The 121,896-nt window shown below is 45.0% G+C and overlaps 1 protein-coding gene across 2 annotated transcripts; it reads left to right on the top strand.

The window, feature by feature from the left end:
- The first annotated feature begins 1,067 nt into the window (after nucleotides 1–1,067).
- Nucleotides 1,068–100,106, top strand: LOC119175016 (leucine-rich repeat neuronal protein 1). 2 transcript variants are annotated; one of them, XM_075894848.1, is made up of 2 exons: nucleotides 1,068–1,412; nucleotides 97,483–100,106. In XM_075894848.1, the coding sequence occupies exon 2, from the start codon at nucleotides 97,621–97,623 to the stop codon at nucleotides 99,793–99,795; it is 2,175 nt and encodes a 724-aa protein (XP_075750963.1). In that variant the 5' UTR covers nucleotides 1,068–1,412; nucleotides 97,483–97,620; the 3' UTR covers nucleotides 99,796–100,106. The 2 variants fall into 2 exon arrangements, with proteins under 2 accessions (XP_075750963.1, XP_037282077.2); XM_037426180.2 differs by having other exon boundaries at nucleotides 1,208–1,416.
- The last annotated feature ends 21,790 nt before the right edge of the window (nucleotides 100,107–121,896 follow it).

The following is a 121,896-nucleotide window of genomic DNA, read 5'->3' as shown; positions in this document are numbered from 1 at the left end:
TCTCATAATTATATGGCGATTTTGGGACGTTAAACCCCTCATATCTATCTATCTATCTGAGAAAGTCAAGGGAACAGCTGTAGTTTCGGCAATGAATGCTGAAGTGGCCCGATACTGTAGAGACATCGTTAGCATCCATTGTTAGCATTCCGCTCGACTTCGGTAAGCTCAAGCCCGCCTTGCTGTAGGCCGATGTGCTCAGATTTGGGTGCACGCTGAAAAACACCAGGTGGGCGAAATTTCCGTAGCCCTCCACTACGGCGTCTCTCATAATCATGTAGTTGTTTTGGGGCGTTAAACCCCACATATCAAGTACAAGTCAAGCCAAATCAGATATTGCTGATTTCGTGCATAAGTGAGCAGGTTTGAGGGTAATTTTAGAGAAATTGAGATTACGTGCGCCAAAATTGAGATTACGTGCTTGTATTTTTTGACCAAAGAACAGCAGTAAAAAAGCATAAACTAAAACAGTAGAAATTATTTATGCCTTCTTTGATGTTTATTAGATTTTCCTTTTATCATCTTTGTTGAATCGTCATTAACAAACGACAAGTTCGAAACAGTCGGGTGATTGCAACATCAACTTCTCATTTACTGCACAGAAAAAGAAATGAAAAAAAGAAGGTTCGCAAAGGTGGACATTTCCAGACCATTTTTACTCTCGGAGCACTGCACACAGCGTTCGTTGTGTTGGGCAACACCACCAAGGGCAGGCTACTCGCCTCCTCCCATCTCTTTTTTCTTCATCGCGCAAAAGAGCGCACGTGTCGCGCATGGACCGTGGCGAGCCGCTCAACGCGCGCGCGCGCGGGACGCATTGCGAGCAGCATCTCCCGCATCCCGCAGCCAGGCAGGGGATCAGAAGGGGAAAGGGGATGTGTGGCTGAAGGGGAGGGGGAGAAGCAGCTGCGAAGAGCGCGCCCCTGTTTCGGGACGGCTCCCTCCTCTTGGCGCCGGGGATGTGCGCATGCGCTCTGGAGGCAGGAGCGCACTAGTGGCCGTGGAGAAGAGGAGCGTGGGGAAATCGATTCCGGGGCCGCCCCGAGAGTGGGACACAGTGCGCTGTTCGGTCTGCACCGCGTAAGGAGCACGGCATCGCTGCGGTGGCTGGGCGCTGTGCCGCGGCGGCGAGGCCAGGATAAAAGGCGTGCGAAGAAAACAAGGCGCCGGGCCTTAGGGAGAAAAAAAGACGGCGCCTCCCTGGCGCGGCGCGCGTGGCTTGTAAACCGAGCGTCGAAGACAGGCCGTCGCCGCTTGCCTCTTCGGTCGTCGTCATCTGCTCCCGCGTCCCTGACGAAGACAACGCCTAGGCCGGCTTTTCGGGAGCTGGCGTCGACTGACTGTCTAGCCACGCAAACGCCCCGGGACCTTGGTCGCATTTGTCTTCGCCGAACCGGCGCTGCCGCCGCATGGTAGGTGAGCATAGTCGAGCTGTCTCAGCTGCGAAGCGAAAACACCGCGTCGGCTGGAACGTGCTCGGGAAACACGTTTATCCCCGGTGGCAGTTCACGTGCTCACGTTTTCGATGCGGATGGTTTGCCAGCCTCGGCTTGTGCTTTGAAAGCTAAGACACGACAGCCCATATGACGACATTCTTGAAGGTACATGTCAAACGCGGTGCTGCTAGATGCATTTCAAATGCGAAGAAACCAGCGCTATCCTAACATTGATCTTGGTTGTCTTGTTACAGTAGTGAACGCTGCAGTATTCGCTGCAGCCGTCGTTAAGGTTGGCACTGTCATAAATGCCGTCACGTGCAGTACAGTATACTACTTGATCGTTTCGGTGGACAATGAACCTTTATCTACAATGATACACGTATAGAACGATGTTGTCTGTCCATCGCTCTGTGCTCGAGGAGAAGCCACGTGTGCTTAAAACGTTACACAGCATGGAACAGGGATCGACATCTACAAAGCACAAAATCACTAGAGTCGATTACAACCTAAGAAAAAAATTGACGCTGCGCCCAGATTATACGGCAGCACGCCTGTCATTCATATGTGCAGTAGAGCATTGATTGGTGATTTCCGTTCTAACCATAAGTATATTTTCTCTGGTAATGCAAATAGCACGCATATTATAGGCTTGAAGTTCATGTTTCCTTCTAAAACGTTGTTTCGCGGAGCAGTGAAGTCAGAATGTTTGATGAAACTTCTGAAGAAGTATAAATTTTCGACCAAAAGCTAGCAAAATGAACACGAGCCTGTACGGGCAAGTGACATTCCATATATCCGGAAAATTTGCCGGACGTCAGGTAAATAACCGACTGCACACTAGTAAGATATATATGCAAACTCTGCCTGGGTGGGGATTGTGACGGATGTGGGCGGAGCTTACATTTATTCTTAAGCTGTAACCCGCGATCGTATTTAACATCAGACGCCATGCTGATCTCGTATAACTTCTTCGACATCCAAAATTTCATTTTCGGCAAGGGTATTAGGAATAACTTAGTAGACGCTTGTGTTGTAAGCTGGGTAGGTTAGTTTTTTGTATTTGAAAGAGTCCAGCCAATAACAAAATTTTCGTTGACAATTTTCGTTGACAAATTGGATCAAATATTTAGTCTTGCGCGAGCATGCAAAACAAACCTGAACGTAATGGTAAGAAAGATAACATAGTACCATCGCAGTGTCACAAGCAAAAGTTTCATAGCCATTTCACCTATCGAAGAGCATTTCATATTCAATCAAGGTCTAGGAAGGGGCACTGAGTCATGTGAGTCCAATCCCTTGCTATAATATGCACTTCTACAATTTCTTGCGTGATTTGTGAAGGGTGCTCTTTCAACGCTCCACAATGATTGAACTTAGGAGAACATTCATAGTCGTGGCAGGCGATTTATAAGTGTCTTCGGATCACTTTGAGAACGTTGTAACAGTGCCCTTTTAGCCTGTCATAAAGGCAGCGCCCATGCAATCTGGCCAATACACCTTTTAGCACTTACCTAGAGTGCTTTACGTAAAAGGAGAGCAACACCGGCGGTGAAAGCATCTTGGTACGTACACCCTTTCTCGGACAACGAGGTTCCCATTCTCGCCTTTTATTTGATTTTCGGCAACTAGTGCGCATACGTACTCTCAACTGATCAGCAACGGCTTTCTTAAGATCAACTAGGCTGCTGAATTTCGGGCTGTCTTAGCGTCAAGTACTTCGTTCGTTTCCAAAATTTTAAAGGAGCTAAAGCAGAGCAGGTGGTAAATTGTGATATTTGACTTTTTATTTAGGATGATTAACCGACAATATTATGGTGTTTATGCGAAGAGGTTCGGCTAATTCAGCCTCGGAAGCACGTTTTCTTAAAGCAAAACTCGAAAAGTATTGCTTTTGGACGAAACAGCACGGCATAGAGGAAAATAAAAGAGCAATGAAGGCAAAAAACCACTGAAAAGACACACACAACAGAACTGTCAGCGTCCACATGCTGGATACAGGCTATACGTTTTCCATACGCTGTGTAATTTGGTGTCGTCTTTGTCTCTTTTTCACTGGTCCTCTGTTTCAATTTCTAAAGAAAATGGAAGCTAATGTTTTGTTTAATTGGAATCGAATCACGAAACGGCACTACTACAAGCGCTCGCTTTTCAAAAAAAAATTGTCTCTCTACGCCAAGAAGTGCTTCTGTATGAAGAGCCAAGATACGAGTAAACGCGTTTATGAAATTTCTAAGGTGAAATAAATTGGCAAGTACAATTATTTTCACATGACAGTAGCCAAAATAACAAGTAGTACATTCATTACTGGTGCGCACTATAAAAATCATCATTTTCTGGTATATAAAAAGCAAAGTACCCTCTTGTAAAGGTAAAAAAAAAATATTGGCACATTTATACATGCCCCTGCTGCTGTTGTTTTCAATATGGCATGCGAACTGTACGAAGGCACCAGAATATAACAAAGACAGAATGATTACAGGGTTCATATGTTTTTTATTATATTTAGGTATACGGTTTTGTTAACAACTTTTAGTTGCGACGCTTTAAATTCAAGATGGTTCCTGTTCTCGCTGATGCTCATCGGATACATTTACAAGCGGAATGACGTCTATTATGCAATCGAGAACGAGGTCTACCACCACACTGTTTCAACAAACTGCAGTATTTTCCTAAAATGCACCCCTAACCAACTGCCTGGGCGTTTCACAAAGTGATGGAACTCAACGCCCGGCAGGTTCCAGCTTCGCTGTTCTACGGCACGCACGCTGCACTTACTACAGCGCACACACAAAATGTGTGCCGCGCACTAGGGACCAACTGGGTGCAATCAGCATTTTCCAGGTGCACTCAACAGGGAACCGGAGTAAAACAAGATTAAAAAAAATAAAAAAGACAAGCCAATGAAAAACTGCCAGACCTTCGTGGAAGGCGCAGCACAGTCACAGAGACAGCTAGAAGACCAGCCTTTCAGAGCCTTTTCTACACACTCATTGGGTAACTATTGCAAGCACACTTGCTTGATCCCCCACTAGGGCATTAATAATAAACTTTTGTGTAGCAGGCCAGAATTTGCTACGTTTTTTTTAATCATTCTTCTGAGAAGCGTGGAATCCGCGTAACACTTGCAAGGAATTTCGTGCCAATTCTTCATACAGTGGCTGACGACGATGAGGAATTAAGCCAGAAGTGGATATGTGCCACCGTTAATAGCGGTACAAGAACAAGTTTTTTTTTTTTAAATGGGTTGGAGCATTGGACGGCTCACTCGTTACGCTATTCGCATTGTGTGACGAGAGGCTGGTTGTTGTTTTGCTGTTTTAAAATGCTTTATAAGTCGTATTAACGCGATTGCTTTCCCGAGATCAAGACTGCCTAAGGCAAGTTTGGCAACAAGTCACAAGTACCAGCGTTGCTCAGTGGTAGAATACTGGGCTGGCACCCAGCGGTTCCGAGTTTTGAGCTCCACTGTGTCTTTGGTGGTTTTTTTTTTCTAATTTCGCGTGATGTGGTTACGGACACCGGCGGCGGCGGAGAACTGCGCATGACCTGAGTGGTGATCTCATAACAGCTTTCGCTGTAAAACAGCGCAGTACCGAAGAAAGTCGATCGGAAAGCAAGTTATGTTTAGATTGTAAAAGCAATGAAAAGATGCGTGTGTCTCATGCTTACGCTGCCTTCCTTACTACGGCCAAAACTACAGCAAGTCGCTCTCACCTCTCTAAATTAATAAAAAAAATAAATGTATGAAAATCCGTGGTTGAGTTATTCTGCGACATGAACTTTTCGTCCCACTACGAAAGGTCCGCAGGACTTTTTTTTTTCTTGTCATCATAGCTTAGCTGTTAAAGTTTGACGCTGTTAAGCTCCAGGACGTGGGCTCGATTGCCAGCAATTGTGGCCAAATTTCAAGGGCCGAAATGCGACGCGATCTGCGTAGTTAAATTGGTGGACACGCTAAAGAACCGAGAATAACAACAGAGAGCTGAGCTAGTTGGGATGTATTCATTCTAAATGTCTGGGCGTGGAAACACGAAGGCAAGAAGGCCGTCATCACGCCACTTTCTGTAGTGTCTTGGCTGATTTCTGGTGTCTGTGTTTGCACGGCTGTCTTTTGTAATGACGATAAAGATCTCCATGCGATAAAAATTAATCCGAAACCTTCCGACATGGCATCTCGCATCATCTATACAGGTTTTCAGACGTAAAAATATTGTGTATTTTCTCGTCTTATTCTAGTTTTTTCGCAAAGAACACAATGGGCGCCGCACACTGACCAGAGGGAGCTGCGTTGCTCAGACTGCCCCGTCTAAAAGTCTTTGACATTCGCCGTAAGGGGACGCAGAAAATAGATGCATGCTCGCGTCCCCCATGTATCCCGCCCATATTCCGCTGACAGATGCAGGGCGCGAGACGCGGGCGTCGCATAACATTTTCCGCGAGGCCGTCTCAAGGTTGCTTTTTTCATCTGCTAGGCTGTGTATTCTGGCACGGAAGTCAGATTGGAAAACTCGACTTAATGGTGCCATATTTAGCGGTAAGCTTCAAGTGTCTCAATGCGGACAAAGGTGATAACCACACGACGATTTGTCGTAATACGAAGAAAATTTTATTTCTAACCGAATAAAGGCGAATTCATCACAACAACAAAAAAATCGCAGAACAACTATCACTCGCACATCCCCTGCAGCTGACAGCTGCAATAGTATGGCGTCATTAGTTGCTAAGCAATCGGCCAAAAATGGAACCAAGAATATAAAAAAGAATCTGTAAACCTATGTTGTGCATGCTTCATTTTACAGTGATCCCATAAAATTTCTTTGCGTAAACATGGCCGCTTTGATATGCAAACCCCGAATAGTGGTCGCTCACTGAAAAAGCGCAAGACCGATCACTGACACTTGATGTGTAAGTATTGTGGAGTGAACAATTATTTGGAGTCCAAAACAACGGAGCCATATCACGCATCATTGTATTCGAAGGACGACATCTTCACACGTATCAACCTTAAATTCAGTTCCACACAACCGCACAGAGCAGGCAGTCGGGGCAGCGAGAAATACAGGTCTTTTTCACAGTACGTTATGCATTAAATGCATGCACCAATCTCGGTGGGACGCTTGTATTTGTATAAACCGCACTCTACAAGGTCAATATACTCAGCAGACACAGTACGGGCCAACGCTGAACTGAGCAAAGGACGCTCGAAGCGAACTGAACAAGAACACCGAACAAAGAACGCTCGAAGTGGCGAATCTCTCTGTATGCTGATTACAATTTCCCGTCTTCGAGAGCGCACACTTTCTTGCTACCATGCACTGTGCGTTTGCCCAACCAGACAAGCATCTGTGTGCATTTTCTTGCTCACTTTCCTTTTCCATTGCGACCAGCACTGGAAACGAAGTGAGCAGCAGCGCATAGAAAGACCAGCTTTCCGCTCGTTAGAGTTTCTCGTTTGTAGCGAAGCCCGGGCTACGGGGCCCTTCTAGGCATCACCCGCGGCATGTGAACTTCCTCTGCACGACGAGGTTTCTTCCATTTCCGGTTTGTCCACTGTAATGCTTCGCCTAACGTCGCTCGTTTACAACAACAGCGATGAAATCAACAAGAATATCACAATCAACAACAACAGCACAACACCCGCAGCTGGAAGACCTAATACGTTAATAAGCACAAGACAATTTTTATGAGAAAATGTACTCATATAATTGGTTGGTGTAAGTGCAGGCGTACAACGAAATTAAAAAGAGGGCAGATCCAGTAAGCGGGATAGCAGTGTGGTTAACCATCAAAGCGTCATGTTGGTTATCGTATAGTACGCTGGGGAAAAAAGAAGTTACATGCAAGGAGCGAGAGGCAGAAGCCGGTTAAATACCACAGCGTCCGCCTACAATGCGGGAGACATCAGTCATTCATTCGTTTTAGATGCGGAGCATCTTATACTCGCGCCTTGTAGTGCGCCGTCCGCGTCGTCCGCGCCGTCCACACCACTTCTCGAACATTCGACAGCTGACGCGCGCGCATGCGCCGTTGCGCCGTCGCCCACTCTTCCACCATCTGTGCATCCCTTCCTCCTCTACACACCGCGCGCGCTTCACTCCTCCACCATCTGTGCACCCTTCCTCCTCTACACACCGCGTTCGACATCTACAATTCTCCTGATTCTCCAGTGGACGCGCATGTGGCGTCGCGCTTCGAGAACATTCAACAGCTGACAGTGCATGCGCCGTCGTGCTGTATATATACTCAAGGTCGGCGCTCGCTCGCTCAGTTGCCGCTCGTCGGTTGGTTTGTACGGCGCGTCGACGTCCAAGGTCGCGGTGAAATGAATTCCAACGAATCCACAAACACAATGATCGACGTCCCTTCGACCAGCGCCGCCCTTTCGCACACGTGTGTACGTGTTCACTCATTTAACACCCCCTCCTACAACCACGTTAACCAATTTAGCCATCGACCCAAGTAAGTCGCAATTTAACACCCCATTTCACAACCACGTTAACCAATTTATTTCTTAAGTGATTCTGAAAGAGAGGGAAAAGAAGAGAAAAGTGAGCCCCGTAACTGTCTGCATCAGGGTGCGGCACCTCAACACAGCTCACAGCTCACAGGGGATGAGGGTAAGGAGAGATTAAACGGATAGGAATAAAGGTGTAGAGAGAGAGAGAGAGAAAGAGAGATGCGCTAAGCCAGCGAGCGAGGACATATCAAGGGGATAGGAGAGATAGGAAAGATGGAAACGCGGTCACAGGAGTCTGAGGACGGGGCACCACTTGCGAGAGCTCTTGTCGGCGTCAAGAGATGGCGCAGGGCATGTCCGGTAGGTCAGAGCTACGCTGTCGTCGGAGGTCGGCGTCAGGAGATGACGTACTGCCAGCCCAGTCGGCCAGTGCTATACGCTGACGTCGGAAATCGCGAGGCCACAACCGGTCGGCACGGAATCCAGCGAGCGAATCCCGTTTTTCTAACGACAAGGATATCTGTACGTCGGTAAAGAGGTCCGCGGGACGGCTTTAGACTCTCCCATAGTATAATACTCAGTACTCTAAATCATTAACCACTTTTCCTAAACACACGTGGTGTTCGGTAGTGTAGGGTACTCAGCTGAAAATGTGATAACTTTTGTCCTCTATCTTTTTTATCCCTGAATTTTGTTTTCTTCTCCTTCACTACCCTGTGGCGTGCTCCCTCAGAAGGGTCGTAGAAATCAGCGTCTTCCTTAATCTCAAACGTCTGTCAGGCTGAATGGAGACAACAGTAGTGTGTGGTTAATTTCTCCTCACGACAAGAAGGCCACCGGAGCACATCTTGGCCCTGACGACGGAGCAGCGTGAAACGTCTTAAAACTGCGCGCGATATTGTTCTTTTTTTCGTAGTACGATGTTCAAAATGCTAATAAATATGCTTTGATGCTAATATAGAAACGCCAACTTAAGCAAAGTGAGGTGACTTATGAAAACAAGCGATGGTAGACTGAATAGCAAAGTTAATTAGGCATCTGATTTATACGGGAGTTATTTACATCGCGGGTATCCATATATATTGGAACACTAGGAGACTCTTACCGCAAGAAAACAAAAAAAAAACATTGGCCCCCTAAACTGCATGGTAATTTGCAAATGTCGTCGAAAGACCATAGTCTTGAGTGTGGAGAGAGCGAACAAAACATTTGTTTGACGTTCTGCGGAAGAAAGTTGGTGCATGGTATTCAGGAGGAGCTGCGTTAGAGTGCCTCGAGCGTGCAGCGGACGCGAACAAGCGCATCAAGTCATGCCACTCGTTACACATGAGCGCCATCTGGCAGTTTTCTTGAAAAACGAGGCGCGTGGCTCTGAGACGGGTGTGCGTGCCCGTCTCAGAGGTGATAAGGTGTAAACCGCAAGGCGCCGGGTAGGTGCCACCACCGTCTCGCCTTAGCAAAGCGTTGAAAGCACTCGCCTTTTCGTGCAAGCGTGGCATGGTCAGCGCAGCGTGATAAGAGCAAAGTTCGTTAAAATTACCTCTGTATGCCTTTTCTAGTAAAAGACGCACATGCAGAATGTGTACGTGTTGTTATGGTGCCCAGACATGCGCAATAATTGCTTTTTAATTGGCAATCGCACAAGTATGAACGCTAAATCTTGAGCAACATTGGTGGGCGCTGCGTATAGGGTCGACCGTTTCAAGTACCCGGTGCCGTTAACAGTGGACAAACAGAGAAATGTACAAACCGACAGACATACAAACAAACAAACAAACAAACAAACAGACAGGCAGACAAGCAGACCAAATTTTTTGCGTTGAAGGTCCCCAAGAAAAACTATCGTCTTTAAAAAACGTTTGAGAAAAGCGTACGAGTTCACTTTTCTCTCACGAAAATCTAGGCAATGCTTCACCGCATGGCACGAGTAACGAAGGAGCACCTCCTTCTGATTTTCCTCGTCTGCGTGAATAGAAACATTTTGTACAATATCTATTATTTTTCACACTGTTCCCGGATGATTTATTTTTAAAATGTATACTCTGAATTTTCTTTGTTTTTGAATATTTTTATTGTTTGTATTTTTATGTTGAATATTTTCTGTGTTTTTATTCTAGCGTTTACCAGCTGGCAACCAAAAATTGCACATTTTTCACATTTTTCTTCATACCAAAAAGTTTGTGTTGCTATTTTGGAAAGAGCATTTTATTGTGCGAAATTCGGTATGCAGCAGTGCGTTCTGCAGTACTTATCAGACTGGCGAAAACGATCTTCCCGAGTCATATACAAAGCAATCAATCTCGCCTGGTAACGAAAGAGTTAAGACATTCACGAAGGCCAGTACTCCTTGAGAAGAGCAAAACTCTTTTCACTACCTCATGGGTCGACGAGTGTTGAGAACGGTTTTAAGGAGTTTGGAGTAGTACAGAAAGCGTTCTATAATACAGTCATCGCAGCGCTATAAGCATTTGTCTTTTTAGGGCAAGTAAAGGTCAGTTGCATAAAAAACGTTGATATTTCCATGGCTGTTTTAGAGCTCTCTCGCCCCACTGTGAGTAATTCCAATAATTGTAATGTTTTGAAGGCAGTGCCAACCACAGCTGACGGAGAACGTCGCTGGTGTAGAGTCAAGTGTGTCTGACACTTGTGGTAAAAGAGACTTACAGCAAGGAAGAAGCAAGCTGGTTAGTGACAACGAAGAGCTCATCGTGTGTCTCTTCAAGATGAGAGATATGGAAGCAGCATCATGACAAAAATTGGTGCATGAAATTGAAGTGGCAGACCCCAGTTTTAGTAGATAATTCGTTACCTGAGTGAATTCAGCACAGATTTACATCGTAACATTTTTTTAGTGTTGTTAGTGCTCTCATGCGTGATTACCAGCGTGTGTAATATGCTCTTTTTTCTTTCTGTATGGTCGGCAGAAACACAGAAGACGCGACGCTGGCTATTCACAGCTCGAAGTGGCATAGATAGCGCTGTACACTGCGTTCAGTGGTCACTATAGCACTATCTTTTTTCATGTGATGGACGCTGGCGCCGCCAAAAGCCTTTCAGGAAAATCGAACGATGCGGAATGAAGAAAGACCAAGAATTAACGCGCGTGTGGTGGTAAAGAGAGAAAAAAGAATACGTTGAAGGGAAGGGGGGGGGTCTTTCTGTGCGTTAGCTGACGTTATCAAGAGACAAGCCTTGAAACCACCAGCACACACACACAACAAGAAACTGGAAAAAGCAGACACGGACCGATCTCATTGGGCCATGGTTAGATATCATTCTGTAAACTGAGATAGGGAGGTAATAGATTTTAGTAAGGCTCCAACGAGATATCACTGGCTTCGTTTAGGCCTCCAGGAGCCGTCGTCCGCGTCGTCCGTCGTCCGCGGGTGATAGCTCTGGCTTACTAGACAAGATTTTAAGAATAAGCCTACGCAGTCGCGTTTCTTGTGAATAGGCAATGTCATGCATTAACAGCTGGCCTTCTAAGCGCAAGTGTTAAAACTAATGAAACATTAGGTACACACATTTTATAATTTGTACGAATAACGTTTTCAGATATTAACCAGCATTAAATGGGATTTAATACAATCGATAACATGTTGGATGCAACAACAACACTAACAAAAAAAGTTAATAAACGATGGCCTTCTTTTGAGCTCCCTCTCAAACTTCAGTGGTGTTATCGCAACAGAGGGCCAGAGCGCAACCAGCTAGTATAACATAGGCATGTTGCTGCTTTAAATCTATTTCTCTTTCTTGTTTTGGCGCAGCAAAACGTATAAGTTTGCTCATAAATGTCACTGCTAAAACCCGCTGTTCGAACAATATCTGTGGTGTTGTAGGCGCAAAGAATCACGCCGCAGCTTAGATGCCGCTGACCAATAGAGCCATGGGAGATGAACGAGTAGTCAAACGAACCCAGCGGCCTTGTACCCCAGCCACGTTAAACACTCCGGCTCAACGGCACCAAACGCCAGAATAAGGAAGAAAACTCCTTCTTTATCTGGACGATCACAAGCTCTAACAAACCCTCGACAGCAAATATAAAAAAGGCAAAGTGATGACAGAGAATGGAGGAGGACGTGTGGCTCGAGAGGACCGAGTGACATGAGAGACAGAAGAGGAGGCGACACAGAAGAATCGGTACAGTTAGTCGTGGGGAAGAATTGAAATACGAATGAACAGACGGCAAAAATAAGATAGGATGCGAGAACAACGACGCAAAGAGAAAGAAGAAGCGCAAGAAGAGCCCCTGCGCCAGCGCGACCTTCCTGCAAGCAGAAAACGAGGTCGGCCTCACAAAACAAGTAAATCTCGGTGTAGAAGCAGAATTCCACCAGTGCGCGCCATGCCGAGCGCTCAATACTGGTCTCGAGACTGGGGTGCACAGTTCCGACCTCGAACGGGCACCTCGGCCTTTTCTTTTTTTATCTGGGCGTCCTGAGGGGGGAGACGAGAGTAATAAAATTACGGCCGTCCGGTGGACTTCGTTGTCCGCGCGTTCGCCTGGCCGATTCACTTAGCTGGCCACCAACGGACGTGCTGGCAACGTGGCTCCTTCTCGCTCAAACTTTACCGATCCCCGAGTGAGCACGGGTCTTTCCATCCGAGAGAAGTTTAAATACGCTCGAGCCCTTCGCGATGCGCACGGAAGACGAAGACCTCGGCTGACGCGGAACTACGCCCAAGAAGAGATGAAGCTGTACTTCCTTAGGTGTAGACCTCCTAAATAAGAAAATGGCTGTGGCATAGATTGGTTATTTGTTAATATGTGATAACCATTTGTTCCGCATCTATGATGCCCAACACCTCCACCAATTATGAGGAACGGCTTCATTCAACCAGACTCCAGATAAAACACATTGACGATGATAAGTACAGATGACGAATACATAAAAGAGATGGTAATTAGTCATTTACTTGTCACGCTCAGAATATAGTCATTTACAGTATAGTCGTTTACGATGCAGGCGCTTACGACCTTCTTTAAATACTCTGCCACTGCGGTGTCATTTCATTTTCAGTCAGAGTGTTCAAATTGTTCAATTCGGCATAGAACAGAACACCACCCGGACACTTCATACAGGTAGTTAACCAAAGAAGCTGAAATGTGTGGTGACTGGTGGTTGCAGACGTCACCGCCGATACCGAAATGCTACTCAAAAAATTTTCTACGAAAGCGGGCGTTTGCCTCAGTGGTCGAGTTCGCGCCACTGCCACATTGACGCTGCTCTGCCCGCAACGCCGCTCTCTCGGCTCGTCGTTGTCGCTTGCATGCAGCTCGGATGGCTTCCCGATCACCTGTGCACAGTTTCTGCTTCCGCTTCGCCAACTGGGTCTGCTGCATCGGCCCAGCGAACGTGACTTTTCTCCAAGTCTCCTGTCGGTGCTGTTCCTGGAAAGCTGTCCGCTGCTCGGGCGTTCGTACAATCTGTGCCCTCCTTATGTGGAAAGTGTGATGATGATGATGATGATGATGATGATGATGATGTTGATATATGGGGTTTAACGTACCAAAACCACCATATGATTATGGGAGACGCCGTAGTGGAGGGCTCCGGAAATTTCGACCACATGAGGTTCTTTAACGTGCACCCAAATCTGAGCTCACGGGCCTACAACATTCTCACCTCCATCGGAAATGCAGCCGCCGCAGCCGGGATTCGATCCCGTGACCTGCGAATCAGCAGCCGAGTACCCTAGCCACTAGACCACCGCGGCGGGGCTCATGTGGAAAGTGTGCGCTGAAACTTCTGCGCACGTGCTCGGTGTCACAGCTGCGAAGAGATGAACAATGTCACTGACGGTGCAGCCAATGGCACACATGATTGGATACGATACAGAAAAGGGCGCCACCAAAGGTGCCTTCATTGACGTGCGCGCTTTGCAGAGACGTAGAAAACGACCTAATGGACCTGGGTATTTGGGACCTGGGTATTACGATAACAAACATGAAATTGCATGTGCGTATTTTGAAATCACTGTACGTTTTAGATAAGGTAAAGCCATCCCACAGTATACCATAATTATTTCACGAGAATAAAAATTAATTTCACTTGTCTCTCCAATATTTCTTCTGCTGAATTTCGAAAATACGCCAGACTTAAATAAAATGAATTAATTCATTCATCAATTATCTATTGTAAGTGCATTCTTCCAGTTTTAATTTTCTCAAGAGATCTACAACAAGATGCATATCTCGAACTGGTAGTTGACTGTTATTTGCCTTTGAATTACGTTCTAGTAACCAGCATTGACCGTGGGTGGACTTGAAAAACAGCCGAAATGGAAGTTAAAAATTGCCAAAGTAGCCATGTAGTTTCATTTTATCGCTATATTTGCAGCCAAGCTAAGCATAAGTGGTATTCTAGATGCACCGGCTTATAAATTGCGTCATCCGATACTACTTGAAAGGGAGGCCCTAAGGCTATGTGTTGGATTACCGAAATTTGTTGTCAATATTGTTCTCTACTTAGAGGCGGGATTTCCTTCTCTTTTGTGCAGATTTCGAACACAACGGTACAAACATTTCTGAAGATTGATGAGTATCCTATAAAACTAACTATTGCACCATCTCCCACTAAAGGAAACTATGTGTAGATACAAAGCAGCGAGTGCTAACGCTTACACTGGTGGCGGCGTTGACGATGGCGCTCATCGTGGTGTTGTGCGTGGTTGAAATCTGAGGAGGTGCAAAGCACGCAGTGATGAACTGGTGTTTCCTACTGGATCATGCCAATCGCTGCTAATGAGACGTGAGAGACAAAAGACTCCGATGGGACACGAAGACTAGCAGTCAGATATTGTATAACGCGCATAATGCGAATTTTTGTTGTTTAACAACCCACAGGAGAAATCTTCCACCGGCAGTATACCTTGTAAAGATGCAGTGCCTGTATATAAGGGGTCGCAAGTGAACGGCTGTGAAGACTGAGCAGTCAGTATTTTTCAATCAACAAACTCGCTAGCAGATGATGCCTGCTTCAGCTTTGCGAGGCGTGAGAGGGGGGGTAACGTAGGAGAGGAGAGAGCAGAAGACGTGCATGCGCAATGAAGGTGTAAATGCCACGGGGAGGAATACCAGAGGAGAGAGAGGGGAGTGGACGCGCATGCGCAGTAAGGGTGGTCACACCGCACACCGGACTGAGCTCGACCGTAAGCTGCTTCACATCTATAAAAAAGCTGACGCATTGACCCAATCATAGAATGCATCATGACCCAAATATATTTTCCGTGGCTGTGTTAGCTCGATAAGAAGATGCCAGCCAGCCTCCGAAAATTATATGAAGACAGCTACTCAGTGCGGCACTTCAGAAAGCACGTACAAGCAAAAGCACGAAGACGCACATGGTCATGCACATGGTCTCCTACAGGCGTGGGTGACCCACAGTGTGCGAATCTTGTTTGCCAGCCTAACGCACCTCCGGGAGCAAAGAAATCTGAAAAGCCTCGCAAGGATCACAGACGATGTATTCGGTGAATTTGGCTTATCCCAGGTTCGACCGAAGGAAAAACTGTGGCGCATAGCGGGATATAGAGGAGGTGCGCAAGCGAACTCTCTTTCTATCTATTCTGCGTTAGACTTGTCCATGGGTAGCCAATAGAAGCAAACACACAATCTACATGAGGCGTAGCAACGCAATGGTTCCTTGTCGACGCACGTCAGTTGACACATCTTCGCTGCGGCAAAAAGCGCGGCCGCACGCCAATGCGGAAAGCTGCGGCCTTCTTTGAGCAGCTCGGACACTCCGTTGCTTCCATTCCTTTCGTCCTCTGACTCCCTCGCATCTGTTCGCTGCTCCGAAGTGAGAAAGGAGAGGGGAAAGACCGGAGAATACGGCCTTCCGCTCCGCTTGTTGCGTTGTCGCGCGGAGGGGATTTGGCCGCAGGACGCTGGAGACGCGGGGCGTAGTTCTGGGGCAACGAGGCGCTAATTGAAGGCTTGGGATGCCGATTCAGCGCGGACCAGGGGCCTTGGGACGCACTCGGGCCTGCTCTTGCCCCCTCGAGCAGCCGGGTGGAGCTGATTAACCCTCTGGAATGCACGCCCCGCATGTGCGTGCATGCGTGTGCGTGGGTGCGTGTGCGTGCGTGAGTGTGCGCATGTGTGAACAACGAGCTTTCGCCCACGTTCCCTAGTACTTAGCCATCTTCCATAACGAAAAGCGACGGGAGGCTATCTCCTTTCATGGAGAGTCTTCCACCTCCTCTGGGTCTCCGCATATATAGGGACCTATCGATTACGCAGAGGTCGAGACAAGGATACTGCTCGAATGAACATAAAACTATCCTGCCAGTATTACGCTCATAAAAAGAGACTGTCACACCATTGAACTTTCTAGTGCCACTCTTAAAAACAAACGCTTGTAGTCTGAACAGATTGAGTATCGAGAATAGCGCAGCACAATTGCCACGCTTCTACGAACCTGCACGAAGTCAATCTGCTGCAAGTCAGTGCAGCGTACTTTTTTTGAAACATTTTAGTCACCTTGAGAAGATGCGCCACGCTCTATCATCGTACTAGAATTTAGGAAGGCGATTTTGCCTGGCCTATATAAAAAGGGTAATGGTAGATCTCGTGTGTGCCAGCTGTGTTGCGTAATATGAAGACGAGCGGTCTCGTTGATGGTAGCGATATAGTCGACTTTAATACCTTACACATCATCGTCATGTAATTTGCAATCTTGTGCAGATATCTCTGTTGAAGTAATCGCAAGCTGTGTAGCCCTCAAAATACCTCTGAGAGGTGTTGCGATGTGTTTGTCATTGCAATATTGCAGTTAGAATGCCCGAAATTGTTGAATTTGAGCTAGTAAAAGTATACAGGAGAAACTAACTGTACAGAATTAAGAAAAGTGGTCGGCGGCACATAGCTTGCACCCATTGCTAAGCCAGTGAATTCAATTCACGGGAGAGGAAGAAAAAATACCTAAAGGGAGAATGTGTTTTGGTCATGGCTTTAACTTCGGACAGCTGTATAGCTTCAAAACGCACCTACGTGTTGTATATCAATATAGCGGTTTATTCACCTCCTACAGCCCTGTATACTTTTGTAGAAAACTAACATCCTCCTGTGAGTATACAGCATTCAGTTTGCCGTTATGTTTCTTCATTGCACTGCCCTTTTCCTGCCCAATTGCGGGTGCTTTGAAGCGATATCTAGTCTTAACTTACGGTCAACTCGGCCTCATATATATCTTGGTTTATTGCCTGTTTTGCCTAATAAGTTGCACACTTCTCAGAAACGTTAAGGAACCCCAGGTGGTTGAAACTTGTAGAACCCTTCAATACGACGTCTCTCATAATCATGCGGTGGTTTTGGGACGTTAAACTCCACATATAAATCAATCACTTTTCTGAAGTCAGAGCCTGATCCGAAAGTACTCGCAGGGTATGTATACTATACATATGACATAATATTTGAACCAAAAAGCAACGTAAGTTGGTGATATCCTGTAGGACCGATGAACTAGTCTGCATGCGGTAACTATTAAGAATGGCTGCTAACGCTACCTTTGTATCAGTCGCAGTAAAAAGCGCGCTCTTAAAGGTTCGTAGAGACCTTTAGTGAAAGCACCATCCCTGCCATCGTAAAAGAAGGGAAGAATCGCAACTGAACGCGCAAAAAAAGTTTACTTGGTCATGCAACGCAAAGTTTGCTTTGAATAACAGGTTCCTCACTTACCATGTACAATGTCAAATAATTTCTTTTCATAATCATGGCAACTGAAAAGTATTTTACTTCCAGTACAGACACTCAAAAAGGAACGATAGTTTGGGGCGTCTCTGGGTGTTAAGTAATTCCAGATAGAGGCAATTATGCACCATGCCTTGCGTAACCACGTAATCATTGAGCGAAAGTGATGGTGCAGTCTATACACTGCGCTGTTTCTACAAAAAAAAAGGGGGGGGGGAGAGATTGAAGCAGTTTCGCTGCTCGGAAAACTAGCCGACTGGTAATCAGCTTATCTGTTGCGGCTGCACCAAGAACTTTTAGAGCACGTGATCAACTGCCTGAAGCGTCCTTTACTATATTTTTTATTTATTTAAGCATACTGTAGCCTTGAAGCACTATTGCAAAACCCGTAATTGATAGAACGCCATAATCTTCTTAAAAGCGCACGTTGGTTCCCGAGGGCTTCCACAGTCTGAGCAGTGTTTCGTGATCCAGACGTGCTCACACCGAGCGGTTCCTGTCGCTCGCCTCCTTATTCTGCTTTAGAGGCGATCCCGTTCACTCAAAGCACCTTAGGCGCCTTGTCTTCCTCCATGAGCGCTTAAGCACGCACACGCTTCCATGCGAGTGTCTTAGGACGCGAACACGCCCGGTAAGAATGAAGACGCGTTGCAGTCACCTACCGTCATGACTACATCAGAGAGGAACTATAGATTTATCAGCCAGAACTTCATACTTGATCACACTTGAGGGCAGACGATCTTGTGAGAAGTGTAAGAAAGCCGTCTTTATTTTTTTTCCGTCCTGGTGCGATCAAATGTACTTACAACCATCATAAGGTAATATTCTCCGAATGCGAAACTCACTGCAAAAAAAAAGTGTATGACAAAGCAAGTGCTCCAGTTTGTTGTATATATGCGAATTTTCAAACTGCTGTGGCATCGGCAAAGATTTTTTTCTACAAGATGTATAAATATTAGCTGTATAATTTCACAAAACTGTGTTTCTCGGAGCAAACAAGCTGCTTGTGCGTGCATTGGTGGCTCTAATGGTGGACTAACCAGTGAAAAGGTGCCTAAGGCGTAAACAAAAGCGCAAAACATTATTCAAACTTGGGCTATGTGCTCAGGGGGAGACTATGAAACGAAGAAAACAATACAAGTTATTTAAGGTTTTTATTCGAGGTACATGTCTTAAAACGCGAAAAGAAATGAAACTGGGTAAACCAAGTAGTTGCTGCTGGTACGAACCAAATCAATGAACAGCGTATCTTGGAGCTTTGTTTGCCGACTGTATACAGTTTTAATGTATAATTTGTGAGGCGGCATTTTCCAAAAACAACTTCACCATATTACGGATTCTGGCTACAGAAAATAAAAAAAACCCTGGAACGTTTTTCGAAGTAACTAACAATAACCTCACATGGGAGCTTCTTGAGCATGGTCAGCCACAGGGCTAGTTGATGTAGACTTACTTAAGACAGAAGCGTAAACAGAGACAAAACACGACAAGCGTTCACTCAATTTATACTGATGGGCTATTTTTGCGAGCCATGGCGTTGATGAAAGAGCGCACAATAATTGGGCTGACGCCCACCGAACCGAGACACAAATTCATGCGATGAACAACAACTGGTGCTTTATATAGTGGAAAAACACGCCTTGCGTAGAGTAGCGCGTGCCAGCGTTAGGACAGCAGTGACGCGTGAACGAGAACAAAATACATTGATAAGTGTAAAAATTTCTTTTAAATATGGTAGTCTTTCTTGAGATACTTCACGGCAGAAATTTTGGTCTCTTTGTCTGTTTGTCTGTCTGTTCCACCTGGCGAAAGTTTAAGCCCGTACTCAACGCCCGCCCATCCTAATCTAGTAGCTTTACTCATTTGGTTGATTTATGTGGGGTTCAACGTCCTTAAACCACCATGTGATAATGAGAGACGCCGTAGTGAGGGGATCCGTAAATTTCGTTCACCTGGGGTTCTTTAACGTGCATCCAAAGCTGAGCATACAGGCTTACATACAGCCTTTGCGCCTCTATCCAAAATGCAGCCGCGACAGTCGGGATTCGATCCCGCGACCTGCGGGTCAGCAGCCGAGTACCTTAGCCACTAGACCACCGCGGTGGGCATTCATCTGGTAGCTGCGTTCATATTTGGGAACACTGTCTATCGAAAAGCCAACATTCGTATTTGAGGTGCAACATAACTAGAAAATGCACAGAAACGTATATCTAACGGCCGCATTCTTTATTACGCTGCGCTCACAATGCACCATATGAACGAAAAAGCGAATGTTTCTTACGTTTCTCTGAAATTACATGGTGCTGTCACCTACCAGTGATCTCCATTATAATGAAACTTCTTTTTCTCCTCACTACTGCAAGATTGCGCCATATCTCAAACAGCGCTCCCTGATCTTCTCAAGCAGGATGTCAAACAAACGTTTTATCCTCTCTCTCCAGACAGTAGATCTTTCGACATCCTTTGCACGTAGACACGCAGATGCGCGGTCAGCTTTCTTTTTATTCTTCCGATGAATGTGTGATGACAGTCCGAGGGAGTGGCAAGATTTCGTATAGAAAACAAGTTTTTGAACAATACAGTGCCAGTTGCAACACAGTACTGTCTGTGTATTTGTATGTACACGTGGACGTGTTTTTGTTTCGCTCTTTATTCATATACCATAAGCTACAGCAAATGATTTGTTCAGAGTAAGCGCACGCTATGTCAGCCTAACTTAGCTTAGTTGTTCGTGCTCCTTTCATCCTAAATGCAGTTTCTTCCCTCACAGTGTGACGGTTGCAAAAAAATTTTGGATGCGTCGTCTACGAGCGGAGTACAGGGATTTGGCGAATCAAACACGCTTCTCTCTCTAATCCAATATCCTAATTGTTCATATTCAGCATGGTACATGCATAACAGAAACATGATGTTACTAAACATTGGCGATCACTTCAACTGGTCCTGACAATACTGCATGTTTTATACTTGTAAAATTACACTGAAAGGTTAATAACAAAACAGACCTTTAAAATGCGCTTGCAGGGACGCTGGTATCCTTTAAAGAAAGCTTGAATTCCGCAAGGTATGCATCATTCATTAGTTTTCCAGTAAACTTCAGTTTCACAAAGTTACCCGAAGGCGCTATAATAAGATAAGTATCTAAGTGTTGACACTTTCAGCTTGCCAACTTTTTGCCGTCCTTACGAGACGACTCATACACGCCTTAGATCCCTCAAATTGTTCAAAGTTGACTGCAGCATTTAGATTTGAAACTTCAATGCTGACGTGACATATATGGGCTCAGTTATGAATCGGCCCAGTTATCGACCTATATGGGCGTTAATCTTCTAGGGCGCACATATTCGGGCCACCTTATCGAACGAACGGCATTCAGCGCAAGTGTCTCCTCACGGCTATAATTGAAGGTGCTATGCTATAGCTCTTCTTTGGCAGACTAATATAGGTGCAAAAATGCATTGAGATATCGTTAGCCGTAAGGGAAAATTGACTGTGGACAACGTTATCGCAAAGCTTTCATATTAACTGTCTGATATTCAAGATACTGTGGCCCTACGAGTCATTTATTCTCACACACAACCACACACACACACACACACACACACACACACACACACACACACACACACACACACACACACACACACACACACACACACACACACACACACACACACACCTTATCGAGAGCATGTAGAGAAGCTGTTCCTACTTACGAAGTTTCTGCAGTTTTATTTGTACCCTTTCCAACGTTTGTCTTCATAGATACGTAGTTATTGAGGAGAGTGTGTGCTGCTGCCACAAGTATGTTATTCAGCGCAACATCATGGTGATGACCATTCCACGAGAAAACAAAATCTTTCCTTTGATCTCTGATTACTAACACAAAAAGCAGCGTTTCTTTTTTCGCACTGGCCCTTCTCTCAGTGGTGCGTAGCCGGTCATATAACTTAGGGATAGGGAAAAAATGTTGACTTGGTCTATATAAACTGTGTAACACCTATGGGCACTTCTACTGTACTGCCGGTTCTTGGATCGGTATATTTTTGGTAGTTATTCTTCATTATTCTTGCTTGAAGAAGAATACACTCTCCTGAAAAGCATTTAAGAAAAGCACTGTACCGTAAATGCCTACACGCATATAAATTTTAAGGAAACATATTAGGCTAATGTGCTTACCGCAATAAAATGGCAGGAACATCGGCAAGAAAATACTATGCACAAAACCGATGTACTAAGTAATGCAACAGCATTCATTCCAGTTTGATCAACCAAGTGAACCGAAGTAACACAATTCCGTGGCGCTTATTGCCAATAGAAAAATGTTTACCAATTCTGAAGGAAAAACGCCTGTTCTGAACTTGCTGCCACGCGCGTTTATTATTTTAATCCCAGGGCTTACACCAACGAACCCGAAGCACATATGACACCTTTACTTTAGAGCAAGAATGGAGCATGGTAGAGATAGGGCCTATGGAACAATATGGAAATATGTAGTACGGACACACGTACCTTCGGGTCACAATGAAAACAGATGTCGACGTCAGCTTGACGCATGAAACGCTGCCATTTTGTTTTTCGGTTGACCTTAGTAAACGAGAACACTCGCAACTTCGGTCCCTTTGGCGCGACAATTGACAACGCAGCATCGAGCCATACATATTGCGAATATCCATTGCACAAAACGCTTCACATATCCTACAGCAGTTCACAGACACAGAAAAAGACTCTCTTCCCGAGTCGCCAACAAGCACACCAGCACGCCACAAAGACGTTCGTCAGGCTTGACAATCCATTTTTGACGAGCGACGAGAACAAGCGTACGCACTTATGTGCATTGAAACGCACCGGTTGAACGGAGTGACGTCAGAGCCCTTGGCGGACACAGTGAGCAGGCCTGAAGTTATCTAGGTGGCATTGACCCGGCGCTTGTGTTTAAAAAAAGTAAGTGTAAGAAAGCATATCTTAAAGGCCGGGCGACATAAACTTTCCGTCGCGAAGCTTTAAATATTGATGATTAGGGCCAGTGGTACATTCAATTGATAAAAACAAACAAAAAGAAAAGGTGAAAAAGGTAACAAAATTATTGCTTCATCGTAGCCCTGCTCAGATGTGGACGAACACAGAGCGAAGTATGTTACCACGAGCAAGCTACAGCTGATATTCGTCGATGTTTCACCAATGAGACGTGAATTTCGAGAAATGCATGGTATAGACTTCAAAAAGACCTTAATTACGCACAAATTTCGATGAAATCTCGAGACCTCTCATTAACGTCGCTCAGAGCTGAAATCTTTCTCAACATCATAAAACAGCAGCAACAAAAAAAGTGGTGTGAGTGCATGAAACGCTCGTGAAAACAAAGGACGAGCGTGACAACAGCCAAGACTATCTATCCTGCCACAGTGATAGATAAGAGAAAGAAATAAAATACGAGAAAAAATTACGGTGAAGAACTCAGTGAGGCACCAAATTTGCATGGAAACAAAGTGGCGCTCTAAATTTCGCGACAGTTTGGGAGGGATGTGCGCACGAAACTGCTCTTCAAAAGAGCGAGCTCCAGCTATTTTTTTTTTCTTTCGCTTATTTATGGCTCGAACGTGGTGCCTTCATTTATTTTCGCACAGGAGCCGAGAGATTGGGAGAATGGGCGTGAACGAATGACGTGCGCTTACAGGGAGAACCGGGTGACGCGCGTAATTAGTGAAAGAAAAGGAAACAGCCACGGGACCAGGCAAGAACAAAGGCAGAGGAGAGGAGAGGGAGGCGTGGAAGCGAGAGAACTGGGAACCGACCCTTTTCCCAAACGTTCACCTTATTTCTCTAAAACTGTCTGCTCACCTCCCCCCCTCCTCCTGATTCTCTTTTTTCATGATGGCGAGTCGCACGCACCGAGATGCAAACTTGCGAGGAGGAAATGGTAGTACTTCGCTGATTTACCTGTACCGCTTTTTTTTTCTCGCTCTTCACTAGAGGTCGTTTATTTGTGGGATGAAAAGAAGGGGAAACAAAAATAAGTTCACCAATAAACTAGGAGGCGCACTGCTTCCCCGCCAAGCACGCGGGACAACGTAAATGGGGGAAAAAAAGACAGAAAGAGACCCCGAAGAAAAGCGGGAGAGCGAAGCTCTCGGCGCGAAATCTTTTGTGACAAACGCAAGCCGAGATGTGACCAAGAAGAGTTACTGGAAGGAGATTGCGGTGTCTGCAATGAGAGTAACCACGTACGAGGCTTCAAAAATCTCCCGCAAGGAATGAAACATGAGCACATCGAAAAAGAAGCGGCGGTCTCACCAATGTCGTGAGCGTTGAAAGAAAAAAAGAAAGCGCGATAAAAAAAATGCTTCAAGTACGAGTGAACGAGGGAGACCACTGCCTCATTTGTTCGCATTGCTGCACAATTGTGCGGCGTCTCTCTGGCAACTTGATGTCAAATGAACTGGCGAAGATTGAGAGACTAAAAAGGGGAAAAAAAAGATAGAAGAAAGAGATGGAACACAAAAAGTATACGTATGACTAGGACGAGCTTCTCGCGCTGAAGGGGAGAGAAATGAATAAAGAGATTCGCCTGTGGTGTTTTTGTTTTTTTCCTGCTATTTCGTATTCCTGTTTCAAGCTACCTTCTTTCTTTGTGCGAGTCGCTTTACCGCGCGGCGGCACATTTAAAATTTTCATCTTTCCGTGATAGTGCGCTTCGAAATGCATAGTAAATCATTCTCATTGTGTGCTGCACGGTAGCCGCTCGTCCTGGTGAAAATGCTCTCGCCGAAGCTGCAGCATTGCTTCATTCTGTTCCTGCTTCGCCAGTTTTTTTTTTGTTGTTGTTGTTGTCGGTGCACTTGGGCTTCTTTATTATGTTCAAGGAGCAAAAAATATCAACAAAGAAACAGAACAAAAAATTTCGCTTGTTACTTTAATCAGGAACGTGGGTGGAAGAATGCTCAGCTAATACAACGTCGTCAGGAAACAAAAGTTGAAAGAACAACGCGAGACCGTTTCTTCGAAACGCAAAACAGCAGACCGAAAAAAAAGGACGGGGCTGCGAAGGGGGTGATGAAACCGAACATTCGTCAACCCGTCTGACACTTGTAGGACGTTCCACGTTTAAATAAAAAAAGTAAGTGTAAAGATATCAGAAGGGCACAGGACATTTTTTCTAAGACTCAGAGCACAAGCTGTTTCTGACATTTCTACTGTCAAAATATTAAAACAGGCGCGCCAGCAGGTGACGATAATTGGTAGCTCTGGAAGGGTGAGTCCGACGAGAGGACACATTTGAGACAGCCTCGTTAAAGTTCGACTGTCGCTGCTTTCTATGCATAGGAGGAGTGGCTTCCTTTTCCTTCTCACGCGTGAGTTTTTTTTTTTTTACACACATCATCTTTATTGCCTTATTTTTCATCTTAACGCTGTGTCAGTAAGAGTCCCCATCATCACTGAAGTAGAAAATTTTGCGTGATGCACAATTAAATGATCAATATTAAAACATTTCACTATTTATTGCATCATACCAGCTTTAGAGTGCCTTGCACAGAGTAGTCTTACGTCGAGCAGAGCGAATATCATTCTTTAAAAAACTGTTCGGGGTCAATCGAGTTCCGACCACCAAGAAAAATATTTTACTTGCCTGTGTGATTTCACAGCGCAACAGCTGTCCGATCCTGTCTTCGTTTGGAATGTGCATACGTGCGCGCGCGCGTGCGTGCGTGCGTGCGTGCATGCGTACGTGCGTACGTACGTACGTACATACATACATACATACATACATACATACATACATACATACACACACACACACATACATACACACATACACACACATACATACATACATACATACATACATACATACATACATACATACATACATACATACATACATACATACATACATACATACATACATACATACATACATACATACATACATACATGCATACATGCATACATACATACATACATACATACATACATACATACATACATACATACATACATACATACATACATACATACATACATACATACATACATACATACATACATAGTCCGCCATGGTGGAACAGTCCTTGTGTGGCCCGGCTTCTGACCCAAAAGTCAAGGGTTCAATCCCTGGCCCCATGGATGCATTACTATGGAGGTGAGAACTAGAGGTCTACGTTCTGGGTGATGTCAGCGCTTGTTAAATATCACCAGAGGGTCAAGCCTTGCGGGGTCTTTCACCATTTCGTGCCTTGTAGTCGTATCATGGTTTCGGGACGTAATACCCAGGATCATATTATTATTATGCATGCACGCATACGGGGCGAAAATAGGGCGAATACATTGTGATTAACCCACATACATGGGAGGAAAACTGTGCCTCGAAGTAACTTTAAAGGCATAACAGTAATGGACCCAAACACACAGTAGTATTAGTGAGCAACAGTGTATTTTCATGGCACAATGCCCCACTATATTTTGATTTAACATATGAAGCTACTGAATGACATGACTGAACAAGACAGTTTTAAAATATGCTCTGCTGTTAATATGTTCGCTTTCTATAATTGACTGGAATAAACTAACTTATGCAATTTTCTAGCACCATGACTGGCATTAATTTTATCTGAATTGGAAGGTACACTTACGAGTTCAATTGCATTGCATTTTGCTCGTACGCTGAATGTACTGTCATTTGTCTAAATACTAACTTTATGTACAAGCCTGCAAAAATCGCCAAATGTTTATTGCAATAAGGTGTAAATAAAATAAGTGTACCTTTTTACCAAACAGCCATGACACTTGAATAAATCAGGGCACTCCACAGTTATGGTGTTCTATTCGGGCACTATGAAGTGAATTTTACAGTAACCGACATACCTCTGAGCCTTTTGCCGAAAGAATTTACTTGTCTCACTTTCGCGAAGTCTTTGTTCACTTGTGCCCATCAAAAGGCGTACATGTAAGACCTAGGTATCAATCTTGATCCAGTACGTTTGCGCGATGAATGCATTTTAGATGACCTCGTGACTTCACAAAGAAAAAAAACAAACAAAAAACAGTGGACTGTAAGGACGAAGAGACAGCGAGCCCTGTGGTGGCATTCCTGGATGCCAGAGACCATACTGCTGCTTTCCCCTTTTTCTTTGTTTTTTCTCGCTTCTTTTGTCGACGTTGGCGTTTTTCGACGCGGCGACCGACTCCAGTAGAGCGCGCACTGCCCCGAGCTTCGGAACCACAGCGGGAAAACGCTCCGAGCTGCAAATGGTGAGCGAGAGGGAGCAAAGAATGCGCACAGAATGCGCAGGAAAGGCCCCCCGTGGAAACTGCGAGTACTGAGCAGACAAAAAAAGTATACTTTGTGGATGAGAGCGGCACTGCCGATGTTTGGCACCGAAGAAGTGGCAACAAGACGGCTTTGCGCACCACAACAGTTGCTGCGAGGGCAACGCAGGGAGGAGAAGGAGAAGATAATAAAAATGGAAACGAAAGAGGAAAAATGCTAGCTGCTCGCGTCAGCGGATCATTCGTCTCGGCCAAGTGGGCCGTCCGGGACTGAGGCCACTGTCCCGGAACGCTGTTGCGAAGAGGCCGTCTCTGTTGGCCTCGGGGTGTCCCGCTGCGGGTACGGTGCCTCGAGCGCGTCTGCTGGGCGCTGTTTCGGCCACTCGTTTTATTCAGCAGCTGCGCTGATTCACCGGCTTGCAGAGGTAGAAAGAGAGGGATATACAGAGAAAAAGGTGAGAAACAAAAAAGGCAGGTTCGTTAACCAGAAAGGAAGAAGGAAAAAGATGATGACCAATACGCTTGCACGCACAGCAATATTCATCGCGTATACCCTGAAGATCTCAAACCACTAACTCTTACGTGCACAGTATGGTCCGGCTGCGACTGTTTCGTATGAAGAGGTGGATGATTAAAAAAAAAGGCAGGGAGTTGAACCAGGAATGACACCCCTAGTACTGGGAAACGAAAGTGGTCCGCTAAACAACTGATATATTCCTCAGGCCCCGCAATTCGTGGCGAATGATAGTTATAGCACGAGAATGGAACAACGACACAGAACTGCCCGTCCCCACGTGGGTGCCGCCCGCAGCCGAACCAAGCTTCGAGGGGAATCGCTCTCAAAACTTCAGTTCTGTTCTTTGACAAAGTGAATGAGCTGATAATTATTACTTGTGAGGATGGGTTCTTGAGCGTCACTAAACAAACATATAATAAGCCAGGTTAATGAACGAGAGGCACGTCAACAGGTTTACTTCTCTCCAATATGTTTAGCCGAGTGAGCCAAGCTAATATTACTTAAGACCGTGCGTTTACAAAATACCATTGTTTTTACTGCATGGCTGTTATGGTCGACGTTCACCATATGTAGCAGATAGGAAATTATCATCATCATAAATCGACTCTTGCTAAGCCAACACAAAGCACTCGACATAAATGGTTACAGAAGCTTCAATGTGAGGCACGCTATCGATGTTTGCTGCCCGTTTGTGCTCTTGTTGACCTTCGATGAACCAGTGGGGGGAGTAGGGATATTTGCCCAACGTCCGTGGTACATACGTGCTATTTGAAATTTACAGCAAACCTGCTAGGGTCGAAATTGGCGTATGAACACTGAAAAAGATAGGCGATGGAGTGACTACAGAGAGAAAGAAAAGGATGAGAAAGAAAAGTTTTGAAACAAACCGACACAGAAAGAAAAATATAGAAAGACAAACTAACAATGATGTAAAAAAGAGCGTGGCCATTCCTAGCATACTAAAGCAAGGGTTGGAAAAAAGGCATTTTGCAGAGAAAATGTCCAGCCAAGCCAGAAACAGCTAGGTGACCACCAGTTCTGCTGAGACCTAGCTTTGCGCCTCTTAATGCAAGTTGCGTTATTTTTTCAAGCAACTATATATAACGACTAGAGCACGCCGTTTTCATTTAAATAATTTCGGCGTACAAAAATATAAAAATCCTAATCGCCTTCGCAGTAAGCCTATAGCGAAAAAACAGTGCCCTTGACTGTTCAAGTGACGTTCAAGAGCAGCTTTTTGTGCGCCATAAATCAGCGGCATTCCACCTCATCGAATGAACTTACCTCAGGGGAGAACATTTCAATGAAACGACTAAGCATTATGAAACATTCCCTACTAATTCGACTCGAGGCGCCGTTTCGCACAATAAAGCTCCCTCTTTCTCGTATTGCTCGTAACGATCGGCCGTGGGAGGGTGGCGTGCTTCCATTGGTATCTCTCTATCCACGCCTCCACCTCGCCGTCTTGCCGTACGAACCCGGCCCGCGCGAGGCAGGGATGCTGCGCGACACGGAATGCAGCTAATGAGAAACTTGAAAACCACTGCGGTGCGCGAGTGAGCGAGCACGCATCTGTGCGGAGGGTGATGGGCTATGAAAACCCCCCTTTCCCGGGGCTACAGCGTTCGTCGCCGAATTCGCTCAGGCGTATAGTTCTTCCCCTGTCGAGCTCTCCGTGCCAGCGAGTGTTTCTCGAACGGAATGTGTGTTCTGGCGTAAAAGCATCGCCAATAAAACCGCGTAACCAACCTCCTAATCACGAGTCGTAGTGCTACGAGAGCAGTAAAATTTCATGCGAATGCTTTGATGAAGGCCTCACTGCAGCCGCTTCGCACTTGCCACGGCCGCAACTACCGTGCCTTCGGGATAGAACGGTATTGGGGCGTTTAGGGAGAACTCAATTTGTGAATGTTCTGCATATTTCATTTGCATTCGAGGAATTTTAGAAACATAATACACTGGCGATGCCACTTCAGACTGGTACTTGCGGCTTTTATCGAGGAAACACGATCAATAATTGATTATACACTCCCTGTTCAGGATGCAAACCACTGGAATATAATGTGCGCTGACGCAGCTACGCCGGAGCGGAATTTCAGGGATGCAAGTGGTTCAAGCAAATTTGCCGGCACGTGTTTTTGTTTTAAGCACTCGAAATTTTTTATCAACGCAAAAGTACCTACTTTTCAGGTTAGAATTACAGATTAATTTCAGCTTGAATTGGATGTCGTATAACAGTGACTTCTTTGATATTGTTTTTTCTATATACTGAACAAAACTCTGCACCAGAATAACGTTGCCAGTCTAAAAAAAGGTTAATTTACAATGAACAATATTTGAAATTCACGAATGTATTCTACAACATTTTCTTGTGGATTTCACCTTTTTCTGCCGTGCGTATTGTGACGAACTCGACCCGTCGCATCCTGTATTTTTAGTGCAACATTTAATAAAAAAGGCTGCTTTGGTTGGATAGAGACGCGTTAACGCTCATTGAGGAAATGACTTCCAGCGGCTGTTCCACAAAATAAGACGAGAATGTCTGTGTAGTTTGCTGATGCTGGCGGTTCTCCGCGTTCAGCTCGTGGAATATAATGAAAGTTATGTTCAAGTATAATGTGTCACTCAATTGATATTTTCGGCTACAGCAATGCACTTTGCGTGATACATATTTTCTATAATCGGCACAGAATAAATAGATCAATATTGCTAAACAATCTCTCATCCAAGCTTATCAAACATATTATCGCTTCAAACATAACTCAGCTATACTGGAAAAGAATGGCTTGTTTTTTTGCAAAGCAGCATGATATAAGCAAATACCTAGTGTGCGACAAACAGAGCATTGACTTTATTTATAAGATACTTCATAATATGGACGAAAGATTTTGCCCACACTTTTTATTAGTAGACTTTCAGAAAAGTTTGATTGCATATCGTAGCCGCTTATTCGTCAAGTTACATTCCTTGACAATACCATGCATTCTGAATTTATCATCATCTTGCAAGCAGTTCGCAGTCGTAAATAACAACTCGTCAGTGTCAGGTGACGTTACATCTGGAGTTTCAAAGAGAAGTGTTGTATGCCTTTCTTTTATTATTTCTTAAATGGCGTACCAAAAAGAATCCGTCCAAAACGGACGACTGTGTGGTTAATTATCAAATCTGCTGAAATACTGACTACAATAATATACAAAATAATTATTGCAGGTTGACTAACTGTTGCGTATTGTGGAAACACAGATCGCCGTAAATTACTTACTTTCAGCCATATATCAAAGCTCTACGTTGACAATCTTCTAAACAATTTTACCAATGAGACGTTTTTTTTTATAATTATCTAGGTATTTGAATGACAACAGAGTTATTTTCATCCAAACGTGTGCTAAAATGACCACAAAAAATAGGGTATACATTTGGTTACAAAAAAAAACTAAATTATGGGAGCGCACCATAGATTACAGGTTCCAAGTACTAGAACCAGCTACTAAAATTAGTGAAGGTACTATCGAAGAGGTATTTGCAATGGCGGAAGGCTTTGATGAAAATTAATAGTTTGAGAACACAGCTCACGCCCTTTATTGTGCAGCATCCCTTCCTCATAAAATAATGACCTTTGTAAATATTTTTACTAACCAACGTTGATTTGACATCGGATGAAACACTGTAGAAATGAAAGAAAATTACTCGAAAGCTATCACTCGAGGATGCTTACTTTACTACCTAGTGCCTACACATACCCCCAGCGTGTTATCAACCGAAGAAGGTGCAATGCTATTTCAGTTGTATAGGCTTACATTATCGTCACATCTATGATCTATCTATAATGTGTTCCAACTTTCTCACGGTGCGCAGCGTTGCCGTCCACAGACTCATTTCTGCGCAATTGCGACAACACTTTGTCTTTTGTTACAAAGCGAGATTTGCAGTGATGTTGCATATAAAGAACGGCTATTTTCGTACCTGCGCACCTTGAGTTGTCAGACCAATAATTGTTATGAACCGATGGTCATGCAAAAGCAGAAAACAAAGCCTTCCGGCAGTCTCGATGGAACATGCATAGCGCATTATCGTGCGGCCCCTGTTTCCGGAGCTGTGCGCTATACGATATGAGGTGCAACAGCACAACTCTGGCGAGAAAAGGCGAGCGAGTTACGGGCCCAAAGCGAACCGAGAGGCGCGCACCGGGGGCGAAAAAGCAAGCCACGCGGCGGGTGTTTCTCGTTTGGCAGCGAGTGCGACGGACTGAGCGGACGTAATTTGCCTTCCGTCACCGTTCAGCAAAAATGAGAATAAGAGCACGTTCGTGGGCACCATTGCTGACCATGACCTACTACACTCCTGACCTGTTCAGATAGCGGGGTTCCTATGGGAGCGCGTGTCCCCGCTCTCGTTCAACCGCTCACCATTGGTGGCGCTACCTATAACCTGTTCGTCTGTTTCTTTACGGTTGTTTTGTAGGCGCTGGTATAAGAATGCCTGCATTCTGTAGTGAACTGGCGGCATATATGTGACTATTTCTTCCCATACATTGCTGGTTAAGCAAGGTGTTCAGAGCGCTTGAGTATTTATAGCACACTGGTTGACAAACGTGGGAACCCGTAGATTTACACGATGTAGGGCAGCCTATGCGTGGTAGCGTGCATTTTATTGCAAAAAAATTCTGAATGTCTTTTAGTATTATTATTTCTGAATAATTCTAAATTTTGGATCATAAATACGCACTACGAGTGCTTTGTTGGTCAAAATTTGACCACAAAGAGTGAAGATGACGTCAGCGAGCAGGTGCTGACTAGCGCCACGCCGCTCGTAGGTGACGGCCCTAGCGGCAGAAGGTATGAACTAGAACGTGGGCGCTGGAAGAGGTGCTCTCTGGGCAGGTCAGGAGTGTAGTAGGTCATGTTGCTGACATATGTTACCCATGAACCACCGCGCGTTCATATTAGAAGTGGTCGCAGCTTGCTGACACTCGCAAACGTGCCGAGTGGCTGAGCCATGTGTAGCTGTTTGGTGCAGGCGATTCGGCTCGTGGAGTGGTAGGAAGAACATCAGCAGAGAAAGCAACGAAGATGGAAGCCTCTCGCCCCCGCAAATCGTATACCACAAACACAAGACCTGGCTGCGAGGCCGGGAGAACTCATCATGCAAATGAGCGATGCCAATGCCTTCGCCGCACTCAGCGGGGAACCTTTCGACGCTGTTTGTGAGCAAGGGCGTGACGGGAAGAAGCGGCGGCGGCGCCAAAAGCGCTTTTTCGTGTCTCCTGCCACGCACGCGTCGCTTCTTTTGCATTCTCTCCCGCCATCTCGCTTGCCGCTTGCGTGGGCCTCTTGCTGTCGCTCGGCACGGTTCCCTGGCAGTTCCCGCAACACCACTGCTTAGTAAAACAGTGCAGCAATGGGCTTAAGTTGCACGCGCAGGCTGCCTACATAGTGACCGAAATCACCTGCCAGTCGGTTTATATATGTCGTGCTGAATGCTCAGCGAGTTCCAATCGAAAAAATCAAGGATTTCGTATAAATAGCACTGATTATTTGGACAGCCTCTCAAACACGAATGGTTTCAAAAGCTCCATTCGGTCATCGGTGAACTTGTGAAAGCTCAGTAACTTGCACAGGACTGCGTGCTTCTAAGTGATGTGTGTTAGAGAACGAGCAGGCTGGTCTCATCATCGCCGCATGCAGCTTGTTTTCTCGGCGTTCATTTCCGGGCTTCATGGGCATGTGGGTTTTTTTTCTTGCCTTTTTTTTTGTGGAATGGCGCTTGGTGCACATGATCCGAAATTACGACGCACGCATCAAAACTTCGTGCCCGTTGCACTTATTCTCCAATGTGTGCCTTCCCATGTAGCTAGTTAAAGGTACAACACCATGTAACCTATTTTAATAAGACGAGAGGTTTAAGAACTTGGGCAAGCTATTCTGCTTACTAATCCAGCATTATTTTGTGCAAGCTGTAGCATATCTCCGCCTTGCTTATTTTTCAAGATACGTAAAGCTGACTATGCACCCACACCAATGAATTCACTTCACTGCACCAGCACTGTTTCAAAAGTACTGCTTTTGATTGAACCTCCCTGCCTTTCCTTGTATCTTTATCTCTCTCTCTCTCTCTCTTGATTGAACATTTACGGCATACGTTTCAACATAAGCATTATGATTATTTTGTTTAGAAACGCGGATAAACGGAAGAATGTAGAAAAGATCTTCACGGTGCCTTATGCAGTCGCCTAAGACATCTCTAAAGCGCAAGTGACCTTCTCATTCGATGCATCAGTCCCCACCCCGAAAGCTTTCTGCGCCTGACGTGGTTATACGGTATACCTTCCAAATCCCAAACCTTGTAAAATTTTCGCACCTCAACAGATTTTACATAGCCTCTGTGATTGCCCTACTCCTGACCGAGCCAACGACGTCATGCGATGGCATTATCATAATGCGATGTCATCTCACGTGATGTCGTTGTGAGGGTCACAAGCTTTTGCTACTTGTGCCGTCATTATGACGTCATAGTGTGAAGTTGTCACGTTATGATGATTTCTAGCATCACTGGTGTTGATGCCGACACAGCCGATGACCATTTTTGCCATTTTATGGGGCATCTCGGAAATTGAACTTACATAATAGAAATTGAAAGAATCACATTTTCAGAGTATGCAAATCACCCAAGGACGAGAATTCCTCAACAAATGTTTCATTCATACGCGATATTCCCAAAGGTGGTCGAATAGAGTGTGGGTGTATGGATGTAAATGTTCGAGGCCAACTGAATGTTACATAGGTTGCACGCTGTTGCATAAGAGGAACTATAATGAATACATACACAATGCAATTGTGGGGCTAGTTTCCTTACATTTTCTTTATTCATTCCCAGCCCGTGTGCTCAGATTTCGGTGCACTCTAAAGAACTGCTGGTGGTCGAAATTTCGGAAGCCCTCCACCACGGCATCTATGGTATTTATATGATAGTTTTGGGACATCAAACCCCACAAATCAATCACTTATTCATTCCCACTCATCTCTGCTGACATGATTAGCCAGTGAAGCTGTTAAACACCAACATTAACGCAGAGAAGTTCAGTGCGTTATTGGCGAAAGCGCTTGGCATTGGATTTTACTGTTTTTGCCCCAATACACGCAGTATGTGAGTACAGGGGCTGAAATGACACGCAGTCATTTGTAGTTATCACACCACACATGATGGTCGTTAAGAAACACACACACATTGGTCTTAAGCTAAAAATTATATCCCTGTTTGGGGAAGGCGTCACTACTGGATTTCCGACCAGTCATGCGCCTGAATGCGATAAGGCTTGCGGCATGCTTTATCACCACCATGCTGCAACCCTGCCTCATATCGGTGTAACACGGACACTTTTGATTGCAATAAAGGCCGATCCAGATTAGGCTCGATACGAATCAAGTGCTACGACAGAATCATTTCTAATCATAACGAAGCTCAATTGGTATCAAGACGATCGCGATCTGCAAATCACGGTCGCTATCTGGGGCCGTAATCGCGATTTGGCTGACGTCTGTACGCCAAACTCGACGTGAATTAGACTGGGCCGTATCAAATTTAGTAGCTTGTTCATCCAGATCAAGACGTTTCACGTGGGTCGACCGTCATTGTGAATAAAATTGCACGTGTGACTCCGGTATACTGTTTCCGCAGTCGTCCAACGTGTATTGAGGAAGACGATGCAGATGATAGCTACTATATAAACTGCCAATACAAGTTTAATAATCCTATCACACGGCAAATATAATGTCATTTACAGTGAATATCATTCGTCTGTAATGTCATTTCTTTGGTGTCACTCGGAGAAATTAATGTCATTTGATGAAAATGACATTTTCTGTCGAATGAGTTCTTGAAACTTGTTCGCATTTGATCGCGGACCGAATGAATAGTCTCGACACCAAGGACCTTTAGGCATATGACTGTTAACCTATGTCAACGTAACCTTTGTCATTTGCAAATGTCTTGTTTTTTACTAGATCAACTTATTACTGGTGTGATGTCATAATAGCGCGGGAAAATTTTTCAAAAAATTCACCATGTATCTGCATGTTACACTGCAAATGTCGTCGAAAGACGATAGTATTGCGTCTGGGTAGAGTGAACAAAACGTTTATTTGACGTTCTGCGCAAGAAATTTGGTGAATGGTATTCTGAAGGCGCTGCTATCTATCTATCTATCTATCTATCTATCTATCTATCTATCTATCTATCTATCTATCTATCTATCTATCTATCTATCTATCTATCTATCTGTCTGTCTGTCTGTCTGTCTGTCTGTCTGTCTGTCTGTCTGTCTGTCTGTCTGTCTGTCTGTCTGTCTGTCTGTCTGTCTGTCTGTCTGTCTGTCTGTCTGTCTGTCTGTCTGTCTGTCTGTCTGTCTGTCTGTCTGTCTGTCTGTCTGTCTGTCTGTCTGTCTGTCTGTCTGTCTGTCTGTCTGTCTGTCTGTCTGTCTGTCTGTCTGTCTGTCTGTCTGTCTGTCTGTCCGTCCGTCCGTCCGTCCGTCCGTCCGTCCGTCCGTCCGTCCGTCCGTCCGTCCGTCCGTCCGTCTGTCTGTCTGTCTGTCTGTCTGTCTGTCTGTCTATCTATCTATCTATCTATCTATCTATCTATCTATCTATCTATCTATCTAATCTATCTATTTATCTATCTACCTAATCTATCTATCTATCTATCTATCTATCTATCTATCTATCTATCTATCTATCTATCTATCTATCTATCTATCTATCTGTCTGTCTGTCTGTCTGTCTGTCTGTCTGTCTGTCTGTCTAGCCGCCTACGACTTGTAGCTCTCCTGGCCGTTTCGATAATGGTATCGATACCAATCTTCATATGGCATAACATGACTACATGAAGAACATATGTGACTAGTTATAACATCAAAATCATGACATGTGTGTCATGATATACGTTTCGTGGTCCTGCAGCTCTTGTGGTGACTTCGTCCACATGGCATGTTGCAAAACTAGTATGGCATGACATGATTGCATGCTGAACACGAGCGACCGACCCTAACATGAAAATCATGGCATGCGTGTCATGCAACAACATGGCTACATGCCACGCTTATGATCCACTAACGGCCGTTTCACTAGCTTCACATGCACCAAACTCGGTATTACGCAACGCAAACGGACGACATGGGTAAATAACACATCAAAATATGATAATCATGACATGCTTGTCATGTAACAACATGACTACATGCCACACTCATGATGCCCTCGCGGCCGTTTCGCTAGCTTCACATGTGCCAAATATTGTGATACGTGACGTCAATGCATGACAAAAATATGTGATTGGTGCAAACAAAATTATTATGAGATGCGTGTCATGTGAGAACATGACTACATACAACAGTCACGGCACCAATACATTTCGACTTGACGTGGTGAGCGTGCTCGCCGGTGTTCATTTCGTCGCGTCACGCCGGCGTTGCCACGCCAGGCACCGGTCTTGCCATATACTCGCAGGCGCGCCGCGCTGCGTTGCTTTGACGCATGCGCGTTTAAGTGCGTCTGGCGTCCCTCCGTCTCCAAAAGAGGGAGACGCAGTGTTGTCTGGGTCATAGAGTTTCTCAAAATTAACTAGAGGGCACTCTGGCGCTGCGATCGAACAGCGACCATGAGAATGATGGGTAGTACACACATTTGCCTAGTCTACGTACTTGCGGGCGGCGAATCGTACTTGTGGGTTCATTTATTGCTGGTTACGGTTTTGTTTTGAAAGAAAGAACGAACCCTTTTAAACTTCGTGAGCCGATTTCGAAAGTAAGTTAAAACAATAAGGTTGTGAAGCGCCAACGATGAAGATTTGCTAATTTATGTTTTCGTGAAAAAACAGCTCCAAGCCACACGAACACACACGGAGCTAGACGCATGCAGGCCAGTGTTACGAAAATTAGGCAAATATGTGTACTACCCATCATTCCCATGCTCGCTGAAGCGCCGTGCATTGCAGCTCCCATAGACACTAGCGCCAGAGTTCCCTCTAGTGTATATTGGGAAACTCTATGGTCTGGGTAACGCGCCGGTGATGTCGCATTTCGCGCCGGTTGTCGTCGGTCAACGCAGACAGACGCTGGTCGCGCCGATCGCGCCTGGCGTCACACTATAGAATGCTCACGTTTTTCTAAAGTAGCGTCACTGTGCCCAGCTTGCGCGCGCGTCAATTCTACATTGGAGTATATTGGGCCCTTCATGACGTGCTCGCGGCCGTTTTGATAACTCCACATATACCAAATTGGGTGTTGCGTCATGTCAACGGATGACGAAAGTACATGACTGGTGCAAACATGATAATGCTGACACGCGTGGTATGTAAGAACATGACAGCATACCACGCTCATAACGTGGTCGCGGCTGTTTCATTAGGTCTATAACTATACTAAATTTGGTATCACGTGACGTGAATAGATTACGAAGGTAAGCGACACATCCAAACATGATAATCATTACACAGAAGTCATATGCGGCATCAACATCAACAACCTCGTAACATTGCGCCGATTTTATAGCTACATATCAACCTTCCTCATTCGTGCTTCGCATATCATCGATTCTCGCTGTACGTGGGATCTGCTAATTTTATTTTTTTTTGTCTTTTCTCCTGAAAACCTAATCTTTCTCATACCAGGCAGCGAGCTTTAAAATGTCCTAAATCACTCCGAGCTGAAATATCAGAGATTGGTTTCTTTTTCAGCCTCACTGCCTTTGTTGCAGGTGCAGCCTCTGCTTTGCCACTTATTCTTTCATGGATCACGCAGACAATATCATGACTAAAATCTGAGTTTATCAGGATTACGCATTTTTGGCTACATATCTATATTTCTGCCTGCGCTGTCTACAACACACAAAATGAGTCCTTTGATCGCATGTGGAAATCACACGGTAGTCTCATCCTTTTTAAATTCCTGAGCACCATGCCAAAACGAACTTGTTGGAAAGCTCTTTTTTTTTTGCCAGAACTATGTACTTTGCAGTGAAAGCGGCTGTGTGAAGAGCAAGTGTGCTGTTCTAATGAATACTTGTTTGCTTCCGCCTGTAACACTTCTGCTATAGCGCCTTGAAGCAATGTGGGGTAATCCTTGAATAATAAATAAAGATAAGAAAAGCAGAACTGTATGAGGGCATCGCAAAGAAGGGTAGACGATAATTCGTTACGCATAGTATAAACGCCAATCGAAAGCTTCCTTGTTGTGAATATAAGTGAACCTACTGCTAGCGTCCCGAATAGTGCCCACAAGTTAGCAACAAGGATGAATAACGCACCCGTACTTTGTACTTTACGAGGTTTTTTGGGGCACTTTTAATAGAACTATCACCTCCTGATATAAGGTAGGTGGGCCATGCGGATAGCAAGAGCTCGTCCTAAACGGGATCTGCTCACTTATCACGAGAAAGAAAATAATAAAAAAAGCAGCGGCACGTGACGTAAATATAAGCGCCATGGGAAAGACATTTTGGGGATTACGGGTCCGAAAAGGGTACATAAACAAAATAAACGCAGCGCTACCGTGAACGGTTGCCTCGTTCGAGCCATGGGTGCGTTCTTTGTACTGCACGGTCCTTTCTGCGCACGCCGTTAGGACGAAATTGCCGGTAATTAATGAAACGACTGCGAGATCCCACAGATGGCTTCAGCGTACGTGCCCGTTTTTTCAAGAGCACATTCGGGCTCAGGCTGAAAGCGGCTACAAGCCTCAGGATGGCGGTGCCCACGTAAATTTATGAATGCCGCGAGTGTATAAAGCCGCATGGACGAGCCGTGCAGAGCAAAGACGATGCTCGTGGAGAAGCCTTTCGTAAGACATGGATTCGAGAAACCCCACCGCGAGAAGCTCCCTGGGGGTATCAGCGCTAGGCTTGAAACACGCACAGAAACTAAAAAAAAGTACGAGCAAGAAAAGCAACTGGTGTAAGATGCATGACCGAGATAGGCATAGAACAAATTGCACCGAATTCAGATTCGAAATTTGTGCATGGCCTCGGTCAGAGTAATGATCTCATGTACGCTTACGAAACACTTCAGTATACGCTTTTTTGTTGATTCGTTAAGAGTAGAAAAACTTGCGTTGCAATTCTTAAGAAAGTTGGAACGTATGACGGCAGTATGCCATTAAACTTTACCTAACCTTACCTTAGTAGTATCTCTTTCCGACTTCAAGAAATCACCGAAGCCTGTGAGTTGAAACCATTCGCACCACTCTATTAGCACGCACGAAATCAAGACCATCTCGTGGTACACCAAAATGAAAATTACACCGCGATTGTCTTATGTACCGTCAAGTTCAGGTTATCGTTCATTCTTTCCCAAAAGCTGCTTCTGAGGCATGCAGTGCAGGTGGAAAATCCGGATTGCTGCACATCCAAAAGCGTTCACGCAATAAACAGCGTGTCACACGAGCGCTTCTGCATGAAGACGTAATGCATAAACGCTTGAGTGACACGCTGTGCATTGCGTGGTAAGGTTTGCCGAAGGTTTACCGGTAGGGTAAAAGAAACTTTACCGTGATGGTCTAATATGATGTGAGGCATTGATGAATGCGAATGTATTGAATAAAATGCTTCAACCGATGTTGGTTGCTCACGAGGAAGACACATGTGTGACTAGCAGTTATACGGTGCCAGTGCATAGCTAAGTGAGTGACTGTGCGCTATCTTCGACCCTCCGTCTCACTTTTTTTGTGTGTGTGTGTGAAAAAAAAACCACAATCGGGCAACATTTGCCCGGCATGCTTTTGCGTTGCCTTTGTTCATTGTATGCAGCCTCGTCTCTAGGTAAGCATTCAGACGGTTTCTACAAAAAAAATTTTGTGTGACGCCATGTTAGTGCAATTGAGCTTTTACATTATTTTTCTGTTTGGTAATAACTGGTACATGTAGTTGTTATGTTCCTATACTTAAGACTTGCGCGCAAACGTAATAGTGAAAAGAGCAGTAATAGTCAGGAACGCAAAACAAAAAAAAAGTTATTGAGGCGTTTTGTTGTTTAGCCCAAGTTACCGTTTAAATATACATCTACACCAAGCTACATGATTCTTTGCTATGTATGAGTCGTTCTATTTGAGGCTGCGTCAGGTTGTAAATAATTTTTACTGCGTAAGTAAGCGAAGGCTGCTTCGCATTTATGCCACTATTTCGTTCGTTATGGTAGCTTAGAAGTGTGTATGGGGACGGGGGGTGCGTGCGTGTGTGCGTGCACGCGCTTCAGTGCTGGAGGAGGCGGGTTAGATTTTCTGCCATGGCTTGTATTCGCCCGCATTTTGATGTGGGCGAAATACAAGCACCCCCACTTGCTTAACGCTTTCGTTACCGTGTGTAAGTGGTTATTTTGCATAAGTCTCTGGAAAATGGTTTTCGCCAGCCTGAAAAGTATTCCAGCACGCATTGCAGCATACAAAATGTTTCTCAATAAAATGATCTTTCAAAAACAACCACCAGGCCTGCGCGGAACGCGCAGTCCAGTCTCAGCGAAAGCTAAAAGAGTGGTCTTTCAGAGCCTTTTGTGAACACTCTTTGGGTAACTGCTACAAGAGAACTTGCTGGGTAACCACTACACCATTAATTATCATACTTTCTGTGTAGTAGGCCGGCATTCACAATGCTATTTTTTGTTATTCTCACTATGCGGTAGGCCCTCATGGTAAGTCAAGCGTTGGCGACGCCGCCCCGGGTGTGTGCTTATGTGTTTATGTTGTTGAGTATTGCGTAATGATGTGTAAGGTTGTCTAGCGTGTGGATCACTGCTCATGCTATAAAAATTCAGTTGACGATATCGTCATTTCAAAAAGTAGTTAAATAAATGTGTATGTTGTTTGGTTTGTGCTGACTGCGTCTACTGTGTCCGTTCACTCCAAGAGCGTGGTACTTGCTCGCTACACCAAAACCCCACAAACTTGATAATTGACTTACGAAAGTTCTTTTCATTCCAGAAATTTGATTTTACTGTAGCGTAATCACGAGTAGCTCGCACTATTGTTAATTTCGCCAGCCTATCGGGCTTTTGAACAGTACACACACAATTGTTGTCGCAAAGGCACGTCAAAAACAAGCATGTTGCTGAAACAGCCAAATCAAATCAATTCTAAAAGTTGAATGGCTGGACTACCTACTACAAATTACTGGATGCACAAGCAACAATTTTAGCATACCCAAATCGACGATTCAAAGCGTCAATTACCAGTGATCGATTTGAGTAGGCGTTATAACGAAAGAGTTAAACTGCGATGCATGTCAACGTGAACCATGTGGTCAACACTAAATCAGATTTGAACGCTACAGTGTGCTTCACCTGTATGCTATAGTTTTTTTTTACGTAAAACCATGGAAATTATTATTTGAATAAATATTTATTGTAACCCAATAAAAAGCTTGCTTCTTTGCAAGGTAATACTGCTTGTGGCAAAGCACGCTTTACAAGACAAAGGTAAAGGAGGGAATGTCTAAATAACGTTGGCGGGCTAGTTAATCAGAATTTGTGACGGATTGTTTAAGCGCGACCGAACGAGGACGTAGAAGACAGGGCATGATCATGTAGAAGTAGATGACAAGATTGTCTATGTCTGTTTTTTCGTGCGCCTTTACTAAGCCACACTTACATATTTTATCATAAAAATCTCGGTTGTTGACAATTTCAGGTGTCAATATCATGAAGAAGACAAAAGAACGCGTATCTGGGCTAGTCGGTTCATATTCAACAGTAGACTATTCTATTTATTGGTGTACGGCGCAAAGAAATTACGATGGGTAGGGGCGCGAAGTTGTGATTGTTTACTCATGTATTGTTTACTCATATATTGTCACATATATATTGTTATATCCAAACTCATATGCACTGGCAGACACGCACAGCATGCCGACCAAAATTCAAAGACGCAACACACACACAAAGACAAAGCCTTCCTTGTGGTGTTGCGCCTTCGAAGGTCTTTAGCTATGTTGTGCATGTGTGTAGTTTGAGTGCAACAAAAATTAACAAGCAGTCTCCGTTAGCGATCCTCATGATATCTTCTCTCGTTATTTTTGCATGAAACTGCAAGAGTATTCTGGTATAATGTAGTAATGAGGAGAAGCTTGATATGATTCCTTGGGGAAGATGAACAAGTTAATTTGATGTTCGGCTCCGATCAATCCAGTTCCCCTTTTGCGACAGACGTAAAAAACGGGAGAGGTCTCCGCCGAGTGGTGACTTGCAACTTGGAGGTAGGGGAGCACTTCTGTAATTAAATGGGCGTTCTGGAGCAGTTTTTCCCTTCAAATAACCACACCGGACTTAATTCAGATATGGTATTTAAGCTTGTGGAGTTCCTTTTTCAAGCAAATACTCATGAATTACGCCTGCGATGAAAGAAGAGCGTTACGATGGGGTGCCATCGTGCTGTGTCATGGGAAGCATCGTAGGCAAACAGAGACGTCCAGACTCATAGCCCTTGCTAAATCCCCCTAACGTAGAAGAAGACATTACGGCTGCTGGCGTGGAAAATAGCAGTGCAAGACACGCGATGGACGAAGCACCGACAGACCATCAGAGGGCTGAAAAGCGAAACATAAATGACGAACCAAGAAACTCTGCAGGCAGAATCAACAAAGCAGGAAGCAATTCGGGGATAAATAAGCAGCTTGGGAGAGAAAGGAGTCGGTGCGCATGAAGACGCTTCTCAACAGCTTCGTGAGCACGCTGCCATTACCGGGTGCAGTGAAAGGGTCTCGGAAGCAGCAACATCAGTGATAGTGAGTGAACGAGAGTGCCGAAGAAGAAAACAAAATAAAATCCGCTGCGAGGATAGAAGGGGAATAAAAATAAGAAATAAACGCCGCACGAGCAGAGGGAAAGGTCGCGGCGCATCGGGCCCACAGTGTGGAGACGGCAGATAAGCAAAGCCACTTAAGCGTGTTCGATTCCATTTCCGGCGGACGTGCGGGGGGTAGCGGAGGCAGCGCCAGAGGGAGGCGTGCGGCGGGTGTCCGACCGTCGGCGCCGGTCTTTCGCCGCAGAGAGGAACAGAAAAAGGCGGACCAAGGAGCCTTTTTCCTTCAGCGCATGCCTGCCAACACGGCAGCACGAATGCACCATTCTCTTTTCGGCAGCGACGAGAGCCCTCTTTCTTATTTCTGCCATCGTTGTCGCCCACGTCGTCGTCTGACACTGACAGCGCGACAGCACTACGGCGACGACGCGTCGCAGGTGTTCCTTTCCTCGTCGTCTCGGCTGTAGCACGGCGTGCGTCGGTGACAGGACGCGAGCCGAGATAGTGAGAGGATGCGGGCTTGTGGCGTTCGCATTGGCTTGCCTGTGTTACCGAGGTGGCAGCCAGCTCCGTTTATGCCTGTGCGCCCTCGGCACAAAAGAAGTGGTGGGAACGACGTCACGTCCCATTCGCTCCACTGGAGCTCGCACGAACGCACTCCGTCCTCTGCTGTTTCGTCGTCCTTCGGAAACTTCGTTCTTCCGTTCCCGCATTGAAGGCCCAGCTGCCAGAGCCAAGCGCTCTTCCACCACCATAACTACATCGTCGGCTGCACCCCGAGCGTCGTTTCCCCAATTACATGAGACGGGAGTGTGGGTGAAACGGCCCGTCACTGCTTGCTGCCACCGCAGTTTCCGGCGCTGCCAGAAAATGACGACTGTCGCGGAGCGTGTCACGCCGCTGCAAAGCGGGACATGACAGGGTGCGCCGCGTGCGTCTGTTTGTACACGCTTCCTGTGGGAATCGACTGCGTTCATTTAAAGAAAATAGAATGACTAAGACAGAGCGAATGCACGAAAAGGAAGCCACGCAGTAACGCTCAGAGTGACAACAAAATGTGTCACGTCCGTGCCATGGTCTGACGTGTAACTACACTGCCTTTGCAGGTTTCCACGACAGGCCTGCGAATGCCCTTCCTGCTTCGTATGCTAGCAGTTTTCCATTTAACTGCTCATTTTTACTTGTGGTTGTAGCCGACATAGCCGGCCCAGTACATGAGTGTCAATGCTATTGACTGAATATTGCAGTACTTCTGTTTGCTTGATGCGCTGATACGTACATATAGGCTGCATAATTAACATTGAAGTAAATGCTGAAATTTCTGAGTGCCAATTGGAAAGCTCTTCTTCAATTTCTTCTTTTTTGTTCTCTATCGCAAATAAATGTTTTCATGAAATATGTTCTTGTTACCCAATATTTTGTAAACGCAGCTTTGTAAGTACAGTACCAATAAACAGCCTAACAACACACCACCACCAATAACAACAACTACTAAATTGACATGACTCTGCGCATGGCTAAACATTTTTACAGATTACGCACCAACCAATTTCTAGTTAGTTACTCACTACGGTGTTTATCACAGAACGGTTTTTCTAGTATAGGAAGAAATAGGAGCAAGCATCGCGTCCTTTAGAAACCAGATACTAAGCCACCTGGCTGGGCCGCTCATGCGCAGCAGCTAAGCCAAGCCCACTGAGGGAGACATCACGCGCATAGCCTGGCTGCACCCGATCCTGCCTAGAGAATCATGGGGCGTCCTAAGAAAGCCTGCGTATTTCCGAGCAGGAAGCCAAGCATCTTGCCCCGCCGCGGCGGTCTAGGGGCTAAGGTACTCAGCTGCAGACCCGAAGGTCACGGGATTGAATCCTGGCTGTGGCGGCTGCATATTCGATGGAGGCGGGAATGTTGTAGGCCCGTGTGTTCAGATTTGGGTGCATGGTAAAGAACCCCAAATGGTCGAAATTTTGGGAGCCCTCCACTACGGCGTCTCTCATATACATATGGTGCTTTTAAGATGTTAAGCCCCACATATTCATCAAGCCACGAATCTTGAAGCTGAACGAGTACGTCGACGGGACGTACGATCGATAATGTGCCCACGCTTCGCTGCGCCAAGCTTTGAACGAATTATTGCGAACAATAATTTAGTCTTAGTTTTAGAGTGAACATGAGATATAAACATATAGAAGACTTTCGTGTCTTTAATTCATCAGTTTTTTCTGGTGTTTTTGTCAATCCTCTCCCATGCTTGCATTTAGGACTAACCGAGCCTTCAGGCTGTGAGCAGAGCAGCTCACTATTTCGTTAAAATGTCATTTTCAAATTTTGCGATACAGGGGTTCTTGCGCAGTTAGCAACGTATCATCTGTGTTTTTAGTCTCTCTCCCCAGTTGCCTTCGTCTTCGCCAGTGCTAGACACTGTCTTTTAAAAATGCATAAGCAAACACGCATAGCTACTCTTGCAGCAACGTAAGTGTGCGAAACATTAACGGAAGTTATCTCAGCTTCCATACACTAAGGATTACACCCCCACATCTACAAAGTTACCAATAGCCTCCTGCATAGTGAAAATGTGTTACAATATACTTATTCGCTCAAGCAAAGAACAAATATTACCATCTATAATTTTTTACTTGCTTACGGTGCACTTTGACAATACATGCTCCTGCCAAAAAATTATCGTTACTTTCTCGCATGCTTCAAATCATAACAATAGCGGAAGCATATGCCACTTGAAGTGTTAAGATTTCGAAGAGAGATATAGTGATCACCTAGGCAGCTGGTGATGTCACTATCAATGGCCCCTTTTTTCTCTACCATGTGATGAGAACATTTGCTCTTAAAATCACATAACTGCTATACTCGTCGAACATCTGATAACAAGCTGGCCAAGGCGCCACAAAGAGCGAACTAATAAAGAAAAGTGGTATTACGCCCAAGAACATCGACGTTAATATGCCAGCAAGCACACTTGTAACAAGGCCACTCATCTCGATGCCTTCTGATGCTGTAAGCGTAAATGTGCACGGACAAACAAGCCTCCTAACACACTGACAACGTACAGCTAGAAATAGCTCAGATACCTGTCGTCTCTTTCAGCTCCATCACCGCTTGTCGGGGCAGGGGAACCACTTATTACAACGTATTACAAAGCACAGTGCCCTAATGTGAGATACACCTGACAAAGCATTATTGCCTTTATCCTACGGGTTGTCACTTCGTGTGTTCTTGTTACACGGCGCTACATCTCGCGTACATACGCCAAGGCCTACGTCCATCTCCGAAAGTCGCAATCAATACGGCCAGGTGCTCTCGGTGGGTACGCATGGCAATAAGCTTCTTGCCAAGCAGCGGGCTTCCTCGGATATTGCTCTTGTTCGGTGTAGGCAGCCAGACATATTGAAACGAGCGGAACAATATCATTTATGGGCCACGCTTCAGGAACTGCTCGCACGGAATAAACGAGCTCATTTATTCGCCCCACGGACGACCGACCGCGGTTCCAGAATGGAATTTCTTCCCAGTCAGCTTAAAATCTTGGCTGTACTTTTCCTTTCTTTTTGTGCTGCAACAGGGCCTCTGTGGCTGCACGCTTGTGAATCGGAAGTCCCCACGTGCACGAGAGCCTCCAACTTCTTACTCTTCCACTCGTGGTCGGCTAAGAGCTGGTATCTTTCCGCTGATACAGCATTGTTCAATATAAATCCTTAAGCAAAGCAGACGGGTTTTATTACCATTGCACATCTCAGAGCTTTTCAACTTGCTTGTGCAATTTCAATTCGTCCGAGGAATATATTTTAGGTTGGCATGATACCTTATTCCGCTTGGGCAGCTCTCTTTATCGGTAAGCTACCTCATGAATCACACTTGGCACGCTAGGATGCTGAAATCTTAAGTAATTCTCGTCAGAAAATATTGAAGTGGAAAAGTAGAAGAATTATCCAAAATTGACATTTTATTTTTTTCCGCGTTTTACCTGGAGAACATTCGAGAATACTTTCGACATTTGTAACCTAAAGGTGATGGCATTGGTTATATTAGTAACGAGCAAGTCAGCGAAAATTTACTTTTTCAATGATAATTGCAAAGTAAAGGCTCTCTTCTAATTATAACGGTCACGTGGTTACGATAATTAGGCGGATTCGAGCAAGGCTCATAAATGTGGAACTTTTGGATAGGTCAATAATGTGTCCCGTAAGCGAGTGAGCAAAACGCGAGCAACTCACGGTATATTCTGATAGCGAGTTCTCAGCGGCAGAATAATCAACCAGGCGGTAGAGTGTGTAAGCGTTGGTACATGTTCCGCCCAAGATCCTAGCCTTATCGTTGCTACTTTGGAAGCCTTTGTTGCTGAGCTAATTGGTACAACATTACGATGGAAAATTCTGGACGCCTAAACATTACCGGAAAAACGAAGGTGCACACAAACGAAGAAGGATGAAGACGCTATTTCTGTGCGCTTCTTCATTATTTTTGTATTTTGTTTAGGTGTCCAAGAACTTTCCCTTATAATTATCGGTGGCAACTTGCAGCGTGAGTTTAAGAAAAATCGGTAATGTTCATGTTGAGCGTTTACCTGTGTTTCAATATTTTAAAATTATCTTGAAGGTCCCCAGCTATTCAAGCGCGGTTTGCTCAAGGCAGTTTTTACACGTATAATATCCTATTATATAAAAAAAATTTAAATATAGATCGCGTGCACCAACTTTATATAGACATTCATAGTAATATTGAAAACTTTAGTGAACAGTGTTCTTGAAACCGTGTTTTTTTTTTCGCTTATTGAATTTTTGCATAGATGATGTGCTTGTTAGCTGTTCTTCCTGTTAGTACAGTCGATACCTTGGTGGATATACATGCAGGTTATCACTGCGTCCATTGAAAATTCAAGTGAAGTAGCTTTTACTGCAGCTGCTTGCTGCTTCACAAATCAGTGCACATATAGACGCACCTCGTTTATGCCTAATAAAAATTTTCTTTCTCTATTTTGACATATAACTTCGGCTCGTGGATATATGCATATTACGAATACCGACATCTGAATGAATTGCAGTCCCCCATTTTTTATTTGTCTAATGTTCTTAGACTAGTGATTCAGTACGTTTGTGCGTGCTTTTATTATAAGGTATCATATAGTTGCCTCAGAACGCGAAAGCACGCAATAAACTAGGAGTGGCCTGTCACCAAACGCAGTGGCGTGCCACCAAACTTGCGATACAGTAGTGGGGCATGTGGGCCCCACTTGGCCCTCCCACATTCAACCGTTATGTTCATGAGGGTAGAGCAAAGTTTTACTAAATAAATGAAAGGAAGCTCACAGACGAGGGAAAAGTACTTGCGAAAGCAGGTGAAAATTCTTTCGTATAGTTACTAAGAATGAACAAAATGCGCTTGTTTAGCAGCTTAAGCTATCAAGATTTCACTACCACTGTAGAATTGCTCTTATTTTGGGCAGTAATTTCTTCCACAGGTGCTCTATTCCGCTGCAAGTCCCATAAGGTGGTAAGCCCGTCTTGAGCCTTTAGCAATCGCATATCACCACATCGTATCTTGAGTTCGGGCAAACAATGTCAATCAATATTTTTCGTTTGACGTTGAGTCTGCGCGAATATACGAAAACATCACTTCGCAATAAGCAAATTAGATATGGGCCGCCGGAATGAGAAAAAAAGGAAGGAATAATAGTCAAACGTAAAAGGGGGAAAATGTACCTTGCATCTCGACAGCAGAACGATTCATCAAACACTGCAAACAGTGGCAGCGCTTGCTCTATCATGCAGGAATGACACAGAATGGCGGCCCTTTCATCGACCCCTGCGCTGCTTTTCATCTTCGCCGACCTATCGCTCTCCTTAACGTCTTTCTTTGCGCATGCTTATTTCCATCTTTGGGTGTGTTTTTCTTCGTTTCTCTCGTTGGAACATTTTCGTCCGGTGCACGTAGAGGTAGTTTCGTAGTTCACCATGCTCAGGGGGGCTCCATCGCTTGTGCTATTCTCTGTGTTTTGCGCCGAGATGAACGAGTGGTCCCCAGCGGGAGGTGGTGCTGGTGCCAGTGGTAAGTCTTCCGAGCACAAAAGGAGGTACGCGGGCTGTCGTCCTTTATGTGCCGACAACGGAGGAGCGGGCGCCATGTCCTGCATTCGTGCGGATCCCAACGTCCCCTTTATTAGTTTTTTTTATTCTCGTTCTCGGGTTATTGCGGACAGTGGTTAAAGAGATGTACCGGAGCCCGAGCTCCAGCACGTCGAGCTACCGATAAATGTGCGGAAAGCTGCATGGAATTCACTTCGTCCGGAGTTAGTGCACAAGCTTCCACGCCCTCGCCCTTCAAAGGGAACCCGCGAGTATTTCCTAGCATTTTTTTAACGTCCCACAGCTCTTGCAGACCATGATAGTGCGCAGCTTCAAGACGCGACTACACGTTATCTGTTTTCCTTTCATCGCATCTGAGACCCGGAGCTGCGCCGCCGATGGCATTAAGCTCTTCATTCAGCTATAAGCTGTGGGTGCGTGCTATGTGCCACCAGTAGATCAGGCAAACCGCTTACACAAAAAAATGAGGGGGTTCTTATGGCCGAGGCATCATGAAAGTCACTCATTGCTTATGCAACCCTTTCTTGAGGCATTCAGGCAACCACAAAGCATGGCTTTACGAACGCTGCAAAATACCACTTTTGGTCGTTTGTTTCATCGCTCCGAGACAGCAGGGTTTCTCCGCATCAACAAAACTTAAGTCGCATCACGGTTTAAGAAATTTTCAGCCCTCTAAACGTTAACATATGCTTAGAGAGGATAGCCGCCACAACAGAAGAGAAAGAAGAAGAAGGTCGAGCTAAGCATTTACCTCCGCAGCGTCACAAAGCTCAAAGAATCCTTCGTAATTTTTCACAGCGAAGTTGCTGTAGCTCATTGTAGTGCGCCCATGGTCCCCAGGAAACTCCTCAACTGGTTATGAACCACAGGAATTGGACTAGTCTCACTACCATTTACAGCAGGTGTGAGTGGCAAGCGAAAAATCAACACATGAAAGACAGAGAGAGAGAACATGATATAAAGAAAAAGGAAGAGAGCATTATAGAGAGATGTAAAGAGAATAAACAACAAAAAACATGATGGGAGAAGAAAAATAAAGATATAGAAAAAACTGACACGAACAAGACGGGAACAAAACCAGAAAAAGCTAGAAGATTATATATATATATATATATATATATATATATATATATATATATACAAAGAGAGGGCTGGGAAGAAATACGGGGTAAGAGGGTTAACTAGACTATGTCTAGTTTCCTACCATACAGATGGGAAGGGCAATAAAGAAAAAAAACAAAGAGACGTAAAGAGAAATGAGACACATATTTCACAGCGCGTATAGTCCAGTCTTTCACGGGCATTCGGTGAATGACCTTGCCTTCAAAAACGGCAGGAGGGCTCCTATACCTTGCGGGGCTGGTGTGCTGTGATATGTGCTGTGTCCTTGGGCGCTACATCGAAGTTGCCATAGTTTTTTTCTTATCGGTGTAGTTGACGTTAAGCACACCACATTTTTCTACTTTTCGACTTAATGCTTTCGCCTATATAATAGGTCTTTTGCCTATATAACCAATAAACGCAGCGCGACGGCACGAGCATGTTTTGAACTGTAATATGGCCGTCATGAGCTACGTTATTAAATATCAAGCGAAAAAGAAACACAAAGATGTCATAGAGATAGGTGTGTCTCGAAAGATATTCCTGCCATCTACGCAACGCCCCTATATAATTACAAGTTTTGAAAAACGGCCCGCTCTTAAAAAAGGAGCGGGCCTCCCAAAGGCTGTAGAAACACGGTATCTCTCCGGGGTAGAGCACGTTAGACAGCTAAATCATTCACACAGCCTTCAATAGGGCGTCTTCGCACTTTGAAAGTCATTATTTCTTGAGAAGCGCGGATTACAGCTGCAAGGGTGCAAAGACGATGATATGCTGGGCAGGTCTTCGAGGCATGCCGTGGACCAGTATAGATTTCACCACTGTCGCCAGGTAAAAGGTAAGGCTGCCCTTGCGTGACGACGGTGAGAGGGTGGCGCCTTAATGAGACCCACATGCGTTCATATTTTTTTATTTTTATGTTTTCTTGCTTTAATGGCGGTCATGACGACACGAGAAATTGAGCGAGTGTTCAACCCACAACTTTAGGCTCACACTGCTGGTCAGCGACACTGTGAACCGGCAGTGTTTAAGCACCGCCTAGTATGCAGCGTACCTTACCAAGATGTGTAGCACTCTGCCGTGTATACATATATAGATAGCGCAAAAGCAGAAGCTCGGGCTCGACGGAGACGTCAAGTTCTAAGACTCTTCTCTCTTGCTATAGGTTGCAAGCAGTGGAGAGATTAAGGTGCATATAGCACTTCGGCTATACTACATTTGTCTACGTTATGTAGCACGCGCAAAAATGCAAACAATGGTTACATTTGAAACAAAGAACAAGTAATAAAAGATATATAGCACACTGAAATTAAATATGCCCAATCACAAGAAAACGGGAAGCTTCTTGACAAGAGTTGACTTTCAAATAACGTTTACAGGCACACATTTGTGTCTCAGTTGTATAGACAAAATATAGAATAACTCGTGACTCCACAAATAACTGCCCATGGCTGAGCACAACACCTGCTTTTCTAGTTCACTGTATTGTAAAAAGTCTTCAAAAATGATGCAGCTTTTTGCTAGAGATGCTTTGTTAGCCACAGTGCACGTAATTGTGACGTAAAAGGGGGCTTGTCCGAACGTGCTAGTTTTTAGTAAGTCTATTCGTTCATTTGTGTACTTTGTGAGTTCCAGAAAATATTATCAACTTCAATAATTTAATAAAAATTGTGAATACATACTTTGTTCGTCACATTTAAACGAGCACGGCTGAAGTGATAAACTGCGAATAAGCGTTGTACAGTCAGACAATGATGATGTCAGCATACGCTTGCTGGCAACGCTAAAAAGTGGGAAGCTACGAAAATAAATATCAAGCCAACCTAAGAGGTCAAGACAGCCCACCGTGCATCCTATTAATTATTCGGACATCGTACTCTGCAAGGATATCCTTCAGTCAACAGCATTGACGTTAATCATGGGTGGGGGGGGGGCTGGGGGTACTGCCTCCGCCCCCCCCCCCTCTCTCGGTATTCAGGCTGGGGTGGACACCCCATGCAAATATCCTCCCTTGAGATTTATCTACTCAATACCCATTGCAAATATCCTCCCTTGAGATTTATCTACTCAATGTCCTATTTGATATTGTTGACAGTCGAGAACAACGTATTTTCCGTAAAAACAACTCTGAAACCTGAAGCACTTAAATTTAACAGAAAGTACTTCCAAGTGGTACACGCGGTGGAGAATAACTTTATGCGTTCGCACAAAATGTACTACCATATTTATTGCATACTTCAACCCGAATTACGCAGCTTCACAAATTCCAGTGCCTGCATGCCTACGAGTTTCTATATGACAAACCGCTGTATCCATGCAATGTCGCCTATATAGAGTAGTGGACCCCAGTACTATTCTTTATGACCGGGCACCAACCCACACGCTTGTTTTATTATTATTATTATTATTATTATTATTATTATTATTATTATTATTATTATTATTATTATTACTTTATGTGAATATATAACTTCGATATTGTATAATTAAAATTGAAGCAAGTATAGAAATTAAAATAAAATGACTGTCATTGCAAGATGTGTGTTCCCACTTAAGCTGTATTCACACGAAGAACAAAATCACGAGTTGAGCCTGCGGGTTTCGTATTACGTCATCATAGATCAGCCAATCCCGTGTTCCTGCTTCAATCTGCGCCGACCGACTCGTTAAACGACGGAAACCCAGACTTCGGTTTTGATCCAAAGCAGAAAACCTCGCTTGCAGCGTGAATTCTCCCGTGTCGGGTGAATGTTGGCTACGGAGGGATTCGAAATAAATCCCATGTCACGTGACTGATCCATCCGTCATCACGTCTATCGTGTGAACACAGCCTTACGGTATTTATGAATTAATGCCACCGGTCACGCGGATAAATAAATACGAGTTTCAAAGCAATGATCCTGCAGATTAAAAAATCACAGCATATCCACGGAGTGAATAATGATGAGTGGGGCAAAGCGTTCGTCCGTACCATCCATCCATGCGTGCGTCCATGCGTCTTTTCGTCCGTTCATGCGTCTTTTCGTCCGTTCATGCGTCTTTTCATCCGTCCATGCGTCCATCTGTGCGTCCGTCCGTCTGTTCGTGTGACCATGCGTCCGTGCATCTGTCCATCTGTCCGTGCATCTGTCCATTCTTCCGTCCGTCCGTGCGTCCATGCATCCGTCTGTCTGTGCGTCCGTTGGTACATCCGTCTGTCCATCCGTCCATCCATTCATTTAGTGAACACTCCAAGGACCGCCATCTCGCATCTTTTCATCATATATTTGTCATATACAAGTACCGCCATCAAGCGGACATTCTAAGGACTAAAGAAGAGGTGGCTACTATGACTACGACACGGGACATACGACCAACGGCGTGAGGAGCTTCGTCCCTAAAACATGGCTGATCCCTCTGTCTAGAAATAGGTTGTATTCATGAAAATGAAATGTGTTTTCGCATAAGTAGTTGAGCGTTTATTTTTTGTGTTGTTTCTCCTCAAAGTCCAAGAAATAAATGCTGCAGCATTAAGTTGTAATGTCTTGCGAAAGACGGCAGGCAGCTCGAAACAGTCAGCGTGCACCTCAAGCAGAAAGCCCGCGAAAATGGGCCATACACAGGACGAGCACGGTCGTACAATTGTCACAGCTAGACACTCAAAGCACGATATTCTAGCAGAGTGGTACACAAAGAACGCACAGGTACACAAAGGACGAGCATGAACTGTCAGAATCCTTGTTCGCGTGTGAGCAGTGCGCTCCATTTGTAAACGCGGCCGCAGCAGCGAGCGAAGTGAGCAGCATGCTCTCTTCGTTCACTGTAACTTCAAAGCAAACATGAACGGAAGCACAAAACGCTGAAGGCACCACAATCGTGAGATCAGAGCGTGTGATTACGCACCGTGGAGGCACGCACGCATTGCAACGCACGGGGCCATGAACTTTAAAGCGCACCGAGCGCGCGGGCTCGGTGCGATCTAGCTACTGATGACGAAAACGTGCCTAACTTGCTGATCTCTGTGGACTGACAATGGTGCGTGGTGCGTATAAGCAGTTCGCCATTAGCTAGCTGGTCAACCTACACTTAGTGGCTTCGCGCCGCATGCTGCGGAGTGAAAGGTCGAGGCGTCGACGGCAAATGACGGAACTTTTTCATCTCGTTTTTTTTGCAATATGTTATTAATATACAGCGTCATATTCACAACAAAAATACGTTGCTAGCCGTGGTGGACGCCTGTATAAAGCACTCTCATGTTAACAAATATCTACTGCTTAACGAACAGACAACAGTTTCCGTGTAAGCGGCGAAAAAAGAAACAATAAGGTCATAAACAGCCGGTGTTGAACAACGGGTGCTTGCTGAAAACTCACGTCGGATTATCCGCCTACACCTAAACAAGCTCTGCGACCAGCGTGTTGCATGGGACACCGGTCTCGTTTTTACGGAGCCTGTTTATACAAGCTTAGAGAGAGCTAGCAGTGCAAGAGCGATAGATAGATATGTGGGGTTTAACGTCCCAAAACCACTCTATGATTATGAGAGACGCCGTAGTGGAGGGCTCCGGAAATTTAGACCACCTGGGGTTCTTTAACGTGCACCCAAATCTGAGCACACGGGCCTACAACATTTCCGCCTCCATAGGAAATGCAGCCGCCGCAGCCGGGATTCGAACCCGCGCCCTGCGGGTCAGCAGCCGAGTGCCTTAGCCACTAGACAACCGCGGCGGGGCGCAGTGCAAGAGCGATTACATGGCGAAGGACGTGTTAACAGTCCGTTATGTACGTAGTGTGGCTCATGTACTAGAACACATATTTTTATAGTGTCCCGCTGCCGCTATGCAGCGAGCAATACTCATCAAGGAATCTGGATCTATCTAACCTAAGTGCACTGCCCTTGACGATTGACTGCCTGTTTCCGGGAGCATGTGCTGCTGGGTGTGACCAGGCAACAAGAGCGCTATAGATTAACGTTCCTAAACAAATCTGGCTTTTCACAGCGTTTGTTGAACTTTTTTCATGTGGCTACTAGTTTGTGTTTACGTCTATACTTTTTCTTTTTTTCCTCTTACCCTCTTTTTTTTTGTTTTTCCTCTCCTCAAAGAAGCAAGCAGTCACTGCGTTCATCTAGGTGGTAGTTGTGAGCCCGTTCTACCCTCCAATTCCACTGCGTCTTCTTGTTTTTTTGTGTATTCAGATATGCAATATTATATTATTACTATTATTATTATTGTTATTATTATTATGTGCTGTACATTTCAGAAACCAAAAACAAAAATTGAACAGGTAATGACAGGATGTCTGAACAGTACAACACAAGCCACGGTGAATGTTACTAGTTGAGCGCATTGGGATGAAGTTCTTGATTCTTTACACATATACAGCACGTACGACACGCACTTTGTTGTTATTCGCTCGAGGTGGTGTTGCCAATTATGAATGTGATTGGCAATGATCACGAGCAAAGAGATTCGTACAATAATACCTAGAAGGGAATCTGGCGCTAGTGTCTACGCGGGCTCCTTCAGCGGCGCTTATACCCCCATGGCAATTATGGGAAGTGCAGGCTTCGGATCCGCTTCGAATAGATTACGTTATTTAGATTCGCAACGCTTCGTTTGTGAGTCGAAAACAAAGTGATATGAATCTATATTTATTTGAAACTTGCTTCATTTATTTGTACGCAGACGTTATTGCGAAACGTTTTTTTTTTTGACCAGGCGGTAAAAGTGAAACCTGGGCAAATTAAACCACCAGGGTATGCATTGCTCTGCCATTGCGTTCCAGATTTTGCATCAAGATCTAAAGAATTATTTTTACAACACTTGGAAACAAGCATTCTTGTTTTTCTCTCGAAATTGTGTATTATCAATTTATAGAAACAATAGTACAGTATTAAGTGAGAAACACTTATCGTTTTCTTTCCTGCGACACTAGGTGCGTCGGTCCCAGTGGTACCTGTGGTCTGCCCCCAATGCACCTCTGGTTTTGTTATAAAGTCGAGGCAGCGGAGCGTGACGGTGCGTTTACTTAGATTCGTCATCGCTTTACAGGTGACTTGAAATGAGTTTAGGTAAGAAGCGCTCGTGCAAATCATTTAACCGAGGAAATATTCTGCACTGGCGTGAAGCGCTACATCTATGCGCAGCGGTGAGTAGACGACGCTTCGTTTGAACTGTCGAATACGACTCGTAAAGCTCCAACGTCGCAGCACATTAGAAGATCTAGTGGTCGTCAGCCTCTTCGAACAACAAAGGCACTGTGTCAGCCTTTTTTACCGCACTCTACTACCCGGGCTGCGTGAGAACGAAACTGAAACTGTCAAAAAAAAATTGCCCGCAGCTTCCCTCGGGGGAACACTGAGGAGGATGCGGAGCATACAATTGGTTAACGGGGTGTTAAAGTGCGACTTACTTGGGTCGATGGCTAAATTGGTTAACGTGGTTGTGAAATGGAGGTTAAATTGCGACTTACTTGGGTCGATGGCTAAATTGGTTAACGTGGTTGTAGGAGGGGGTGTTAAATGAGTGAACACGTACACACGTATGCGAAAGGGCGGCGCTGGTCAAAGGGACGTTGATCATTGTGTTTGTGGATTCGTTGGAATTCATTTCACCGCGACCTTGGACGTCGACGCGCCGTACAAACCAACCGACGAGCGGCAACTGAGCGAGCGAGCGCCGACCTTGAGTATATATACAGCACGACGGCGCATGCACTGTCAGCTGTTGAATGTTCTCGAAGCGCGACGCCACATGCGCGTCCACTGGAGAATCAGGAGAATTGTAGATGTCGAACGCGGTGTGTAGAGGAGGAAGGGTGCACAGATGGTGGAGGAGTGAAGCGCGCGCGGTGTGTAGAGGAGGAAGGGATGCACAGATAGTGGAAGAAGGAGGAGGAAGCTTGCGGACGGCGCCGCACTACAAGCCTCGAGTATTAGATGCTCCGCATCTAAAAGTCTATAGACAGTTCGCTAGCTGATTCTATCCGATTCGAAGCCTGTACTTCCTATAATTCCCATGACGGTGCACGATCGCAGCGTCCAATTCCTCTCTAGATATTATTGTATACATATGAAACTCTATGATCACGAGTTTCAGTGCGTGCGTCCAACGCCCTTTTCCGTTCATGGCACTGTCCCGATTCATATATTCAAAAAACTCAAGACGCAGCTTAAAAACTCGATGCGTCTGCGTCGTAAAGCTTCCTCTACCAAAACGCTATTATCTTCACATAGCGCCCATCTGGTTCCAGGTGCTCTATCCCATTTGCGGAGCGCACATGTTTGCACAATATACAGAGAGGGGATGACTCTGTGATATGAAGCGACAAATGGATGCTTGCAACTCCTATATCGGACGACTAAATTTCAAATACCTGGGATAGGGCGAAAATTATGAGGATTCTCATCCGAAATGAGGGTGTTCCAAGATATTTCGGTAATGCATTATACCTATACCACTTCATTCGCTTCGAATCAGCGCAGTAATTTATGAGCACGATTTTATCCACAGTTAAATCGCTTATGCAAACTGAGTGATGACGATACGGGTGCTCACTAATTAGCTCGCTGCTTTGCAGAGGTATGCAAGATTGAAATACTTGTCCCGTCAGCACCGCCTTTGTGATCAATAGTTCAGACTAGCAGAGGCATCCCGCTTCAAATATGCTGGCGCAGAGCACGTTCAGTCATGCAAGACAAAAGAGATCCGAAAAGTAATAAATGACATGGAGACAAAAGAAAGTGCTGTATCAGTTTATTTTTAATCCCTGCTCCGCCGGCGGTCATGCAAAGAGCTATTGACTACGGAATTCCGCGCTTCGCATGAGTTCCATCGCTGACGTTACAATATTGCTCTCTACCCAGCCAATGCGAATGCTCTCAGTGATCGGACTATGACTCCGCGATCGAAATGTGCAATTTTACCCGACAACCCGTTATACGCAGTTTTTTTTTTGTCACACACATCTCCCTTGAAAGCATGGAATGCAATTACGAAGCGCGTAGTATGCCGACATAGCGACAAGAAAAATAAAGCAGCTGCCGTGATGTCACCTCAATAATTTCATGCAGTGCCCCTGCGTTTAGTGTCGCAGACAGCGGCATTGCATCATCATCAGCCTGACTATGCCTACTGCAGGACAAAAAAAAAATCTTCCATAATCCACCAATCAACGCGGTCTTGTGCTTTCTGCTGAAACATTATACCTGCGAACTTTGTGTTTTCATCGGCCTACCTAACTTTCTGTCTCCTCTTTGTGCGTTTGCCTTCTCTGGGAATTCAGTCAGTTACCCATAATGACTAGCGGTTAACCTGCCTATATACGTGTTATATACGTGCCCAGCCCATGTTCATTTTTTCTTCTTGATTTCAACTATTTTATCCTCAACCTCAATTTGATCTCTGACACGCTCTACTCTCTTCCTGTCCCTTAAGGTTACACCTATCATTTTCCTTTTCAGAGCTCGCTGCGTCGTCCTCAATGTGAGATGAGTTGAGAGCGTCGTCCTCAAAGTTTCTGCTTCGTAGTTAAGTACCGGTAAGATAGATAAGCTTTATGGCCCCCTCTTGAGGGTTAGCGGTAGATTACCATTCATGATTTCAGAACGCCTGCTGATTGTGATACACCCAATCTTTATTCTTCTAGTTACTTCATTCTCATGTTCGGCTCCGCGGTTACTACGTGTCCATATTTGTTTACAACTTCTAGCGTCTCTCGATCAATCGCAAAGTGCCGTTTTCTGGCTGAGTTGTTACACATTACTTAATTTACGTTTGTGCATATTATTTTTCTGATCTACTCTTCTGCTTTCCACGTCCAGTTCAGTAAACATAAGCTGTAATTCGTCGCCTGATTACTCATCAAGGCGATGCCATCATCGAATCGCAGGTTACTAAGACACTCTCTTTTAACTTTTATCCCTAACGTTTTCCAATCTAGGACCCTGAAAACCTTCCGTAAACGCGCGGTGAATAGCACTAGAGCAATAGTGTATGCCTGCCTTACACCCTTCTTTATATGCATTCTGTCGCTTTCATTATAGAGAACTATAGTGGCGGTGGATGCACTGCGGATTTCTTCCAGTATGGTTACGTACGGTTCATCGATGCCCTGATTCCGCAGTGCCTGCATTACTGCTGATGTCTTGATTGAGTTGAACGCCTTCTCGTAATCTATGAAAGCTATTTGTAGGGATTGGTTGTATTCCGCGCATTTCTCTATTACCTGAGTGATAGTATGAATAGGGTCTATTGTGGAGTAGCCTGTACGAAATCCTGCATAGTACTTTAGTGTATAGAACTCTAATGCCACCTAATTTCGATTGGCTGCTGTTTTTGTAAATAGTTTTTAGAGAGCGGCCTTATTGAAAGAATGATCACACGTCGTCACGGCTTTTGTCAGACCATCGTCGGTAACTTAGTTTCATCGGTTATTATGATTAATCGTAATGAAAGCGGTGACTCATCAAGTGTCATTACAGCCCACTATGCCTGTTGCGAACACCGAGTCGGATAACCGAGCTTTGCAAATCTGTGTTGTTCTTTTGACCTTGTACATGGAAGTGCATGACAACTACAGTTCTTGTTTTAGGGGTGAAGCACATTAGCGTTTGGGCTTGTCGTTCTGCTGCGGCCGTCGTCACGGTTCATCATAGTAGCACTGTGCACAAAAAAACGCCGCAAAAACATCATGTTTCACTTAGCAGCGGTGTCACGATCCACGACGAAATTTATCAAGGCGCTGAAGTTCCCTATTTAAAATCAGAAACAGAAACTTGCATTTCTATGGCAATACCATATGTTGTGAAAGCCCCTTTTAGATGCGGAGCATCGAATACTCGAGGCGTGTAGTGCGGCGCCGTCCGCAAGCTTCCTCCTCCTTCTTCCACCATCTGTGCATCCCTTCCTCCTCCACACACCGCGCGCGCTTCACTCCTTCACCATCTGTGCACCCTTCCTCCTCTACACACCGCGTGCGCTTCTCCTCTTCACGAACATTCGCTAGCTGTATAAAGTAGCGCGCATGCGCCGTCACGCTTCGAGAACATCGGCAGCTGACGCGCGCGCATGCGCCGTCGCGCTTCGAGAACATCGGCAGCTGACGCGCGCGCATGCGCCGTTGCGCTTCTCCCCCTTCTCGAACATTCGACAGCTGACAGTTCATGCGCCGTCGCGCTGTATATATACTCAAGGTTGGCGCTCGCTCGCTCAGTTGCCGCTCGTCGGTTGGTTTGTACGGCGCGTTGACGTCCAAGGTCGCGGTGAAATGAATTCCAACGAATCCACAAACACAATGATCGACGTCCCTTCGACCAGCGCCGCCCTTTCGCATACGTGGGTACGTGTTCACTCATTTAACACCCCCTCCTACAACCACATTAACCAATTTAGCCATCGACCCAAGTAAGTCGCAATTTAACACCCCATTTCACAACCACGTTAACCAATTTAGCCATCGACCCAAGTAAGTCGCACTTTAACACCCCGTTAACCAATTATATGCTCCGCATCCTCCTCAGTGTTCCCCCGAGGGAAGCTGCGGGCAATTTTTTTGAAACACGTCTGCAAAGTGATGGTACGTAGGTGGATCTGCGGGGAGTAAACCAATAAACAAACTGTACTTCATTCTGGGAAACAACAAAGCACACTGCATGCTTCACCCCTCTCCGAGTTGGACGTCAGTGAAGCTTAAACACCTTTTTTTGTTTTTCTTGTCTTGCTTAAAAAATAAAAATCAGAGCAGAGGCAAGAACAAGAGCACTTGCTCTTGGGGCCGCACGGAAATTCAATTAACCCAAACAAGAGATGTGCGTTACGGCCCCTACAAAACGATCGCTCATTTTCAAGCTTCATGCCCCACTATCCTTACAGATAGCCTCGCCCCTTGGCGTTTCGTCGGAATAGCGTTCCCTGGACTGCTGCACATTTGTGGTCACTGCTAGCATCGCGCGGTAAAGCGTCAGATGCAAAACCCACAACGCTCATTGCGGGACGGAAGTTTGCTCACCAGAACCATTTTCACTTCCGCTTAGAAAGCGCCCTTGGCACTCCCTGAGGAATCATTTCCTACCGCAGCGTCCGGTATATATGTGTGGAAGGCAATTTCGTTCCCTCTCTGTATCAAGGTGTCGCGTGGATGGCCTGTCACGAGTAAGGCATGACATGCACTATTACGTTTTTATTGTAATGCACAAAAACACAACTAAACGTAAGAACAAACTTTTTTTTTCATAAAAGTACCGCTGCACCTAATAACTGAAGAGAAAAGACGAAGTCTGCAACATTTGTTAAGAAACACTAGTGACCATATTGTCATGTTCTGCGCTGGCATGGTGGACAAGGTTTTGACAAGACGTGAACAATTTACGCATAGCCATCTGGGATGTCTACCTGCGAATTAGGCTTAAAAATTCCTAGTCTTCAAGGCATGTTGCGGTACTTAAGGACTCAAAAACAAATAAATGGTATGCAGCGTTTGCACACTAGTTTTTCACACTATAGGCGGGATAGAATTAAAACCTTTTTTTGCGGAAATGCTTGGAAAATTTTGTACCTACACATGGTGAACTAGAGAGCAATATTTCCGCAAACATAAAAGCAAGTATGTTCCGCACCTTATCAGTTCCCACAACTATCGTATCTATACCTAAACATTTGCAGCAGGTAACCTTCTTTGTTGTTACGCAATTCTCACATTTTATAGGGACACTAAAGAGTTAAACGATTGTTCACGTATTAGTCAAGTAGAATTTCACAATCCCGAAAACACCACTCCTACCGCGACCTTACGCTTGGTAAGCGCGAAAATGCCGAAAATATATTGCGGGTGGAAACACCACCGTGATATTCCCGCACCAACCACGGTGACGTAACGTGTGAAGAATTCTGCTGGGCCCTACATAGATTATACTCAATAAACAATGAAGCGTCTTGTCATATTTGTGTGTCATACACCTAGCATCCGCAGTTTTAGAAAATGTTAAGGAACCAATGTCGCGGAAGTACGAAAAATACATTTTCAAACATCTAAAGTCCCACACAAAGATTTTGGCATAATGCTTAAAAATTAAACTTTAATCTTCCTTTTATCCTCTAATATTTAACTTAGGACAGTGAAACTTATGATATTAGAGTTATCAGAATGCAGTTTATTAATATAAACAAGCCATTCTTTCCCTTTAGTGTTCCTTTACCTGTACTTGCGCAAACTTTTATGTGTGGTGTCAAGTTGTGCACAGGTTGTTAAGAGACTGAAGTTGAAAACCCTGGATACTCACTTTGTATTTTACTGCAAAAGAAGATAAATAAAAGGAAAACAATAGAAATCATGATGACGCCAGAATAAATAAGCAATTGGGTAAACAGAAAAAATTATAAAGAAAGAATATAAAATTTTACTGAATAACGTTTACTTTGCATTTCTTCATTTGAAGCTTGCTGTTACCCCTTATTAGTTATTGATAGAGAAGGATTAACTTGCCGGCCTAACGTACAATAAACTCCGGTTGTTATGCCATTATCTTAGAACTCATTGCAGTTGATTAATTTATGAGGCCATCAAAATATGTACGTGAAGTATTTAGCAGCCCTCGTTTAGTAACTACAAATTCCTTAATTAGATGCTGTGGCCGGTCTTTCAAATTCTGAAATGGTCTCAGCAATGCATTCAGTAGAATAGGACATTTTTTTTGTATTTTCGGTAACGGTAACTTATAGATCCAGATAAAAATTACCAACAATGAAGTGGGCTGTAAAATAACGAATAATATAGCGCTACTCTTTATTAGAAAACATTTATATGTCGAACTTTAAGGGGAAAATCCATAATTTTACTAAGTTGCACTGTCATTAGGACTTGCCGAGAAATTTGTGGGTTCTTATTTTAAAATTACCAATAAAATCAAATGAATCGAAGGGCCAGTTGGCTTGTACGTCCTTAGACAAAAGTTGAATAAAGCCATGAAACGTGTAAAATGTTTTATTCTTCGTATCTTAACTAATAAATGTCCCTACGACGTAAATGAAAGCGATTTTAAGTTTACAAAAAATTACACCATTTCCCAGTAAAAGAAAACATGTACAGATGCAAAGCAGCGGATGCTAACGCTTACACTGGCGGGCTACGTTGACGCTGGCATTCATCGCGGCGTTGCGCAAGATAATTAAATGGCAGCATATCCACGGGGTTATTGATAGAGAGTAGGGCGAAGCATCCGTCCGTTCATTCGTTCTTGCTTTTGTCAGTCCATGCGTCCGTCTGTGTGACCATCCGTGCGTCCATCCGCCCGTCCGCGCGTGCGTCTGTTCATGCGTCCGTCCATGCGTCCATCCGTCCGTGCGTCCGTCCTTGCATCTGTATGTGTGTACGTTCGTCCACCTTTTCAACACTCCAAGTACCACCATCTCGCATCTTTTCATCATATATGCGTCCGTCTGTGTAACCGTCCATGCGTGCGTCTGTTCGTGCGTCCACATGTTCATCCGTGCGCCCGTCCCTGCGTTCATCCATGCATCTGCCCCAGCGTTCGTCCATGCGTCCCTCCGTCCGTGCAGCCATCTGTGTGTCCGTCCATGCATCTGTCTGTGTGTCTGTTCTTCCATCTAGTCAACACTCCAAGTACCGGGTTTCCCGCACCTTTTCATCATATATTCCGCATATAGAAGCACCGTCATCCAGAGGACATTCCAAGGACTAAACGAGAGGAGGCACACGCACACTTTCTTACGGCTCGCGCTTCTTGTCTACTTCCCACGTTTAACCACCTCGAGTTCATGGTATATACTAGTTCACTGTATTTATGGCACTGCGGCCCAACGCTCGCTAAACCTTTCTAAAACCAGGGAGGTTACGCCCAGCGAATATAACCTAGCAACTCTTTCTTGTCAGATAGTGCTCAATGTACATGCCAATGGCTGCTAATTGCGAATGAGAGACAGGAGAATTCGGCTTTTAGTTAACGCGCACGCTGCGAGTTTTTTATTGTTCAACAACGCACAGGAGAAATCTCCCAGCGGCACCACCTCGCAGGTCAAAGCGTAAGACTGGTTACGCACTACGACTACGACAAGGGACGAACGGGTGCCGCTTTAAGGAGCTTCGCCCCTAAAAACTGGGTAGGCACAAAGCACGCAGTAATAGACCGGTGCTTCTTAAACATGCCAATCACTGCTAATGGGCTATCAGGGACAGAACGCTGCAATTGAACTCGGAGACCCGCAGTCCACTTTTGGTGAAGGCGCACACTGCGAGTTTTTGTAGTTGAACAACGCACGAAAATAAGCTCCCTGCGTCACTACTTTGGAAGTCAAGAGCCAGTGCCTAAATATACAGTATGGCTAGTGAACGGTTCCGCAGCGCGAGCAGTCGATTTTTCCAATCAAGAAACTCGCTAGCGGACGCTGACTGCGTCGGCGTTGCGAGTCGAGAGAGTGGGAGTGTAGGAGAGAAGGAAGAGAGTGGGAGAGGACGCGGATGCGCCATTCGGGTACAGACGCTCCTATCATGGATGACAGGAGGAGAGACAGGGGTGGAAGGATGAGGGAGTGTGTCTAGCTGCAAGTTTTACTGAACAACAGTGTTAACACTGCCCGCGTTGGCCTGTTCTCTTCTCTTTATTATCGAAGGAAGTGACTAATGATGTAGAACTCACGATAATACATTCACTTGTGATTCCCTTACGCACCGCTCTGTGCCCTGTGCAAAGCGCCAGCTGACCATACACTGCATGTTTTATGCGACGCAGTGCACTGTCCCACATTTGCTACGCAGCGGGCCTTGCTGATTAAGGAATATAAACTCCTGGGGCTTAAGTGCATGACACTAGACGGGTACCTTTTTCCGAGAGGCTGTGCATCCCGGCGCAATGAGGCCCATCGAGTTTTACTTAGTTTTATGAACCATACGAACTTGGCCACCTGTTTATAGTCGGATTTTTAAACTTTTTATTTACTTATACGTGTCCAAGTCTTCGTGTTGTTTACTTTTCTCTCTTTTTTCCTCCTTCTCTCCTCTTACCTTCCTTTCCTCTGTTACTGCACGTTTTGACTGCAAAACCAGCACAGAGCAGTAGAAAATGGCTGCGTATGAATACTGTGCTTCCGGATTACCGACGCGCCGTGAGCCACGTAGAAAACGCTGAGGTGCCCGCTAATGCCGTTTGAACTGCTTTGAGCACTCATGAGCATGAATTACTAACGATATGTGCGTTCTGTCACCGTGGGGCCGCAAATCATGTTTCATCGTGCGCACTAGATGACGAGTCTTGAGTGCTGGTACCACGTGCGTCTCTCGCTACCGCTGACACCCAGTATGCAGATGCATGCAGCCTGCAATGGCTTCGTTGAGCGCAAAATGCAATGCAAGATTGCACAACAAAATAAATAAAATAAAAGTTTGTTGCTGATGGGGACAGAACGGGAGTGGGCTCTACTCATTCTCGCCGCTCGTGAAACTCCAAAATCTTCACGAAACTCCTGGGTTCCGTGCAACATAGTTTGAGAACCCATGTCCTAGAAGAAGGTGAAGGGTTTGGAAGGCTATGCTTTACCAATCTTCTTTTGTTTTACCTTTCGCTGAAATAAAGACATTCGAACTCGCTCTTCTGTGTTTTATATTTCGACAGACTATTCGAGAAACACTCACATTTCGAGAGCTTTCTTTTTCTGTGCAGTGTCATACATGCGGTAGAGTTCTACCGCATGTATTGCAGTGTCATACATGCGGTAGAGTTCTACCGCATGAAATTACTGTCAGTCTCTCCCCCACCCTTCTTTTTCTTTTCCCTCTCTTCCCACTTTCTCGTATTTCTTGTCCCCTTTCCTAATCCCCCAATGTAGGGTAGCCAACCGGATGTCTTTCTGGTTAACCTCCCTGGCTTCTCCCTTTTGTTGCTTCCTTCCGTCATGTCTATCTTCAGCCATAGCCCGATGACATTAGCATTTTTATACCATTCAGTTTATTATGTTATGCATATTTAAAGAATACTGAGAGCAAGTGCCCAGAAAATGATGGCAGTTTATATCGCTTTTTTTTAGAGGGGGGCTTGTTTTTTAAAGAGGAGTTCAACCCGTTATTAGGAAAGCCGAAACCCTTCATTTTCCACAATTTGGTCTATCGACATTTCATGAAGCAACATAAAAATGCAAAAATAGTTGCTCTTTCGAGTTTAGGACCAAGTTCCCAAGTCTATCGGTATTCCAACAGCGAAATATCTTTTTTTGATGACAGTATGTATGTTTTTAGTGAGCAAGGTCTTAAGAGAAAAAAACAAAAAACTTTCCTCTTCGAGATAGCCGCAGACACAATAATTTTCACAAGGACATGTTCGGCTGAGAATCTCAATTTTCTCCGACACCAAGTTGTGCCGGAAGGAATTTTCGTCCCCGCTAATACTACTCCAGGACGGGCTCGAAATTATGTATTCAATTAATAAAAGCACATGAAAAACGACCTCCTTGCATCTAAAAGCAAATATCAGACAATCTACAAAATAAAAGGAAGTAAGACATCCCCGTAGCAGTACACAACGAACCGCACATCAGTACACCGGTGGCCGAAGTGGTGTACGAAATCCAAAACGTAGAGCAGCCTTACCGAGTTCAATTTATTGCATGAGTGTTTTTCCCGTTTGATGTGCATGATGACACGAGAGAATCGAAGACTGGTGAGACGAGAGTATGAAGAGGAAAAACGGGGAGGCGCCAATGTGGGTCGATTCGTCATCACCAAGAGGAAATTTAATTCTTTTTACAGCCCAAAATAGCCCCCCGAGCAGATATTTAACGAAATGAGAGGCGCTTGGCGAATTTCCTGCCTGCACACTCACCTGCACACGACCTCCAGGCCATGGTACGTTCTCGTGATATCATCTTTAGGAACGGAAAATATATAAGAAACACAGAACTTTGTTTATGATAACAAAACAGGGGGTGCTAAATTAAACGATAAAGCGATCACTAGCTCCGCATAAAACATAAACGAAGCATAACTTCATAGGCGCCACAGCTTGGTTATCAGCCCACCTTACGAAAGTTTCGCAGGTCTCTATTGAAGTTTCCAGAGATGATGTAACCTCTAATCATCCATCTACAGCAATTTTGATCTCTCAAGTTTTTTTTATTTCATCACACTTCTCTGCGAGGAATTTTTCAAGGATATCTCGAAACTGCAACTTTTCTCTTTTCGTTGGCGTTGACCCCAGGCGTCGCCGAAGTTGAGGCATCTCGTGTCTCTCAGTGTAACGACGTATTGATCGCATTCGTCGCGCGAAGGCGGGCCAAATTGCGCACCGCACATCGCTGCACATCGCTTGCACAAAACTTGATTCGTTCGCCCAAAAACACGTCGGCCTTTAGATATGACTCCACTGTGCCGATCGGACCGAGTTGCCGTCATCAATAAAATGGAATGTGTTTTTTTTTCTTATTTCAAAGCAAAGCGCACTCACACGAGCTACGGAGGCGAGGTGTTTTTCGTAAACACCTCTAATATGGTATGTGCCCGGGCCCACTTTATATATATATATATATATATATATATATATGTATATATATTTGCAGTGAAGTAAACGCATGTACGAAGTGATATAATTGACGTTTTGGCCGCGGGTCCGTCTGAACCCGTGGCCGGCACGTCGACAAAATCATTTCGTACGTGCACTTCTCTGCGGATAATTTCACCATTACCCAGCATGACTTTTTCTCAGTATATATATATATATATATATATATATATATATATATATATATATATATATATATATATATATATATAAGGGAAATAAGCGTATATCTAAGGGCTCGTTTTTCCGTGTTTTAACGCAATATTAATGAGATACAACAGACAATAATGCCAAGGAATGTACAGGAGAAGTTATTAGAACCAATGGAGTGTAAATAAGAAGAAAGAAAAGTGGATGAAAAAATAACCAGTCGTGGGCAGGAATCGAACCTACGACCTTCGAATAACGCGTTTGATGCTCGAACGCGTTATTCGAAGCATCGAACGTATTATTCGAACGAGCATCGAACGCGTTATTCGAAGGTCGTAGGTTCAATTCCTGCCCATGGCTGGTTATTTTTTCATCCACTTTTCTTTCTTCTTATTTACACTCCATTGGTACATGGAGTGTACTCCTGTACATTCCTTGGCATTACTGTCTGTTGGATCTCATTATATATATATATATATATATATATATATATATATATATATATGTGTGTGTGTGTGTGTCAGAGATAGAGACGCCAAATTTGAGATAGGCTCAAAATCATAAACCAACTCTTGCTGTGACTTTAGTGAAGGCCCCCTGATTATTTCGACCACTGGCTACCAGGGGTTCTGACATCTGCACCGACGTCACCATCGCACAGCCCTCGGGTCTTTAGCATTTCGCCTCTATCACAATGTTTCCGCCACGGGCAGGTTCAAACATGCGTCCTTTGTGTCAGTATACAAATGGCTACCGTGCAGCCACCTTGAATTTCCTATTGCATCACAAAAGTTTTGCATTCATTGAGAAGTTTCTTTACTTTCGGAATTAACCAATGGGAAGAGGGGAGGGGAGGATGGGCTGCAGTGAGGCTACAGCTTTCTACAACCTAATAATAACTGTAAGCTCCGCTCACGGTCGTTTCTCTACCCCCTGTTTCCAATGTTTGCAAAGACGCTTCATCCACTTGCGTTCAGTAATTTTCATGACGTCAAGAAACTGTTGCGCATTTCCAGTGATTTTTTCTCACATGCACATATTGGTGTCTTTGGCTATCAGTCGAATACTGGAATGTCAAATTCGTGTTCCTGGCTCTCAGTCGAACACCGGAACGTCCTTGCGAATTTGAGATACGTTACATACCTCGGTGACATGAATAACATGCAAGCAATGCCTACTTGGGTCCCCCTCTCTCTTTGCCACCTTGTAATCAACATGTTAAGTTTGGGCTACGAACTTGTAATTATTAGTATGTGCATGATTTACATTAGCAGAGAGAAAGTGCTTACGGTTACAACAGAAACCACATAGCATAGCTCTTTTGCATATATCATTGACGGTCCCGCCACAGATATGTGGGCGGAGCATGTATTTATTCTTAGATTGTAATATATGATGGGTTCCCTCCAACGTAGAAGTGTGTTCGTTTTCAAGAGCCGGTTCGAAAGAGTTCAGCGCTTGGTCCCGTTTGTTTCTTTCCATGTACTCGTTGCTTTCGCGCTGTTTCGCATCTATGAGCCTGATAACTTAGAAACCCAAGGTGTGTGTGCCTCCGCAGAGACGCAAGCGATATGCATGGAAACTGAGCGGACGAAGCAGCACGTTCCATTCGCCACTAAATCGGCGTCTCGTAAGCGGTGCGAAAGCGAGCAATCACCCTTTTCTGGCGTGTACCGCTGCGAATGAAGCTCTTAGCGGGAGCGTGGCGTGCCTTATCCCGACGTCGGAGGTCCACTGACTGTCTCGCCTACCACCTCGGCGCGGTCTCGTGGGAAATCCCATTCCCATTAGTGGTGCCGCCATCGCTTCACCTTTGCTGTTCTCTTTCAGCCCTGTTGCAATCTTTCTCGGCACCGGTGAGGTTTCTTGGCAAGACGCATGTCGTAAGTTTTCTACGTGACACTATGAAACAACTTCTGCCGAGACACGAGCCAGAACTTGTCTCCGCGTCTTTCACGACGAGGTGGAGGATCGGTCAACGTTTTCCTGTAGAGGTTTTCTGCAAGCTGTATTACCACCTACTGCAAGCAAAGAAGGTCACGTGGCAATTGTGATTTGTTCGTGCGTTTGTGTGCATTCATGTGCGTGTGCATGAGTGTTTGCGCGTGTTTGCAGATGACGTTGTGCATATATATACACGCGTTGTGAAAGTCACTCAGGAGTGTTTCGGCAAGATCGGGACGCCGCTTTCTCTCTCCATCAGCTCAATTTTCTGGAACAGTTTCGACATGAGACGTCTGCTTTTGTCATCCGCATTTTCTTGTTTGTTCATCGGGCTTTCACCTACGAAGTAGTTAGTATCGCCTTTGAGACGTGGGTGCCAGAATAATATTGCATGACATACTGACATAACGTTGTCACCTATTGAAACACCGAAGCCTGCAGGCGAGCGCAGTAATAATAATAATAATAATAATAATAATAATAATAATAATAATAAAGTGAGGTATAGGCTCCAAAGCAACGATGTGATTAGAAGAGACACTATAATAAAGTGCTCTGAAAATTTCGACAATCTGAGGGAAATGGACATCACGCATATCATACGTTATACTGCGATGCGATGAATTAGCTTCGACTGTTCATTGCCTTCCTAGTTCTGTTTAGGATGTTGTAACAAGTTGTGTATTATAATACGCTTTCACGCGAGACCCGTTCTTACGAGCCAGAAGTGATAGTAGCAGCCAGCGATGCATCTTCGTCTATCCGTAACGGAAAGTATCGGTCAATAATATCTCACGTAGATGCTTCCATAGCGTAAGCGAAATGTTGAACATTTCCAGCAAAGAATGAGACACACGAGCCGTTTTTTTTCCGCTTCATGAGTTCAGAGAAAAAATGAATAAATTGACCTCATTTAATATGAGTGCGCCTACTTCCTTCGGGCGACCCTGGGAAATAAGCGAATTAGCCCCTGTCTAGTCTGAAGAAATACTGGAAGACGAGCTATTCGGTGCGTATGCATAGTAACAACATTGTTGTAGCACAGACTCACAATAAACACGGAGAAAGACTGACATGCCTATCAACAGTAGGTATTATTTAGCAAAGATATATATATATATATATATATATATATATATATATATATATATATATATATTGACGCATGTCTACAAGTGGACGATAACGATAATGGGGCATTTAGTGGGCACAAGATCGTCTTCATTGGCCTCGAGGGAAGCTAGAGGCCCACTACCTCGTGCCCACTAAATGCCTTATCATCGTTATCGTCCACATGTAGACATGCATCAATATATATATATATATATATATATATATATATATATATATATATTCCTGCTCACGGTTACTTATTTTTCCCTCACTTTTCTTCCTTCTTATTTACTCTACATTAGTTCTAATAACTTCCCCTACACATTCCTTGGCCTTATTGTCTTTTAGATCTCATTAATATTGGGTCAAAACACGAAAAAACGAGCCCTTAAGTATACACCTCTTTCCCTTATATATATATATATATATAGTGGAGGGACTGGTCGCTTCGTTTAATAAAGATACGCTTCAGGGTTCGTCTTTAAAGGGAAGGCCTCTAACGCACTTGGTGATACATCGTGCGCAGTGTGGGTGCGAGACACGCTTTTCGAATACTAGCACCATTCCAGCGCAGCACGAGAGATCACTGAGGCTTATCACATCCTCATCAGGCAATCACATTGCATCAGCCACCCGTCAGGAACTGTTTGTGAAAAAGAAGCATTGCTTCTGAAGAAAATAATAGGCAGCAGCAGATATGGGGCGATAGCCAAGGATTTTTTACCAATGACGCTACGCATGGGCAACGGATGATAGCGTCCGTATGTGTTTTCCTTTGCTGAACAACACCCTGTCCCGTCCTACCCTTCATCATAGATAAGAAGTATTAAGCATCGCACGACTGTCGGAAACTTCCCTTTGTTATCGTGCTCCTTGCACGAGACTGTATCTTTGGTACTGAAACCATCAGTTACCAGGAAGAAGAAAACCCTGTTGAAAAAGAAAACCTTGTTGTACCTCTTCCATAAGAGAGCGGAGCTGTTTGCGCATTGATAAGCTTCACCTTTCACTCGTGCATATATAAATTTCAATGCGTCTGAGGAAGGAGGAGGGCCGGGGTTAAGTGCATGAACCGAAAACGCTCAGCAGAGGGAGTACGTATGAGGCGTCTACTTTCCACAAACCAAAACAAAAAAAAAACAGAATCCTCAGGGACCAAAGCAGCATCGAAGTTGGCACAGCGGATCTATTTCTGCTATTTCTCTTGTACACAAGGGATCAAATTACGCGCTCCATAGGCGCCTTTCGGAGCCCGCAACTCCAACCCGCAGATCCTCTGTTGCCGCCCTCCTCGAAGCTTATTCTCTCGCGCACTTCGAGGCAGCGAACCTTATCCGTTCCCAAATGTGCAAAGAGAGCCGGTGGCGGCGTCTCCGCATGAGGGAGCGGCAGCTTGCCTTTGCGAATCGGCCTGCTTCGCGTGACTGCTGGCCGACTCATCGCACTTGTCTTGTTTTGGCTACTTTCACTGCGTGGAGCTTCCACTGACTGTGCACGCTCTCTGTGGGCGATCGCCGCGTTCTTGCTTGCTTATGAACCAAGTCGCGCGCATGGATCCCATTGGATCGTAGTCAGCCTGCCGTGTAAGAAGGCAACTGGTGAGCAATCGAATTCTGTTGCCCGCAGTCTGCCTCAATAAAGGATGAACAGGTCCAAGATCTGCTACGATGGAAACTTTATACGTGACCAGCGTTTCTAGTCATAAAACTATGAAGAAGTTTGGCATGGGTAGTCTGAGTATACGCAAGAAAAATAAAAAGGCCGAATGGGCATTATCTTATTTTTTTACTTGAAGAATAAGCCGACTTTTTATGACTTTTCTTCAAATAGCATGAACCATCTGACTAAGACATTGGCTATACTGTTATTGTTTTATTCTGCCATTATAAACCAATGAGCTTCAAGTAAGATTGCTTGGCCGAGCATTACAACGAATGATATGAACAGTATACTGTATACAGTATACCTTAACGGCTACGTACAGGCACAATGTTTTACTGTGTACACAGAAATAACGCAATGCAAGCAGCAGCGACGTTAATTTGCACGAAAATACAAGTTACGACCTGTTTACTCTATCATTCCAGTTTCTGAGCGTCCTAACGAACTCTTCTGGCTACAAAGCTCTTCAGTATTTGTTGATCCTTCTTTCATCACACCATGCCCAAACTCATTATATTGCGTTCGGTCGATCCCAACCTGCATCCTTGCTTACTTTCCCGCGCCTTTTCAGAAGAGCCCGTAGGACCCCTTGTTTACTACCAGGCCGCGGGCCAAATGAGAACCGGCTAAAACAGCATAAAAAGAAACATGACGCGAAAGAGGAAGTTTCCTCCGGAGAGATTGGATTCTCGTATCAGTATCGAAAGACGGTGGATGGCTCTGCTGAAATCAAGCGTAATGGGAGCCAAACTCTGATTAGCCCGGACCCCTCCGCACCCACGGGCGCCGTCCAATGGGAAGACCGAGGCAGATAAGACCGTCCCTTCTCACTGCCTCTCTATAAACGCCGTGCGTGCCGCAACACGACCAGGCCTTTTGTCGCTAGTCTGATCTCTTATACGAGAACTTTTCCTTCACGAGCACAAGTCTTTCCTGCATTAGGATTTAAGCTGGAGCTTAAGCACACTTTAGGACAGCAGATCACAATCAAGGAAAAGAAATGCCAGAGGAATGCCGAAGGCGGGTAACAGGAAGATTTAAGAGTGTACCGATCGGTCAATGCGGAGTGCCGCTGCCAACAGGGCTGAAGCAGCCGCCATGCTGATATGACCAAGCAAAGCGGCCTAACTATTGCCTTTACCAGGCCGAGAAGAGGATGAGCCAGTAAGGAAGGACGCTTCATCTTCATTCTGCAAAATTAGCTGGACCTCTCTCGCATTTCGTGTAACGCAATGCGAGTGAGGAGCAAGGCATGACACAGGGCCGACCTATCGCCTTATTTTCTTTTGTGCTTTTTTTAATTTCATCGCGATAGCAATTATATGGACTCTCTCGGCTGTATTTTGCCGCCGGCGTCAGCGTTCCTGCGTTCACGGTCCTTCAGCTCTTGCGGTGGTTTCGTTCACATGGCATGTTGAAAAACTGGTATGGTATGGCATGATAGCATGGCGAACACAAGCGACAGACCCTAACATAAAAATCATAATATGCGCGTCATGTAACAACGTGACTACATGCTACGCTCATGATGCACTCGCAGCCGTTTCGCTAGCTTCATATGTGCCAAATATGGTATTTCGTGACGCGAATAGATGGCGAAGGTATGTGAGTGGTGAAAAAATGATAATCATGAGATGCGTGTCATGTTAGAACATGAGTACATGCCACAGTCAAGGCGCCAATACATTTAGACGCGACGCGGTGCGCGTGCTCGCCGGCGTTCATTTAATCGCGTCACGCCGGTGTTGCCACGCCAGGCGCCAGTCCTGCCATATACTCGCAGGCGCGCGCCCCGCTGCGTTGCTTTGACGCATGCGCCTTTCAGCACGTCCGGTGTCCCTCCGTCACGAAAAGAGGGAGATGCAGTGTTGTCTGGGTAACGCATCGGCGCGAAATGCAGTGTGTCGCATTTCGCGCCGGTTACCATCGGGCCGCGCCGACGGACGCCGGTCGCGCCTGGCGCCAGACTATAGAGTGCTCGCATTTCGCTAACGTAGCGACACTGTGCGCAGCGTGCGCGTGCGTCAACGCTATATTGGAGTATATTGGGCCCTTCTCGATGCGCTCGCGGCCATTTTGCTAGCTCCACATATATCAAACTTGGCGTTATGTGACGTGAATGGATGACAAAATATATGACTGGTGCAAACGTGATAATCCTGACACGCGTGTCATGTAAGATCATGACAGCTTACCATGCTCATAGCATGCTCGTGCTATGAGCATGGTTTACATATACTAAATTTGGTATCACGTGACGTGAATAGATGACGAAGGTGAGCGACACATCCAAACATGACAATTATTACACGGAAGTCATATGCGGCATCATTTACCCCCCCCCCCCTAATAACGTTGTGCTAATTTTAAAGTGACATTCTCAGCGCATTAGAAGAAGTGGGACTCGGTGGCAAGATTATATATATATATATATATATATATATATATATATATATATATATATATATATATATATATTGTTGCGAAAGACGGCGACGCCAACACGGTCCCGAAGGCGCCACTGCTTTCAACTCCGCCGGGAAGGTCACCAGCCGTTTGGTAGCGTATGTTTCTCAGCTCGCGACTGCTTCTGCGCAGAGCTGATAAGACGAGCGGACGAGACGACGGTGAGTTAAACAAGGTTTATGTACAGCATATATACAGAGGCGTTACAATTTCGGCACTGGGGCCGACAGAGACTCGAAGAGCCGAGCTCTCCTCTCTAACACATAGGTCAGCTTTTCGCCTAAGACCGCCGACTCACACACATGTCGGCTCTCCGACACGGGGACTCCTCTCTCATAGGACCGCCGATCGCGACGCGCCGCAGGGCTTCTTTTATTTGCACTGGGTCCAACCAAAATGTCTAATCAGAAGCGCCGCTGGTCGTCAGGGCAGACTCCTCCAATGGGGTCGCCGCTGGGCCACGTCAGACCCCCAGACACGAAGACGCCGGCTCGCTGTCACGTGCGCTGCTGACTCACTGCACGTGGGCCAGAGATGCGCCGCGCGTGTTTACGCCGTTGAGTTGTTCGCGTCAGGCGGACTGCGGGCTGGCCTTGACCCAGATTGCCTTTTTCAGAGGCACGGACGTTTGACGAGGACTCGCTGGCATAACAGCACCCCCGCCACCAGACAATGCACCGGAAAGACGAGCTGCTTCCACGGGGCTCGGATGTCAGGTGCGCTCGTTCGCCAGGTCCCTCCAGGTTCGCCTCCAGGGCCATAGGGAGAATACAGCTCCAGACTGTTCCGGAAACACATCCCATTTTTGACGACGGATCCCAGCTCCACTGGCTTGTCGCCACAACTTGCTGACCAGCTTCACTCGTCTCTTCTGACCACCTTCGGTTTCAGCACTTGTCGATGGTTCTGCAACTTGCTAAGAACGGTTCGACAACAAACAACACACGACACAATATATATATATATATATATATATATATATATATATATATATATATATATATATATATATATATATATATATATATATATATATATATATGCATGAGTTCAGAGTTACCTACAGAATAGGTCATTTCACGTGCAGATAGAGAATGGCCCGACACCTGAGTATTACTGTAGCCGAGGAGTCCCGCAAGGCAGAGTGCTCAGCGCAACGATGTTCAACCTAACACTGATTGGACTACTTGGCAAGCATCCAAACAGCGTATGACTCCATTTATGCTGATGACATCTGTGTGTGGACATCAAGTGTGACTCGACTTAAACTGCGCGCTCGACTTCAGAAGGCAGCATTAGTGACATCGCACGACCTACGTAAACAAGGGCTTGAAATCGCTAGTGGAAAGTGTGCAGTCATGGCTTTCACCAGAAAGCCAACGTCCGCTTACGGCATAATAATTAACAAGCAATTGATGTCATGCAGCCGGAGTCATGGGTTCTTGGGAGTCCTAATCTACTGAAACCTGTCTTGGACCCCATAAGTAAACTACGTGAAAGAGCGGCTTACCGCCATTTGTCACTTGTTCAGGTTCCTTGCCGGAAAAAGTTGGGGAGTGTCTGTCGAGCCTATGTTACAGATGTACAAGGTATTAATTATTGGGTTCCTGCTGTACAGCCTACCTGTTATATCTAACACGTGCAAAACTAACCTGCGCACAATCCAAAATATTCAAGCCCAGGCTCTTAGGATATGTCTTGGTTTACCCCGCTGTGCATCGATAGCTGAAACCATTGCCACTGCACAGTACTACTCGATCATGACGCACATCATCATTGAAACGACGCGTACGTACCTCAGGTAACGTGCTAGGAATCCTTCCCACCACTTAGCAACCCTCGCTACCGAAAAGCCCCACACAAAATTCAGTGCAATTGTCTGTGCGCATCGGGCATCGTTTACGTCAGGTTTTACGCCTCCGGTGAAATTGGTGTATCCTCCGTTGTGCCTGACACTTCCACAAGTATGTCTTTCAATTCCAGGAATACAGAAAACATCAAATTTGTCTTCGTCAGTCCTAAAACAATTGAGCTTGCACCTATTGCACAAAATTTACAATAACCACGTGCACACATACACCGATGGTTCAACCAGACAGCGTCTGGTTCTGGCGGTGCGGTGGTATTTCGAGCTAGAGGAATCACTCTGCGAATCAAGCTGTCACATGTCCCTACGTCTACGGTGGCAGAACTTGCAACTTTGCGTGGCACCCTAGAGTACATCAAATCCCAGAGACCGAGTAAATGGGCTGTGTTTTCCGACACGAAACCGGCCTTACAGCGCATGCAGTCAGTCCTTCGACGAGGTTGCCACGAACAGTTAACATGCAAGGTTGTCAAGCTTCTTCACCACGTCACATAAACAGGCCACGAGGTCAATTTTCAGTGGCTAACTGGTCATTGTGGGATCAGTGGCAATGATTCCGCAGACAACACGGCTTGCACATTTCACCAAGAAGAGCACAGCCTTCCGATTCCTTTGTCAAGGTCAAACGCTGCAAAGCAACTTCGTCACCTGGCACGTAGTCTGTGTCTACTGGAGGGGAACACCCCAAGCATAAGACATACGAGACTCTACCAAATAAACCCTCGACTGAAACTTCAACCTCCATCCGGACTTCGTCGACGTGAAGCTTCACTTCTTTGTCGCCATTGGTTGGGGGTTGCTATCGCAAAATCATATACAAATTAACCCTTATTGGATTGACCGACAATAAGGAGTGCGATGCGACGTCTGCTGCACCAAATAAGACATCGACCATCTGCTATGCCATTGCCCTCTATTTGCCTCTGAAAGGCAGAAGCTTTCTGGCGCATTGCGACAATTAGACGATCGCCCACTCTCTATGCATATGTTACTGGAGCACCGTCCTCGTCTTTCGTCGGCTCAAAAGGCAGTCAAAGCCGTTTGTGCTTCTTGAGGAATACATGCCTTTGTGAGCACCTTCAACTTTTGTGTAGTGCCACCACTGCATACGTGTCAGCCCATTGACTGACAATCCTTTTTTCTCTCTCTTCTTTTTCCTGTCTCTTCCTTATCTTTAAAATCCCCCTTCTTATTCCCCCAGCGTAGGGTAGCGAACTGGGCAGAGAGAGAGAAAGAGAGAAAGAAAGGAAAGGCCGGGAGGTTAACCATGTGCCTGGTGAACCTTCCTGCTTTCGCTCTTCTTGTTCTAGTCCTCCTCATAAAGAGACATATCAACATTTCTCACTCGCGCTTCGCATATCATCGATTCCCATTTATCGTGGAATCTGTTTATTTCAGTAAATATTCTGCCTCTCTGACAAAAGGGAAAAAAAGAAGCGAATTTCAGAAATCTGTTATCATAAATTGAGTGCTATCAGCGGCGTTAGGTGATGACACAGGCTTGTAAATAGTCTAGAACAGCAGTACATCAGACATTAAGAGCAAAATTACAACGCAATGTAAGACACGTGAATTTTCAATATCCATGGGCCGAGGCAAAAACAGAGTGCAGTACGTGCACTTCAGCAGTCATCTTTCTCCGAAAGACAACAAGCTATTGCGCCTACGCAACAAATATATATATTTTGTATATGTCGAATGTACGCCCACTTTTTGAATACGCGTGCAGCACGTGGGACCCTTTTACTAAGGTGAGCATCGACGCTCTAGAACGCGTGCAGCTGAGAGCGGCCCGTTTCGTCACGGGTGATTACAACTTTTCTAAAAGATCTTTTGAAATCAGGAGTACTTTAGGATGGCCTCTTCTTGAAGACAGGCGCGAATTCTTACGTTTATCTCTGTTTCACAAAATATTCCATGGTTTAACGGGTATTCACAAAAAAACTACATATCGGAGCCTACGTATATATCTGCTCGTACTGATCACCCCCTTAAAGTGCGCGAATTCGCTACCAGAATTAACCTTTCTAAATATTCATTTTTTCCGCGATCAATTAGGCAATGGAACAAACTACCTCATGAAATTGTAGCCGCGTCCAGGGAAACATTCACCACTGCGCAAGAACATCATATTTTATCGTAGCCTGAGCACACAATAAAGTTGCCTACACTTTCGTTTCATCTCTCTAGCAATGTACGCTTCAGCTTTTTTTTCCCGCCTGCTTTTATCTGTGTGTATATATATTTGTATATAGATATATGTGTGTGCGTATGCATTTTATATATATATATATATATATTTCTTGCTGCTGTACCTTCACACACGTCAATGTTTATTAAGTGTCACCATTGGATGCTTTATTATGTATCTGTATTTCTTTTATGTTCAACTCAGTGTTAATGGACTGTCGCCTTTCTGCATTTCGAAATCGTTATCTCCCCCCTACATTAATGCCCCTCGTGGGCGCTGTAGGTACTGTAAATAAATAAAGAAATAAATGAATAGAAATCACGCAGCGAACTGCGCAGAAAACGTTGAATTAGCTTTTTTCTCTCTCAATATATGCATCACCAACTCGTTTTGATGTTTGCTGTGATTGTTTAAAGCTCGCCGAGATATACTATAACCATAGTTAATGAATCAGACGTACTCAACCAACCGAAACTCTGAGATTTAGAGCTTGCACGTTATGACACTTTAAAAAAAGAAACAAATAAAGTGAACAGCAGAAAGACATCTCCGTGGCCTTTCATTGGAAGCTAAAAGCCACCAACCGGTAATTTATTCCCATGACAGCCCCCTACTAAACCTCACAAAGCCCAATAACGCTGGCCGTGCCTTAAGTGAATTCATCATGAAACCAGAAATTTTCTTCTCGTTTTGCCACCCTATTCGGCGTTCTTAACTGATTAAACATTTTCGCTGAACGTCACCTGCATGGCGGTGATTTCTTTTTCTTTCATCGTTCCTCAGATCCTCTTCCAATGTTATCGCGGCACGCATGGAGAAAGAAAGACCAGAAAGCATAAATCAACCGACTACACGCTGAGTTAAAAAAAGAAGAATGCAACAAAGAATAAAGAAACGTGTCAGTGAGAAATGCGCGTACACGAGACGCTGTCTTCAATGCAAATGAAACGGCCGTCCCCGCACGTCCACTTTGCTTCGCGACGGCGATGGACTTAAGAAGCCACCAATGCGTGCTGCCTCTATTAATATCCACCCTCCCCGTGCGGTATGGTTCCCCACCACTCCGGCACAGTAGATCCTGTGCAGAGATTACTTTCCTCCCGCTCCCCCTTTTTTTCCCCTCTTTCGATGATGAGTTTCTATAGCAGGCGCACTTCCCGGCTCAATTTGAAGCGCGTGAAGGGAGAACGAATCCCCCGATGTCTTTAGCCGCGAGGACGAACCACTTCTCGTCGTGGCGACGGTATCTTCTGTGCAATTAGATATCCTTCTTTATACTGAGGTGGACGGTCTCTTCATTTGAAGGCCCTTTCTGTTTCATTTATTCGTCTACCCACTGAATCAGGGAGAGAACTTTTGATACGAAGGGTATATATCGTCGCTCTCTATACTTTCTTTGCAGTTCATCGACTCATATTGACTCAGCAAGCAAATAATTAAAGCTAAAATCTCGACTCCTTTTATTGGTACAAAATCAAACGTGGCATCAAAGGTGCTTTACTGTCGTCTCAAATATCGCACACACACACACACACACCACACACGCACAAATTTATATATATATATATATATATATATATATATATATATATATATATATATATATATATATATATATATATATATATATATATATATATATATATATATTACTACGATACTGAGGATGCGCGTGGAGGAAGAGGAGAACGAGGTTGGCACGAGCGGTGATCGGCCAGATTCCTGGACTCTCGCATTGATCATCTCCTGTAAATAAAGGCATCCATCGCACCGTAACAAGATTGGTGGAGGTGCGGGGTACAGCGGAGCGATCCAAGGCCAACGATCACGGAAGCGCTACCTCAAGAACTACGCCGAAGCCGCCGACTGGCTGGTCTACCACCGCTCTCTATGGATCCGATTGCTGACGGCGACACCACGCACTCTTCGTCTGGCGCTGCGTGGCCCCGGCACATGGTACCACGAAGCTTCTCAGGGAGGGTCGGAGAAGACGTCGACGAATGGCTGAAACACTTCAACCGTGTGAGTAAATACAACTGTTGGGATGCGGCCTCCCGGTTGTCCAATGTCGGATTGTTTCTTCAAGGGACGGCGTTGGTGTGGTTTGAAAACCACAAAGAAACAATAATGACCTGGGAAGCGTTTGAGAAAGAAATAGCAAGCTGCTTCGGGGACCCATTGATGAAGAAGAAGCGCGCTGAGCAAACTTTGATGCAGCGTGCTCAAGTCCCCGGTGAAACATGCACAACGTACATTGAAGAGATCCTGAAATTGTGCAAGTCTGTAGACCCACGCATGAAAGAAGATGACAAGGTAGGGCATCTTCTCAAAGGGGTTGCTGAGGATGTCTACAATTTCCTCATCGGCAAGGACACCTTGGCGTCTGTAGCGGACGTAATACAACACTGCCGCACGTTTGAGACACTGAAGGCTAGGCGCATCACTCACAAACTTGGTAGACTTGCCAACGTCACCACCGTTGCAAGTGTCGACGTCCCTCCAACATCCCCCTGTGATCTTGCCTCAATGATCAGGCAAATCGTACGCGAAGAACTTGGACGACGTGATGCTGTCAACCCGCCGAGAGCACCTGCTATCAACACCTCCCCGCCATACGACGCAATGTGTGCTGCCGTTGATGCCACGCTATATGATGTGCCCCAATCAAGAGCACCAGCGCCCCCGTCCGACAACTTACATCATCGCCGTGGTTTCCAGAACGCCTCCCGCCAACCACCTACAATGGTGTCTTCGTGGGACGATCATGGGCACATGGCGCCTCGTGGAAGGTTTGGCGACGTGCGTGAGGCCCCTGTGTGCTATAACTGCGGTTTCCGTGGACATGTGGCTCGATTCTGTGGTCAAAGGCGTCGCCCCCAGCAACGCTACCACGAGGGACCATCACCTTCTTCTCGACAAAACCGCTGGCGCGGTGGTATGCGTTCAATGCGGGACGCGTACGTTGGGGACGGCTTCCAGCAAACGACCCACAGTGATATACATGTAGGACGCAATTTCCACCGGAATTTACGCAACGACTCGCCTTCCTCCGTGCGAAGCTTGACGCCCCCCACAACACGCCGGTTCCGTTCCCCATCTCCTGGTCGACGCGTCACCTCCCCGCCTCCGGGAAACTAGGTGGTGCGGCCAATGGAGGTGAGTTCGCCGAACATTTGTCACTACAAATGTGATTCTTGTCCGAAAGAAGGATGGTACATGGCGATTCTGCGTGGATTACAGACGGTTCAACTCTGTTACTAAAAAGGATGTCTACCCGCTTCCCAGGATTAATGATGTCATCGATTGTTTACATTCGGCATCGTACTTCTCATCCGTGGATTTGAGATCTGGTTATTGGCAAATACCCATGCACCCGAATGACAACGAGAAAACGGCCTTCATAACCCCAGATGGTCTATTTGAATTCAATGTAATGCCGTTTGGCCTATGCAACGCTCCAGCCACGTTTGAGCGCTTCATGGACTCTGTGTTACGTGGACTAAAGTGGGAAGTTTGTCTTTGCTACCTGGATGACATTATAATATTTGGCCGTACATTCGATGAACACAACCATCGTCTAGACATTGTTCTCACCTGCCTTGAGAGAGCTAAGCTCACCCTGAACTCTAAGAAGTGTCACTTTGGCAGCCGTGAGACTCTCGTTCTCGGTCACCTGGTGGACAAGCATGGCGTTCGACCCGACCCCCAGAAAGTAGCAGCAGTCAGCAGCTTCAAACAACCTCAGTCGGTACGAGAGTTGCGAAGCTTTTTGGGCCTATGCTCGTACTTCCGTCGCTTCGTACCCAGGTTCACCGACCTCGCTTACCCTTTGACGTCCCTACTCAACAAGAACGCACCTTTTCGGTGGTCAGCGGAGTGCGAGTCGTCTTTTTCGCAACTCAAGTTTGCTCTTACGTCAGGGCCCATACTTCGCCACTATGACCCATCTGCTGCCACTGAAGTTCATACCGACGCCAGTGGTGTATGTATTGGCGCCGTCTTGGTACAACGCCATGGAGCTGCTGAACACGTCGTTGCCTATGCCAGTCGCTGTTTAAGTAAGCCGGAGCGAAACTATACTGTCACAGAGCAGGAATGTCTCGCGGTCATATTCGCCATACACAAGTTTCGCCCTTATATCTATGGACGCCGATTCTCGATTGTCACGGACCACCATTCTTTATGTTGGCTCACTGGACTACGGGACCCATCTGGTCGTCTTGCTCGTTGGGCATTACGATTGCAAGAACACGACTTTGAAGTCTGCTGCAAGAGCGGTCGTCGTCATGCCGACGCTGATTGCCTTTCACGACTTCCCCTTCCGACAACCGAGTGTGACGCTGACAACTTTGATAAATATTTGGCTGTAGTGGATACTCCGTTCCCCGACCTAACAACTTTTAGAGCAGAGCAACGCAATGACAACAGTCTCGCTTCTTTCTTTATTTCCGGAACGAACGGTCAACGTGGTTTCGTCGTAAAGGATGGCGTTCTTTACAAAAAGAATTATTCCGGCGTAGGCCCTCGCCTACTTCTAGTTGTGCCTACAAGTCTTCGACAACACGTACTTCTAGCAATGCACGACGACCCAACATCTGGCCATATGGGTTTTTCTAGGACATTTTATCGCACGCAAGAACGCTTCTTCTGGCCGAAGATGCGTAAAAGTGTGACTGCATACGTTGCGAGCTGTGAACAATGTCAACGCCACAAGCGTCCTACAACTCCGCCAGCCGGACTACTTCATCCCATAGCACCCCCGAGTTCACCATTTGACGCCGTAGGTGTCGACCTGCTCGGCCCTTTTCCGCGGTCAACGAACGGCAACCGATGGATTATTGTGGGCATTGACCACCTCACACGTTACGCCGAAACTGCGGCGATTCCTGCGGCAACGGCGACTCAAGTTTCACAGTTCATGCTGTCACACGTTATATTACGCCATGGATCCCCCCGTGTCATCATCAGTGATCGCGGGCGGAAATTTGTTGCCGATGTTATTGAAGACCCCCACCGTCCAGGTTCGTGCAATTTTCGTCACTCTACCCCGTATCACCCGCCCGCAAATGGTTGATGGAACGAACTGATAGGATTCTCGTCAATATGATTTCCAAGCATGTTGATTCCGGACACAATACATGGGACACCATCTTGCCATTTATAACTTTCGCCTACAACACTGCACAGCACGAAACAACGAGATACAGTCCATTTTATCTACTCTACGCACGCTAACCCCGCACAGCTCTTGACACTATTCTTCCTTTTTCCGAGACTGATCAACCTACTCTCGCCGAAACCATTTGCCGCGCAGAAGAGGCCCGGCGCATCGCCTGTCTTCGAACTTTCGTCTCACAGAAACGCTCCAAAAACCGTTACGACAGAAGTCACCGGCACGTATGGTTTGAGAAAGGGGATTTGGTGTGGCTTTGGACACCGCTTCGCAAGCGCGGCCTCTGCCAAAAGTTTCTGGCCAACTACACCGGTCCGTTTGTTGTCTTGGAACGTCTAAGCGATGTCACGTACGTGATATCTCAGCTGTTGTCAACTGGCCGCCGCTCAAGCAAGACCAGCATCGTTCATGTTGCCCGTTTAAAACGCTATCATCATCGCAACGAAGCCTAACTCGCCCGGTGGGCATCGTCTGCAAAGGGGGAATTGCTACGATACTGAGGATGCGCGTGGAGGAATAGTAGAACGAGGTTGGCACGAGCGGTGATCGGCCAGATCCCTGGACTCTCGCATTGATCATCTCCTGTAAATAAAGGCATCCATCGCACCGTAACAATATATATATATATATATATATATATATATATATATATATATATATATATATATATATATATATATTTGACAAAAGCCGTGCCATGGTCAAAACGTCAGGCACTAAACTATTGCTCTCGCGTACGTTTACCTACTTGTATGCTCTTTTACGTACCCAACTAACGTCTCAGCAGCTAAGTGAGCTATAATTCCAAGTATTTTGCACACCTCGATGCAACGGTAAAAAGAACCGTTTTATCTTATTTATCGAGGGCTTCATTAATACTGGAGGAAGTTTAATAGTCTTGCATCATACACAAGCTATGGTCGATAATTAAGCTCCTTCATTGCCCACTTACAAGTAGGTAACATGGCCTTTTAACCTGCATGACCAAAATAAAAAAATAATGCTACAGCTTTCACAGTTATTGCAAGAATGGCAGTAAAGAGTGGAATACCAGTCTGCTATTGTAGCTCGGGCCCAAGAAGTCCCACGAAGGTCAGTCTAAAATAAACACTAGCAATGCACAATGCAATAATCTCGGAAATGGAAGAAGTAAACAGGAGATCGTTCTCCCCCTCTTGGTTTCCCAGCAAAAGCTTGACATTACCCGCCGTATCACAGTCAGGACAAAAACTCTCATTTACGTGAGCCCAGAGTTACGTACTAAGCCACTGCCGCTGCAATACGCTCTTTCTTGACCAAATTAGTGGGCTCTGGAGAATTGCACTTCTCCATCTCTAAGCCCTGGTGCCCGCATTTCTGTTAGTCTATCGCGTCACTGACTTTCTATTTACTGTGCGAAGGAAAGTATATTAAAACAAAAACAGCAGCGGGAAATGAGGGCCCCACCGGTGCACCACGTGGTAGAAACCGAAGCAAGCAACACAGTGCCCGCTCAGCTGCGAACCATTCGACTGTCAGGGTCTACAACAGACTGCGCTTCTGCACGAGCCCCGCTATGTCTGAATGAAGAGAAAAAAGGGCAAGAGGGAGACCGGGCTATGAGGTGGGCAGTGAAGAAATGTTTTCTCTCCAGTACCGCCAGCAAGCTCTCATTCCTTCCGTTTCTTCAGCTCTCTCAAGGGCAAACAACCGGAGATTCGGGTTTCAATTCCGTCCGTCTTAGGCCTACGACAGAGGGTGACCAGGCAGACGGGACATGGGAATGCGCTTTTTTCTACAGTAGAACCTGACGCCAGGACACAAACACATTCACCTGCCCTTCGCTTTCGTATCTAATGCAGCTATTTTTTTTTGCTAAATTTCTGTGGTTGCAGGTTGCGAACAGTCTTGTTTTGCTAGCATTCGGTCTTTCTCTCATTTCGCGCTTATTGTCGCACATTGATCGACTCTTTTTTTGTTCATGGCCATGATAGCATAGTTACCATCAACTTAGTAAAACATTGGTCACCACGGTGGAGCAGAGGTTATGGTGCTCAGCTGGTGAACCGTAGGTCGTGGGTTCGGTCCCGGCCGTGGCCTTCACATTTCCTTGGAGGCAAAATATTGAAAGTTAGTGTACTGTGCGAAGTCAGTGCACAATAAAGGACACTATATGGTCGAAATTTCCGTAGCCCTCTACTATGGCATCTCTCTTAATCATGTCGTAACATCCCAAATAATATTATTACTACACCTTTAGAAAACATTTGCTTGGGCGATTTATTCGGAACTTTCTTCGTTTTGAAATCGTTTCTTTTTGCTTGCTCTCATTATCAAGTTTATGATTTTGGTCATCCTGTTGGTGAGTGCACCTTATTTGCAAAGGTGTCCCTTGCAGTAAACATTTGCGGTAAATCTTTGGCACTGCGTTGTTCCATTAAATCTGCAATCCATGTGCATGGAGTTTCCAGCTGGTGCGTTGCTACGAGGTGGTATACTTCCGAAGGTACTGATAAACGTGGTTTTCTTTTCTTTATTATCGCAGATGTGATATCTGATATTGGTCTTGTAATGTGTGTAAATGTTTGGTTCTTTCGACAAGATAGTGCAGTTGTAATTTAGCGATATTCCTGCGTTCTTCTGTCATTATTGCTAATTTTACGCAATGTTTCTTTTCTTGTTTTTTTTTATTACCGAAGACAAAAGTGGTGCCACCAGTCACCGTATTTTCAATACAAACGCCGGGTTGCATGTTTGGGGATAAGCCAAGCAATGTTCGTATTTTCACTCTCTTCTACTTTTTATTTATTTATTCGTGCTTACATCTGGCCCGGTAATAGACTACGCTTAGTCACTTTTCTGTTCTTCTCCATGTACTTCAAAAAACAAAACAAAAACCTTATTTGAACACCAATGGGAATAGTATTTGGGTATCAAACATTGTACGAGAGGAGAAAGATGCCCAACTCTGTCAAATATAACTTTTAGTGTCTATCTAGGCCTACGACTTTATTCGCAATCATTGTTTAGTGTCTCGTAGTTCTTGAATATTTTACAATCGCCATTGTCTTGTCCAAACATTTTTTTACGATGACAAGCGTATAGCACGACCATGCTCAAATACCACAGTGTAGCAGCAAAAAATTAAGGTGGCTGCTCTTTGATATCTTTTTGCAGTTTTTATTGTCTCTTTATTTTTATTCTATATATTTTCTCTTCTTTTTTTCTATTTCTATTTCTTGCTTGGCTCCTCTTCATTTTTCATGCGTGGTTTTGCCAGAGTTACGCGAGGCGACGACAGTATACGACAGTATAGGACAGCCCGGACCTGGAAAGTGTTCCGCACTTAATATCATCATCAAGGCGCTCGAAGAGCAAGAGCAAAAAGACTTCTCCTTGGCGCGAGCGTGCGCTTGTTATGCCACAGATGGCTATTTTGTATGTGTTTTGCCTGCGTTACGAGTAGCAACGACGACAGGAAACGACAGCCCGGGTCCCCTAAAGAGTTTTGCACTTTAGGGAAGATACAAAGAACGTGCACACGAGCTAGAACTGCGGAGACACACAAAAAGAAAACAATATGAGAGGAAAGAAAATGAAAAACAAAACACAAGTAAGCGTCTGGTTCTTTTTTATTATTGCAAGAAATATAAATGGCAAAATAAAATGTCCGCAACTGTGAGAAACTGCAGAGAAAGAAAATGAGGAACGGTATAGCTATGTGAGACTCCCGTATTTATGACGCCCACTAAAACCTGCATGGTAACTTATGGCTTTAATGGATAAACGTTTTTGCGTTTGGCGTCGTGACTTGAGGAGACGGGGACGAAAAGAGAGAGCACATAAAATTTGATTTGTTGAAAGATAGTAGCTGTGTTTCTCCTTCTGTTTGTCCCCATTTTTCTAAGTCAGCTTTGAACTCCAAGAATACAACCTGAATCTTCTTTGGTTAATCGATGATCACCGGCCCTTCGAATGTGGATACCTCCGGCTTTCGACCACACTCTTGAATAATTTATGTTAAAAATATCCTAGCCACCGATCATGGCTTTAACACTCTCACGAAATCCATCCCTCATAACGTCTCATCATTTATGTATTAGTATTAAACCGACGTCAAATATACTGCACACCCCAAATTATGATTGCTATAGCATGAACTGTAAAGTAAGACTACATAGTCTTCAGTTCGTGCTATTGCAAACATCTCGGTATACCCACAAAGCCAAGCCACCACCATTCTGATGCATATAAAAAAAGCGAATTTAGGACGTGTAGATATATACCCAGCAACGGCTTGCATGCTCTTCGGCCCGTTTAAACTCTAGTACAACAGAACGCTAATGATGAGAGCAGTTCAAATAACGTAGTATATAAAGGGCAAAGAGAGATTTATGCAGTGTGCGAGACTACTCTCATGTACATTTTACATCAAGGAAGTAAACAATGACTGCGAGTTATGAGAACTTCCAAATCAAGAAAGAAAGCATCATCAATACTTTGTATCCTGCGGACTGTTGAGTGCTTGAAGAGTCAGGCATGTATTGATGAACAAGTCTGTGTTGTAGGATTATTTTACTCCGAATCATAATAACAGTGCAGTCCGCGACGGTCGATCAGTGGTTACAGTGCTCGGCTGATGGCACGAAGGTCACGTGTTCAATCTCGGCCGCGGCGGTTGTGTTTCGGTGGAGGTGGATTGGCAGAGGCCTGTGTACGCGTGTGAGCGTGCGTTAAAGAGCACCAGGATGTGGAAAATTCCTGCAGGTTCGCAATACGGCGACTCTCACAACCATATTGCGGTTTCGGTACGTTAGACCTCACATATTAATATACAAAACGTGAGCAATTCTGGACACACTAAGAAACTACGAAGAAGCTTGACAACGCCCCGCCGCGGTGGTCTAGTGGCTAAGGTACTTGGCTGCTGACCCGCAGGTCGCGGGTTCGAATCCCGGCTGCGGCGGCTGCATTTCCGATGGAGGCGGAAATGTTGTAGGCCCGTGTCCTCAGATTTGGGTGCACGTTAAAGAACCCCAGGTGGTCGAAATTTCCGGAGCCCACCACTACGGCGTCTCTCATAATCATATGGTGGTTTTGGGACGTTGAACCCCACATATTAATCATCAAGAAGCTTGACAATAAAAAAATATTGGATTCGCCTGGTTTCATTCGAAGCAAAATGATCGCAACAACGACAATCTCTAACAGTGCTAGAGTGAGTTTCATAAAGGAGACAGCCTTGGTACATCGCGTGCGTGCGTAATCAGCCCTTATACGACACTCTAGCGTACGCTAAGCGTTCCCTCGTGCTCATCCATAAACATAGTACCATAGTACACGAAGACGTAACACACCGGCCCATCGGAAAGTGCCACGTTACGTGAAGCTGCAGCGAGAAACTTTCTCAAGAGCACCAAGAGCGAACCTATGTTTTCTTTGCGACTGAGAGAACCAGTACGCGAACAGTTCGTGGAAGTTCCCAACGCGTGCCGCTCAAAGATCAATAAGTGCACTGATCGCGTTGGATGCAGGCACTCGTGCTACAGGCATGCGTGTGGCTCGGCTGAAATGATGTTTTCCACAAGGGTGATTCACGTGCAACGTTTTTTTTTTTTCTAAGCGCGCCATTTCTGCGCTCGCTTCACGTCTTTGTCTTGTCGCTTCCTCCGACGAAGCAGTGTGATTGCAAAAGACGGTTCTTTTTTGCCATGAGGGTTGTCTCCTAGCTATACACCGGCATATTCTTACACAAGGACTTGAGGCGTTTGAATTGAACGTTGATCACACGCCACATCAATGTATACAGAAAGTCATTCAACAAGAATCAATTCATCGGTTCTTTTCTTTGTGAAATAATGAAACATAAGTGATTGATGATGGCCTTGCACGCTCGTTTCTTCCTTCTATTTTTTTACTACTGTCGCTTGCTAAGGCACAAATTATAAAACGATAAAGAAAAAAAGAACAGACCGGCAAAGACCACGCGGTTTAGGCAAACTGTAAGCTGAATGGGAAAGCCGCCTTTAATTGTAGAGCCCACTGTAAACACTCTTGTGGTGACTGCTACAAGTACGCATTCAAGCTGCCCGCTATACCGGGCGTCTGAAACTCACCTCAACCAGCGGGCCACAATCAAGGAGGTGAGAGCAGGGAGGAGGGGGACGGGGGAGGAGGGGCGTTAAAGGAGCTGTAAAAATGCGTTGACATTTGAAAGCAAAGCTTTGAAGTACAACTTATGCAGTTAACTTCTGAAGGAGATTTGATTTCGTTATTCCAAGCACATGTCAATAAGCTAATATCTGGACGCCGATTTTCCTATATAGCTTTTCTTTCCCGGTTATGTTTCACGGCATGCTAACCACAGGGGATGCACGCCTCACAAAAACAGTGCTTTAGACCAGTGACGCCTTTAGGGTTCACAAACCTACCTGTTAAAATAATTGACAAAATTTGGGGCGAAAACAGTCATGGGAGAGCAGCGAGCCGCAAGCAAAAGGTTCGACCGATGGGTCATGTGTTATGAGACCACGGCAATAAGTATTCGTAATCTTTGCGAAATAGGAGAGCAAACAGTGAGCCTTTATTCATCGTTGTGTGCAGAAGCGAGGTAGTCACCACACATATAAGGCATCGTGTGCGCTTCGTTGATACATTGGCTGGTGGCGATGAAGAATAAGTCACATAATTCTAAGGCACGCAACATTACATTCCAAGAAAGAAAATGAAGGAATGTGTTGTTCTGTATTGGTTTCAGTGTTTACGTTTATTATTGAGTACATAAATATCTCCCTACACTATCACCAGTCAGCTCCAGTAGTTGCATAAAAATAATCAACTATTGATTGATTGATTTGTGGGGTTTAACGTCCCAAAACCACCATATGATTATGAGAGACGCCGTAGTGGAGGGCTCCGGAAATTTCGACCACCTGGGGTTCTTTAACGTGCACACAAATCTGAGCACACGGGCCTACAACAATTCCGCCTCCATCGGAAATGCAGCCGCCGCAGCCGGGAATCGAACCCGCGACCTGCGGGTCAGCAGCCGAGTACCTTAGCCACTAGACCACCGCGGCGGGGCAATAATCAACTATTGGACCCGAAATGCATGCAGACGGTTTCTTTCTGGGTTGTATTCATCGCGAGCACAGAAAAAAAAGATACTCGTCACGATGGTCCTCGAACGCGGGACATTGAAAGATCGTCGACCATGGTAGTGTCTCTAGCAAGGTCATCATTTGGTCGTAGCAGTTTTCAAAGCACACATGCATGTTGCGTTCGTGATCCTACCACCAGGCTCAGAGAAGCATCGGCGTGGCTGGCTTTCATACGCTGGTAATTCACTCGGTGACGCCATGTGCATTAACAGTGAACAGCTACCGGAAGCTGAGACCACGTTCATCTATAGGCAAGCACAGGGTTCCCATTCAGAGGACGGGGAGGATGGGCGGGGGGGGGGGTGAACGTTTGTAACAGTGCCCTTGCCCCTCCTTATTACGTAAATGTACGGGGCTAGCTTTGCACCCCCCCCCCTCTTAGGAGGCAAAAGGGTATGCACCAACCCCCTTGCTCCCCTCTCTCCCCATGCGCCGCCTGTGGCCGCTTCGACGAGGATTCCTTCGTGAGTCAACTAAGTGGCTAGAAACTTTGTTAGTGCCGCAACATGCAGTAGTCACGACGCAAAAACAAAAGCTAAGAGGCATAACCCGAGCGACAAACAACGCTATAATAAGCACACGTGTACACATGCACACGCACTAGGCAGACTTGCTTCTATTAGCGCACATATCTTCGTTTAGATTCACAAGTTTTAAAAGCTTGAATTCCCTTGTTTTGTCGTCGGTGAGCTTTAGTGCTCGTTTATTTCTCGATTTAAGTTTTTATTTGTTCCAGCAACAACGGACTCAACCAGAATGCTCACTCGGTGATCACTCGTTGCCACGTTCCGGGCTTGGCCAGCCATCCAGCGCATGCGGAACTGTGCGAAGTTAATTATTAACTCAATATTGCTTCATGCAACGAGCTTTTGTTGAATTTGTCTTTCAACAGCAAGCAGGCACATCAAGCCCCAGGACACTGCACTAAACTAAGGGAGCGTGAAATACCGGATGCTCGCTGCGTCAAAGTTCTTAGCTGCAGTTGTCTCTGCCGTATTAACCGGATTTTGTCCTGAACGCGAAACAAGAGTGGTTAGCTTTTCCTTTTTTTGCCTTATTGAACGCTAAAATGCACTGAAAGTAAGAAGGAAAGAGAGAGATAAGTGGTTAAAGAGAAGTGGATATGTGCGCCATGCTTCGCGCTGCACGTGGGCACAAGTTCTTCCTCGCAAACCAAGCAAGAACAGGTGCGAGCAAACATCGGTGCTACAGCAAGGCTCCATATTCTGGGTTGCGGCAGTACTTGAGGTTCTTTATTCCCAGCAATGCTTTATTTTCGGTTCTAATCGCATAGAACGCGAGTAAAAAAGAAACACGGGAAGATGAAAGCTGTTTATCATGATGCGCAGCTGTTGCTCGTGAACCCCATCCACGCGCTGCTTTCAATGGCAGCATAAACATCCGAATCGTCGAAGCCAGCGTCTCCCGTGCTTGTTCCCTGGAGTGTTGTGTAATCCTTTACGCAAGTGTATAAGCTCCCAAACATGCTTGCAATACGCTCGTTCTGCTGTCGAACGGGTGCCGAGCTGTTTATTTAATGTCGCTGTTTGAATTGACGCTAGAGTTGAACGCTTCCAATTTGCTTTTTTCTTCGTATTTCAATGACTTTTTTATTTAGTACTAGTATCCCGCATTGCATATTACTGAGCGTATCCTTTTTTTATTATGTTACACTGCATTGTATTTTGCTTCATGTATGTTTGAACACCACAAACTTATTATGTATACGCTCCCTCATTTTGTACTATATAACGGTTACTTTAACATGCAAACTTCCTACCTATTTGTTACTTTTATTTTCAACATCATTGAAGTTATAATAACAGCAAACGTGTCATCACACAAATACAATAATTAGCAAGGCTTTTTGCGCCACATTTTCACACAAGTGTAAATTTGCTTTGTAATTTCTGAAGTTAGGCTCCACGCGTTGTTTCACCGTAAAAATAGACGAGCTGGTTTCACTTTATTGTATAGAACACGCCTCGTATCGTGAAACTCATGTCGCCCGCATGCTGAACGAGAAATGGTTGTGTTTATGTTGCAGTTTCAATGCGTATATTAAAAAGATCCTATGCGTTTACATTGTGCGATGATCACTTGCGATAATTCGCCTTCACTTCACTTCTATAGCCTTTTGAGGCCAAAAATATTGGGAAACGTCGCTTTCACTTTTCAGCTTGAATTCAAGAGGTTGTATTATACTGCCTCCGAAAGATGGCAGAGCTTTAAGTTTCAATCATTCGTTGCGAAACTTGCATGAAATGACATTACCTTTCCCGCAACGGCTAATATGATCGGCCCGTCGATATAAGAACACGTAACACGTTGCGAGACTCAACATTTAAAAAAGTATTGAAGGCAAAATAAGGAAAGTTCCCATAAAGAAACTACAGAAATGCAACTAGCAAAATTATTACGGCAACTTCCGTCCCTTTACGAACAAGAGACCGCAGGGGAGGGAGCAAGAAAGTTAAAACGCGACATTAATATAGTGATGCCACCCATCTGTGCTTAATGACGGCGTCCAAAGTCAGTGCAATGCCGTGTGAGCGAGAGTTACACGGCAGAGCTGTTTCACAGCGGTGCACTAAACAACTTCGACAGACTGGTGTCGCAACGCGAAGAAGCCGAAAGTAAAGTTGAGAGATGGGAAAATATTCATTCGGGAAAAACAATTCAGGGTCGAAAAGCTCTTGAAGGTAATGCTTAAAGCATACACTACTCCGTCCCGTGGCCTAAAATAAAGCAATAAAGGAAATAAGTATATATTAAAAGAATCAGTGCATCAATCTCTTATGCAATACACGCAATAAATTCATGAGCCCGATGAAGCGGCGTTAGTGAGAAGACCGCAAGCACACAGTCCGACTGACCATGACCGATTGGCGAGAAAGAGCCGGTGGCGAAGAGCAAAAAGGACGTGCAATCCAGGCACACGTGCATTGAGGTGAAGTGAACGTAAATGAAACACCCCCTCTCACTCCTCCCATCTGTTTAAAGCTCACGCTTACGCTCTCTTTTGTAGTGGACAACACGACGGAAGCTACGTAAGGGCGAGGGCAGAGAGAAAAAGAAAAGGGAGATGTTTCGGGAAATGAAAGTGTCAAAGAAAGGTAGAGGAGAAAACAGCGGCGACAAAACTAAGCTTTGTGTTATGGGGAATAAGTAAATAAAGGGGAGCCGGGATAGGGGACAAGCAAGAAGCCAGTCAGTGGGGTAGGGTAGAGGGGGGGATCAGAGGGCTCCCGAAAACGCCATAAAGCCCATGGCTGGGTGCACGCGGAAAATAAAGGAAGCAAAAACCACAGTAAGCAACTGAATGAATAAAAGGGAGGAAGTTGATAAGAGATGAAAGGAACAAAAAGAATCGATAGTGCCAGGATGGCCACTACAAAAAAAAAGTGCCTTCAGAGGACAAAACAGCACGGATAAAGAAACTTCGATAACTAAGAAAAAGGCGTGGGATCCAACGGGAAAAGAATATAGAAAGGATTACGAGGAATAAAGGCGCTGCAAACTGACGCCGACGGCTCCGAGGCGCACATTAGGAGCGGTCGACATCAAGCGAAATGAGACCGAAGAGCAGAGCCCGAGAAAATGAAATCGTGTTACCTCTGTCTAGACCGCGAGGGCGCTTTGACTTCACCGCCTCGCGCTCTGCGATCGACCTCGACTTTCCAATCGAAAAGAGGCGCCTCCTCTTGCAGAGTTTGCGTGCGTGCGTGTGTGTGTGTGTGCTGTTATAAATGGCTGTTGAAGCAAGAATGCTTGAAGTGCTCAGGGCACTTCTTTGACACGGAGAGCCGCTTGTAAGCCCCGGCTGCGACTTTCCTCTTCCAACAAAAAATACCCTTCACAGTACCTTCTTTTGACGGGTCACGCGAAAATTTGAAAAAAAAGAGTGTTAGAAGTGCAACTGTTCAGCGTGTCGATGCTAATATTAGATGCGGAGCATCTTATACTCGCGCCTTGTAGTGCGCCGTCCGCGTCGTCCGCGCCGTCCACACCGCTTCTCGAACATTCGACAGCTGACGCGCGCGCATGCGCCGTCGCGCCGTCGCCCACTCTTCCACCATCTGTGCATCCCTTCCTCCTCTACACACCGCGCGCGCTTCACTCCTCCACCATCTGTGCACCCTTCCTCCTCTACACACCGCGTTCGACATCTACAATTCTCCTGATTCTCCAGTGGACGCGCATGTGGCGTCGCGCTTCGAGAACATTCAACAGCTGACAGTGCATGCGCCGTCGTGCTGTATATATACTCAAGGTCGGCGCTCGCTCAGTCAGTTGCCGCTCGTCGGTTGGTTTGTACGGCGCGTCGACGTCCAAGGTCGCGGTAAAATGAATTTCAACGAATCCACAAACACAATGATCGACGTCCCTTCGACCAGCGCCGCCCTTTCGCATACGTGTGTACGTGTTCACTCATTTAACACCCCCTCCTACAACCACGTTAACCAATTTAGCCATCGACCCAAGTAAGTCGCAATTTAACACCCCATTTCACAACCACGTTAACCAATTTAGCCATCGACCCAAGTAAGTCGCACTTTAACACCCCGTTAACCAATTATATAGTCCGCATCCTCCTCAGTGTTCCCCCGAGGGAAGCTGCGGGCAATTTTTTTGTTGCACTTCTCTTTGGTTTGTCACAGATTTTTTTTACTAAAGCAAGGGTTGTGCTGGAAAGATGATAACACTGCAAAGTGCATTTCAAGTGGGCTTAGAGGAAGGACTCAGAGCGCAAGCTTCCCAGCAAAGTTCCTGCAAATCCCACACTGTGGATATCACTTTCATGGAATCCAATCGACTAGTAGCCTCCTACGCCTTGCTTTATGCTTCAAACCACAGTTACAAGCTAAATATTTGTCTAAGCTGAGTATACAGTTGTGCCCATGCCGTAAGCTTTCCTGGCACAGCTACTACACTGGCGTGCACAGCGTGTCTGGTGGTTTTAAATGACGCCAACCCATGCGTTCCACCACAGACGTCAGTTTTATTTCAACAATTTTTCACGCAAAGTTGTGGAACGCCACTTGATCGTGAGGTCACTTATTGGCGATGTTGAAGCGAGTGCTTTTGAACGCCTGGTCAAATCATAAGGAGGGCCGCTCTGTCAGGTAACTACTGTGGACAGGCTCTTAGTGACGTCCGCTTCTCGTATGAAAATACCGCTGTCATTGTGAAAATTATTGCGCGAGCAATCTGAGAGTACCTTCACTTGGTGGCAGATGAGATGATTGAGCGGCTTTCCGGTCGTTGTACCTTACATTTGTAGTCGCAACCAAGGCAAATAAAGTAAGATAATGTTGATTCTATGTTCCTGTGCACAACATTCATGTGGGCAATCTTCACAAAATAGACTGAAAAAAATTGTTACATAGGCAAAGAAACACTAGTATATGCCGTACTAGCACAACACATAGAGTTAATCCTGTATCATAGACAGAACAATGGTGAAGTTTAGTAAACCTGTATTACAAATAAACGAACACTTCCAGGTCACACATGCTTGTCAAAATACCAAGGCATCGAAAAACTGGGACAAAGAAACACATATCGACTAGACGCACGTCTTGAATAGTTATTCAGAGAATTATTAATACGGCACCGCAAATACAGTAGAGAAAACCCCGTTAAAGCTTAAGCTCTATAACAACTTCGAAAAATGTTCTTATGACGTATGCGTATTACGCGCAGCATGAGAAACAGGTCAAGTTTACCAGACTAAGGCAAGTGTACACTACATTAAATCTCACTTCAATCACAGCGGTCAATACCATTCTTAAAGCCCTTACGATTGCAAATCCATTGTGTTGTGAAGTTTCCTTTTGGCACTTTGACACTGATGTAATGTATCTTTTTTTTTCCTTTTTCTACAGATGAGTCTCTTCGATGATACAATGAGACCAGCGGCAAACTCGGTGCTACCACAAGAGGTATCCTGCTGGCGAGCTTCCAAGCCACACACTTGAATCATATGGGTCAGGACAAGTCGCCTGGAACACCCGTGACGCACCATGAACCGTCCAAGCTCTGCAGTTAGCGCGGCTACAGTGCCAGCACATGAGCAATCCAGAAAGGCGTTCACGAGGTTGGACCAGCTTGTAGTATTTTTACTCTCGTGTTGCTACGCGCTGTGCAGCAACGCTACCGGCGAGACATCGTGGGATGTTCAGTGCCCTGTGGTGTGCAAGTGCAGCATCGAGCCTTCGACGAACATGGGCATCAACCTGCGAACAGCCAACTGTTCAGGCCGTGGACTGAGGACGGTGCCTGTTGGCCTTCCATCTGACACGCAGGCACTTCTGTTGAACAGCAACCAGCTGACAGACCTTCACAACCAAATACCGACGCTGCGCAGCCTGGTTGAGCTTGATCTCTCGCGGAACCATATTAAGCAGCTCGGCCGTGGCATCATATTTCACAACATCAGCAGGCTAAAGTTTTTGGATTTGTCTCATAATGAATTCAAGACCCTGTTCAATGGCGTGTTTAGAGGCATCGTGCACCTAGATACGCTTCTCATGAACAGCGTGCAAATCAAGTTCATCGAGGAGCGTGTTTTCGACGGCATGCGTCTGCTGCGTGTGCTGACTGTGGACCGTAACCACCTGCCCTCCATCTATCCCGAATGGTTCCAAGACATGCTCGCCCTTGAGAGCCTGTCCTTATCGCACAATCACATCTCGTACGTGTACCCACGTGTATTCGTGCTACTTCACCGGCTGCGCTACCTGTCCCTCGCTCACAACCGCATTCGAGGCCTCAGCGATCAGGCTTTCTTAGGCTTGGACAATCTTACCACGCTGCATCTCGACAGCAACCAGCTTACACGGGTGCCGGCCTTGGCTCTGCAGAAGTTGCAAGGTCTGCATACGCTTCACATTGGGAAAAACCCACTCACGGGGTTCCGTTCGGGCAACTTCGTGGGATTGCCAATAGTCGAGCTGTTCGCAGACCACATGCCCACGTTGACGGTGATCGAGCGTGGTGCATTCCGCGAGCTGCCTCGACTACAAGTACTACGCCTGCACGACAATGCCAGGCTGCAGTATGTGGACGCGCAGGCGTTCGTCAATGTTCCGTCCCTTAGCCAGCTGCTGCTTCACCGCAACAACATCTCGGCGCTCAGCGAACAGCTCTTCCGCAACTTGTCTGCACCTGTGAATGTTTCTCTGCATGGCAACCCACTTCTCTGCGACTGCAACGTGCGCTGGGTGGTCGAGGCCATGTCAGCCCTATCAAACACGTCCGTTCGTTTTATGCAACTCGAGGAACTGGCCTGCCACAAGCCGCCAGCAATGGTTGGCCGTGGCCTCCTCAACATATCTCTGGATGAAGTGCCACCCGAGTGCCCACCTTTTCTCGTCGGCACCGTCAACAGCACAGTGCAGCGGAAGATTGGTGACGCACAGGTATTTCAGTGCTACGCCCTCGGCCTTCCAGAGCCCATAGTGCGCTGGCTGCTCCCCAATGGTCGCGTCTGCAATGAGACCGGAAACGACGTGCACGTCCAATTCAAACCTCCGGGAAGTATCACCATCTATCACCTGAGGCCGGTAGATGTGGGAGCATATACGTGCGTCGCTGAAAATAGGCTCGGCCGCGTGATCAAGGTGGTCGACCTGGTAGTCGAAAACATCGACATCCACATCTTCCCGCAAGGAATCCTCTCAACGTCGGTGACCGTAGTGTGGAACGGCACCGCACGCAACACATTTCCCCAGTACGAGATCCAGTACAAACCTGACGACGGCAAAGACTCACTGGCGGGTGCGAGCCCCAAGTCCGTGAGTGGCGCTGAAGGACGTTTCGAGTCAGTGACCGTGAGTCGTTTCTACAGGTCGTACACGATCAACAATCTCCAGCCTGAGACCAGCTACGTGTTTTGCATCGCAGTAAAAGACGACGAAGGTGATGCGCACATCCAGATATCGTGCACCCGCGCCCGAACCAGGGACGCAAACTTCATGCTCCAGGGCATCCACTACACGAGCAACGTGGCCGTGGCTGTTGTGTTAGGCATCGTGTCTACCGCGATTCTCGTGCTCTGCGCGGCCACTCTGGTGGCGCGCCGCTACAAGCACAGGCAGTACGAGACGCCGCAAAAGTCGCTCGTCAGCAATACCGCGTCGCAGGTTGTGCCGCTAGAGAGTTTGTACAGTCCGCTTATGGCGAACGTGGGCTCATGAGGACCCGCTCTGCGCGTCGTTTTGCGCAAGCAAGGCGCACACGAATCGCCTGGCGAACGCTCGACGCGCCCGTTCCTGTGCAAGAAGAGGCAGGTGAACAGTCGAAATGAATTTGTGTAGCGCGCTACAGCAACGCTGCCGTTCGGCCACGCAATCGAGGTGGAGCCAGACCTGGAAGGCGTAACTGAAGTATTAACGTGGTTAAAACGGAAAATAAGCGAGCAATGCGCTGCTCAACCAGGAAGCCACCTAATAACGCGACTGCCAGTTACGCATTTACAGTGTTTTACGTCAGCGTGATAACGTAGGACGCATGGAACTGCCAAGTTATAAGAAGCGCCGAGTGAATTTCGCGCCGGCTCCTGCGGGCAGCCCGCATAGATTTCGACCAGAAAGAACTTTAGAAATGTTCTTGTATGTTTCCTCTTCCTGTATCGTATAATTATCTCTCAGAATATTATGTTCTTTCTCACATTAGGTCTACTGCCACTACGTCAAAATCTCACTTTGTACAAATTTTTACGAACGGTAATGCTCAATGCGTCCGCGAAGAGTAGGAACGTTTTTACTGTTGGAAACTCACGAGCCGAATTTATTCTGTTGTTTTCAAAGCGTAAATATCCAAGGGCGATCTCGCGGAAACACAAGTATGTACTCGCAGCCCTTTTTCGAACGTAGGGAACACTCTACACGAGTAAATTGAATCGTGGAACCACGAGAGAATGCAGTTCGACTAGACTACAAGTCCCCGTGAAGCGGGGAGAAGACAAAGAGCGACAACAAAGACTCAACGACATCATCTAAAAGCAAAGTATCGCCTCTCCTACACGCAAGTCAACCGTAGCGCCTCTATATTCGCTGATCCTTTTTCTTTTCTTTTTTTTGCGTGTAGGCGAAGTCTCAATCATTGTCATTGTTGGGAATGCGTGGATGGGGAGGAGGGCAAGGTTTGAGAGGGCGCCCACGTGTCCCAGCTTCACTGGTTAGCTTGCTCACCACGAGTGCAAACTAATCGACACAATTACGGCACCGCGCAGTTCCGCAGAATCCCTTCCGAGCGTGCGCGCGCCTTCGTACTGCCGGTGCTTGTACTACGCTTCTCTGTAGCCTGCAATATACAGTTAAGAGTTGTTTCCTTTTTCGAAAGAAATATATACGTACTGTTCTTGAGCACATACACATACACACATATTACACCTACCAGCATTTCTTTTTTTCTTCTCCTTCGTTTTTCTTTCTTTTGCACTGACCGATAAGTTCTAACTTGTGCCAGAGAAATAGCTCGCAGCCAGATGTTCAAATCTATACAGAAGAAATGGCATGAAAGATATGTTTATGGTTTACAGCAGTCGTTTTGAAAGCCGCTATTTCGTTTCGCTGGCCTAAAACCTTTGCTTATGGTGTATTGTGCACGAGCTTATTTGACACATTATCACAGTGAATGTTAATCCACACCATTGCGCATGTTATTTACGCACTGCTAAGTTTACTTCGTTCTGGAATATTTTGAGTACCAGGTGTAACATTCACGAGCTGTAATTTGTTGTGAACCCTGCACTATTGAGTCAAGAACTTGTTTTTAAGCGTGCCACGCGTGTTATCCAACAATGTGCTTTCGGAAGCAATCCTAATAATCCTTGAAGTAAAACAGATTGCTAATCAAAACAAATGATATGTTGCGATATGACACTAATTTATTCTTCTGGCTTCATTGCGCAAATATTTTTCTGGTTGTGGTAATGTGGCTCAAATACAGAAGTGCACACATATATGAACATTAGACAATACATCTACGGAACTTAAGACCTAGTCACACTACTCACCAAAAGACAAGCTGCCCATCTATACTTCAATAAAGATGTTTATGAAATAACTGCTTCAGTAATAAAGTTTTGATGGTTATTGAAATCTAGGCCTCATTCGCTTTCTTTCATTGAAGTAAATACTGTAATAAAAGTAATCTGCAGCAGTAAACTGACCAACGAAAAGTGAGTATTTACGCAACATTATACTGGTAAATATGTGACTATGCCCCACTATAGGCTAAGGCAAATCACGGGATCGAATCCTGGCTGCAGCAGCAGCAGTTTCATTGTAGGCGAAACTGCAGTTGGCTCGAGTGCTCAGATTTGGGTACTCGTTAAAAGAATCCAGGTGGCCAAAATTTGCGGAGCACTCCACTACGACATCTCTCATAATCGAAAGGTGGTTTTGGGACGTTCCATCTCACATATATATCTATCACTAAAGACTAAGAAGCCACTCTTGTGCCAGAACTCGTGCCTTGAGGATGAAGCTGCGAGGATCTTGATCGGTGTGCATATCAGGAAGTAGTGTTTAGAGAGGGAGAAAGATGCAAGGACAAGCCGAGAGGTTAAACAGACGCACGCCCGGTTTACTACCTGCATGTACTGGCTGAAGAGATAAAAGGGTGGGTAGAAATATAAGAATAGAGGGGACAAATATATACAGCTTCACTAGCATGCTTGGGGGAGCCCGTGCAGTCTACAGGCGGTCGCCTCAAAAGTATTCACAATTATAAAAATATAAAATGACAGTGAAACTTTATTTTCACAGTTATCACAATCTCATGTATACCTCCGTGCGAGAAATGTCCAGAAAAACCAAGTAGCGTTTTCGAACATCTAATTAGCTTATTTCTTATGATTAATAAAACCATTTTGCTAGGAAGCGCAGCCACTATTACAAAAAACACACAAGACAAGCGCTTAACTTCAACTAAACGTTTATTGCAAAAATGTGTTGTGTGTTCTTTATAATAGTGGCTGCGCTTCCTAGCAAGATGGATCCTTACCAACTGGCCCGATACAATTGTTTAATAAAACAAGTTTTGTAAGTTCCTTGAGAAATCTCACATACTGCTGCGGTACATTTCTGCTGCTTGAGTGTATTTGAAGGGCCCCTAAACTACTACGAGATCAAAAGTGAAGGAGTGGTGTCTTTTGTCACCTTCGCGATCCTTCTTAGAGGCACTGTCAACGCTTCTTTTTATTCATAAAAACTTGTGTACAGTGTCAGCACTAAGCGTTTGGTGTCAAGACTTCACTTCAGTTACACGATGCTCTCTCCACGTGCACATTTGGAGACGCACAAAATGAAGTGCCATCTGTTGGTTGTGTTCGATATTAATGCGGGAGAAAGAAGAAGGAGTGGGATACATAGCAATGTAAGGTAGGAGACAATTCACAAATGTTTTACGCATATGTACTAATCGAAAGTACGTACTCAAATTACGTCACGTAAATCACCGTTGCCATCAGAAGTGCACTAAAGAAACGCGAAGCGCCAAAAGAGCTTAACCCATTTTTTTTTTAATTTTTCATTTGAAAGTTAAACAGAAGAATTTGTACGTTATTACAGCTGCCCCCAATACCAATGTGTCTGCAGACAAGGGACATCCAGATCAAGACCTACTTTTTTTCATCGGTATTCAGCAACAGCTCAGCAGATGAGACATTCAAAAGTGACGTGGGTGTGTACAATGCGCAATGCGTGGATAGTACTGCACATCTTAGGCTTAGTAAAAGGAACAGGAGGGAAAGAAAAGGCAGGGATGCTAACTCGTCTAAAAATGACTGCTAAGCTATTCTACACAGGTGAAAGGGGTGGGGGAGTTTTGAAGATGTCAGTAAAACTTTGATGACATACGTATGCAGTCAAGGCTTGTCTGGTGCGGACAAGCCTATTATACGCGTGTTCTGCAACATATTTTCCACTGCTACCTGAGAAAGCTTTTCGGTGTCATCATCACACCTTACTATTATATTATTGCCCATTACTATGACCACAGTAGGCTCAACACGTTTTGAAGCTTAGTATGCCAGTAGAATCACAATGTATTGTCGATTAGGTAGTAAGCAGAGGAGAGAATCACATCGACCTGCTGATAGTCCCCATGTTCCGACAGCTGTAAACTTATCATTTATCCAAGAAAAGATTTGCACAGTTCCTTACACTACTGGGGAATGCATTACATGTTAGCGTGTGTATATTTATTCGCTTCGAAAACTTATGTGCCCCTAAGAACTTAATATTTGTTCATTCATTTATTTATTTATTTATTTATTTATTTATTTAAAAACTCCACAGGCTCAATCGGGAGTATTGTGTGAAGGGGGGGGATATACAGTGCATCATCCCATTAGTTGAAACATCAAAACACGATTATACTCGTTATAGAACATAGCATCAAAAAATAACTTTATATAATTGTTAGTGAGAGCAGACTTGACAAGCAAGTAATAAACAAATATGTTGCCCTTCGCGCAACACTAGAATTTTCATGACTATAAGAAACTGTTATAACGCTTAATACAAATCTTATCGGTACGTACGATGAGAAAAAAGCATCGTTAACAGATCTTGCATAAATTCTAGCCATACGGTGTGTATATAAACAGCTGATACTAGAATAAAGAAGTGAAAGCTAAGAAAATTTATTTATTGCACTTTTTTCATCGCGTTGTCTAGTGGCATTAAAATTTTTACTCGCTATAAAAAGGTGGGTAACAAGGTAGTTATATTTCTTTTTACCAGCAGTTCGCTCTTACCCATGAAACGTGGGGGTGTTAGCCACAAGACTACCTAACCACGTTTTTTACATCTATAACGATACATTTTAGGGGCGAAGCTCCTTATGGCATGACGTGTGCGTCCCTCGTAGTACGTAACCATCAGTGGCACATACCCGAAATAGCGGTCCTTACAATGTCTGCTGGATGGGGGGCGGGGGGGGGCACTTGTATATGATGAATACATGATGAAAAGATGTGAGATGGCTGTGCTTGGACTTTTCACTAGACATTTGGACGGACGAACAGACTGACACACTCACGGACGGAAAGACAGAGGGATGGCCGCAAAAAGAGATGGACGGACAGACAGACGAGTGAACAAACGGACGGATGCACCAAGGATCACAAAGATAGGCGGACGCAAGAACAAATGGACAGACAGACTGACGAACGCTGCGCCCCACCAATCATCATTCACTCCGTGGATATGCTGTAATTTTTTTTAAGTTGTGCAATTATCGCTGCGTAATTATACCATGGTCTTGGCTTTACTGGTTGCATTTCACGAAAGGAGAAAGTGAGTATGACGAGTTAATATTTGTTCATGCTTCAGATGTTGTTTGGTGCTCACAAAAGCCATTTCGTACCGTATGGTTTAATCAATTTTCGTTGCCTAGCAGAGCGGTCCTAAAAGCTTCCAATCAGCACTTTTTTCGCCCGGCTGTTGAAGCAACGAAAATTTTAAACTTTGCCATCATGATAATTATTGTGTTTTTACGTACCAACACGACAATACTATTACCAGAGATGCTGCAATGGACTGTTTCGGCGATTCTGGTCAACTGGGCTTTGTTAACGGGCACCTAATTATAAGTTCTAGTACTTCAAATTCATTTCGATAATTCTGCCATGGCCTAGATTCGACCCCGTGATCTTCTGGTAAGCATTCCAAGACCATAACTACTAGAGCCCAGTGGTGGGTAGATCATGGAAAATGCTTTTGACAGGTAATTTATTCCTTGGGTATATTTCATTACTATTCTCACCAGTATTTCAACCTAATAATTAGAGCTCTCGCCCTTCTTCAAATACCGAAGGCAGTGCGAAGGTGTACAGTACTCGCAGATTGAAACAGGACAATGTAGTTCTAAGTATAGCGCACATCTTTCAGTTTCTAATGTCTGTCGTTTAGGTCATATAAGCGTAATTTTGGCTTCAACGCTTTGATCACATCAACATAATTTTTAGATTGATTTATTGATTGATTTGTAGGATTTAACGTCTCAAAACCATGGTATGATTATGAGAGACGCCGTAGTGAAGGGCTTCGGGAATTTCGACTACCTGGGGTTCTTTAACGTGCACCCGAATTTGAGCACACCACCCTACAACGTTTCGGGCTCCATCGGAAATGCAGCCCCCGCAGCCGGGATTTGATCCCGCAACCTGCGGGTCAGCAGCTGAGTACCTTAGCCACTAGACCACCCTGGCAGGCAACATTATTTTTAGAGGTCAGATTCATCGCTACATCACTGATATCTCGAACCCTTGCATCTGCTTGTCGTTATAGTAAAAAAAATTAATGTTGCGTTTGAATTCGTGGATACTGTACATGTACTTTCAGGCGATAGAGGGCTAAAAAATGAAATGATAAGGAAGCTGTCAAGTAACCTTTATGCACCTGCAAAAACAGGACTGGTCGTCTGGTTAATTTTGTGGGAACTGAATTGTTCCTTTTTCATTACTTGACCAATGCATTCAACAGCAACGCCACACCAGGCACAAGAAAATCTATTGAGTGTATTGACTGGGTACTCCACTGATTGTTTTGTCTTGCTGCGGCAATCATATAATTAAAGCCAATACTGAACAAAAAAAAAGTTGCAGCACATCTCTGACTACTATCGTTTGATTCGTTTGATTTTTCCTTCAAAGGCAACGTTATAGAGAAATTCAATTACCATCTCCGGCTCACGATGTTTGCCTTCAGCCCGAAGGAAAGTCGGCAGATCAAACGATCAATTTCCGTCTACGACTGCAGGTTCGTCTCTACAACAAACTGCGTCTTCAAATATAGCAAGCTTGTCGCCCAGAAGGAATCAAGCAATCTTGTAAGTGCACTCGGTATCCCTGTTTGCGATCGACCAACCCTTTAAGCAGATACCCGTAAATCCTACTGTCTGCCATACGTTGGGTTCAACGCGCCGCTTCAGATCGCCCCAGTTGAACACCAAAGTGGCTGTGGGAATTCTTCCTTTAAGGTAATGGTGGGGTCCGCCGAAGTTTCCTCCCAGTATCAAACTCTCAGAACACTAGGCACTTGGACAACATAAACGTGTACTACGGAGATGCAAAAATAGTAAATGAGTGCAGAGACTATCAATGGTTACCGTTTAATAGAAATAAAAAGAAAGAAAAGCGGGAAATAATAGAATAACAAAGAAAGAAGTGAGTATAACAAAACCGACCTCAACAAGAAAGAAAGAAAGAAAGAAAGAAAGCAAGAAAGAAAGAAAGAAAGAAAGAAAGAAAGAAAGAAAGAAGGAAGGAAAGAAAGAAAGAAAGAAAGAAAGAAAGAAAGAAAGAAAGAAAGAAAGAAAGAAAGAAAGAAAGAAAGAAAGAAAGAAAGAAAGCGAGAAAAGACATGTACACTACAGTATAGACCTATTCCACGTTTTTAACAATGGTAGACACCATCGACAAACTGATGCGCTTTCAGAAACGTCGCAGCACGCAACCTCTGCCCAGCCCGAAGCTCGCCACCACAGCCTATGATCACGTGACAACTGGCACAGCAGCTGCAAGGCTGCCTTTTACGTGACCCAGCCTTCCGCGACTTAGTGTAGGCTGGGATTTTTTTTTCTATTTCTTTTTTGATAAGCGCTAGCTCACGCAATAACGTGTATTCCACAAAATCAGCAGGTACCTTTAGTAGTCTCATTGCAACGTTCCATTGTTCCGCTAAGAAACACAAAGTTTAGTCAAGCCACTTTATTTATCGGAGAAGATGGTGGCATAGATGGGTTAGCTTCCACAGCTGAACTGTGAGGTGCAGTCCTTATCTCTGAGAAATTGGTCATATGTGCTGTTTTTTTTTTTCGCCCTTCTTCAGTGGCTCACTCGAGGCTACTGCACTGCCTTAAGCAAAAGTTGCTGAGTGGTGATTGTAGATCCTGCTTCTTTTTTTTCTTTATCTTAACCAGTTGTTTTTGTTTTTTCAAACTTCGCGCTAAACATGTTTAAGTAAACCCCAACCTACGAAGTCATCTTGGTGGCTACTTAAGCGTGCATTCCACCTTATTTTTGGAGACCAATGTTGGCCGCGAAGGCAGACAGTGCCTACGATTACATAATGGGCGTACTAATGGAAGTAAAGATCACTGCTACCCCTTCGAAGTTTGCTTTACTTATGTTCTACTATTCAGAGTGCTCGCAGTATGCCACTTTCTGAGAGACTGTTCCCTCTCTACTTATAGAGTGTCGATTTCGACTTTATACTGGACATGAGGGCCACCACGACGGTGCCGGTAACGGCAACAGCAACGGCACTGGCGATGGCATAAAGCCGTTGAGAGTGTCCATATAACTCCTATCGCTATAAAACGATAAATTACCTCAGAAAGTTTGGAATGGTGGCCCGATTACGCACCAAACTAGTGAAACTCTCAAACCTGAAATAAAAGAAATAACTACAAGAACTCGTCTGTTCTGCTTGTTATAGCGCAGTTAAAAGCTATGCGAAATAAAAACAATGCATCTAATGTGTTCCCTCAGTCGCTATTACAATAAGATGATATTAAAACAATCCTTGTGGTTCTTACAATGGCATATCTTTATCAAACCATATCGCTCTACCGCCGTACAGGGGATCACATAACCCCAACGCATTCTTGCCTTGATTTACTTTGTATATTGAAATGCATTGACAGAATGTCATTCTTCCAAAAACTCGTTGAACGACTGCTATTTTGAAGTTAATGAAACAAATGGCTGTAGAATGCGACCAAATTACCCGGTTATCAAATGACGCATAAAGCTGCAGTTCCGCCTCCAATTTTCGTGACTCCTGAAACAATATACCGTTTGTGGCTCAACGGCCACATTTTCTCTTATATAACCCTGCCGTACCTCAAGATTCAAGGGAATAAATATGACGTGAACTGGCTTGTTCTGATGCAGTTCACCTTTTTGCTACAGCGTGACGCAGATGGTTTGTCTGGTAGTTTGTTTGTCGTCGCTTCATTGTTCGTCACTAATACCGCAATGCACTAAACTAATGCTGCTATGATAAGGCCCTTGCTAAATACTCCAGTCTTGAGTGTCACTTCATTAGAGAATTTTAGTATTTGTTATCACAGACATCTTAGCTTTAGCGTAGTACCAGGTTATTGTAGCCGTAAAAGTGAAAGCCCAGATAAGTGGTGCCATCGGGCGGCGTTGGGATGACTCAGACAAACACAAATATTTAGGTGCAGAAACTTGATGAATTCTACTTCTCCGTCCATACGAATTATCGGTATTGGTGTGACATTGTATGCGTCACCTTTTTAAGCATTTTCAAACATTTATTTTTTTCTATGGCCCTCACAGAAAACGAAACGACGTGTCTATAACTGTCGCAGTACAAAGCGTCACAAAATTTTGCCGCCAATGTTCAGTAAACCGGTGTTTCTCACTAGGGTGGTATTCTGCTAACACTGTCATGGCCGCATTTCAAACCTATAAAAGAGGCCATTGGACTTCTATGGGCCAATAAGTGTTAATCAATGGCGGAATATGCCAATGTTTTGAATAACCCCTGCTGTAGGCGCATGTGCTGAGATTTGAGTGCAGGTTAAAGAACTTCGCGTGGTCTAAACTTTTGGAGCCTTCCACTACGGCGTCTCTCATATTCGTATGGTGGTTTTGGGACGTTAAACCTCTCATATCAATCAATCAATAGAATAGCCTTTGCGAATACCGTACACTCAGAAATTCCCTATTTGTTATAGGCCTAGTACGCAGGGAAATAAATATGACTGTGAGTTCGAACCAAGTTCAGTGAGCATGTTCATCTTTATTGATAGGTTTCAGACATCCATACGGCCACTGCTGGTTTCTCAAGTCCACCAGTGCGTAAAAATATTATGTCATTCCTTTTTTTGTGCGTGTTGCTATTATTGTGCATGAAAGGTGAGTTGTAGGCTGCTGAATTCAGTATATCCATTTCTACGATCACGAACCGCTCAGAAAGAGTGCCTTATTCGGCTTCGCTCGGCTGCGCGTCCATCACGGCGTGCTGCAGTTCCCAATATCCATCGTTTCCTCTCTGGAAACGAGCGGAGGACTCGGCGGAGAAGAGGGCGACTGCTCCGTTAAAACAGTGAAACTTCCAAGTCGTTGGCGATGCAAAGAATGTTCTCACGTCGCGAGCGAAATCGCTCCTCCCTCCCAAAAAGGCCCCTTCTTGCTATCTTTCCTTCAATGCCAGTAACGGCGCGCCTCATCGGGCACGGATATGGTTCTGGCGGCACGTCGAAGAAGCGTTGTTTTAGGGACCGTTTGTGCCCAGGCTTAGGCGAAGGCTTTGAAGACACAATCAGGGCCTCCGCGTGGCTGCCATTTCAGTCAAGAAAGGCGGCCATCGAGGGCGAGCGCGCTGCGCTGTCAGCTCTAGTTACTTCGCTAGTAATGGGCCACGGTGGAGTAATTACAGAAACGAATGTGCCTCTCCGCTTCCAACGACCGCTTTGCCTTCAATTTTTGCCGATTGACTTCGCCGTGGCCCCGTTCCCAGAGATATGAAAAGCATGTATATAGGACCAAATTATTTCTCGCCATTTCAGGGGATCCCGAAGCGGCACTCGGCGGGAAACCCTTTCAATATGTACTGTACCGAGACCGAAGCGACTCGCAGGATTCGTTTACAAACATAGATGAGCTATGAAAGCGCGAGTTCCTAGAAGAAGATGTTTATTCTTTAGATACAGTCAATTCAAGACACGTGAATTTTTCAATTTAGCGCTTTTCTTTCTTTCAATTTAGCGCGAGACAGTTTTGGAGTGATAACAGAAATGATTTGAAAGTAATTTTAAAAATCGAAATTTATTTGCAACGTTTGCATGGCTTCATAATTGCAACGAGAGAACAACTTTTTTTTTCCTAGTTAGGTGCTTCATTCAGTACCTCGACCCCAATTAAAAATATATAGGAAAAAATACACCCTTATGCATTCGTGCATGATGACTTAAATGAGAAAGTCATTCGGTGCCTTATTCTATCATCATCATTATTGTAGCTCTAAAAGTAGCACGAGTACCTGCATACTTTTTTTATGCGGCGTCTGATTAGGTTGATGATGATGATTTACCGCTCAACCCTTTGTAGTTGTTTGGCAGGTTTTAATCATTCAGTCATCAAGCGATTCGCACGGCATGATGCGTGACATCATTCTACGTTTTGACGCGCAATATTGCATCTGCCAACGCAGTACTCCACCATTTTCCTGCATGGCGACCTCATAGGGCCTTTTCCCAAAGCGATTTCAAAAGGCGGCCTTGAGTGCTTTTTTTTTCTTTATGTACTTACATGAGGCACTTTTGTACTTAATACCATGAAAGAAATAAAAATCTAGGAGGACGCTTGAACTTCGTTTTCATGAGTAGAACGCGTAACCGGGACCCGTCCACGTCACCTTCTCCCCTGCTAGCCTGGACACGGTTCTCAGTGGATGGCTGGACCATGTCGTATAAAAAAGAAAGTATGTGAACGTTTAATTGGCTGTTTCAAGCTTTCTTAGAACGCCCACTGCAAGTACAGTTGCCCACTACGCCCAAATTCTAAATTCTTGCTTTTGGAAAGCATCGAAAGGCCCACTACGCGTTCGTAAGGAAACACACGAACCTACGCAGCTGCTCAGTTTTTCCGTGCTTTTTCTGCTGATGGTGATTGCAAAATAGGTCCCGGTGATTTGTAACAAAAAGCCTCGTCGTGGCTTCGTAGTAAAATGACTTGGTGGCCACGCAGTATTCCTGAGTTCAATTTTCGCTCAAAATGAATGTTATGAAGTCACGTAGGTATTGAGCCCTACGCCGCATTTTTTCAAGGTGAGCGTCTTAGGAGGCAATTAGGAGTTCTGCCTTAATGAATATTTTATTGTTATTTTTACTGCCCTAGATATGCAAATTCAGCATCGAAGCTGTCTTCATAGGTTTCGTTGCCATAAAGATAGTATGGCGTGCCATAGGAAGCGCGGACATAATCACTTCTTTCCAATGTTTCCCGGTATTTTGCTCAATCTAATCAATAGCATTCTGTAAAGTAAGAACGCTACATTTTTTTTATTATTCAAAGCTTCTTCAGTTTCAATTATGACAGTCAAAAAGGATTGATACCCACACGTGAAACGTTCAAATCGACATGTAACGAAAAATTTTAAAAGCAAGGTTTCTGTAAAATATTTGCTGGTGATAAATTATTAGCTTGCCTCACATCTTTCTCTGCTATACTATTTATTTTTTTTTCATTCATTATTTTGTCGCATGTCGTAATTCAGTATACTACTAAATTAAATGAACATAATATATCTTTATTGTAAGCTTTAAATTCACATAAAACAAAACTTCGCTAACACTTGTTCGTTCCCATAGCCCCGCTCGATAGTAGTGGGACCAATTATTTGACATGCCTACATAATTGCGCAAGTGGTTACAACAGCGACAAAAACAACAAAATGCGTAAAAGTATTGAAAAAGACATGGTTCAGCTAAACAAAGAAAATCATCAGACAAAATACCTACTTCTACCATGGTAACCCTTAAAAACTGTACATAAACTACCTCATTGTAGTAGAAAAAATATTCGTATCTTCTACATAATCCGGTATGGCATATTGCCACCACCCCCCACCTAGCTACAGGCCTATAACATAAGCTAACGCCTGACTCTTTTAGCTTTACGAAATTCTCCTCCAAAGTCTGAATAAAATTTTCTTCACTAAAAGTAAAAGGAGAAAGAGCCAAATCAAAACGAGTGTCGGCAACGCTACGACCATGGCGGGATTGCCATTCTCCATTAACTGACATCATTACCCTTCGCCTCATTCGGTTTGTGCGACAGTGTGCCATGATTGCCTGAGAGGCAATAACCTTCGTGAACAATATCATCACTCAGGTTTTCCTTTGTGCAAGAAAAAAGAAAAAAATTAGCCTAAATGACCCAGCGACGCCTATAGCTCCCTTCGTAACAAAAAGTGCCAAGTGGTAGATCGAGAGATGACTAAGAAAAAGAAAGAAATTGGGAACAGGGACAGACACGTTCGAGCTAAGCTAGATAAATAAATTGCGAAGAAGTGTAATGGCTGATATTTTTTTGGTTCACAGCAGCTTCATTTAAGACGGATATATTTCACTGTGTCTAGGGCTGTAATTTTCAAAAGTTGGAGGTGTTCTAAACGAGAAACGAAGTGCAAAAATAAGAAAATCGGAGTGAATGCCAGATTAGGTACACGAGTTCTACAGCGTTTCAAATGAATTTTTGCCTGGAGAACGCCTGCATTATTATTATTATTATTATTATTATTATTATTATTATTATTATTATTATTATTATTATTATTATTATTATTATTATTATTATTATTATTATTATTATTATTATTGTTGTTGTTGTTGTTGTTGTTGTTGTTGTTGTTGTTGTTGTTGTTGTTGTTGTTGTTGTTGTTGTTGTTGTTGTTGTTGTTGTTGTTGTATTCTTTCACCTCCTTCGTCAGACAGCGCTAACAATGAAGAAAAATGCAGTGATGCAGATTGTTTGAAGTGGCAAAAACATGTCGGACTGTTTATAACACCTTGAGGGAGAGAGAGACAGAGTTGGATCAAGATAGAGAGGTCGGAAGAGCAAAAGAAAAAAACAAGAGAGAGAGAGAGGGAATGAGAGAGATGTTTTTGAGCAACATAGACGTGGTCTGTGAGCTCAACATCTCGAGCTATAAAACAAGTTAATTCAATAAACATAGTCTGGTATCCCAAGCGGGATTGGAAGGGGAAAAAAACAGGCATCGTAACCGCAAGTTACCAGAGCGTAATGCAATATGACTACATCGATTGATATGTGGGGTTTAACGCCCCAAAACCACCATATGATTATGAGAGACGCCGTACTGGAAGAATCCAGAAACTTCGACCACTTGGGGTTCTTTAACTTGCACGCGAATCTGTGCACAGGTGCCTATAGCTTTTTCGCCTCCAGCGAAAATTCAGCAGCCACAACCGGGATTCATCCCGCGATCTGCACGTTCAGCAGCCGAGTGCCTTAGCCACAAGGTAACATGATTAACGCAAAGTGTTAATAAAAATGTAAATTTATTTTTCCATCCAGTTGGCTGACGCAATCCGAGGGGGATTTAGAAGTTGCTGGAATGGAGGATGTGTCTTGAATGTGATTCGAAGAAACCCCTATCTTACCGGTGGCAAGATATGATTTTAATATGGGTGATTTGTTGGGACATATAGTGCTGTGTGTTCCTTTGTGCTACAAGTTTTCCTAAATATAGAAGGGGGGTAGCCAGAAATTCATTTTATGGGGTTGATGGAGGGGTCATAATCATGAGATTATCATTTTTGCTCTCAATATATGGAAAAAAAAATTCAGGAAAGGGGGGGGGGGTCAACGGACTCAGTTTGCCACCCCTATCAACGCGTTTGACATATACGCATATTTAAATAAAATGGGTCTTAGCTAGAAAGAACACTACATACTCACCTCTCTATCTCACCATCGTCATCCATTATTCTTTCTTTTCCCCTTTCCCTTCCCCCAGTGTAGAGTAGCAGACAAGAGCAAGCTATCGCTCAGGCCAACCTCTCTGCCTTTCTGTAAATAAACATACCTACCTTAGTAGAGATATACTCCTCTGTACTGTTATCGATAGGTTATTTTCGCTGGGAAGAATGATCTTTCAACTCATATTTAGCCTATGTCTACGTCGAAGTCTGTTGTAAAACCTGTTTTGTTTATCTCACATACGTTTCAACCATGACCACAACGGAAGACAAGGCGAATCTCTAAGGAGCTTTGTACCTAAATATAAAAATTCGGCAGATCCCACGTACCCGGGAATCGACGTTATGCGAAGCATGCGGAGGGAAGGTGACCATGTCGCACTTTTTTTATTGAGTGACACGTCATGAAAGGACGCTAAATATATGTATTGTAAGCACAATATTCACAACGTTTGACCATCTTCGTCATCTTTATATAATCATCATCACGAAAATTGTTTTCTTCGTTCGTATCGTTGATCAGGCGATTCGGCCTAATAAACGCCGTCGCGTTACCAACGCTGCTACTGTTTTACAGTGTACATGCCACACACAGAGACATATTTTGAAGAGTGACAGGTGTTTATATAACCAGTTGTTTGCACTTGCGCAACGATGCCAACTGGAACATTCAAATGAGCAACACCAGAAGATGATATGAAGCTCGGATGCTCGCGAGGATGCTGGCCCTGGACACTGCTACATAACTCAACTTCAGAGACTAGCACTTAACCACAATTGACGTTAACCAGACGTGACAGCTGTATCAAAGGAGTACATATATAATGTTTATAAAATTGGGTAGGCAGCACTGCAATCACTATTGATGTTTTACGATGATTAGCGTCAATTTCAAAAGTAGCTTCGAGACGTGGCGTAGTTCTGTGGTAAATACTTCATTGCCACGCAGAATTCTTGGGTTCGATTCTAACTGGGATCCTAACGTTCATTCTTTGCAGTCTTCGGGTCGACGCTACCGATGTCGAATACTTTACAATACTCGCGCGTTGAAATTGCCCAGGTGTGTTCTCGCCATTCCTGGGTACATGTTAATCTTCGTTTTCACAAACGCTCCTCGACTTGAGTTTCACCCTTCACTTCACAAAATTGAGCACTGCGCCGCTGCTCGGTTGAAAATGACGCAGCGCTATAGTCAGAAATCGCAACAAATTATCGCTGATACGCAGTGACTTGCCGTGCCTCGAGACGGCGCTCCCATCGGCTTTCTGAAGGGAAGGTTAAACGTTGAATAAAGGGACATTCTAGAATACGGGGGTAAGTGTCAATAACCTTTGGCACATACCCGTATACTAGTGGCACATACCCGCCCGTGGGTTTGTGTTACTGCCAGGCGAGAATTGTTCCACGACGTACGCGACGGAATTGTGGCATTATTCATGTCTTGACCAGCGCGTAGTGTTCGTGCAACCATCGTATCCTCCCATGCTAACTTTGCTTCAAACCAAGTCAGGGGGTGACCATGAGAGTACCCAAACTTAAGCGAATAGATAGATAGATAGATAGATAGATAGATAGATAGATAGATAGATAGATAGATAGATAGATAGATAGATAGATAGATAGATAGATAGATAGATAGATAGATAGATAGATAGATAGATAGATAGATAGATAGATAGATAGATAGATAGATAGATAGATAGATAGATAGATAGATAGATAGATAGATAGATAGATAGATAGATAGATAGATAGATAGATAGATAGATAGATAGATAGATAGATAGATAGATAGATAGATAGATAGATAGATAGATGAGAAATATTTCGCAATTATTATTGTTGTGCCACGTGCTCTTTTCTCACCACGAGCGACAGTCAGCCATGTGTCAGCTAATGCCACACGAACTGGTATAACATTTTAGCGCTTAGAGCAGTTCCATTGTATTAGGCCAAATGATATCCCATGATGATCATCGGTAGCCCTCAAACACTGGCCCCACCTCTACATTCATCGACCACGTCAATCTGATCTGTACATCATGCTTTTTTCTCTCCGTGACACTTATAGAAGCAAAGCCTACTTTACAAGCTGAATCATGTAAGGAGTATCATTGGAACCCATACAAAATGGTTTTAACTTGCAAACTCCAAGAATTCAAGTTCAGCATAATCAAATATATTTCCGTAACGTTTAAAGTTACATCTCTAAGCCTTGCGCTTGTTTCTTTTTCTTGAAATTAGCACTGTGTAACGGGCACTTTCACTTTTGTAGTTCTCGTGATTGAGTGACAGGCAGCCATGTTTTAACTAATGGCATACAAAGTGGTAATTTATCTTCGCGCTCTGAGTGATTTCATTGTGTTAGGCCAAATGATATCTCACGGTGGTGGTGCACATGATCATCGGTAGTCTTCAAATATTGGTCCCACCTCTGCATTTTTCGACCACGTCAAACTGATCTCTACACCATGCTTTTCCTCCCAATGACACTTTATAAGGCAAAACCTAGTTCACAAGCTCAATCAAGTAAGGAGCATCAATGGAACCCAAATAAAATGATTTTAACTTGAAAACTCCAGGCGTTCAAGTCCAGCATAATCTAAATTTATGCAAGTAATGTTTTTATTACATTGGTAAGCCTTCCGCTTTCTTTTTCTTGAAAATGAAATTGTGTCACGTGATCTTTTATTTTTGTAGATCTCATAATTGAGTGAGATTAGCCATGTTTCAGCTAATGCCATACAAACTGGTATACCATTTTAGCGATTTGAGCGGTTCCATTGTATCAGGCCGAATGATATCTGACGGTGGTCGTGTAAATGATCATCGCTAGCCTTCAAACACAGGCCCCACCTCTGCATTCCTCGACCAAGTCAAGCACATCTGTACATCATGCTTTACCTCTCTAAGATACTTATAGAGACAAAGCCTACTTTACAAGCTGAATCATGTCAGGAACATCAATGGAACCCAAATAGAATTGTTACAACCATGCAAACCCTAGGCATTGAATTCCAGCATAACCTACATCTATTACCGTAAGGTTCATAATTACATTGCTAACCCTTGCGCTTGCTTTTTCTAATAACATTGTGTCACGTGCTCTTTTATTTTTGAGGTTCCAATCGTTGAGTGACGGGAAACCATGTGTCAGGTAATGCCACATAAACAGGTATACCATCTTAGCGCTTTCAGTGGTTTCATTGTATTAGGCCGCGTGATATCTCACATTATCATCGGTAGCCTTCAAACACTGGTCCCACCTCTATGCATTCCTCGACCGCGTCAAACTAATCTGTACTTCATGCTTTTCCTCCAATTGACACTTTATGAGACAAAGCCTCCTTCACAAGCTCAATAATGTAGGTGGCATCAGTGGACCTCAAATAAAATGGTTTTAGCTTGCAAACTCTAGGCGTTCAAGTCCAGCATAATCCAAATCTATTCTCGTAACGTTTTTAATTACATTGTTAAGCCTTGTTCTTAATTTTTTTTTCATGAAAATTCTATTGTCATGTGCTCTTTCATTTTTGTAGTTTTTATCATTGAATGACGGGCAGCCTTGTTTCAGCCAATGCCACACACTGGTATACCATTCTAGCGCTTTAAGTGGTTCTATTGTATTAGGCTAAATTATATCTGATGGTGGTGATGTAAATGATCATCGGTAGCCTATTAGACCAAATTGTAATGGAAACGTCAAGAAATAATTGTGGGTGAAAAGATAACTTGCCCTTGGTAGGAACCCAACCTGCGACATTCGATTAACGCGTTCGATGATCTACCACTAAGCTACCTCGGTGGTGATCCCCCCAGCGACTTTATTAGGTATGCATGTGGATTAAACGTGGGAATATCTGCCAACGCCACCAGTAGGCATGGCGGTGAGTGCGACAAACTCTTTATGAGCCTGCTTGGTGTCACGTAGCACATGAACTTATTATGAGCTGGCATATATATTTACAGGAGATGATGAATGTGACAGTCCAGGAATCTGGCATATCACCACTTGTGCCAACTTCGTACTCCTCTTCTCCTCTTCTACCACGCGTTCCCTCAGTATCGTAGCAATTCCCTCTTTGCAGACGACGCCCACCGGGCGAGTTAGGCTTCGTTGCGATGATGAAAGTGTTTTAAACGGGCAACATAGACGACGTTTGCCTTGCTTGAGCGGCGGCCAGTTGACAGCAGCCAAGATAACACGTACGTGACATCGCTGAGACGTTTCAGGACAACAAACGGACCAGTGTAGTTGGCCAGAAACTGTTGGCAGAGGCCGCGCTTTCGAAGCGGCGTCCAAAGCCACACCAAATCCCCTTTCTCAAACAACACATGCTGGTGTCATCCATCGTAATGGTTCTTACAGCATTTCTGGGAAACGAAAGTTCAAAGACAGGTGATGCGCTGGGCCTCTTCTGTGCGGCAAATGGTTTCGGCGAGAGTAGATTGATCGGTCTCGGGAAAAGAAAGAATATTGTCAAGAGCTGTGCACGGTTGGCGTACGTAGAGCAGATAAAATTGACTGTATCTCGTTGTTCAATGCTGTGCAGTGTCGTAGGCGAAAGTTATAAATGGCAAGATGGTGTCCCATGTATTGTGTCCGGAATCAACATGCTTGGAAATCATATTGACGAGAATCCTATCAGTTCGTTCCATCAACCATTTGCGGGCGGTTGATATGGAGTAGAGTGACGAAAATTGCACGAACCTGGACGGTGGGGGTCTTCAATTACATGGGCAACAAATTGCCGCCCGCGATCACTAATGATGACATGGGGGGATCCATGACGTATATAATGTGCGATGGAATGAAATGATAAACTTCAGTGGCCGTTACCGCAATTATCGCCGCAGTTTCGGCGTAGCGTGTGAGGTGGCCAATGCCCAAAATAGTCCATCGGTTCCCGTTCATTGATCGCGGAAAAGGGCCGAGCAGGTCAACACCGACGACGTCAAATGGTAAACCCGGGGGTGCTATTGGATGCAGTTCGGCTGGCGATGTTGTAGGACGCTTGTAGCGTTGACATTGCTCACAGCTCGCAACGTATGCAGTCACACTTTTACGCATCTTCAGCCGGAAGAAGTGTTCTTGCGTGCGATAAAATTTCCTAGAAAAACCCATATGGTCAGATGTTGAGTCGTCGTGCATTGCTCGAAGCACGTGTTGTCGCAAACTTGTATGCACAACTAGAAGTAGACGGAGGCCTACGCCGAAATAATTCTTCTTCTAAAGAACATCATTCTTTACGACGAAACCACGTTGACCGATTATTGCGGAGATAAAGAAAGAAGCGAGACTGTTGGCACTGAGTTGTTCAGCTCAAAAAATTGTTAGGTCAGGAAATGGAGCATCCACTACCGCCAAATATTCATCAAAGTTGTCTGCGTCACACTCGGTTGTCGGAAGTTGTAGCCGTGAAAAACCATCGGCATCGGTATGACGACGAGCGCTCTTGTAACAGACTGAAAGGTCGTGTTCTTGCAATCGTAACGCCCAACGAGCAAAACGACCGGATGGGTCCCATAGTCCAGTGAGCCAACATAGAAAATGGTGGTCCATGATAATCAAAAATCGGTGTCCATAAACATAAGGGCGAAACTTGTGCTTGGCGATTATGACCGCGAGGCATTCCTACTCTGTGACAGTGTAGTTTCGCTCCGGTTTACTTAAACAACAACTGGCATAGGCAACGACGTGTTCAGCAGCTCCATGACGTTGGACCAAGGCGGCGCTGACACCTAGACCGCTGGCGTCGGTATGAACTTCTGTTGCAGCAGATGGGTCATAGTGGCGAAGCACTATGACCCATCTGAGGCCCTGATGTAAGACTAAGTTTGACTTGCGAAAAAGGCGACTTGCATTCCGCTGACCACCGAAAAGGTGCGCTATTGTTGAGAAGGGACGTCAAATGGTAAGCGAAGTCGGCCAACTTTGACATGAAGTAACGGAAGTACAAGTATAAGCCCAAAAGGCTTCGCAACTTTCGTACAGACTGAGGTTGTTTGAAGTTGCTGACTGCAAAGACTTTCTGGGAGTCGGGTCGAACGCCATGCTTGCCCGCCAGTTGACCGAGAACCAGAGTCTCACGGTTGCCGAAGTGACACTTCTTAGAGTACAGGGTGAGCCTAGCTCTCTCAAGGCAGGTGAGAACAATGTCTATACGATGGTTGTGTTCATCGAATGTACGGCCAAAAATTAAGTCATCTAAGTAGCGAAGACAAACTTCTCACTTTAGTCCACATAATATGGAGTATATGAAGCGCTAAAACATGGCTGGAGTGTTGCGTAGGTCAAAAGGCATTACATTGAATTCAAATAGACTATCTGAGGTTATGAAGGTCGTTTTCTCTTTGTCATTCGGATGCATAGGGGTTTGCCAATAGCCAGATCTCAAATCCACGCAAGAGAAATACGATGCCGAATGTAAACAATCAATGACGTCATCAATCCTGGGAAGCGGGTAGACATCCCTTCTAGTTGCAAAGTTGAGGCGTCTGTAAACCACGCAGACTCACCATGTACCGTCCTTAAACCGGACAAGAATCACAGGGGCAGCCCAAGGGCTACACAGCTCTTGGAGGACCCTTTTCTTTAACATCTCTTCTACTTGTTGAGCAAGCACCTTGCGCTCCACAGATGAGACACGGTATGGTTTCTGTCGGATAGGGTGAGTGGATCCCATGTCAATGTCGTTGTGAGTACGCGACTCGGGTACACTTATTTGCTCTTCATTCTGCACAAAGTCAAATATAGTAGCGTGCTTCGCAAGGACTTTGACCAAAGCTTGACGTTTTTCTGGTGATAGCGACTTGTTTACCACGCTAAGAAAGTTGGTTTCTGTAAAGTGCGTTCCACGAATAGGATCTACGGTCCCGTCGCTTAAAGATGCAATAAAACTGTTCGCATTTTGTTCGAAGAGGGCGAGTCGCAATACGCAGGGTGGCATATCAGGTTCGGTAGAATAAAGGAACACCCATAAAGCCGATCGCCCTTCACTGATGGAAAGAACACAATGTGGAACGAGCACACTTTTCTTGGCCCAATTGAGGGGAACGGGCTCCACAAGAACATCAAAAGTGCCGGCTTCCGAGGCAGAGGCGTCAACGTGAACGTCCTTCATCAAGTTGGGCGGCAAGACAACATCCTCAATCGCGGTGATGAATCCTTGACAACGCTTGGAATCGGCAGTAAATGTCGATAGCACAATCTCACCAGCACCACCGTTTACAGTAGCACCGCGCTCACGTAGAAAATCGATCCTTATGATTACGTCATGGATGAAGCTGTTCAGGACACCAAATTCTGGCTCGAACACCTTGTCTCCCAAAGTAACACTTACAACACATTCAACGATAGGGCACAGCGTCTCCCCGCTCACAGCATGAAATGTTGCACAACTGCAGTCCCAGCGAAACATAGATTTATGTCCTAGCCACGATTTGAAGTCAAGACTCATCACTGAAACAGCTGCTCCCCTATCTATAAAGCCATCGTAGGCAGTTTATCGATATGCACACGGACCTTATTTTGAGCCATAAAAACGGGTGGAAGAATAGGTGGATGTAGTGAAAAAGGTTCGGCGACCTCACCTATTTTGGCCGCACCGCCTATTTTCCCGGAGGTGGGGAGGTTACGCGTCGACCAGGGGATGGTGAACGGAGCCGGCGTACTGCGGAGGGCGTCAAGCTTCACACAAAGGAAGGTGAGTCGTTGTGGAAATTTCGGTGGAAATTGCGTCCTACATGTGTGTCACTGCGGACGGTTTTCTGGAAGCCGTCCCCAACGTTCGCGTCCCGCATCG

Source organism: Rhipicephalus microplus, chromosome 5 (assembly GCF_043290135.1).
Source record: "Rhipicephalus microplus isolate Deutch F79 chromosome 5, USDA_Rmic, whole genome shotgun sequence".
NCBI classification, from domain to species: Eukaryota; Metazoa; Arthropoda; class Arachnida; order Ixodida; family Ixodidae; genus Rhipicephalus; species Rhipicephalus microplus.
The sequence above is the reverse complement of the archived record's forward strand: the minus strand, read 5'-3'. Positions and strand labels throughout refer to the sequence as shown.

Coding starts and splice junctions, on each gene's coding strand:
- LOC119175016 (XM_075894848.1), top strand. CDS start 97,621: ATGAACCGTCCAAGCTCTGCAGTTAGCGCGGCTACAGTGCCAGCACAT.